The 111,334-nt window shown below is 42.5% G+C and overlaps 4 protein-coding genes and 1 long non-coding RNA gene across 7 annotated transcripts in view; 2 read left to right on the forward strand and 3 right to left on the reverse strand.

The window, feature by feature from the left end:
- acss2 (acyl-CoA synthetase short chain family member 2) overlaps positions 1-10,704 on the forward strand; it is a 20,524-nt gene extending 9,820 nt beyond the window's left edge. The window contains exons 6-19 of one of the 2 annotated variants that reach the window (XM_026154953.2): positions 1-48; positions 1,029-1,137; positions 1,610-1,657; positions 4,616-4,753; positions 5,702-5,872; positions 6,058-6,191; positions 6,260-6,392; positions 6,592-6,648; positions 7,707-7,787; positions 7,884-7,992; positions 8,293-8,361; positions 8,697-8,873; positions 8,978-9,052; positions 9,200-10,704. The exon at positions 1-48 is cut by the window's left edge and continues 28 nt beyond it. In XM_026154953.2, the coding sequence (XP_026010738.2) occupies positions 1-48; positions 1,029-1,137; positions 1,610-1,657; positions 4,616-4,753; positions 5,702-5,872; positions 6,058-6,191; positions 6,260-6,392; positions 6,592-6,648; positions 7,707-7,787; positions 7,884-7,992; positions 8,293-8,361; positions 8,697-8,873; positions 8,978-9,052; positions 9,200-9,327 (1,477 nt within the window). In that variant the 3' untranslated portion in view covers positions 9,328-10,704. The remainder of the gene's footprint in view (positions 49-1,028; positions 1,138-1,609; positions 1,658-4,615; positions 4,754-5,701; positions 5,873-6,057; positions 6,192-6,259; positions 6,393-6,591; positions 6,649-7,706; positions 7,788-7,883; positions 7,993-8,292; positions 8,362-8,696; positions 8,874-8,977; positions 9,053-9,199) is intronic. The other variant, XM_026154954.2, reaches the window with a different exon arrangement.
- An 8,281-nt stretch (positions 10,705-18,985) lies between these two features.
- LOC113013717 (L-rhamnose-binding lectin CSL2-like) lies at positions 18,986-44,951 on the forward strand. Its single transcript, XM_080294456.1, has 12 exons — positions 18,986-19,153; positions 19,617-19,649; positions 22,684-22,749; positions 29,780-29,873; positions 35,352-35,446; positions 35,542-35,586; positions 35,682-35,820; positions 35,900-35,997; positions 43,372-43,457; positions 43,582-43,716; positions 44,158-44,269; positions 44,452-44,951. Exons 1-12 carry the CDS (start codon positions 19,120-19,122, stop codon positions 44,517-44,519), a joined length of 1,005 nt encoding a protein of 334 aa, XP_080150582.1. The 5' UTR covers positions 18,986-19,119; the 3' UTR covers positions 44,520-44,951.
- Positions 44,952-52,357: 7,406 nt separating this feature from the next.
- Positions 52,358-62,300, reverse strand: LOC113013718 (rhamnose-binding lectin-like). Its single transcript, XM_080295070.1, has 17 exons — positions 62,255-62,300; positions 61,564-61,734; positions 59,071-59,206; positions 58,680-58,789; positions 57,844-57,888; positions 57,436-57,568; positions 57,223-57,326; positions 56,444-56,511; positions 56,070-56,166; positions 55,795-55,827; positions 54,173-54,316; positions 53,642-53,777; positions 53,449-53,558; positions 53,315-53,359; positions 53,097-53,229; positions 52,913-53,016; positions 52,358-52,726 (listed from the first exon to the last, which is right to left on the reverse strand). Exons 1-17 carry the CDS (start codon positions 62,283-62,285, stop codon positions 52,707-52,709), a joined length of 1,620 nt encoding a protein of 539 aa, XP_080151196.1. The 5' UTR covers positions 62,286-62,300; the 3' UTR covers positions 52,358-52,706.
- A 2,369-nt stretch (positions 62,301-64,669) lies between these two features.
- On the reverse strand, positions 64,670-76,554 carry LOC145422736 (uncharacterized). Its single transcript, XR_013904026.1, has 4 exons — positions 74,438-76,554; positions 73,712-73,744; positions 64,935-65,105; positions 64,670-64,855 (listed from the first exon to the last, which is right to left on the reverse strand). It is a non-coding gene; the product is annotated as an uncharacterized LOC145422736 (long non-coding RNA).
- A 3,043-nt stretch (positions 76,555-79,597) lies between these two features.
- On the reverse strand, positions 79,598-95,903 carry LOC113013719 (galactose-specific lectin nattectin-like). 2 transcript variants are annotated; one of them, XM_026154860.2, is made up of 12 exons: positions 95,741-95,903; positions 95,245-95,277; positions 92,573-92,674; positions 92,040-92,133; positions 91,781-91,875; positions 91,641-91,685; positions 91,413-91,551; positions 91,223-91,320; positions 80,671-80,756; positions 80,412-80,546; positions 80,010-80,121; positions 79,598-79,837 (listed from the first exon to the last, which is right to left on the reverse strand). In XM_026154860.2, exons 1-12 carry the CDS (start codon positions 95,772-95,774, stop codon positions 79,773-79,775), a joined length of 1,038 nt encoding a protein of 345 aa, XP_026010645.2. In that variant the 5' UTR covers positions 95,775-95,903; the 3' UTR covers positions 79,598-79,772. The 2 variants fall into 2 exon arrangements, with proteins under 2 accessions (XP_026010645.2, XP_080150581.1); XM_080294455.1 differs by lacking the exons at positions 91,223-91,320; positions 91,413-91,551 and having other exon boundaries at positions 95,741-95,899.
- Between the last annotated feature and the right edge of the window lie 15,431 nt (positions 95,904-111,334).

Consider the following 111,334-nt stretch of genomic DNA (forward strand, 5'->3'; position numbering starts at 1 on the left):
CAACCTGAAGCTCTTAGCTGATGAAGCGCTGCAGAAATGCAGAGACAAGTAAGACACACACACACACACACACACACACACACACACACACACACACACACACACACGTTGTCATATCTTAGTGAGGACATGTCATTGACATGAACGCCTAACCATGACCTAACTGTAACCCTGATGCTAAAGCCACATTTTGAGTCTCAAGAATGTCTTCAAGCTTGTGGGGACGGGCTGTTGGTCCCCACAAAGATATGTAAACAAGTACACGCTCAGGTGTGTTAGCCTATCAGAGCGACTTCACCCCCTCCAACCGTAGCTGCTGTTGGTCCCAGCAGAGCGGCGTGACGCAGTGTGTCACAGATCCTCCAGACTCGACTTCCTGCTGCGTGTTAAACTTTATTGTAGCAGCTGCAGGAAGAGCTCGTCGTTATTGGAGCTGTTCGACTCTGTCTCAGTTTGATGATGTCACACATAATAAAGGTTCTCATTTAGGCAAATCTGAGACAGTCAGGTGGGAGGAGTCTTTTTTTTTTTGTTATGAACTGAGTACAAATGAAGGCAGGAATCATGTGACCTGTAACGTTGCTGCCCTCTCGTTCTGTGTTAAAGCTGCGCCGTGCAGCACGCCGCTGATACCTGTGCTTTCCTTATCGGCTCCTTGCAGCAGAGCGAGCCGTGTTGGGCTGGTTATGTATCTGCACGTCATCGCTGCTGCTATCACCTGTAGTCTGTCTTCCACCATCGCGGTGTGGAGCCGGTCCTCGTGCTCCGATTGGTGCTGTGAGACCTTGCTGCTCGGTGTGACGTAGATTTTTCACCATAGAGTCACGTGTGTGATCGCTGTTCCAGCATGAATGTGCTTTTTGTTGTTTGCATGAGAATGATCGAGCCTGCACACACTGATGGGTGGGAGCTCCTATTGCAGTGCAGAGTGTGGGATCTACTCACCCCTGCCTTGAGTTTAGGTGGTGCTGCGTACCTTTGTGAGGTCACAGTGACGCGTACGCATGTGTGTCTGTCTGTCTGTGCAGAGGGTTTCCGGTCGGGCGCTGTATCATGCTGAAGCACCTGTCCAAAGAACCGGAGGGGATTCTGGGCTCGCAGTCGCCTCCCGCCAAACGGCCGTGCCCCGATCTGCAGGTAAACCACACACCTGAAGGTTTTGTCTTCCTCACCTGAGTCACTGCGAGCGCCGCCACCATCAGGTCTGCCTGTAACTTCTGACCTGATGGAGGCAGTGTTTCCTGTTGCAGATGGAGGTACCCACTGAGCCGTCTGATTGGACCTCCGTTGTAGTCGTTCAGAGTTTGAGTTTTGTGGAAATTCCTGGTTATAAATTGGCTCTGAAAATTTTATAAAGGGGAAACCAAACCAGGAAGTGAGTGGGAGTGACTCACTGCCTCTGCTGGACACTAGAGGAACTGCAGGATGCTGACTTTTCTTTCTTTTTCTGTTTTGTTCTGTTAAATCTGAAATTTCAAACTTCATCACTGTCACGATTTGATTTTGGGGATCCTGATTTTTATCTTTGTGTTCTTCCTTTTCAATAATCCTTCTCCCTCATTACTTCTCCTTCCTCTTCCTCCTCCTCCTCCATCTTCCCCCCATCCAGCAGGAAAAACAGGCGGGCAGAGTAATGAAAACGCGTCCCGTACCAAAGGTATTTTCACAGCTGACCCTCGATAACATCTTTGCTTCGACTCTTTGTTTTAGAGGGAGTTTCACTCTGAGAAGAATTTGCAGAATCTGCTGCGGAGCGGAAACAATAAACGTGATAAGAGCGAAAGCTTCAAGTCTCACTGAGCGTTTGGAAGCTTTCAGTCATTTTTGGCATCGTCCTTTCAAAAGCTCTGATAAGATTTAAAAGCTCTCGTTGCTGATTTATTGTTTTACCTGCAGCAGCAGTTTGTTCCTCTGATTTTTGACAGTTCAGATTAAACCAATAAAAACAGATTTTCTTTAGATCTGAAATGAGTTTTAAATATTTGGAGAACATTAAATAATGACATCATTCAGCGCTGCGTTTAGAGGAAACCTTCAAAGATGGAAGTGCTGCTGCTTTCTGTCGCATCTTTGTCTGAACTGTTGAAACTCGCTGGAATAAAAAGTGAATTCTGAGTGTGGATTAACACTAACACTTTCTCTTTGTTGTGCAAACACTCCTCGTGTTGTGCACTTTCACCTGTGAGTCCTGACGGAGGCGAGCGCTCGCCTGTGGGCGTTGTCCACGCCCTGAGACGACTCGGTGTCTGATAAACCTGCTGTAACGCTTCTCTCCTCTAAACGCTGCCAGTCGGGAAGAATCAGAGCTCCGTTTGTCCGGAAAATAAAATCCGGAGACACGGATGAAGACTAATCGATGACTCAGCCATCCCTCAGTGAGAGTGCACGCTGAACGAGGCGCTCGCTACGATGAAGTGACAGACGGAGGACTTTGGTTTTTACTCGGTTCAGGTGAGCCCACCAAGCTGTTCGCACCGCTCGATTGATGACTCGAGTCAGCAGTGCCTGACGGTGGTAAGCTATGGGTGGTGTCGCCGACACATACATGAACCACAGGTAGATGTCAGAGGACTCCGCCCCTTGTTGTTTCCCAGGGTAATCAGGTGGGCTGGGTTATAAACCGCATCGCTGCTCTGATGTCATCACACATCTGGTGCAGATGTTTCGCACTTTGACACACGTGACGTTGAAACGGTGACGGTCGGGTTGATTTGTATAGCACATCACCAACAGCTCATGCTGCACTAAGTGCTTAACAGTGTAAAGTCAATAAGATGCACAACAATGATGCAGTAAAATATAGGAAAACAAGTCAATAAAAACAACAACAAATAAGGCTGTTAAAACCAAAATGTTCAACGTGTGTGAAAAGCCAGACCATAAAATGTGTCTCTAGTGATGATTTAAAGTGTTAGTGTTTGTGCAGGTCTAATATTAAGAGGAAGACTGTTGCAGAGTCTGGTTCCTGCCACAGAGAAGCCTCTGTCACCACCACACTTCAGTCCAGGAGTAGTTAAGCTTAGTTCTGACCTGGACCTCGCGGTTCTTCCTGGAGCATAAACCAACAGGAGCTCAGACGGGTGAGAAGGGGCTCGCCCGGTTTGTGATTTAAAAACAAAAAGTAAGATTTGGACCCTGTGAGGAACCGGGAGCCAGTGAGAGGCCGACACTGGGTTCAGTTTAGTGCCAGTCAGCAGACGAGCAGCTGCATTGTGGAGCAGCTGGAGACGATGAAGAGAGGCCTGGTCCAGTTACCAATAATGACAACTTCTGTTTTGTTTCATTTAAAAACTGAAGCCATCCACTGTTTGACATCAGCTGCATAACAGCTGCAGTGAGTCTGTCCCTGCTTTCAAAGGCAGATCGATGCAAGTCCTCTGCAACCTGAAATGAGAGGTTGTAGCGTGAGAACATGGAGCCAGTGGCAACATGTAGACTGCAACCAAGGCAGGACCCAAACTAGAGCCTTGAGGTGCACCAGGTCCAGTTCTGGATACAAACAGAGCTCTGATTCTTCCTCGCTAACCAAGATGCGGGCGGGGCCTCGTGTTTTCACGCTACGTACCTGCCCACCAGAGCTTACCTGTGCGACAGCCAGGTAAGATTCAGGTCCCAGGGTGGTAATTGCTCTTCTTTCCTCTGCATGTAAACCTGAGCAGATTTATTTTAGCTGGAACCCACCCGAGGCCCCGCCCACTCGTCGATTTCCTGTGTGAACGCGGCTCGTCAGCGGATTGTTCTTGGCTCAAAAAGGCAAACGAGATGGAGCCAAGCGGCCACGCAGCCAACGCACTGGGAGTAATGGGAGATTGTTGCCGACTCGTCCTTCACGTCCGCTTTAAAGCATTTACATAGTCCAGATGTTTTTGCAGTCACATCTGGACCTTTAACACAGGTCAGTGTTTGGTGCTGGAATAGAAGACGTCACCTGAAGGTGGTGTTGGCTCCGTCAGGTGTGCTGTCAGTGAGCTGGGTTTTTACTGAGTTTACGAAACGTACACAATAAAATTTATATTTATTTATTTTGTAAATGTAACTTTGAGAATCAAACATTGGTACGTATGTAAAATCCACCCGCTCGGTGTTCACGGCTTTCTTCTTCGGCATTCCCAGATGGAGACCCTGTAGTTTGAACCGCCGCGTGTGCCCGGGTGGAGCGCGCCCCTGCCCCAGACAGCTGCAGCCTTTGCTCCTCCGTGGGAGGAGCGTTTTATTCCGGATCCTCGTTAGTTATCGGATAATCTCCCAGCTGATTCGTCTGAAACGTGCCGCTGACATTAAATTCATCGTTGGACATATTTTAATATCTCGGCTTCAGGTTCCTTTGTGTGGTTTTTAAAAACGCTGGCGTCGCCCGGGGTCTGATGGACACGCAGGAAACCAGTGGGCGTGGCCTCTCTAACTCTCTGTGGCTCTGTTCTCTCAGATTCACAGCTGCTGCTTCTTCTTCACTGTCTTCAGTAGTTTGAAGGTGTGAGTGTCAGACTAACTGTTTGGTGTCTTAGATTTTACAGGTCTGAATGTTTACAGGCCGATCGACCGGGTTTCAGGCACGACTTTGGCAGTTTCACGTGTGTGTGTGTGTGTGTGTGTGCGCGTGCATGCGCGTGTTCAGGTGCCGTGGAACCCCGAGGTGGACCTGTGTTGGCACGCTCTGCTGCGTGGCGTCTCAGACGAGTGTGAACCAGAGTGGTGCGACTCTGAAGACCCACTCTTCATCCTCTACACCAGCGGCTCGACCGGCAAGCCGAAGGTGAGGAAACACACCTGTGGGTCACCTGCGTCTCACTTAATGAGGCGTCCTGCTCAGATACTCTGTGTCTGAGGAAAGCCCACCTTCATCATCACCTGCTCACCGCAGCAGGCGGAGCTTCAGTAACTCGTTCAGGGTGTCTGTGAGCCGGAGAGTGAGACATGAATGTTATAACTGTCACGGCCTTTATTTGATGTTTATTTCGTGGAAAATTATGAACAGAAATCAACCAAATAACTTCTTACAGCTTAAAATGAAACGAAAGTTAATCTGCTTTAACAAGTTCAAAAAGTGGTCAAAAAATCATTGTTTGCCAAATCATCTGACAAACAAACATCTTTACCACACGCCTCCAGGGTGCTCGCAAGCCCTTGATTAATGGGAGGGTCCATAAGCTAATAAACCAATCACTTTCCAAAAATAAAATAAATTACAAATTTACATAACAAACCAGGTCAGCATATTGTTACAACTTTAAAGAAAAAACAGAAATGAATACAAAATGTATAAACAAAATCAAAAATGGCCACAACAATAAACAGTGGAGATGTTTGGGTTGGTGCTAGAAGGGATCGACAGCAGGGGAAGTCCCAGCTCATCGACTCATCCAGATCAGGGGCGCTGGAGACGCTCCCGGCTGTCACAGCGAGGGGCGGGGCACACCTGGTCCATTTGCAGCATCCTGCCATGCGATTGCATTTGTCCCTAACTTTCATCGAGCGTCACCTCCACCCACCTCCACCAGCTGCTTCTTCCACACATTTAACTACTAAGATCTGCTGGAAACGGGTGGTACCCACACTGCAGCTCATGTTTGGAGTAACAGGAAGTGGAATAACTGTGGGGTCATTTGATGACTTCCTGTTTTGATCACGTTGAGCCTGCTCACATTTCTGCATATGAACGCTCCTCTTAAGCTCCTCCTCGCTCTTCTCGTCTCGCCTGCAGGGAGTTCTCCACACCGTCAGCGGCTACATGCTCTACACCGCCACCACCTTCAAAGTGGTGTTCGACCACCAGCCCGACGACGTGTACTGGTGCACGGCGGACATCGGGTGGATCACCGGGCACTCTTACATCACTTACGGCCCGCTGGCCAACGGGGCCACCAGCGTCCTGGTGAGTGTGCGAGCGCGCTCAGACTTCCTGTTTACAGGTGTGGGCTGACGTGTGATGTAACACTGATGTGTCTGCGACGGTTTAACCCGGATAGATGAGTCCAAAGCTGTCTGATGATCAGAGGCTGGAACTTCCTCCAAACTTCCTGCAGTTATTTTTGTACATGAATCTTTTGTGTGCGTCAGTTCGAGGGTCTGCCCACCTACCCCGACGTGAGCCGTATGTGGGAGATCGTGGACAAATATAACGTCACCAAGTTCTACACGGCTCCCACCGCCATCAGGCTGCTGATGAAGTTTGGAAACGAGCCGGTGCAGAGGTGAGCCGAGGCCCCTCCTCCCTCCACGAGGAGCCTGCGGGGTAACTCACCTGTGCCTTTGTGTGCAGGTACAAGCGAAGCTCTCTGAAGGTTCTGGGGACGGTCGGAGAGCCCATCAACCCCGAGGCCTGGCAGTGGTACTACAACGTGGTCGGCGAGAAGAGGTGCCCGATAGTCGACACCTTCTGGCAGACGGAAACGGTGAGTGATGGTTTCCTGCAGCTTCAGCACCGCCGCTTCCAAACGTCTTTATGTAGAACAGATCGGTCTCCATTTCCAACCTGCCTTTCTGCTTCTTTGTGCACCTGCTGTTTCTCTGCTGAGCTTTTACCTCAGACTGTGGGCTGTGCTGCCCCCTGCTGGGCGGCTGCCTGAGATTAAAGTTGCTTTCTGTTTTCAGGGAGGACATGTCCTGACTCCTCTGCCCGCGGCCACGCCCATGAAGCCTGGATCTGCTGTGAGTAAGGCTGAACATGACGTTTAGGTTCAAACGTGTGTTTGGGAGAAACGTTAAAAGGTTAAATGAAGACAATAAGATAAAACAGTGATCGAGGCTTTTAACCCTTTTAAGCCCTTTGCAGCTGTGCACAACTGTTTTTAAATTCCAGTAGAATTACACCCACGTAGGCTAGCACAATCATTTTCTTTACATGTGAAACTGGACGAGTCGTACTTGCTTATATCTAGTCTCCGCTCACAGTTTCCTTCCATAAACGGCTTCTTGCAAAAATGCTGTAAAAGCACTGACAACAACAAAATCATCATAATCCAGACACGAGCGTTGCTGATCTGTGACGTCATTTTTGGTGGAAACGTAGTTTTTTCCCTGCAGGGCCTTTCAGAGGTTTCCTGCTGTGTTTGAACGTCACGTTTGACTCCTGTGTGGTTCCTGAGAGGCTCGAAAGAAAACAGGTTTATGCTGTTTTCTTTGAAAACTGTGCACAATGATATTTATTTTGTTTTTCCTGCAGTTTATAAAAATTATTGCATCTCAAAAATGAAACTATGAAGATGCTCAAAAATTTCCCGTGCTTGGATATTTGCAATTTTTTTTTTGCATTTACAGTTTTGAGGGATAAACCTCTGAAATGTGTTTGAAAACAAACAAAAACAGAATCACAAATGATTTTCTATTGTTTGTAGTTTATTCCACAGCTTGTGTAGTTACTATGGGCATGAAGAGGAGCTCTGGCAGACTTTGGGTTTAAAAGGTTCAAAACTTTACATCTAAGAAAGTGCTGACGATGCGTTTGGGTCCAGGTGAGACCCGCCTTTATGCTTCTGTCACCACAAACAAGACAAAGGAAACCTGTAAATCTGAAAACAAAAACATTTAAAGATAAATTCATGAAGGAAAAAGGGAAGCGAGGAAAGCTGGTGATAGAAGTGAAGTAAAAAGACATTAAACGCAGAAACAAGTCAATCAGGTTTTCTCACCATTTATCGTCTTTTTAAAAATGTTTTCTTTTTCATTTCGTTGCTTTCGGTTCCCCCCTCCCCCGCGTGTCCCCACAGACGCTCCCGTTCTTCGGCGTGGTGCCGGCCATCCTGAACGAGTCTGGGGAGGAGCTGGAGGGGCCCAGCGAAGGATACCTGGTCAGCCTTGAGTAAATGAGCCTTTATTTGTCTTCGTGCTTCATGCGCGTCTGCGAGCGCGTCACACCTGCCGTTTGTCTCCGCCCTCTCACACAGGTGTTCAAGCAGCCGTGGCCCGGCGTGATGCGCACCGTTTACGGAAGCCACGAGAGGTTTGAAAGCACCTACTTCAAGAAGTTTCCAGGATACTACGTCACAGGAGACGGTGAGCAGCGCGTCATGTTTGACTCGACTCTGCAAGCGTCAAAGAACTCGGCGACTTTTACACAAACTTTTCACGTGTTCGCTCGTATTTGCGTCAGACTGAGGCCTCTGCAGCGACCGTTTGAAACCTTAGCACATCAGAAGTTTCTCATTTATGAAGTAACCTGTAATATTTATTATTAACCAGGCGTTTCTAAAGGGGCGTGGCCACAGGTCTGTGTGGCTTTCACAGCTGCTGTGGATCTAAAACACGTCTCGGCTGCACTAAACTTTTTAATCCCGCCCCTTCATTTTCTCGCAGGTTGCCGTAGAGACAAGGACGGGTACTTCTGGGTCACAGGAAGGATAGACGACATGTTGAACGTCTCAGGTAAGACGCGACCACCCAGTGACTGCCTGTGAAACCCAGCTGTTAAACACCTGTCTGACCAGCAGAGGGAGCTGTTGCTCTGTAAACTTGTTTCATACGCAGGGATTCTGATCTGTAAGTGTATAAAATCCAAAACTAATTCTTATTTGATTTTATTAAGTTTCTTTTATTAAATGATCATTTTTAAAAACTTTTAATAGATTTTGTTTTGCACCTTCTCGTCTGTTCTGAGCTTTTTTACGTCTCAGCGCGTTCCTGCGTGTTTTATGCGCTCGTCTTCGTGTCTGACACCCGAGGGTGATTTCTGGTGTAACGGTGACCCGTCTGCCCTCCAGGTCACTTGTTGAGCACAGCTGAGGTGGAGTCGTCTCTGGTGGAGCACGAGGCCGTCGCCGAGGCCGCCGTGGTGGGCAGACCTCATCCGGTCAAAGGAGAGAGCCTCTACTGCTTCGTAACGCTCAATGATGGCGTGATGTACAACAGCGAGTTGGAGGCGGAGCTAAAAAAGCAAGGTGGGTGAAGGGGACTGTAAGTCTCCTCCGAAGCTTCGTTCCTGTCAGGCTTGTTGATCTGTGAGCTCTCATCATCTGACGCGAGTTATACTTCGTGTTCACAGTGAGGGAGAAGATCGGCGCCATCGCCACACCCGACTACATCCAGAACGCGCCCGGACTGCCCAAAACCAGATCTGGTAACGAAGCTAGCTGCTCTGTTTCACGTTAGAGACGTGTGAGGGTTCCTCCTCGACGCTCAGGTGTGTCGTTTTTACCTGCGGCTGACGCGGTCGCACCTGTAGTCGCTCTGCTGAAGCCGAGCTCTGCCTTCTCTCCGTCTGCAGGGAAGATCATGAGGCGGCTGCTCCGTAAGATCGCCTGTGACGAGCGGGAGCTGGGCGACGTCTCCACGCTGGCGGACTCCACGGTGGTCGAGCAGCTCTTCCAGAACAGATGCTGCACGGCGGTGTGACGCCTCCGGGATCCTCGGAGGGAGACGCCGACTGCAGCCACACGCAGGAACAGCTGCTGCGAACCAGCCGAGGAGGAGGAGGAGGAGGAGGAGGAAGGAGCCCATAAACTTGTACAGCAAACAACCTTTAGCTCCTGATGGTGATGATGTGAGAAGGCTTGGCTGCAGGTAGATCGTAGGCGTGTCCACATGTGCAGTAACTCCTCAAACCGTCACATCTGTCTGCACGTCCACCTGCAGATGTTTCCAGATGTTGACGCCGCTGCTCTAACCGCCCTGCAGTCGAGCTGAGCGGTTGAGGATCAGGGTAACACTTCATTTTGGTCTTCTCCCAGTTTTTTAGCCAAAGATGAGCTAAGAGGCACCTGACCGATGTCGGGTGTCGGTCTCCTGGTTTAAGGCCGATGTGAAGCGCTACCCCTCTCCCACGCTGACTCCTCCCCTCCCGTCGTGCCACAGTACCGTTTTGTATGCTGACGATTAGCTAACCATGAAAACGCTCGGCTTTACTTTTAACGTAGTCCCTTTTTTATGTAGGAATCTTTTAGGTTTGTGTGTCTGCATGCTTCTGATTTATGATCAAAGCTTCCAGGAATCTGCATCCACCAATGATCCGGGATTGAGCGTTCGATCTCCCCTTCAGTCCGTCTCCTCGGGTACCTCCGGACCTCTCAGCGCTGCTGCAGGAAGTCAACACGACGGAGAGCGGGACTTCCTGAGGAGCGGTCTATAAACCAGAGCGATGCTGGAAGAGGCGCACGGGGACGAGCCGCCTCTGAACATGATTTCTTCTCAGACTTTTGCGATCGCACCTCGGGTCTTCTGTCCTGCTGTTTTTGTTTTGTTTGTAACAGCTGAGCAGCGATCGGCTCTTGTGTCAGTCTGGAGGAACCAGAGAAAACCTTCAGTGACTCATAACTCATCGACCTGCTGACTTTACTCTATAAAAAGACCGAACCAGCAGAGTTTGTGCTCTGTTTGGGGTTCAGACTAAAAACCTGAATTGTGAACGATGTGGTTTAATTTGAGGTGGGAGTGAAAACATGAACACTAGGTCTGTGGATTAAAGTGAGAACACTTTGAAGCAGGTTGTTGGAGCCCTGAAAGCTTTCTCTGTGTGCTCGACAGACGTCTGATTGTGATTTAAAGGCCGGTTCGATTTCAGCTTTTATTGTCCTTTATTTTTTAATTCTGTTGTTTGTATCAGTGTGCCAACCACATGTGCAGCAGTGAGCTGGGTTACAAACTCGAGAAGCTCTTCCTGTCTGTCTGACTCGGGTGGAGGAAAGAACGCAGCTGATTTGCAGTTTGGCGTTTTGTTTGTTTCCCTGTTTGTGTCAAAGTGTTTGCAATGACAGTAAATGAACATGACTACTGCCTCTGCTCCTCTCACCTCTTTGTTCCTGCACAAATGTTTCATACTGCAAAATCAAGGATAACTCTGATGACACCAGTTAAAGTTCAGACTCAACAACAACAAATCGTTGATGCACCATTTTAGCCCATAAGGACCAATCAAAGCTGCTGATTCTGTGCAGTTTCCACGTGATGCCGTTTATCTTCAGCCACATCACTCCTTCATTCGATAAATTATTTGTCTTTATAATTTTTAAGTTGGTAGTAAAGTCAGCTTCAAGTATTATTGCTTCTGTTATTCCAGGTGTCGCGTGTTTAAACATCCATGATATTTTCATCAGACGACACATGAGCCAAGAGGACAAAACATTGTGCGCTGACCTCATCGTACAGAAGGAAATGTATTTGGCACAAAATGCACACAAATGAAAAGTTCTTCTTCTTCGCCTTCGCCACTGTTGCAGGCAGAGTTATTGTCCAGTGGATTTATTTTTCCAAGTGGATCATTATTGGTCCACTTGATTGATCTTTGCTATTATTAATTAAGATCAAATAAATTATTAAGATTTATTTTTATTTTATTCATTTATTTTTTAACTTTCAAGTTATTACAAACAGAACAGACATGACTGGGGGATAGGAGAGGAAAAGATGTTCAAGAAAAAGACATTAAAGTCTTCTGGAAGGAAAACAAGCAAGAACAGTAAACGATAGATATCGAGTGTTGCTGAGCAGCATGCAAGCCCGACAACGCACAGTATGCTTTGAGGTAGCAGCTAAGGAAGACACAGGTGCGCACACACTGTACCTGTGTGTGTGCGTGCGTGCGTGCGTACACACACCTGTGTGGATCAGCACGGTTTCTCCATGTAGCTTTCTGAGAGGGTGTGGGGAGCCATAGCCCCGCCCCCAGAGCATGAAGCAGCCATGGAGGAGATTCAGGCCCCAGAGCTCCATAGGCTGAGTGCGAGAGCCCGAGGAGGACCACCGGAGGGGCAACCACACCACCCTGCTGAGGAAAGCCCCAGACAGGGGGTCACCCAGCAGCCAGAGGGGGCTGTGGCGACAGCCAACCGCGTCAGAGCGGACCGAGCCACGGGCGCCAGGCCCCGCCAAGCCAGTACACACCTGAGCGCCCAGCCTGGGATGCCTGAGAGCATCAGCCACTGGCAGGCGGGGGCCATCCGTGCCCTAAACACACACACCCGCCCTCTCACATCATCTATAATTGACTGAGACAGGACTCTTCCAGACACTAAACCAAGGCACAATGTACATTTCAATTCCTTTAATTTTCATATATATATATATATATATATATATATATATATATATATATATATATATATATATATATATATATATATATATATATATATATATATATATATATATATGTATATATATATATATATATGTATATATATATATATATATGTATATATATATGTATATATATATATATATATGTATATATATATGTATATATATATATATATATATATGTATATATATATGTATATATATATATATATATATATATATGTATATATATATATATATGTATATATATATATATATGTATATATATATATATATGTATATATATATATATATGTATATATATATATATATATGTATATGTATATATATATATATATATATATATATATGTATGTATATATATATATATATATATATATATGTATGTATGTATATATATATATATATATATATATATATGTATGTATGTATATATATATATATATATATATATATATATGTATGTATATATATATATATATATATATATATATATGTATGTATATATATATATATATATATATATATATATATGTATGTATATATATATATATATATATATATATATATATATGTATGTATATATATATATGTATGTATATATATATATATATATATATGTATGTATATATATATATATATATATATATATGTATGTATGTATATATATATATATATATATATGTATGTATGTATATATATATATATATGTATGTATGTATATATATATATATATATATATATATATGTATGTATGTATATATATATATATATATATATATATGTATGTATATATATATATATATATATATATATGTATGTATGTATATATATATATATATATATATATATATGTATGTATGTATATATATATATATATATATATATATATGTATGTATATATATATATATATATATATATATGTATGTATGTATATATATATATATATATATATATATATGTATGTATGTATATATATATATATATATATATATATGTATGTATGTATATATATATATATATATATATATATGTATGTATGTATATATATATATATATATATATATGTATGTATGTATATATATATATATATATATATATATATGTATGTATGTATATATATATATATATATATATATATATGTATGTATGTATATATATATATATATATATATATATATGTATGTATGTATATATATATATATATATATATATATATGTATGTATGTATATATATATATATATATATATATATATATATGTATGTATGTATATATATATATATATATATATATATATATGTATGTATGTATATATATATATATATATATATATATATATGTATGTATGTATATATATATATATATATATATATATATGTATGTATGTATATATATATATATATATATATATATATGTATGTATATATATATATATATATATATATATATGTATGTATATATATGTATGTATATATATATATATATATGTATGTATATATATATATGTATGTATATATATATATATATATATATGTATGTATATATATATATATATATATATATATATATATATATATATATATATATATATGTATGTATGTATATATATATATATATATATATATGTATATGTTCTTCCTCTACACCCGCCTCCCCCCAATTTTTGCACATGTCGAGGAGCGTGTCAGGCTTCATTTCACTGTGTGTTATACTTGTATAACTATGCATGTGACAAATAAAGGACCTTGAAGATGTTACATTTTCCCCCAGGGTGGAGACAAGCAGACCGCCCTCAGTCCTGCAGCACAAGGGGGGCCCAGGGTTTGTATTTTTCTAAAATATGACATTTAAAAACACTCACATGTTTTTGGGGAGAAGGTGGGCGGAGCTTCAAGGCCTGAAAACAGACTGCTTTCTTAGCTCTCTGCCTTTGTTCAAAAACACTATCCACTCACCCAACAGCTTACGCCTGTGACTTCTTTGTGCTATTACTGCATGTTGTTTTTAATAACACCAGTTACTGGTTATTTTAAGTGTTTAACCCTTAAAGCAGCAGTTTGTTTGTACAGTGCACTCTGCTCTACTCACAGTGCTGCTGGGTCTTCTTGTGGTGTTAAAAGTACAGACTGTGATCAGTTAACAACAACAACATTGTTATTATTATTTTTGTGCAGGGAAAGCAAAGTAGGTAAAACTCCCACTCGGTGTGTTCGTGGACAAAAGTGGCCTCTGCCTGTTTGAGTTTGCAAAATGCTATAAAATTAATACCGTACTTTTCCACACATGATTGTTGAGTTTTTCTGTATTATTACAATATAAAGCACTTTGAGGTAATTCTGTTGCCCCATTTAAATATAACTGAGTTGATCGGTTGGTGAACGATACAGCTGTATGTGTGCGAGCGCCACTCATGTTTGTTGGACTACTGCACAAACCAGTTAGTGACAAACAGAATATTTTTTAGGTTTTTGAAACCATCACTAACTGAATCCTGATAATCGTGTCTCACTTACAGGCTGGATTATGGCTCTGTGCATACAGACTCGGGGATTATGACGCCCCCTACCTCTGTGCTGTTGGGGAATCTCTCATGGTGATATTTTTACTGGAGTAGCAGCTGGAAGTTTGAGCTGGATATGAGATTTCCTCACTGATCAGGCTTCAGCTTATGATAATGGTATTTTGTTGGTCCTCCTTTGCTTGCCAAAACAGTGATGTGCTGTGGTACCAGCACGTTACCAACAGTGGGATGTGCTGGACACACCGTCCGTTTGAAAAGTACTGACCCCTGCAGACCAGGAAGGAGAGCTGCAGCTTTGGAGATGACCTGGTCCTCTTGCCCGTTTTTTTTTCTGCTTCTAACATCAACTTTGAGGACAAAAGATTCACTCGCTCCGACTACCATCTGCCACGATGAAGAGGTGATCGATGTCATTCACTTCATCATCAGAGCTCAGGACTTGGGGCCTGAACGTGGCGCCAGTGTCCGGCAGCCTCGCCTCTGTCAGTGCGCCCCAGGGTGGCTGTGGCTACAATGTAGCTGCCATCACCAGTGTGTGAATGTGTGTGTGAATGGGTGGATGACTGGATATGTAAAGCGCTTTGGGGTCCTTAGGGACTAGTAAGGCGCTGTATAAATACAGGCCATTTACCATTTGAACAAGGTAGTTTTGAACAGGTTCAGAGAAAATTGTTAGGATCATGTTTCCTTTCACCCACTAAGCCAGATGCACACCTATGTGCGGATATAACCTCATAGGTGTGAGCACACATGAGGCAGTTTAGAAACGTCACTAAATACTGAGGAGAGGTTTCTGCTGGATTATCTTCTCAGCCATTTATGGTGCTGTCTCCTCACTGCATGCTTCATTTAACGTTTCACAACACACAATGTTGTGTCAGTGCAGGTAAGTAAAAACAAATAGATTCGAATGCTTTCACCCTACTATTAAACCCGATTCTTTGATCCCCACGATAGAAAACCCGACTCCGAGTGGTCAGAACATTTATTTATTTTTATTTATTTATTTTATTTTATTTTATTTATTTATTTTTTGTTCAATCCTCTTGCGGAAGAGAGAGAGCCCTGCACGGCCCAAAGCCAGTTGCAGAATCTCTAACATTCGAAGCTCAACATGAGTCTCATATATGTGTTATTTTAGTACTTCAGACGTCACACAGTTTCAATACAACCAACTCCTACTACTCGGTTCCTCTTTTCTTTGTGTCTCACTTCCTGTGCAGCTTGCAAAAGCTTCCCCTTTCTGAGGTCTGTTGCCAGGGCAACCTGTCGCCCTTCGTCTGAACTTAGTTTCACTCTCTGCTCCTCATATGCTGCAAAAACATGCAGTTTCCTGTCAGCCTGCGACTTAGTCTGGGCCTCTCATAAAACAATCTAATCAGCAAATAAGCATTAAGATTATATATTTATTTCTTAACAGTTTCCCCCTTTTTAACTAATTCTATTAGTTAACTTAATTAACCCCCTCAATAACTCCTGTTAACTAAGAACAGATTTAATTGGCTTTTCCTGGTAAAAGGTTCTACATTACTTTTGTCACTCTTTGGAAACAGCCTCTATAGAGTTAACCTTTAAAGATTTACTCCTGATTTTTCACCCCCTCCAGGGGTAACATATATCTGGTCTTAACACTATTTTTGGGCAATTTACATCACATAGAAATCCTGCAAACTATTACTAAAGTCGCTCTCATTGCTCTTCATTACTTTTATGCTCTCATTTAACCTTAACAAGCTTTTAGCCTCCTAAACAACACATTTTCTGGAGCTGTGGTTCTCTGTGCTCTGTGCTTCTGATCTAATTATTCAAACTTGGTTCAACCTATCGTGTTCGGGACTCTAATCAAAAGGATCAGCCTGATTATGTGTGTAAGCATGTTGGCATTTACCCATCGGCACTCAAGGTCATCCCTACAATATATCAGTTCAGTCAGTCACGCTGAACGACGTTTTTGACCTTCACTTGACCGAGTGACAATTCCTATGAGCACAATTGCAATGTGTGTGCAAAATCACTTATACATACATAATCTTCAATGTTATTTGGGACGACCGTGGCTCAGGGGGTTGGGAAGCGTATCTGTAACCGGAAGGTCGCCGGTTCAATCCCCGGGCTCTCTGTCCTGGTCGTTGTGTCCTTGGGCAAGACACTTCACCTACCGCCTACTGGTGTTGGCCAGAGGGGCCGATGGCGCGATATGGCAGCCTCGCTTCTGCCAGTCTGCCCCAGGGCAGCTGTGGCTACAGCTGTAGCTGCCTCCACCAATGTGTGAATGTGTGGATGCCTGAAAGCGCTTTGAGGTCCTTAGGGACCAAGTAAAGCGCTATACAAATACAGGCCATTTACCATTTTTACCATTTTACAAATAAAGCTGCATTGTGGGCGTTGCTCTTGCTCTTGACGAAGGCGGTCGCACTTTTCTCCTCCTCCTCCTCTTCTTTAGCCTCCCTGCTTAGCCTCTTGTGTCCTTGTCTAGTCTCGTGTTTTTTGTATTGCTTTCCCTGGAACACTCTCTCACAGTCTGCTCTCTAAAACCTAAAAGAGGAATTATGGATTGGATCTGGTCCCTAAATGCAATTGACACCCCTTTCTCAATGAGAAGTCTGGGCTCGGGTGAGCCTGAGTGCTGAAGATATCTACCTATTCGGAACCATGGTAACAGGGTTCTGATTGGAGCTGGCTTGGCCCTGACTTATCGAAGAATGAAGAAAGAGGAACCGGCTGTTCGAACCCCCACAAGGCTGCCCGCTGGGATTGGAACGATGGGACGAGGCGTGAGTTTCTCAAAATGGGCTGATTGAGTGCAGCACGGATAAGATCTTGGAGAGGCTACGGCTGCTGTGAATACTCAGAATAAGATCTCTGACTGCAGACTGGATACATCTCGGGGAGGCTCACTGCGGTCGTGAGTTCTCAGAATCGGCTCCTTGAGCACAAGAATGACAACATCACAGAGCGCAAGTATGGCTTTTAACAATGGCGAAACTCGCGGCTCTCCAACGGGAGATTGAGAGACCAGTGTTGGACTGTAGAACTGCTTTGAAATTCATATGAGTTGTTCGCACTAAAGTAAAAACAACCATCACTCATGCGGAGACCCTCTCGGCGCCAGCTGCGGTCTCAAGGCTGGAGCTGAACAACAACACCCTGATAACGACTGTGTTGAGTCTGTTCTTCCTGTTCCATGCAAGGCCACCTGGGTTGGCTGGAAGACTGTTTACTTAGCCTGGCAGGGCGAAGGACACTGTCTCAGCTGAGCTCTGGACACGCCCACACACACACATACACACACACACACACACACACACACACACACACACAGACATACACTGATATGCACACACTCATCCCCCCTCCCTTTCCAAACGCCTTTGACGCTTATTCCCCTCCGATGCTGACGGTGGATCAAGGAGACCAGTGCACAGACTGCAGGCCTGGATGTACTGCCTACATCGGCTGTCTCTCACCTTTACCCCCCTGCTGCTTGTCATGTGTTTCTTTGGCGTATTAAGAGTTTTTTCATGTGCAGAGGTGTTTTTTCTTTTCTCAAACTGATCTCCCTGTTGGAGCTCAGTCTGGGGGGAGTTTTTTTTTTCTCCTTATCTTTCCTCATGTGGTGCATTTCCCATTGTTATACCTCTCTGACCTGTCTTCCCCATGTGATGTTTGTGTAATGTATGTGTGGTCGGAGGGTAAGATGGCGCCGCCATTGCGTGCAATCGGTCGGCAGCCTTATGAAATTTCCCCTTGTGGGACTAATAAAGGTAAATCAGTGAAAGTGGAAACTCCAGAAACCTTTTGCATGAAGGTGTAGCTGCTGTTCAGTGGCATGTTATGTTTTTCAGGAACTAGTTCACCAGCTCTTCACAGTCAGAAACGTCTTTCTAAATACTGTGAGTGTTTTTGAAGCTCAGCGTTGGGTACTGATGTTCTCCTCATGAACTGGCTTCGGTAAACCCTTTGACCCACCGTCTCAAAAGTTTGTCTGACCAGAGAGACGTGTGGAGATAATCCATGCAAATCAGGATGTTTTCCATTCAAATGTGTTCCTGGCACAACCTGTTTTTGTTTTCTTACAGTCATCATTCCAAACTCCAAGCAGATCTGATTTGCACATCACATTTGTTAAGACGCTGTTAATGAACAGGGGAGTGTCACTTTCTCTCTGAGCTGATCAGGCTCTTTGAACTGTTCTGTGCTCTTCATTTAAATCCAGACGTGATCACATTTTCAAACTTTGGAACAGCTTTCCTCTGGTCACTGAATCATTGGAAAAAAACCCTTTGCAGTTTGCAGTGATTTGTATCGTGTTAAAAAAATAATTCTTACCAGTTGCTAAACTGATTTAACCAATCAACAAATATGAGATGTGAGCCCCTCCCAGCTGTCACTGGGTCAGCTGATCCAGGCTTATATAACTTTTAATGTAAAGTAGTTTTATTTCCTGCTGCAGCTGAGAAGGAACAGGTCCTGCTTTTCCATTGGCTGTGCTTTGCATGTACATCACAGGTGTTACTGAAACAGAGTGAATCCAGCAGCTCTGTGTTTGATCCTCCATCAGCTCTTCACTGTAATCCAGATCTCCTAACATGATGCTCTGCTCCGGACTCAGCAGCACACTGTGTGAGTACAACACACTGATCATCCTTTATTTATACATGAAATCAGCTGCACATGTTCAGTCTAATCCTTTTCTAGCTTTCCACTGTGCTGTACTGTGACATGCTTTTCTTTCTGCTTTATTGGATCAGTTCATCTAACATCCTAAATACATGTTTGCATCACCTCAGCAGGACAGTTAGGCTTCACAGAGTCCTGAGAGCAATTCATGGCTGATCATTTACTTTGAAGAGTTGAAGTCAAACTGTCAACACAAATAAGTTTATTGACAAAAGTTGGAAAGATGAAGAGAATAAATGTGTCATTGAAATCTGCTGTTTAGAAAGAGTTTCCAAAGAATCCAGGTGTGAATGAAAGCAGCAGCTTTCTCCTGTTTGCTTTTCATTTCTGTTTCATGTTTTGAGGTGAATTCAACTTGATATCAAACACACAGTCTGACACTGAGCTTTCTTTCTGTCTCTTTCAGTGCTGGCAGCAACCTGTTCACTCATCACTTCAGGTAAATGAGTTTCAACCAGCTGACTCTGGACCAGCTCTTTATCCGCATGAGGATTTTCAAGGGTTACTGGAAATTTCCTGCCAGTTAACATGTGTTTCACCATTAACTAAGAGATCCTGTACAGGAGCTTTGGGAGTGTGGGTTTTTAGAGTCACAGGCTATTTTATCCCCATTCAAAAGAAACATTTCAGGGAGTGCAATGTGAGAAGACCCCCGGGCCAATCCCAGGACACGCCTCAGACAGTGTGTCTGTCTGACCTGGGATGTGTCCCCCCCAGAGCTGTTGTTACTGGGGAGGGAAAGGTCTGGGTATGTATGTTTAGACTGATCTCAGAGTGTATAGGTCTGATTTGTTTCAGACATAAATTCTAAAAGCCCCCCTAAAAATGTGGAAAATTAAAAAACATTCAGTATATTTCCTAGACTACAATGATTTAAAGTACTTCCTTTTCTCCTGTTCCATGCAAACATTTCATAGAATTAATTCACTCAGTTTTTCTGCATTAGCTGATTTGCATCTGCAGAGCATTTGCATTTTACATGGGATGGCAGCAGGTCTTTTGTTTTTAACTTTCATGTAAAGCAGCATCATGGAAATTGTTCACCAAGTTTACAGATGAATGAATATTATAAAATCCCAATTTATATAATAAAATATGAAGTCAAAGAAGAAGCATGAGCACAGGCGTCATCATCCAGCACTTTAGCAATAAGAATTATTGACTTTTACGGCTTTTGCCATACTGGTCCTCCTCCTTGTCATAGTTTATTCGATTATTATTCTTTTTATTTTAAGTTATTACAATCAGAGCAGAAAGAGATGGGAAAGAGAAAGAAGAAGAAAAGAGAAGTTGGGAAGAGAGTTAACAGATGGAAAACAGAAGAGAGAGAAAGGAAGCTGTAGGTGATCATTGTGTTTGATGACCTGCTGAAGAAGCAAACACAAAACAACACAGTAGGGAAACCATAGCAACAACCAGCATAAGCACAAGTAACAGTAAACAATAAATATTGAATATCACTGAGCAGCACACAGTGCTAATAATGCAGGATATGTTTAGAGGCAGCAGCCAGCCACACAGACAGGATAACGAGAGGATGGGCAACAGGTGGGCCTGTCTCAAAATGCGTCTTTGTGCGTACTTGTGTTCTCGTGATACGTCATCAGTCGGAGACCAAGTACTGCTCCAATTCAAAGTACGCATCAAGGTGAGAATGAGAAAAAGTCCCGGATGTGTTCTCCGCCCGTTTTATCGAGCATGCATCGGTGGTGACTTGTGTGGACCTGGTACAGCTAAATATCCCAGAATGCATTTCGTCCAAAACTCAAATGCAGCAATGGCGGACGAGCGGGCGGGGCTAAAAACCTTTAAATATTACTCTTTCTGGGTCACAAAATGAACTTTTAAGATATTTTCAGGCTGTGTAAGCTTCAAATATCTGCTCGATTTATCAAGATATAACTTTTCCAAAAGTGCTCCGACGTTTTCAGAGACGTCTGTTACTCCATACTCCAGCTCCATAGCAGACAGCGAGGTCGAGGATTATTCGAGCCGGCGAGAACAGCGGACTCCCGGGACATCGTTTCAAACCCCCCCACGGTCTTTCGCTATTCAGGTTAACATGATATATAAGTCACTTAGTTAACTTCGATATGTTAATATTTGGTTTATTTCAGAGTTTTCTTTGTTCTTGAGTAAATCGGTTTGGCTGAGATTAAAGTTCAGCTTCATAACATATTAATCACAGTTAAATTAGGAGGGGACCTGTGACATCATCAAGTACGCGGTGTTCCAATTGTACAAATTGCGAGTCCGTGCTCGGACCTGCCGAGAACGCGAGCACGGACTCGCGTACTTGAGAATTGAGAAAGGGCTTTGAGACAAGGGAAGCAAAGCTGAACACAATGCAAACAGGACGAGACTCAAAATAAGACAGGACACACAGAGACTCATACTCAAGAGACATGAGCTTGACACAAAGACTGAGGAGAACACATAGATGAGACCAAGATGACCAGGACAAGAACATGGAACGTGCAACCCCGGGGAGGCCGAACCTAAAGACCAGAACCTACAAATATATCATAAAACAGAGTATTACTTAAACCAGAATCCAACGAAACAAATATATTAGGACTGGATCACAGACCCAGAACCATGACAGAACCCCCCGCCCCCTTAAGGGTTGACCTCCAGTTGTCCCAAACTAAACAAATACAGGAAAACCTGACCAGGGTGGGTGGAGCAATCTGGATGGAGGGCTGGGAATATTAGGATAAATATTCCAAAACAAAGAAGCAACAGTTCAGCAGGCTGGTCATGAGGCCAGTGGCAGAGACCAATCAGTTTAGGAGACTGTGTGGAGACCTCTGGTGAACTCTGGTGGAGATGGATTTAGCAGGAACCGTCTAGTTTGTGTTGGTGTGACCCGGGTTAAGGCAGCGGTGTGGCATATGCTGCTTGCTGGGTCGGTTCAGCTGAGCTCCCAGCAGACGCAGGGAGACATTTCCAGGGGTCCAGACTTGGCTGAGGCCTTGAACTCAGGCTCTGGGTGGGCCCCAGGGACAGTTTCAGTCTCTGGGAGAATCAGTCTTGCAGCATCACAAACATCTTGAAACACACAGTCTCTGAATTAAAAAGTCCAGGTACAAATCAGAGAGAGCTGCCTGAGCAACATCACAAATTGTCTTTAAAACATCAGGTTGGGGAAAGAAAACACAGTTTCTGAGAGCTGGGAAACACACAGTTCAGGTTTTTCCAACTCCGGCAAAAAAGAAATTGTCCTCTTGTCTGAGGGCCCAGAAACCTCAGACATGTTCTTGTCAGGTCACGGAAACAAAATGTACGACTCTATAACTGTGCTGCTCAGAAGCAGAGTTATCAGGAGCACAACTGATGGATTTTAAGCTTTCAAAACAAGAGCCTGCAATCTGTGACCTTATATAAGAAACACAGTTGTCATTAATTTACAATTTACACATTTAGTTTTTAATACAGGCTTTATCAGAGCTGAACTTTCTCTCCTCCCACAGGGTCCCGCATATCCACAGGGAGAGTGGTCACCTCTAATGGCCTCAGTGTCCAACACCTGAGCTGCGGTAAGCTGGACAACCGTGTCCAACAATTCACTGCAGTGAGTTCTCTTTCAAACATTCGCTTTGGTGTCTCTGCGTTGTCCACAGAAGCCTTTGTGTCATTTATGTGGAAATAAAAATCCTGTCTTTGACCACATTGCTCCTGGCTCTCGCATCGTCAGTGATTCTTGAGATAAGGGACAAAACACGTCCGCCGATAAAACCCGATTTTGGGGTTAAAAATATGCACACAAGTGTTAACCCAGCTGACTAAGAGACAAACCAAGGCAATGTTTACACAACAAAAGTATGATTTTGTGTTTTGTTATGCATATATATTTACTTTAAATGGTACAATACATTACCAGTACCCTAAAAATCCACTGTCCACAAGCAGGTGTGATGATATTAAAACAGAGAGAAAAATGAACAGTAATGTAAAATGAAACATCAAGTCACTAAGTATTTAAGTCAATACCTTATTTAATATCAAAATGTACACCTGAAATTTATTTTTGCATATTTTAAGTGATTAAAATCGTGTCCAGAGTTTTTGTCAACACCATCAGATTTTTTAAAAAGTACAAAAAAATCAGGAATGATTGTGGGCAGCTTACACTCTGAGGACCCCTTTACCACTTCCTGTTCGATACACATGCCATGGTGAGTTTTTTTGTTTTAATTTCATTTATGGCACAACTTTGTGATAAAACTGCGTCACAGCCACCAAAGTCGATGAAATGCAAGATTTAATTATTTTGTAAAAAGCTTCATTTAGGTAGATTGTTGAGGCCATAAGCAGCTGTTGAAAAACAAGCTTCTGTCAGAAAAACACGTGTTATGAGAGAAAGTCGGTATTTTGTCAGCACCATCAGATTTTTGTCTGACGGTGTTGACACTTTTTGTAATGGTGTTGACAAACGCCACAAAAGTGTCCTATTCACTAATTATGTTAAGTTTTTTTTATTAATATTTCAGTCATATTACTTCCTGTGTATTTTACTGATATTTCTGCTTTATAGGTGTGTCGAATATTATCGAATTTGCTGTATCTTGAATCTCATTGTTAATGTATACTTTATTAATCCTGTAGGAACATGCTTAGTCCTCTGCATTTAACCCTTTCACAAGCGGTGGGCAGCTACAAATCCATCGCCCGGGGAGCAGTGTGTAGCGACGGTACCTTGCTCAAGGGTACCTCAGGAAAGCCGCTGTTCGGTAGATTTGAACCCCCAAGAGATCAGGGGGCAAACACTCTATCTACTGAGCTATCTCTGCCCCGAGAGCTGGTCTTTTAAGTGATGATGTATGAAGCCTGCATTGGAGTCCAAACTACCTGCGTTTATTAAGGCTGTTGTGTTTTAACATGTTTCAGTGCTTTTTATCTTGTTCTTTTACATCTGAACAAGCCCCTAAAAACAGCCAGTGATCACTGTCAGGAACCCTCACGTTAACTTTTATCAAGTGGAAACGAGTTAGCATTCATCCTCCAGCTTCATTGTGTTTATGCTAACATAGCTGTGTCGCTAGCGATCACGTAGCACATCATTATATACCAGCTAGTCCAACTTCAGTAACCCTACAAACATCACTGCTGTTTAGTTTCCTGTCTTCATTTATGTTGGAAGTGACAGCAGAGCTGGTGTATCATGTTTAGGAGGAATCCAGCAAGCTAACTTCTAACTCTGTTAAATTTCACATGTTCTTTTTTTATGGATGCCTGGATGTTACACCTGGTAGAGCCACACTGATCATTTTATTAAAGATATAAGAGTTGAGACAGTTTGTAACTGTCTAAATTAACGGCTAATGACATCTTACTTAAAGATAGCATCTCTATTGCTTAATACATAGTTGTGTTTTGAATATCCATCCTTAATCTGTGTAAATGCTTCAGAAAAATTCTAAGAATTACTTAATGGTACATTTCAGGCTAGAATGGCAAAAGGGAAGCTGTCATAGACGAACGAAAGAGAAGGAGCAGGGAGGATCGAAAAGAAGTAGAGAAAAATTTACAGCCAGCCTGAGTTGAAGAAAGAGTTTCTCAGAAAGGAAAAGATGGAGAAATAGAGTGAAAGAGGGAAAATAAAGAACATCAGTGATCTGAGAGAAAGAAAAAAGGCAGAAGAGAAGGTTTTGGAAACAACGAGACGAAAGGAGAGAAAGTCCAGCAGCGTCTAAACACACAACCACAGAGAACTTTAGACATAACTTCTGAGGAATCAAGAAAGAATAGCTACTAGCCAGCTACTTGCTGGTGAACTATCGAGATGTAGAATCGGACATGTGCAAAAATGAAATTGTTATGAAGTGTCTTGTGATATTACATACGTTTTTAAACTTTAATGGTGATTTTTAAAAGAAATAATTGTCACCATCGTCAACACCTTGTCAGCTCAATAATATGTATTTTTGTTTATTGTTCTCTTTTGAAGAATAAAAAAATAAAAAAAGTTAATTTTCTCAATAAATGTGTAATTTTCATGCTGCTAAATATGATTGTTTCTTATAGAGATTAAATACAAGCTTCTGAAAATATGTACGACTGTAACTCTAATAACAAAAAGCCAAACAATCTTACTTTTAAATGTGGTATAATTAGTTTGAAAGCATAAACAGTAGAACAGAGAAGCTGCTGAAAGTCAAACTAGCTGAAACACTTTATTTAAAATATATATTTTGCATTTCTTTGTGTCTGATGGTGTTGACAAAAACGTTGCACTTCTCCAGCAAAAACATAAATTATTAAAAAATGTTACACCTGGGAGACCAAAACATGGTGAGACGGCCAAAACTTATAGTGTAACAATTATATGTAAATATGATTCCCCTAATCTCAGGCATCACTGCTGAGCATGTCAGCGATATTCATGCACTGTCAATACACAAACACTGCACCCAATTCACGTGGGCCAATCTACAGTAACACTCGGGCCAAGTCCGGCCTTTGTGGCCAAAAATCTTCATCTCCAGTGCACTCCATTGGAGCTAGAGGCTTTTTGCCCCCCTGCTTTTTTCTTCCCTGAACAGGAGCGCCTACATGCTGTCCCTCCGGTTAGGGTTTTATGTACCTATATAGAGAGAACAAAAGCTTTCAGGAGGTCTAATTAGGTGTTTATTTCCATGTTGAAAAGCCTGTTAGCAAACAACACATTTCCTTTCGCCAGCATAGGTCTGCCCCAACCCTGCGCTTCATGCTTTTTCTACAAGAGGGATGGTAACCTCTTTGGCCTTTTTTAAGGGGTGTCTCTATATAGGAGATATGTGCAACAGCAAGCTGGGCTTCAACTTGAATGACAGGTGTCGCTGCGTCACACCCTTTTATAGGGAGGAGGGTGGCCCCTCCCTGACACAGGCGTCATGACTGCCACCCAATGCTGGCTGGAGTAATGACATAGAGACTTCTGATGATGACGCAGAGAGAGCGTTCCCCATAGTGAGACACCTCACTGATGTTATCAGAGAACAGGAGTTACGGAACAGAGCAACCTGATGATTCTGTTCATCTGGACGTAGCGTTTTGTGGGAGAGACGTTTCGTCATCATCCAGGTGACGAAACTTAGCCTATGCGACCAAGGAGGAGGGGCCTAAGGGTACATCTGTCACCATCTTACATGCTGTGATTACAGCCATTCCCCAACTCTCTGTGAATGGGACTCATGGCCATTGATCAATGGGCTTTGGTCAGTGGTTGTTGATCAATGGTCATGAGAACTTGCATAATTAAGATTAAGGAAGTATGTCTGTGAAGGTTCTCAGTCATCCAGGTCATCGTAGTCTAAGGAGCTTGCAAAGAAAAGCGTCTGGACTTCTTTAAGTTGCTTGAAGACGTTTCACCTCTCATCCGAGAAGCTTCTTCAGTTCTAAGGTCAAATGGTGGAGAGTCCCAGATATAAACCTAGTGGGAGTTTCCCCCCACAGAGGGACAAAAGGACCCCCTGATGATCCTCTAATCACCTGAGCCAAGGTGGGAAACTGGGCGTGGGTCCCAATCAGCCAGAGTTTCGGGTGTGTTCATTGTGAAACCTGGCCCCACCTTATCATGTGATTTCCTGAGGTCAGATGGTCCAGGATGTGAGTGGGCGTTAAGGCGTCTGGGAAGGATCTCAAAACTGGATTATAGATGGCAGAGAGTTGGTGTCGTAAACCCCGCCTCTGTTCAAAGATGGTCGCTCACAGTGGACATAGATGCTTCTTTCACTCCTCTTTCAAACCATCTGTCCTCTCTGTCCAAAATGTGAACATTGGCATCCTCGAAAGAGTGACCTTTGACCTTAAAGTGTCTTTATCCTTTAAGTAACAAAAAAAAAATTCTCCAAACCAAATTCTTCCAAAGAGTGGAAAATAAATTTATGTTCAATTGTATCAAAAGCCTTTAAAAAAATCCAGGAAGAGAATGAAGCTATAGTCAGGTACCAGATCAGATTAATCAGTGTAATGTTATTAGAAAGGTGTCTGTTTCTCATAAAGTCTGACTGTGTCTCATCGATAATTGTGTCCGGGACCTCTTTAGTTCTGTTAGCAAATATTAAAGCCATAATCTTATAGTCATTATTGAGCAGACAGATGGGTCTCCAATTATCACAAAAGTAAGTCTTTGGTTGGTTTTGGAATAAGTGTTATGAGACCTTGAGTAAGAGCAGGATGGAGGGTGTTATTCTCGATACTCTCTATGAAAGCAAGCAGTAAAAACGGAGGCAGGAGATTTGAGCAGCTGTGCTCCCGCCGACAGTGATCACGATCTCTGTCTGGCACAACAGCTGGAGCTCAGGGGGCAAAACAATCGCATGAGTGCTGCTGTTTGACTGAGGAAGAGTAAAGTAGTCGTGGTCAATCACATGACCACTTACAGACAAAGCAACAAGGTGACATATACCAGTTTATAAACTGATAGGCCAGTAAAACCAGAGTGATGATAAACAAGATATACGCGTGTTCTTCCTCAATAGTTTCGTCACGTCTGTCTAAGGACAGCAGCGACGCTCTCTGCTTATGAGCAAAAACAACAACACAGCTCCTAAAACAGTGGAAGTTTCAGGAGTTTTGAGATGTGAGAGATTTGTGACGTTCAGCGTGTTTGGAGTGTGTAGTTAGTGTGTTGTGTAGTTAGTGTGTAGTGTTGTGGATAGTGTTGTGTTGTGTGTCAGAACAATGAGGCGACTGCTGTCTCCAGGTAGAAACAGGAGTGACACACCTGCTGCTGTCAGACCTGCAGGTATCAGGCTGTGATGTTTCCTTTATAGTGGACACAAATATTTGCAGTGGCACAAATAATTTGTGGCATCTTATTGAAGAACAGCTGATGGTTGTGTAAACAGTTTGAAATGGTTATTTAAAAGATCAAGGTCAAAGGTAAATGGCTGCAAATAACTTGTTTGCAAAACTTGTGCATAGGATTTTAAAATTGACAATTTATATTTACATTTAAGGTTATGACATATGATTCAATAAACATGTTTGTGGTTGTTACAGTAAAAATATAACATTATCTACTCTGATTTTATGTTTTTTGTCTGATTTTAGATCAGTTGTGTTACTACAGTAGTCAAAATGAAAGCATGACTGTAGATTCAGACACGTGAGGTTGTGCTGATGAGACCAAACAAGACAAAGTAAATCGTTTTTAAAGGTGAAATGTGGAGGAAACATCAGAAGTAGTTAAAAATGGCGATTACACCCTGGACCCCAGAGGGTTAAAATGTTTTTTAAAGTAACGCAATAGTTACTTTTCAAGTAATTAATTACTTTTTGAATCTTGTAACTCAGTTACTAACTCAGTTACTTTTTTGAAGAAGTAACTAGTAACTATAATTAATTACTTTTTCAAAGTAACTTGGCCAACACTGCTTATTACCCACCAGTCCACATTGTTGGCTGCTGTTTTTTTTGTTTTTTACTTACTTCCGACAGAAAGCCTCATTTCTGCTGTTCGATACTGAACAAATTGAAACTTTTTACATTTTGCAAAACTGCAAAACGCTGAGCTTTGTCTCTAATCAAACCTCTGTAACTTTGCTCTGCTTCACTTCGTTTTTGACAATATTTTTAAGGTCATCTGCTATAAAAACACAGACCAGGAAAATCGCCTTCATGTTTTTCTGTTTTATCCTCAGTTACTTTGACACAAAGGCGTCTGCTGTGCTGCTCACACCTTTGATTAAGTCTGGCAAGTGTCAGCTTTCTTTTTATAGATATAAAAATATAGATATGTACTGATAAGTGATCAAAGTTATAATATTTCTGACTGTCTGAGGCAAAATTTCCCCGATTCAAATCGAAACGAATCGTGGATCGAATCGATTCTAGAAATCAGTGACGATACCCGGCCCTAGTTCGTACATCACCTTCTTCGGAGCTGGTGATTTAAAAGGTGTAACAGGGAGAGGCGTGAGCTCATCCATTTCCTCTACAGCTAATGTGAGTGTCACCGCAGTAACTGCGTAGTTATGGCGGGTATCCATTAGCATGTACACCACCAACCTGTTCATGTGTCTAACTGTTTTCCCCAAACTCTGGTAATTGGTGATTCTGTTCTCAGACATGTGAAGCTAGAGACACCGGCAAGCATAGTCAAGTGTCTTCCAGGGGCCAGAGCAGGCGACACTGAGGGAAATTTAAAACTGCTGGCTAAGGGTAAACGTAAATACAGTAAAATCATAATTCACGTCGGCAGTAATGACACCCAGTTACAGGTCACTAAATCAAACTCGTTAAATCAACCTCAAGGTTTTAATCAGACAGTGATGATGTGATTACAGTTCTCAGGTTGAATTCAACAAACGTAACAAAAGTTTTGGATTAACTGTTTATAAATATGTGTCATTTTTGTACAGAATTACTCATTTTAGAAGTAAAAAACTGCACTTTAACTTTTTTGTTTGATGTCACATTTACTGTGGTGGTGTACAGAGGTAAAACTACAACAACTGTCATCGTCTAATTTTAATGGATCTGACTGCAGCATCTGAGTCTGAAATTGAATCCTTAGACCTGGATTATTGCAATTATTGTGTTGAATTGTACCTTTTCTTTCATACTGTGTGTGTATAACAGTGCGTGGAATGATCATTGTGCAGTCAGCTGGGTACAGATGTGGAGATAAAGCAATCTGCCCTCAGAGTGACACTCTGGACAACGTCAGGAACAGGTGAGCACTGTTGGAGAACAAACAAACAAAAACCTGTCAACATCTTTAATGAAACTATCAGGAATTAAATGATTACCTGAAAGTAATTTGTTTCAGAATCAGAAATACTTTATTAATTCCAAAGGAAATTATGGGTTACAGCAGACAGCATGCTGGTTGGTGCATGCACACTCATATCTGTCTGATATGAGTGTGCATGCACCAACTGATCTGATTTGTCTCATCCTGACACCTCCCATACGAACGCGAAAGGTAACCTTCCATGTCCTTATGATATGTGCCGGATTGTGGCTTCCAATGGAATGACGCTCCCGGCGGTAACACACGTTCCAGCCGTGTATTCCAGCCCTAACCATAACCACACTTTTAATCGTATTGAATAGTATTTTTTCAAAGCGATTAATGATGAGAAATTAAAGAAATGTACATTTGTAGATTGATTCCAAACGGTTTCCGAATGCATAACCTACAGACTGGTTGGGTGGCTTACGCTTTGGGATGAGAACGTGTTGGAAATGATCAGCTGAAAACCAGCTGTTTCCCCTACGGTGGCCCTGAGGGGCAAAACAGACTGCACCTTAAGAAAACATGAGCAGCAGAAAAACACAACGGAAATAGAAAACAAAAACTGGATTGTTTCTGGGGGATATAATGACTTGAAGAACTAGATCCGGATGTGACAAGCTAATACTAAACAGCTGATAGCAAGCATCTATTATATGTGATTAAAATACACATTGAATCGATTTCCCTCACAACAGTAATGAACCCTGTCTGTGAAGGTTCTCAGTCATCCAGGTCATCGTAGTCTAAGGAGCTTGGAAAGAAAAGCGTCTGGACTTCTTTAAGTTGCTTTTCAAGCAACTTAAAAAAGTACACATAGGTGTGCCGTGAGAGATCGTCAGGTGTGCCGTGGGAAATTATTTTATCTTCATTCATTGGTCCAAAAAAATACAATTTAATAATTATAATAATAAAAGTAATAAAATCATTGTTGAGCATCTGTGCTTTCAATGCAGTGACTGGTAGAGTCATTACTCTTTCATGTCAGTGGGTAGCGCAATATCACCTTGTTAAGTTAAGACATTAGCGTTAGTGATGCGCGCGGTACGTGGCAGCTGCAAGTCGTACAACAAAGATGGATAAATATTTGAAAAGAAAAACTGCGGCCTCCGAACTGGGCCCTGGACAAAATTCTAATCCAGAAGAGCCCTTTACGAGTGGTGGTCAAAAGAAATCAAAAACGGTGAGCTTTACTTTCACTGCACCGACTCTGTTATGTTTGGTGTGTGGAGAAAAATTCTCAAACAGTGCCATGGTCCCAAGCAAGCTTAAACGCCATCTCCACACAAACGTCCCTCACTTCAAAACAAGAACACAGACTATTTTGTTCGCCTGCGTGAACACGCTGAGAAACAGGTAACGTTAATGAGAAAAAACACAAAGGTGTCTAAAAGAGCTCTCAAAGCTAACTACTTAGTGGCTGAACTTATAGCCAAATCCAACAAAACCACACACTGTAGCAGAGACATTAATACTACCTGCCTGCAAAGCCGTTGTGAATAAGATGCTGGGCCCTGGCACGGTTAAAGAAACAGCCAAAGTCCTGCTCTGGTTTTGGAGAAGATTGCTTCAGTGGGAAGTTTGCATTGCAACTTGATGAGTCTACAGACATTAGTGGACATTCCCAACTCTTGGCCAATGAGCGTTTTGTGGATGGAGACTCCATCAGAGAAAACTTTCTATTTTGCAAGGCACTGCCAGAAAAAACAACAGGAGAGGAAATTTTTCGGGTTACATCCAAATATCTTGAACAAGGGCGACTTAAGTGGGAAAACTGCACACGTGTCTGCAGTGACGGAGCAGCAGCCATGGTCGGGCGCACCAAAGGTTTCGTTAGCAGAGTGAAAGCGATACACCCCGATGATATTCTTACTCACTGTTTTCTGCACCATGAGGTGCTCGTTGCCAAGACTTTACCAGCAGACCTAGCTCCTGTGTTGGATGATGTCGTGCGCGTGGTGAACTTTGTCAAGTCAAGACCTCTGAAAAGGCGCATATTTGCATCTCTGTGCGAGGAAATGGGAGCGGAGCATACAGCCTTATTGCTTCACACAGAGGTCCAATGGTCTGTGTATGAGCTGCGAGAAGAGCTAAAAGTGTTTTTGAGTGAGGGGAGGTACAATGATGCAAAGCTGTTTGCAAGTGATGAGTGGTGTCTAAGGCTGGCTTACATGGCAGATATATTTCTGCATTTGAATGAACTGAACAAACGAATACAAGGCTGAGATGAAAACCTGCTCACAAGCACAGATAAAATAAATGGATTCCGTTCAAAGGTGCATCTCTGGCAACAACATCTGGAAAATGCCAACCTTGACACGTTCCCACTTGCTCAGAAATGGCAAGGCGATATCAAAGCTGCCACACTGTGTGAAATAATAGGTAAACATTTGAAAACGCTTGAGGAGAAGTTGTAAATTTATTTCCCCTCAGTCTCCACTGAATGCCTTGACTGGGTAAGGGACAGGACATCGGAAAGGATATGACTTTGCAGGAGCAGGAGGAACTAACTGAACTGAGACAAGACTGTGGTTTAAAGCTGAGCTTTGCTGATCTATCGTTCCCCACTCTGGCAAACAGAGCCATTTTGACATTGCTCCCATTTTCAAAAACATATCTATGTGAGCAAAGCTTTTTGAGCATGGCTGCTATAAAAACTAGAAACAGAGAGAGATTAAGAGCTATTGAGGAAGAGCTTTGTGTATGCCTTTCTTCAATTCCTGCCAGAATATCATCTTTGTGTTCATCTAGACAGGCCCAGGTTTCACACTGAGTGAGTATAAACAAACTGAGAGACTAACTTGCCATTATATGTACTGTATTAGGCTACAATGTGTCATTTTGGAACATGTTTGGTTGGTGGTGTGCCACAGGATATTTGTAATCTATAAAATGTGCCGCGACTCAAAAAAGGTTGAAAAACACTGATCTAGCCCTCAATGTGCCGCCCAGTTTGCCTAGCAACAATGACATTATGCACTGGAAACATTTTAAACCGCATAGTTTGACAGAAATGAAGGCAAAAGTCTTGCTTTTATTTTATTTTTACTTTTGCTGTGTGGAGAGGCTAGAGATTAGCTAGTAACCAGTGAGCTAATATACTTCATGAGACCAATAACTACCAAAGTTTGGTAATATAATGTAAATATAATATGTCCAACATTACATTTATTGTATTAATAAATTAAATGTATTTAATTAGAAAATTACAACAGTGAAATGTAACTCTGTTTCAAATACTGAACTTCAGCAAACATTCAAGGTGCAACTATTTCATATCACTTTATATCTATTTTATCTCAAAGACGAATATGTGTGACACTGTATATAAGGATGCGTTATCTATGAAAGAGATATTGTTCTTTTAATATACAGTGGAACCCCAACTTACGAAATTAATTCGTTCCCGAGGGTCTTTCGTAAGTCGAAGCACCCATCGCGCGTTTTGAGTGAGGCGATGCTGAACGATAGGCTATAGGCTAATTGCTAACTAGAACAACAATATGTCATTCAAGGGGAACAGCGAAGCGCAATTAGGGTTTGTCACATTTGTCACAAGGCATTGTGGGCATTGTAGGCTCAGCCAATCAGAGCCAGCGGATTTCGTTACATGGGCATTTTGCAATATTTCCGTTCAGTGCCTTCGTAACTTAAATTTTTCGTTAAATGGGGTATTCGTAAGTCGGGGTTCCACTGTATTTGCACCACTACATTTGTCCGAAAGCTTACTTAAATGGGTAAAAAAAGAAAAATCACAAAATTTCATCAGTAGCATGTATCTATATAGTATATACATAGTACATACATGCATAGTATATGCATGTATAGAAATGCATATACTATTATATATTGTACATATATTTATTAGTTTCAGATGTAGCCATTCTTGTATTTTGCTTGTTTACATTATTGTATTTTGCACAACTCTGTTGCTTGTGAAGCTCGCACACAAGAATTTCACTCACATGTGCTGTACCAATGTACCTGCACATGTGATGTGACAATAAAAGTGATTTGATTTGATTTGATTTGGTAAAATAAGCACATTGATATATGAAATATTCCTTTATTGGGTGAGAAAATCAGACCATGTCATAACTGCTTTAAGTCACACAGAATAGATATCAGAGCCTTAAACAGGCTGACGTCTGCTAAATGGGTCAAACTGGGCAGAAAGTCTACAAACACATAACATCCTTATAGAATATGATGTAACACTATAGATCAACTTACTTTTTCTACATAATCCATCATACAAAATGTAATCAAATGGAAAAGTCTCTTTTTAAAACTTGTTTTATTAGTTTTAATCTTTTAACTTTATGCATCAAGCAAAAACTTAATTATCTGCAACATTCTCTGACTGGAAGAAATTAGTTTAACATTTAAACCTATTTTCTGCACATTCCAGCACATAAAATAAAATATTTTTTGTGTTTACACTCAGTCTTTCAAATAGATGCAAGTAAAACACAGCAGAAAATAAATAAAGTCACAGACTCAGCGGTCCTGTTGCTCTATTTTCACCTGTAAAGCAGGAGTAGGGCAGGCGGAGGTTTACCCTGGTGCAGGTGTGCTGCGGTCAGTGGAAGAATCCGCGAGTTTCTCTGTGAGTTTCCCATTACGTCGTAGCTACTCGGTGCTTGTTGGAAGTTTAGGGGTTTTTTCGCTGTAAAAAGAAGTTTTCTTCCCACGCACAGCGGACACTAATGTTTTTGTCACTTTTTATGGAATCAAACTCAAAGTAAGGTCAGTACTTCCACACTTTAAACGCTGCACGCTCATACTCTCTCTGCACTCGATATATGATCCACTGTTGATCTGCACACAGCTGTTGTCGCGAACTTCGCACTCGCTTACGTCACTGTCATGAGACATTCTCGCAAAAAAATCACGGTTTTAGTAACGCAGTAACGCAGCGTTCCTACGGGAAGTAACGGTAATCTAATTACCGTTTTGGCAATAGTAATCCCTTACTTTACTCGTTACCTGAAAAAAGTAATCAGATTAACGCGTTACAAGTAACGCGTTACTGCCCATCTCTGCTCATCTCTGCTCACGACCACAGTGAGCTTCTCCAAGATGTGATCCAATTTACACTCAGAGGTCTTATTCTGAGTGTTCACGGCAGCCGCAAGCTTCTCCAAGATCTTATCTGTGCTGCAGTCAGTGAGCCCACGTAACTATCACGTAACTATCACGTAACTATCACGTAACTATCACGTAACTATCACGTAACTATCACGTAACTTTGCCGACAGTCAGCCAAATTTAACGTTTTCATGAACTTTTTTCTTTTTTTCCCTTCTGTGGTGTTTTGTGTGCTTTTGCTGCGTTTTTCTGTTTGCTGGTGTTTTCTTAAGTTGCAGTCCGTTTGACCCCTCAGGGCCACCATATGTTTCTGTCTCCCTGCAGCTGTGATGGAAAAACCAAGTGTGACATAAAGTCAAACATTACTTATGATCCTGGAGTCTGCAAATACCTGGAGACCACCTACACCTGCTTCACACGTAACGACTCTGTTAAACCTGTGATTAGAAATGACTGATGAACCCAATCTGTACATGAATGATTACAGTTTCTATGGGATCTGTGTCTGTTTCAGGCCACAGTGTAACATGTGAAGGATCTCAGTCAAACCTTCAGTGTGGTGAGAACACAGCTTCTATGTCTTTGTACGTTTGAGCATTCATGTAAAAAAAATATCACCATGGTTACAGTTTGACTCTATGAACTCTTCGTCAGGTGAAAGACAGGTTATAGTCGTCTCCTGGGCGAATTATGGTCGCCGTGACAAAACCACGTGCCCTGATGGACGTTCTGATTCTGAGCTCCAAAATGTTAAATGCTCCTGGTCCGCAAGCATGGAATATTTTACTAAAATGTACGGACGCTGACTCTCTTCCTTCAGCCCTCCATCTTCTCTCAGCTTCTGCTGACTCACCTTTTACCTGCATTCACAGGTGTAACTGGCAGAACAGCTGTACTGTTGAAGCACCAAGCTTAGTAGACCCATGTCATGGCACCTACGAGTACCTGGAGGTGTTTTTCACTTGTCAGGGTAAGTTACTCAAACAATAAACCTATAAAAATAATCTTTTAGGGTCTGTACATTCATATTTGTTTGAATGAAAATTATAATTGTTCCTCATTTTTGAAAGATTAACCTTTATGTGCTGAAAAGACTGAAATCACGCCAAAACATTGTCAGTTTTTTGCAGACCCTAAAAGATTGAAATCATTTTATATATTTATGAAAATTATCTCAAGAATATGTCAGCAACATCCCTTAGTTATGCTGGCAGCATCCAAGATGGCACCAGTGTGCACGGCGAGACGTCTCTTTGGGTTGTGTCTGCTGGTTGTTACCTTTCTTTTTCTATGTTGCCCTGATGGTTCTGCTTTACTTGTCTATGATCGCCAAACTCTTCTAAACCGTCGGCCACTAAAACACTGAATGCTTGATTTGGAAAGTGAGCCACAAAGTCTTCCTCCACTTTTGACGGACATACCTGACTGCCTACATCACTCACCATTTGCCCTGCCTCGCAGGAAGCGCTCTAGAAGACAGGGAAAGCGAGGTGGCATCCTTTTACGCTTCAAGGCTTACCTGAAATCACATGGAGTAAAGAAACCTCGTACTCTTACAGGTGTGCTACCATCTTTTCAAGCCCTCTGGGACCAGTCCAGTTACAGATTCAGCTGCCATCGCTGGATCCGGCCTGTCGGACTTCCTGCTCCCTCTGACCTGCCAGCGAAGCCTTTACCTGTCTGGCGATGGGTGTGGACCTACAGAGGTGGCATGAATCTCAGTAACCTTCGTCCGCTGGGAAGTGCTCCTGTTAGGAACGATCACTCTTCGGATGGGCACCAGGTCACTGTGGACTTTCATCCTAAATCCCTCAATTGTTCATTTTTCAGCTCTCCTCGGGCCAATGTTGCTCCACTAAGGACTAAACGCACCAAATCTACACGTCAACCTTGGCTTAATGATGCCACCTGTGCTCTCAGATGCGAATGTCGAGGTGCAGAGAGAAACTGGATAAAAAACAAGCTCCAGGTGTCTTTGCGCATCCTGCGTGACTGCTTAACAAACTAGAAAATGCATTTTCTAAAGAAACTGCAATGTGAATGCTGATAGCTGAATGTTTTGAGCTGAAATGACATAATTGTTGAATGTTAAGTTAAAAATGTTGAATGAGCTGAAATAGGCTGAAGGCTAAAGTGTAAAACTGTTTAAATCTAAAGTTCACACAGAAAAAGTTTCAAAGTTGGAAAGTAGCTGAACATCCTTAAAATGTACAAAAGCTGAGTAATGACTAAAGAAAATTTAGAATCACAAAACATCTGAATGAATATTAAAAGTTTATATTCTTTTAATCATCAAAATCGCTGAAATGTGGGAGAATCCACGACAGAAAGGTAAATGCTTTAAGTTTTAATCATCCAGTCAAAAAAGATGATTCTAAAAGTCATCAACTAACTCCAAACGCCCAGATCTGAACCACCTGTCTGCTGAAGAGAAATCCACCAATCGAACGGAAGCCTGAATTTCATGGGCCAATCAAAACGCTTTTAAATCTGCCTTGATGTACGTGTTAAAAAACTGCTTCTAAATCCAAGACCCTAACTCCTATCAAAATCATGTTCAAACCTTGAGGATCCGAAGGACTTGTTCTACACAACAGTGTGTTCTTTATGTTCTAGACCGTCCCATTTCACAGCCGTTTACTTCCGGCCTACCCGACCTTCTGAGGACCCGGCCCACATAGACCGCTAAGGCTGGGTCTTCAGGAGGATGCAGCCCATGAATTTGGACACGACCAAGGACATTTGTATCACAGACATTAAGGACACTGGGATTTCAGATCACTTCCCGGTTTTGTTTAATACTGTAGTGAGCAATGTGGAATTGAACAGTGATGGTCCTGTGCGGCAAACATGCACGATTAACTCCCAGTCAATTGCTCACTTCACTGATGCTTTCCTTGACTCTCCCCTCTCTGATGCTAACTGTAATGGGGTTTTATCAGCGGATGAGCTTGCTAAACTATTTTATACTACATGCGCTGACATTCTTAACTCTGTTGCACCTCTGAGGATTAAACGTGCCAAATCCTCACGCCAACCCTGGCTAAATGATGCTACTCGTGCCCTTAGGCGTGAATATTGTTGCGCTGAGAGAAAATGGAGGAAAGACAAACTCCACGTCTCTCTGGATATCCTCCATAATTCTTTATCTAAGTATCAAAAGTCTGTTAAAGTATTCTTAAAGTATTTCTCTGAAAAAATCTCAGCTCTAAGGGCTTCTCATCCATCTCATTCATCGTCAGTTTTAGACCCAGTTCCAGCCTCTGAATGCTTGACTGTCTTTCAACAGTTTGAGCCAGTGTCTTATTCTGCTTTAAAAGATATAATTGATCATCTCAAAATCTCTGGTTCCCCGCACGATATTCTTCCTTCTCGTTTCTTTAAGGAAGCTTTACATGTCATTGGTCCTTGTATCTTACTTCTGCTGAATGCATCATTGTCATCAGGTTGTGTACCGTCTGTCTTTAAGCATGCTGTTGTGCAACCTACTATGAAAAAGTGTCTGTGAAGGTTCTCAGTCATCCAGGTCATCGTAGTCAAAGGAGTTTGCAAAGAAAAGCGTCTGGACTTCTTTAAGTTACTTGAAGACGTTTCACCTCTCATCCGAGAAGCTTCTTCAGTTCTAAGGTCAAATGGTGGAGAGTCCCAGATATAAACCTAGTGGGAGTGACCCCCCACAGAGGGACAAAAGGACCCCTGATGATCCTCTAATCGCCTGAGCCAAGGTGGGAAACTGGGACCCACACCCAGTTTCACACCTTGGCTCAGGCGATTAGAGGATTCAAGCAACTTAAAGAAGTCCAGACGCTTTTCTCTGCAAGCTCCTTTGACTACTATGAAAAAGAAAAATCTTTACCCTAATGGTCTCAGTAACTACAGGCTGATCTCCAAACTCCCTTTATTTCCAAAATATTGGAAAAGCTAGTTCTAAAACAACTTCAGGCCTTTTTAGATGCAAATGGTATTAACAGAAAGTTTCAGTCTGGTTTGAAACCTCGCCACAGCACAGAGACAGCCTTAGAGTTTTTAATGATCTTCTTTTAACCGTTGACTCTGGCTATTCCGTGGTTTCCGCTGCTTTGACACAGTTAACCACAACATTCTTCTATCAAGAGTGGAACATGTTGTTGGTCTCAAAGGTACGGTTTTATCCTGGTTTAAATCCTACCTCTCAGAGAGGTCGTTCTCTGTTGCTATGGGGCAACACTCCTCGGCCTCTGCCCCTATTTACTGTGGTGTGCCTCAAGGGTCCATGCTCGGTCCTGCTCTTTTCTTTGTACATGTTGCCGTTTGGATTAATTTTTAAAAAATATAGCATCTCCTTTCACTGTTATGCTGATGATATCCAGATTTATTCACCTTTGACATCTGATGTGTCTGCTTCTTTGCAAACTCTGTTAAACTGTCTGCATGAAGTTAAAATTTGGTTACCACATAATTTTCTTACACTGAATGAGAATAAGACTGAAATCATAGTTTTTGATAGTCATACTCCGCCAGACCAGTTAGCTGATGCCTTAGGCCAGGGGTGTCAAACTCAAATACACAGTGGGCCAAAATTCAAAACTGGAACAAAGTCGCGGGCTAACATTAATATTTATTGAAAAAAAAAACTTCCTCCAGATATAAGAATGAATCTTTTCTTATGGACTCAAGTTTTGCTGGAAAACTGAATATGGAACAAGCAAAGCTTAATACTAAACAATATATATATTAGCTGTATAATACCAGTAGGCCAGCTCTAATAGTAATTTGGTATGGCTTCGCGGGCCAAATGTAATTAGGCTGAGGGCCAAATTTGGCCCGCGGGCCAGAGTTTGACACCTATGCCTTAGGCCCTCTCGCCAGCCTCTCGCTCACTGTAAGGAACCTTGGAATGTAAATAAATTTTGATTTGATTTGCGCCTCTCTTCTGCTGCTTTAAATAAACAGAAAAGTGACCCCAAAACAAATGCTTCCCAAGAGAAAACTACAAGTCATATTGACAAAATTCTTTCACTGCGAGCGCCAGCAATGTCCAGTCTACCGAATTCTCACTTTTCATGGCTGTGGAGTTTATTAAATAGACATGTGACAGTGTAAAGACAGCCTGTACTTCTGAAACTCTGAAACTTAAACTGGAACTGAAGAAAAAGTATAATAGATATTGAAAAGATAAATACAAGTTGAATAGTTCAGTGTCTTGGCTTCGTTTTAAAGTTTGGTCACTCTAGGTCAGTGGTTCCCAATCTTTTCTTGCTAGGCCCCCCTTTGTTTTACATGAACCCCCCCGCACAAAAAAATTCTCCAACCACACACACATATTTTGTTATCAAACTCCATTGCGGTTTAATTCACACCTCAAACATTTAGTAAACAATTAAACAAATAAAAGTAAACTGCAATAAATTACAGGTAGTAATTTTACGCTGCGTCCACACCTACACGCAGCTGTTTCTATGCGTTTGGGCCTTTCGTCCACACATAAATAACATTATTGTTTACATGAGGTTCATTTCTACAATGGCTGATAGCAGAAACGGCCCTAACCAATCTGGCGCCCTAGGCAAGATTTTAGGTGGCGCCTCCCTACATCAGCAGTGTAGTGTAATGTTGTAACAAATAATATTTCTATTAAATAAGCTTTACTTTGCATTTTAATTAACGTGGGATTATTTTTTGTATTTAGAAATAATAGTACCAACTTTTTTTCATTTTTTTTCTTCAACATTTGTGGCACTGGCGTGGCGCCCCCTGATGGACGGCGCCCTTAGCATTTGCCTATACGGCCTATGCCACGGGCCAGCCCTGGCTGATAGAGACGAAATACTGTTAATCTGACTATCTTCAGGTTTTACATGCTTACATACACACACGCAGTAACTGTCCCTTCATTTACAAAGGCAGAGGTGTCACAGTGTGATTATTTTACATGTAGCTGTTTTTTTCCTGTGTAATAATATTCAACATTGCTATCAATTTATTTTTTTCAAAAAATGCCTCTCTGTGCATAACGGTGTTCAAAAACATAAACAGCTGTGGGATCCTGTTTGTCTGTGATTTGAACCGAGGGAACAAATCGTGGCAGGATCAGCCTGATGTTATTTGTATCCTGCTGTAACTTTACTGTATAAAGAGCAAACATCTCCAACATGTCAGGAGCAGTTAGTCATTACAACAAGTGTTTGAACTAAAGATCAAGAATGTGGGATCCTGTTTGTCCGTGATTTGAAGAGCCCAGCGCTGCTCCCGACGCAGGGAAAACCAGTTCTGCAGCGGAGACCTACCTCAGCACCTGTGCAGGTGAAGCCAAAGGGAAGATTTGCTTCACCATATTTTCTAGTCTTTGGCTTGGAAGGAAGTTGGTTTGGAAACATATTCAGCGATGCTTCATCTCCTGCTTTGCATTTGTGCGGGAGCCCCGTCAAAAACCTGTCCACGATGCTAGCAGTGTCCAAGCGTTCTTTTATTGTTTTTCTTTTCATACTGCGCCCCCTTCAACATTTTTAACTTAACAGCTTCATTTCAACTCAAAACATTCAACTATCAGCATCCAAGCTGCAGTTTCTTCAGAAAATGCATTTTCTAGTTTTAATTCTGTTATTAACCCCTGTGCCACTGTTACTATGCAGGCTTCCTTTCCACTTTGTGAAAACTGAATCGCTTCATTAAAAAATCTCAACCTTATGAACTCTGCATTCACAGGCAGTGTTAGAGTTCAGTATGAGTACAATCAGGCCTGTTTTATGTTTTTATATTTAATTCATTGTCTTCTTATTTATCTTTATTTGTTTCTCTACAGTTTTTTCTTGTTTTTAACTGATTGTGAAGCACTTTGGTCAACTCTGTTGTTCTTAAATGTGCCATACAAATAAATTTTGAATTTGAATTTTTTTTCATAAGCTTATCAAGTAAGCTAATGAAAATGACATCGTAAATAAAAAATGTCTCTGTTTTATTCGCTGATGTTTCCTGAACATCGACAGAATGTGGAGAACAGAACATCTGTTGTGTTTACCAACTGAAGATAAGGCAGAGATACCGCTTTATACCACAAGATGGTGCAGTAAATCAGTGTAACAGTTCTTTAATAACAATCTGAAGTTGAGAGATGAACACATTTTGCAATAAAAGTACATTAAAAGGGAGAGTTTATAAAGTCCTCTGACCAAATTAAAGACACATACAAGTAAAAATCAAACAGACAGAATTAGGGCTGTTCGATATAACGATATATATCGGATGAAGATGTAAAAATGTCGATCGTTTCATTTTACGCTGTCGTTTGTTTCCTGGTTACGGTTTACGGCAATATTTGTTCATGGTTTGATGGTCACTGTAGTGGCTATATTCATTTCTTAAAGTTCTCTCTTTCTCTTATATTTAATATAACCACACTACGGACGGACAAGCGCCTGTTTTTATGCGTTGTCGTTAGCAACAACGACGGTAACAGCATCGCGTGTCCGCTTGTTCCACATAAACCTTTCACAATAAAGCTCAAGATCCTGTTGAGACTTTTCAAAATAAACTGAATCACGTGAAAGATGCACATTATTTATGGATGAGAATTAAAAAAGAGTTGTGTAAAAATATGTTTTATATTTTAGATTCTTGGTAACAGCCACCCTTTGCTTTGATTTCTGCTTTGCACACTCTTGGCCTTGTCTCCATGAGCTCCATGAGGTCGTCTCCTGAAATGGTTTTCCAACAGTCTTGAAGGAGTTCCCAGAGATGCTGAGCGCTTGTTGGTCCTTTGCCTTCACTCTGCAGTGTGCAAAGCAAAAATGTGCTTGTATTTGCTAATTAAATGTGAAAACACTGAAGCATTCCTACAAAGTCCTATATTTGAGCGCACACTAATAAAATTCCTTCTGTGACCATCAATGCAAACAGCCAGCTGATCTACACAGCAACAGGGATCCTTGAATATCAGATGAACACAAGAACAGAAGCCTCAGTGGAGACGAAAACTAGAGGCAGAAAGGAGGGAAGTTACCCAACTATCAGAACTGCAGAGAAGTGTGATGGGACGCCTAACAAGTACAACAAGCTGTACAAACCTGAGGCCTTAGAAAGACCCAGGCAGTGTCGTACTGATGTAGTTAGTCAGTTACATAATTAACCAGCCGTTAATATGAAAGTCATTGTTCAAGCTCAGCTTCTTCTAACATGAGATGATCGACTGCTTTGCTTTGGCGTGTACTCAACTGACAGTTTATTAGGAACACATGAAAAATAATGAAACAGATGTCTGTTATGAAATTCTTCATCTTCTGTTCTGAAGTTTATGGGGTGAAATTACTTTCTTTTGAGGAACCATTAATCTGTTCACCGACCTTTTAACTTTGCAATCATTTTGAAGATGCTTCCTGCCCATCTGGTTGGACTTGGTTTGGAGGTCGCTGTTTCATCGTTAACAGCAGCTTGAAGACCTGGACTGATGCTGAGGTACATCAGGAAATAACAGCAGCTGTCGCTGCATCACTGATGATATAAAGACTTTCTGTCTTTGACTGATTTTAAATGCATTCTCACACTTTTCATCTTCTGTGCACCTCATCTTCCTCCTCAGAGTTCCTGTCAGACACTCGGTGGAAATCTGGCCTCATTCCACAGCACAGCTGAGTACACCTTCATCAGAGAGCTCACTCGCACAGCAGCAGGGTCGTATTCAACAGCTTGGGTTGGAGGCAACGACAGAGAGACTGTAAGTGTTTCACAGATAAAGAGGATGAGCTGCAGCTGTTTCTGATATTTCATATGTTTCTCTTCATATTCATCAGTTTGATTCAAATTTTATAATTTTGTCAAATCCAGGTCTGTGTTTTGTATATAAGACTTAGTCGTGTTCTTCTTTGTGTTAACTGAGATTTGTCTTTGAGCTACTAGTGAGTATCTGCTGGCAGCAGACATGAAGTGTAGAGGTCTCTTGTCTGCACTCTCAGCATAAATGCACCAAAGTACATCAGAACAAAGTGAACCTCTAATTTTATTTCTGTGAGGGTTCTCAGTCATCCCGGTCATCGTAGTCTAAGGAGCTTGGAAAGAAAAGTGTTTGGACTTCTTTAAGTTGCTTTCTTTCAAGCATTTAAGCAACTTAAATGCTTTTCTTTCCAAACTCCCTAGACCTCAAACTTTATTCTTTCAGGAAACTATGTGGATGTGGAGTGATGGTTCCCAGTTTGACTTCCCAAACTGGGCCAAAGGAGAGCCAAATGATTATAAAGGAAGAGAAGATTGTATGACGATAAACAATGGAGGTACAAACTGAATCTGGGTTCATTTTTGAAATCCATTTTTATTTTAATTCAAATTAAAATCATGTAATCTTAGGTCTTTAACAGAACTGTTTTTTTCTTTTACATTAGAAAAGAAGAAAACATTTACTGCACAGACCTCTGATTTTATTTCTATTCTTCTTTATTTTGAACCGTTTTTACAGGACAGGATTATGTCAACGATGCATGGTGTAACACCAACACACCTTTTGTTTGTGTCAGAGATCCGTAACTGCTTCTTCGTGTGCTGACAGATCTGAATTGATGATGTCACTTCCATCACTGCTGGTGGATGTATTGACAAATATGGTTTCATATAACATGTCAAAGAGATTGACATCCCCCAGCTTATCTCCATCCAAGAGTGAAATAACGGACAACTATCCAGCCTTTTCATGGTTAAAGTAACACAGAGTGCTATAACAATATATCTCTATGCGATTCTGCTAATAGTTCATTATATATAAACTTCTAATCAAATATGAGTATAATCAATATAATATATGAGAAATGAAACTTCCGTAATGCTTGAACTTTGCCCTGGTTTGTGCTGCAGGGGCTGATCTAGAGAAATTTACTTAAGAAGGCAAAATCAAAGCCATTTCTTTTCACATATCCATCTGCATTCTGTAATATCTATTAAATATGTTTAAAATACATAAAATGGAGTAAGTATGAATTTGTTTTATATAAGCATACTCTTTAAATTTCTTATTTAACCCTATCTAACCCTATTTATCCCACATAATTAAATATTACAGTCAAATAAAACATTTTTCATGTGCTGTACAGCCTGTAAAATGAATAATTATGTGCCTTAAGTATAAAATCTAGGAAGCTACATACTAGCAACGTACAGTCTGCATTGTCATGAACACATTTTTCACCAAAAATTTAAACCTTACTTTTCATGATTTATTGGTAGAACTGGCTGTTTTTCACTACTTTGACTCCACCTGTATATGGTAAAATGGTAAATGGCCTGTATTAGTATGTATAGTGCTTTACTTAGTCCCTATGGACCCCAAACTGCTTTACACTACATTCACCCATTCACACACTCATTCACACACTGGTGATGGCAGCTACATTGTAGCCACAGCCACCCTGGGGCGCACTGACAGAGGCGAGGCTGCCGGACACTGGCTCCACCGGGCCCTCTGACCACCACCAGTAGGCAACGGGTGGTGGTCAGAGGTCAGCTCCATACATTGCGCCAAAAAACACAACAACACACTTTCTCGACACTGGGTGTGAGTGGAGCCCTCTGGTGGTCCACCACAATATGTCAGTGTACAGGAACATTCAGACGGATTACTGTAATTCAAGACTGTGGAAACAAATGTTTGCATGTTTGTTTGTTTTTTCAAGTACAAGTGGATTATTTTCAACTCCACAAGGACACATGTACAGCCTGACTACCAGCTAGTGCTTCCACGGTAATATCAGGAAATGATCAGACAGCAGAGGGTTTTCAGGAAACACTGTTAAATGTTCAGGTTCGATGCCATATGTTAAAACAAGATCTAGAGTGTGATTAAAGTGGTGGGTGGGTTCTTTTACATTTTGAGAGAAGCCAATTGAGTCTAATAACAGATTAAATGCCATGTTGAGGCTGTCATTTTTAGCATCTACATGGATGTTAAAATCACCCACAATAATTATTTTATCTGAGCTCAGAACTAAATTAGATAAAAAGTCTGAGAAATCAGACAGAAACTCTGTGTAAGGCCCAGGTGGACGATAGATGATAACAAGTAAGACTGGTTTCTGAGTTTTACAGCTGGGGTGGACGAGGCTAAGCATCAGGCTTTCAAATGAATTAAAAGTCTGTCTTGGTCTTTGGTTGATTAATAGGCTGGTGTGAAAAATTGCTGCCACACCTCCCCCTCGGCCTGTGCTTCGAGGTTTCTGGTAGTTAGAATGACTCGGGGGTGTTGATTCATTTAAACTAACATAATCATCCTGCTGCAACCAGGTTTCTGTAAGGCAGAGTAAATCAATTTGTTGATCAATTATTAAGTCATGTACTAACAGAGACTTGGAGGAGAGAGACCTAATATTTAATAATCCACATTTCACTGTTTTACTCTTTGGTTCAGATGTGGATACTGTATTGTTCTTTCTTTGTAATTGTTTATGTTTAAGTTGTTTGTTGCTGGTTTTTAGTTTGTTTTTTGTCTGTTTGGGAGCTGACACAGTCTCTATGGAGATGGGTTTTTGGGGGGGTAGCAGGAGAAGAGAAGCTGCAGAGAGGCGTGTAAGACTGCAACTCTGCTTCCTGGTCCCAACTCTGGATAGTCATATTTTGGGGGGTTTAATAAATTTGTCCATATTTCTAGAAATGAGAGCTGCTCCATCCAAAGTGGGATGGATGCCGTCTCTCCTAACAACACCAGGTTTCCTCCAGAAGGTTTGCCAATTATCTATGAAGCCCACATCGTTTCTGGGACACCACTCAGACAGCCAGCAATTTAAGGAGAACATGCAGCTAAACATGTCACTCCTGGTCTGATTTAATTTCAGTCTGGATTTAAAACCAGATTGAAACCTTTCAGAGATCTCGTTAAGATCAAGTTGGGCCTGCAACTGTAAATAGGCAGCTTTCTCCAGAACTTTGGAACGAAAGGGAAGCTTTGAGATTTCTTGTAATTGGACAGAACAGTTGGGTCCAGATTGTGTTTTTTAAGAAGAGGCTGAACTATAGCTTGTTTAAAACATGATGGGACACAGCCTGTAGCAAGCAAGTGTTAATTAATCTCAGGATAAAAAGCCCGACAGTATTAAAAGTATTTTTAAGCAGACTTGGGGGAAGACAGCCTGATGGGCAGTCTTGGACAGCATCACTGACAGCTGGGGAAGCTTGTGACCTGAAATGTTAATAATTAGTTAAAAATACATGCTGTGGAAGAGTTCGGGTCTTAGGAGGTTAAATCACATTTTAGTAACTAAATATTATGATAAGCTAATAAAAGATGATGCTCAAGATCTTTTTTCATAAATGTGATTTCAATCATTTAGGATCTGCAAAAAAACTCATTTCAACTTTGTGTCTGAGGATTTCAGTGTTTTCAGCAGAGACAGGTTAAACTTTCAAAAATGATGAACGATTATCATTTCTATTTACTTCAAAAATTAATCTGAATGTACACACCCTAAAATATTATTTTTATAACTTTATTGTTTGAGTTACTTACCCTGACAAGTGTAAAACACCTCCAGGTACTTGTAGGTGCCACCACAGGGGTCTCCAAACCCTGTGTTTGATGCTCCAACAGTACAGTTGTTCTGCCTGTTACACCTGTGAATGCAGGTCAAAGGTGAGTCAGCAGAGGACTGAAGTACGTCGTGTCATCTGAGAGAAGATGGAAAGAGAGTCAGCATCTCTACCTGTTAGTTACATATTCTGTACTATTGGGACTCGAACAGAGAACATTTTTGACGTGATCAGGATTTCCATCAGGGCACGTGGTGTTGTCACGGCGACCATAATTCGCCCAGGAGACGACTATAACCTGTCCTTCACCTGAGGAAGAGTTCATGAACTGTAACCATGTTTGTAGTTCTATCAAATGAATCCACTAAAGTTACAATAAATGAGAAAAATAAATCTGACCACACTGAAGGTTCGCCTGAGATCCTTCACATGTTACACTGTGGACTGACAAAGAAACGCATCACATTAGAAACTGTAATGATTCATGTACAGATGTGACTGATTGTTAGCTGATAATCACAGATGTAACAGACTTGCAGGGACGCAGTTGAAGGTGATGTCCAGGTAGGTGCAGACGCCGGGATCAGAAGCACTGATGATGTTCATATTTATGTCACACACTTTTCTTCCATCACAGCTGCAGGGACACAGAAAGCAGCTCGTTTTCAGCTTTATTAAAGTGTTTCAGAGCTGCTGCTGTTTTTATTCAAACAGTCATTTGTTATTGAAGATCTTAAACTACCTGTTCTTCAATTCAATTCAATTCAATTCAATTTTATTTATGTAGCGCCAAAGCACAATAAAAGTCGCCTCAAGGCGCTTCATAGATACAGAGAAAACCCAACAATCATATGACCCCCTATGAGCAGCACTTTGGCAACAGTGGGAAGGAAAAACTCCCTTTTAACAGGAAGAAACCTCCGGCAGAACCAGGCTCAGGGAGGGGCGGAGCCATCTGCTGTGATTGGTTGGGGTGACAGAAGGAAGACAGGATAAAGACATGCTGTGGAAGAGAGACAGAGATTAATAACAGATATGATTCAATGCAGAGAGGTCTGTTAACACATAGTGAGTGAGAAAGGTGACTGGAAAGGAAAAACTCAATGCATCATGGGAATCCCCGGCAGCCTACATCTATTGCAGCATCACTAAGGGAGGATTCAGGGTCACCTGGTCCAGCCCTAACTATATGCTTTAGCAAAAAGGAAAGTTTGAATCCAAACTGGAAGCTGGTTCCACAGAAGAGGGGCCTGAAAACTGAAGGCTCTGCCTCCCATTCTACTTTTAGAATAGAACAGAATAAACCCTTATTATGCCATGGATGAGAAATTTCGGTGTTACAGAGCTCTTACAGCAAAGGAAAATAAAATATAAAAGGAAGACACAGGGTGGTCCTATAAACATAAGCAACCAAAGTTCGTATATACCAGAGATGGCACGATACCACTTTTTAATGTCCGATTCCGATATCATAAATTTGGATATCTACGATACCGATATGAATCCAATATAGCGTATTTTGTAATCAATAAAACTGTTTTTTATAAATATCTTGCTGCATTTTGTATAAGTTCACACTTAAGTTTAAAAAAACAAGAGACTGAAGCTATTCTGTTGTACCTGTATGCAAAAAATACACTGCACCCAAAACAGCTTATAGTTCAGCAACACTGATCAATCTAATAAATTTAAACCTACACCATCCTCCCTATTCTGGTATTTTAAAGAGTACTTACCTACCTAACTAATAAGGTTGCCAACTCCCAGCAAAAATATTAGGGAACCACCCCCACCCGTAATCGATGTAATCAACTTTAATTTAATGCAAGTGTAAAACAAATGAACAGAAATCAATTATTTTTCTACAATATTTAAATAGATTCAACATCTTTCTTCAACAGAATTGCAGACTGCACAGATGGTACTATAGCTTACTAGGGTATATATTAGACTTATTAGTTACTATATACAGTAATGGATTTCTATACATTTCATCAGGTGACCACTTTTGTTGTAAGATTCAGATAATTATTTATTCAACGTTTTTAAATGACATAACAAAGAAAAGTATTTCTTTGTGCCCCCCTCTCCCTGTTAATGCCCTACCTGCCCCCTGGCAACACTTTGGTAGACCCGCCCCTGCACAGTTACCAGCTGTCAGCTACTTAGAAAAGGATCCTGGTGTTATTTATCTCTCAGAAACAGTTCATAACTTCAACTCATTCATGTCACCTAAAAGGTAAACCTGTTTCTCCATCACCTGTTCAGCTCTGATGGTTCAGTAAGGACATCTCCTGGTTTCATCTTCATGTTTCCCTCTCACCACATAACCAAACCAACATCATGACCAGCAGCTTTACAGCTGTGGCTCCAGCAAACATCAGCTGATACTAGAAATTAATATTAAATAAATTCTAACAACAGCTGATCAAGCTTAAACGTGCTGCTGTTGTTTAGCGCGACATCTGCTGGTTTCCTCTTTCTAGCGCAAAGTGGGCGATAAACAAACAAGAAATATGGACTTGTGGCAGAAAAGCCGATCAGCTGATCACTGATCAGTTTCATGTTTGAAGTAATGCTGGGCTTACACTGTGCAATTTTTGGCCCATTTTGAGCCGATTTTTGAGTCGTGCGACCGTTTTGGCGATCGGCCCGATTTTGGCCTTCATCGTGCGTCGTGCATCGTGTAGTATACGTGGGGTAACGAGAAGCGATTAACACCTCACGACCAGCTCCCGATCATCAATCGCTTGGTCGTGAGGGTGTCACCGCAGTTTGTCACACTGCGCACGCGCAAACACAAATGTCAGTGAAAAAGACGGAGCAGCACAGCAGTGCAGCGTGTGATCTGGACACAAGCGATCGAGGCACAACTTGTAGAACTTTGGCTCATCCGAGCCCTTTCGATGTGGCCTCACAAAATTATCACGACCACAACAACCGTGAAAACAGTTGGATCGACACTGCTGCTCAATCACAGCTGCCTGATCATGTTTTTCATTAGCAATTTAGCAAAGTTGATGGTGGTGTGTGTGTCTGTGTGAGTGAAAGACAGAGAGGGAGAGCGACAGATTTTCTGTTATAACCTTAATTTTATGGACGCACAGTGTGAGCTCTCAGGTCGCATCAGAGCATCGGGTGGTATAGTGTGAGACCCTGCATCGTGACCTATGAACTTCTAACCCCTGCGAGTCAATTGTACAGTTTGAGCAGGAGCTGAATAACGTGACTGAAAAAAATCGCACAGTGTCTGCCCAGCATAATAAGAGGAGAGGGAGGGGGAGAGAATGAGAGAAGTAGATGCAACTGTGCAGCAAAGACAGAATAACTCCAGCTTTGTGTCTATTTTTTAACTCTAGCTGAAGTCCGGGACAAATCGCTTCCTTTTCACCTCAGTATGGAGTTCCAATGGCCAGTCCAGCTGTGGCTCAATATATCAGTTGTTAAGCTTAACGTGGAAATACTCTGCAAACATTCAGGGATGAACTTACACACTTGCTTTACTTCTCTGGGATAGTTTTCGCCGAGATGAAATGTCGCGGTTTGGAAGCATGTAGCGAGGCTCCAAATGCTCCGACAGACGCCGACAGGTCTCGCAGACAACAGCCGCTCTATCACGTGACACACACTGCGCCGAGCTGGGTTACGCCAAGTAGCGTTTTGAGAGGTGATTTTGTGATACTTCGGATTACATTTTTTATTTCTCTCCGATATCCGATCCAGTAATTTAGGTCAGTATCGGACCGATGCCGATACGTAACATCGGATCGGTCCATCTCTAGCTTCTAATAACATGATCAGACCGACTCTGTGGAAGAGTTAAAGATCTACGACATCAGTATGTGAAGTAAGTGTGACCTACACACACTTTCAGCAGCGAGCTTCCAGTACAAGTCTACGCTCAGAGGCCTGCTGTTACTGTAGGTTAGTACTTGCAGTTACTGCTCTTGCAGTACTGTACACTATACTATAACATTGCATAAATCTGGAGTGCTGTAAAAATGCTGTAAATACACTACTGGACATTGTGGACGTCCACAGTCACACTTCATGCATAATGCACTTTTTATATGTACGGACGTGTGCAGGTATATGTGTGTGTATATGTATAACAATGTATATTTAGTGTGTACGTGTGTGTGTACATGTCTGTACTTATAGATACTTGCAGATATTTGTTACTTACTTACTAATAGTGATGGTAGAATAGTTACATTTACGTCTTGCATATTTCCAAAACCCTCTGTCATAGTCACATGTGTGCTACTGTTGTAAAAGTGTATTACTTATTTGGTATTTGTTTGTATTTTTCTTCTGCTATCTGTTCCTGAGCTGAGGTAACGCACAGATTTCCCCGCCGTAGGATCAATACAGTCTTATCTTAATCTTACTTCATAAGTCTGTCTTTCTGAAAGACGCTGTGCAAAGTCCTACTGTTCTGTTGTAATGTGTTGTGGGGTCTTTCCCTCACAAAGCGCCTTGAGGCCATTGTTGTGTTTGCTGCTGTATAAATACAATTGAACTGAACAGAACTTCAAATTTCATGCAATGGGTGTTTTGGCAGCTGTGGCTACAACTGCAGCTGCCTCCACCAGTGTGTGAATGTGAGAGTGAATGAATAGTGGAATTGTACAGCGCTTTGAGGGCCCCGAAAAGCGCTGTACAAATGCAATCCATTATCATTATTATTATTTGTACTATCAAACTATGAGTACTGTTAGAGAAGTACCACAAGTCAATGACCTTGGTGTCCTTAATGATAAAAAGCTCCTCTTCACATCCGACCGTTTCAACAGAGTCACATCAGAAATTAGTCAGATCCCTGTCACATTTAACTCACACCATCCAGTTGATACGTTTCATTATTTTAATATTGAAGGCAAATTTAAGAGTGAAGCAGGCGTAAGAATACAAGGGAAAAAGAAGAAAACATTTAAGACAATCAGTGTTAAATCAGTTTTACATTTAGAATCATTTATTTTCTGAAACGTCTTAAAGGCCAAGTGTATATGGACACCACAGACCACAACTTAACAGGTCTGGAAAGAATCTGATATAAAATCAGTATCTTCGTATTTTTGACCAGACGTTGCACAGGATGTTGAATGATCTTTTTCTTTTTGATTCATAATTGATTCATTGCACATTTTCTTCAGAGAACATAGACGCTGATGCTATTTGGATGTCAGCGATTTCCTCCATTCAGTGATCTGGAAAACCAACTGAAAGAAAATTTATGTCAGAGAGTTTCATTTCTGAACCCCAACGTCTTAGGAAACAGGATCAGTGCTGAACCACCTAAAAGCACAGTGTGTAAGGGCAGATTCACATTTCTCTCTAACTGTTACATGAGCTAAATTTTTTGTTGTTATAAATGCTCTAATTAAAGAGAAGTCTGAGGCACTTACAGTGACAGCTATAAGCCATCTCCAGGTACTTGTAGGTGCCAAAACACGGGTCTCCAAACACAGAGCTGCTCACTTTGACAGTACAGTTGCTTTTCCCGTTACAGCTGCAGATTCAGGTAAAGGTGAGTTGAAATATGTTGTGTGAGAAGACAAAAGGCTGAAGGAAGAGAGTCTGCATCTTTACCTGTCAGCTAAATTGCTTATGGGCTTTGAGCATTGGACATTTTGGAGCTGAGAGGCTGGAAGATTCAAAGAGCATGTGGTCGAGTCACGGCGCCCGTAATCAGCTCCGTGGATGAGTAAAACCTGTCCTTCACCTGAAGAAGAGCAAACGTTAACCTCATTTGTATTTTTACCGCATGAATCCAAAGACTCACAAAGAAGGAGGAACTGTGCTCTCACCGCACTGAAGGTTTGCCAGCGAATCGTCACAAGTTACACTGTGGACTGACAGAGAAATAAAGCACATTAGAGACATGCACATTCACAAATTTGAATACACTGAATATTAGTTTCTAATCACAGTTGTAATGTACTTGCTGGGAAGCAGGTGTATGTGGTGTCCAAGTATTTGTAAATGCCGGAGCACGGATCAGAAGTACGGAAGGAGTTTGTACTTATTTCACACACCTTCTTGCCATCACACCTGCAGGGAGACAAAGAGGAGCTCTCGTCTTTTCAGGTGAGTTAAAGTGATCGATTCATCCATGATTCCTCAGACTTGTTTACCTGCTCTTGACGTCTTTCAGAGTGTCTATCTGGAAACACTGTGTATTTGCAAGCTGATCTGCAGGAATGCCATCACTGCAGATTTCTGCATCTGTCCGCCCGTACATAGCTGCCTGCACGATGATCACTCCATTATCTGTTACACAGAGAACGATGACGTTCAAACGGAGGGAATCACAAGGAATGCATAAGGTGTGCAGCACAAGAGAAACAAACTGAGGCTTTTTATGTTTTCAATAATCAGAAAATGTCCTCCTGTAGTTCTGTGGTGTTACAGGAAGTCTGAAAGGTCACATCAGTCACAAGCATAAACTGTAGTTTCACTGAATAAAGCACAAAAAGAACCTAAACCTTAACAGGTTTTTTTGCTCCTCGGGTGAGACTGAGCTCAGTTTCTCATAAACACAGAGTCAGACTTCTATTTACAACCTGAGGAGTCGCCCCCTGCAGGACATTAGAAAGAATGCACATTACATCAGAACTTCACTTTTGAGTGAGAGCTAGGAGCTATAAAAAACATTTTTATGTTACCACAGCTCAGGCGTTGCACATTGTCAAGGCTGTCACAGGTGATCACCCTCGCTGTGGACATGAAGGTCGGCGGGAATGGGCCCATAGGTCCACTCTGGCCCAGAGGTCCACCTGGGGCCATAGGTCCACCTGGGGCCAAAAAGCCTGAAATGAAAAATGTAAAAAGTCCATAATTAGTGAGTCTTGGATAAATTTATTATGCTACAGCAGGGTCATCATAAACAAACATGAATGGATTTGAAATATAGAAAACACAGGACAAGTGGGAAATAATCCCAGTCGACTTAATGTCACCTTCATTATATGTATTTGTATTTTGTAACACTCCTCTGAACCGGCTGAGGAAGGATTTCCTCCACATCAGTCGCTGATGGTCTGTCACCCAGCAATTTTGTGTTATTTTGTGTTGTAGCTATGCCCGTGCTTTCGTCTCCCCTCTCTGTTCCCACGTGTCTGTCCTTGCGTTCTGTCTCTCCCCAGTCTGGCATGTGTCTCATGTCTGTGTGCACACGTTGTCAAGTCTGTGTTGTCATGTCTACGTTCCATTATGCTTCCTGTTTTACTTTGAAGGGTTCGATGTTTCCATGTTCAGTTTTACTTCCCCTGTGGCGTCATGTTCATTTGTGTCAGCTGTGTCTCTCCAGGTGTTTCCACTTCCTTCATTGCCCTTCGGTCGTCTTCGGTTCAGTGTCGGCTCATCTGTTTACCTTGTGTCACGTCGCATCATAGAGTTTTTCTTCAACTGCTCAGGTTCATGTTTGGTTTATTTCATGGGTGCGTTTTGCATGTCCCCGTTCAGCGTTATGTTCTGGTTTTGTATCGTTGTTGTCATAGTTTAGTTTTTCCCAGCTTAGGTTAGTCCCACCCTTGTTTCACTTTGCTTTGTTTTTCTGTCGTGTCTGCTTTTGGGTCCACACCGCAAACACACCGGTCTCTCTGCCGCGACAGGTCTGACTGGTTTTCAGTCACTGAAGCCTCCTGCTGGGTGACTCATGCACAATAATGAAGTGATGCTATTCAGATAATGTAAGAATGTTGAACAGTGTCGTTCCTGGGGTCCGATATGTAACCTGACTGGCTGAGCATGATGGAAGCGAATCAGCCGTAAGTTCTGGTAGGGACAACGAAGGCCAGTCCCCATAATTCCAATGATCTAAAAGTGTTCCCACCACTAGTTTAACATCAGTTTCACAGGACACTGTTCTCTGTTACTGAACTGCTTTCAGTCAGTGCTTCAATGAGTCAGAGTTTACCTGAGGGATTTTTCCTTAGTGGTGGTGGGACTGAAAACTTATCGGAGGCTCTTGTAGTGAGTGGTGTAGTAAAATCAAATAGCACTATAGTGTACAGGCATGAAGCAAAACTGCTATGCAAATCTAGGCTATCTCTTTGAGTATGAAGGCGTGTTAGAGCCAGAAAAATATTGTTTATTCTGAGAGAAAAGAAGAAACTGGATAGGCCGACGTAAGGAAGGCGATGGTTACAGGCTCGTGCAGTAAAGAGGACGGATGTCGTATCACAGACACAATCAGAGCCGATCGGGTTTCACTAACTCATCTACGTGCTAGAGTAAGAGGTTAAAAGGACGTTAGCATAAAACGTATCAAACATTCAGTGATTACCTGAAGTCATGAGTACACACGTTGCTGCGAGCACTGAAACATAAAAAGAGAAACCTGGGTGTTAGCCGGCGTGCGACCTACAGCTGATTTACTCGTTTGTCTTCTGTGTTACTGTAAGTTAACAGTGTTCCACATGGACTTTAACACATGAAATGAAAATGAATAACAAACAGAGAAAAACTGGATACACAACTTACTGGTAAAAGACAACAAAGTCATGTAAATGACACATTAAAGGAGCAACTTTTAGTGTGCAAAGCCTTTCCTGTACTCACACAGTGTGCTGCTGAGTCCGGAGCACTGCATGCTGTTAGAGCAGAGCTGATGGTGGAGCACAGGAACCTGGTCTATTTGTACTGTTTCTCTAAGAATCTATCTGCACACCAGGCAAGCAGCCAATCAGAAACCTTCCCTCATGATGTGCAACAAACTGAAACAGACAATAGAATTTGACCTTAGATAAAGCCCGCAGGGCACACACACACAGACACACACCGAGAGAAACATATCTGATGGAAAGGTGTGTATCCTCGAGAGAAACCAGAAGATAAAAACAGACATGCAACTTGACCTGCTTGGAAGGTTTTGGATGTATGCTCAGCTTGATGTGGGGAATGTGTCACCTTGGTGGCTCCATGCAGGCACCAACCACGCTGCAGCTGCAGCTCAGTGCTGGAGGTGCAGAGCATAGTCCAGCCTCTGAGTGGTGAAGCTCTGCTGGAGGTGGGAGATGAAGACCTCACAGACCGAAGCCTCTGTCAGGTCCTCACGCCACATTTAGGTGTGCCAGCTCTGCCTATCATCATCCTCTCTTCACCCTAATGCCGACTGTAGGATAACGTTTTTAGTTTAAAATGATCATTTATCATATGTGAATGTTGCTGTTTTGCACAGTCCAGACAAGATTTGTCTTTGATGCCATGATCTGAAGGAACATCCTTTATTCAGTGATAATAAAACAGATGTTTGACACCAGGACGGAGCTTTAATGTCGTGGTCACATCAGCCAAAGCCAGACACTGGCAGGCAGGTTTATTTCCATTTCACATTACAAATACAGAGACCAATGTTGTTTTTTATAAATAAAAAAGCAAAAACATATAATTATTTGATAGATGTTTATTTTTGTAATTTTTAAAACAGTCAGATAATCTCCATCTAATCCTGGACAGGAAAAAAACAATCACAGGTGTTTGAAACTGACTCAGCTTCACTGATTTACTGCATCATAGGAAAAGTCATCAAAAGCACTGAAGCTACTGAGAGACCCATGAAATGGTTTTGCTGATCAACTCCCAATAAATTGTCATAAAACTGCATTTTAATCCGTTCATGTTAGATCTGCAAAAGAACAGACAACATCTCCACGTCAGATCATGTCAGTCTTTGTAGTGTGAGAACATCAACGTGATCATTTAGGCTGCTTACACTGGCAGATGTAAGCCACCTCGAGGTATTTGTATGTGCCAACACAGGGGTCTCCAAACACCGAGTTACTCGCTCTGATGGTGCAGCTGCTCTTCCCGTCGCAGCTGGAGATGCAGAGCAATGTGAGTGAGCGCAGGCATTGATGTGCACTGAGAAATATGAAAGTAATACCTGCAGCCACAGTTTAAAGCAGTAACAGGAGGAAAACGGTACCTCTCAGCGACTTTGCTGGTGGGACGGGAGCAGTAAACATTTTGGACCTCAGAGGCCAGAATTCTGTAGGAGCATGTGGTCTGATCGTGGCGTCCATAGTGAGCCCCGTACACGAGGATAGCCTGCCCTTCATCTGACGAGAGAAGACGAGCAGAAAACAACCCAGCAACGTTTTTTCAGTTTAATCAAATTTAAATTTGATTCAAGTCATATAAATCATTTAACACGGGTCGAATTCATGAACATAACAAAATAACACATTGACAGTAACAGATGGATTGACTTAATAAACACTAATAAGAAATTAAAATGTAAATAAAATAAAAACAAAAAGAACTGCAATAAAAGTAGAAAATCTTCACCTGAAAATGATCAGAGCTGAGACACAACAGAGATAATGACTCTTACCACAGTGCAGGTGTGCAAACGAGTGCTCGCATGTGACCAGGTGACCTGTGGAAGCAGGTCAGATTAGATATGAAAGCATTGAAGAACATTGGCTCTCAGCGACATGTTGAAGCTGCTGTTTGGCAGCCTCAATGTAAATGAAGCTGGAAGTTTAGAGATTCCTTGCTTTCCACCGTCCCTTCTTAACCCTCAGGGGGAAAATATCTTGGTGTCATGTTTGTACCTCTCTTCAGTCTGACTCACAGATCAAAGCAGTTGTTACCCACTTTTCTTCAGAAAGATGAACTCTTTCTTTCTGTTAATAACCTAAATGTTTGCTGCATGAATGAAAGGATCCTGAACGTCTGCGTGCACAGAAGTGTAATCATATTTGTGAAGTACCGGATCAGAAATATTGTTGCTCACATATACCCGCCTACATGAACTTCATGTTCTCTAGCAGATGTTCCACATGCTCTGTCTCCTGCTGCTCACTTGGGTTTGTTAATCAGGGTCTTCTCATGATTCATCTGATTGGTGCGTTCTCACTCACTGGCTCCCTCCTCAGATGACATCATCTACCTCAGGAACAGTGTTCACATCCCAGCTCAAAATGTTTTCATGAGCTTTCACATAATGTCATCAAAGCAGATTTTATGTTTTACTAAATTATAATGAAAAAGTCATTATTATCAACGTATTACTTGGTTTTGATGATTTGTTGAACATCTGCTGTGTTTAAATGTGTTGACTGACTTGACTTAGCGTTAGCATGCTCACATAAATCAGTCACAAACTCTCTGACCTTCTTTCTGAGCTCTGCTTCCTTCATAGTTTCATGGTCATGTGATACTGACTTGCAGGTAAGCAGGTGTAGCTGGTCTCCAGATATTTGTAGGTGTCGACACAAGGGTCAGGACTTTCGACGTCAGTCACGCTCAGTTCACACACTTTCTTCCCATCACACCTGAAGGAAACACATACATAAAAAAGCAGTGCTGGATGTTGGTTATTGTTTAACTGTGCTGCTTTTTCCAAAACATATTTACACATATTTCTTTACTTTCTTTGCTCATGTAGCGGCTGTAATTGAAAGATGAACAGCAAAGGCTCGGTTAGCCCATAGAGAATAATTATAGCTAGCTAATTATAGCTAGCTATAATTAGCTCAACCTCATGGACGCTCACATGTAGCTGACTGTAAGCTGCCACATTCACAACAGAAGTTTAGGATCCTTTCTCTTGTACCTCCTCCTGAGGACGTCCACGGTTCCCTGCTGAGAGCACTCAGTGTTGTTAAGCTGTTGTTGAGGTCTGCCCTCACTGCAGATCTCTCTGTCTGCACGTCCGTACAGAGCTGCTACCACACTGATCACTCCATTTTCTGTCACATCGAGTGGATCAGAAACGAGAGCATTTCATTTAAAAGCAGCATAAAAATCAGAGTTCACTGCGATTTTTATTCCTGCATCGTTGTCTCAAGGCGCTTTATTTTGTAAGTTAAAGACCCTACAGTAACACATCACTGCAAGCAGCTGAGAGGTTAGAACTTGAATAACAATAATAACAATAATAATCGTAGGTATTTTATTTTGCACTACATTTTCATTAACTGTAAAAGGTTTACTAAAATAATTACTACACTGTTATTTCATTTATGAGATACATCTAAGTATATTTATTGACTGAGTTGATGATGTAGTTTATACATGATCATATATAAACGAATGAATAAATTAAATTAAAGGAAAATTACAAAACTGTTTCTAACAAATACAGTGACGAACATTAAACCTTTCATGCATGAATTATGACTACCTCAATCCGGAGTTTCTTTCTTAAGTATTTTTATTCGTCTTTGGGCAGTAAAAGATGAATAAAAACACTTATACTCATAATTCATGGATGACAGGATTAAATAACAATAATTACAATGAAACATGTCATACATCTATAGTGACATTACACGACCTTTGGGTGGCAGGGTGTGGAGTGACACCAATGTAGTGGTTTATGTGCAAGTATACCATCAACACTGACACAAATACAAGAAAACAACCTATGAATAGCTGTAGTGACCACTGTGCATGAAAGAGTTCAAATACACTGTCAGTTACAGTCACTGTAACCCACTGTAACAGCAGTATGGCGAGGAAGGAGCGGCTAGCAGGTCGAGCGAGCGCGTGGTGTGGGGGTTAAAAACCCGAAGCCAGTCGGTTAAATCCAATAACAGACCTTTATTCACTGTCAGCAACATTACACCTTCTGAGCCAGGTCTCCACGGCTGTACTCGTCCATGCATACATGCGCACAGGTTGGTAACGCCGGCGCCAGGCCGTCACAACGGTAAGGTTTTCCTTTTCGAATGGAACACGAGCTAACAACACACACCCACTAGGAGACTCCCACAGCTATTACAATAGTAGGGCAACCCCCCCTAGTGGTGCTATAACCCAAAAGGGTTGTTACACCCAGAGGTGGGTCCCGGGCTTGGACCGGCAAAAGTGATCCGAAATTGGCACTCTGGTGGATTTACTTTGTGTGTGTGTGTGTTTGGACGCATAGGTAGGTAGGAACGTCTCCTGCCCTTATAGCAGCCGGGGGAGGACTATCCTCCGCCTGTGAGCACTTTGGCACGGGTGAGGTGCCCACGGCAGCACTGCTGCTTGTTGAGAGTGATATGCGTTTTCATTTCATAAATAAGTCTCCAATAATACCAGAAAAAGGTGCCAGATTTGTCGCTAGTCGCTTTTTAGAAAAAAGTCGCTAAGGGGGTCAGTTTCAAACTGGTCATGTGACTGCATGGCCATATCTGATTGGTAAAAAAGTCACTGGAAACTCCACTGGTGGCATGTTATCTAATGTGTTAAACTAATTATTTTTTTTAAAGTAACGAGTCTAATTTTGCAAATGTAGCGGAGTAAAAGTACAGTTTTTCTTCACAAATGTACTCAAGTAAAAGTAAAAAGGTACTTTAAAAGTACATTTTTTTCATTAAATGTAACGGAGTAAATGTAACTCGTTACTACCCACCTCTGGTTACACCACACACAGATTAGCTGCTCTGTCCTGCCTACTGAGAAACAGTGTTGCCAACTCCTCAGTAAGAAAAATCACTATTGGCTGTCCTAAAAGTAGTGAGAAGTTGCTACTTTTAGAAGTTGTTTTAGATAAAAAGTAGTTAAGGGCGTCGGACAGCTTGCTAAATATAGCAACAAAGTCGCTAAATTGGCAACACTGCTGAGAAACCTGACACCGGATCATTTGCATACTTAAAGTGATTGGATGTTTAGCTGGGGGGAGGGTGAGTGTGTGAGCCTGCACACAAAGAGAACACAGAGGGAAAGCAAACAAGACTTAAACCCTATCATCTCATTTGTACATTTTCCAGCAGATCTTTTCAGCTACTGCAGTAAATCTTGTCCAAAATCAGTTTGTGGAGAATCTGTTTTTTTTTCTCAACTTCCAAAAGTTTGACTTAAGGGGGCAGGAAGTTTGTTTAAGGGGGCATTGCCCCCTCTTGCCCCAGTGTAGAACAGGCCCAATTTATGTATTTGTTTAAAAAATGTCTCCAATTTAGGACGATGAACCTTCAGATGAAAAAATGTAAAAATCAAACCAAAATATTTTTTCTCAATTCATGAATTCCAAGAGTTTCATTGGCTGAGTGAAATGTACAAGCCGATTTTTCACATCCCCGCCGAGTCGCTTTGGTTGTGCAGATGTAAACATGCATCGTACCACAGCTCAGCCTCTGGACACCGCCCATGTGACAGCTGACGGCTTTCTCCATGGAAGCATCTGAAGAACAGATATGAAAATGTGACATGAGGTGAGCTGTGTAATGATAAACTGGATCTTGCACTAGATGCTGTTTACCTGCTCCGCTGAGCAAACAGGTCGCTGCCAGCACTGAAAACAAACATCAGTGTTTTATTCATTGAGCAAGAGAAAAGATTTAAACGAAAATGATTTGATCATCTTTTTGAAAAAGCAGAACTTCTCAAACATGCGTGGTGTATATTAATATTAAGGCTTTGATGTTTTACCTATTTTCCTGCGTCTGTAACTGAAATAAAATTATTTTCACAATAATGTTGCTTCACCCTCACATTGTTATCTACTACCAGCTTTGAACATACTTTTCTGTGAGGTATCTAAGTCACACCTTTAGCAGCGAGTGTCACATGTGTCATAAAATCACAGCCTCATCCAAGTGTCTGTCGCCTTTCATGTTAACCACAAAATGTGCTCAGCATTTACATTCAGCTCAGAGATCGCTGCTTACAGCCTCGCAGAGCTGTCAACAAGTGATACATCTGGACTCATCCAACAGAAAACCCACATACATATAAAATAATATTCAGACGGAAACAAACATTTTAGAATTCAGTCATTAAACATAAATATAGAAAATCATTCGTGTACTCACACAGTGTGCAGCTGAGCCTTACACAGAGCATGGTGCCAGTGCTGGTGAGTACTGGTACTGTTGGTACCTGACTCAAACACACCTCTATTTATTCAGTTTGATAAGGAACTTTATTTTAAACAGTAGTTTGACCCTGTTGGATCCTACCCAGACGCATTAACTGGAAACTCAATTTAAAGCAAGAATCTTTGATTAGTGGGTGCAAAAGATGATAAAACAGAACAACGTCCAGTGTGTGCTCCAAGGCTCTCCAAAGGAAGGAGACCAGAATTCATCATACACTTAAAAGTTGTTTTCAAAGAATGTCGGTGTTCATGTGAGTGAGCTTTAAACGTGCTTGTAGACGGACTTTAGGACTTTGAGGACACGCAGGAACAGACGCTATGCCAGTAAATGTTTACTTGGCAAACCGTCACATGCGGCCGCCCGTCCCTGAGCCTGGTTCTGCCAGAGATTTGTTTTTATTTCCAAACGTCTTAGGGCAGGGCTGTCAAACTCAAATACACAGTGGGCCAAAATTCAAAACTGGATCAAAGTCGCGGGCTAACATTAATATTCATTGAAAAAACATCTTCCTCCAAATATAACAAGGAATCTTTTCTTATGGACTCAAACAAGTTTTGCTGAAATCAAATAATTAATTAAATAACACATCAGTGGAATTCATTTCTTAAATAAAAAATGTATTTGCAGCCTTCTGAATTAAATTTGATCATTTATCAAATTTCCATCATATTCTCCCACCTGTCCAGAAAGCTCCTGTTTTCTGCCCTTCTTTTTTCCATTTTGGGATCGGTAGCATGGCAGTATTTGCATGGTTGCTATGACTATGGTCAACAGAGGAGAGGGTGCTAATGGTCCTGTCATGACTGACGTGCCAAAACACCAACAGAGCATTCTGGGAATTGTAGTATTAGCAGTACATGCACTGTATGATACTGGCAGGCCAGCTCTAATAGTAATTTTGTATGGCATTGCGGGCCAAATGTAGTTAGGCTGCGAGCCAAATTTGGCCCGTGGGCCAGAGTTTGACACCTATGTCTTAGGGGGTTAGTGTTGTGAAGTTTAGGATGTGATTAGGTTAGGGGTGGAGTTGGGGGTTAGGGTTTGGTGTGTTGTGTGATGATCAGATCATGCTGGTCTACATCCCTTACATTGTTGCAGGAGAAACCTCCTGCTACACAGCATGCCAACAGCAGTCCAGGCTCCACACGGACAGAACAGGTTTATATAGACCGGTCCTGCATATATTTACGCTCTCTGTGCCTGCATTCACTTCAGCAAATGTAAAAATGTTGCAGCTTTTTAGTTTAGAAACATTTTCTTTCATGTGCAGGTTTCCTTCAAACGCCTTCCTGCAGGCAGTATGTGTGTTACGTTTCATGTTCATTTGCTTTCCTCGCTATCCTCAGGCGGCACCACATTTTTGCTCTGTCTTTCTTTCTTTGATCGGTGACCTGTTGTTGGAGGCAGGCAATCTTTTACGTATTCTTGTCCTGTTACTGTCATGTTTCGGCTGTGTGCAGGCAGGAAGAGGACCCAAAGTGCAGAACTCACAACACACGGGAATAACTCAAAATGCAGCTTCATTGCTGACACACGGAAATGATACAGAACTAAAGTAAACTGGAAAATATAAACTAACCTTAACAAAGAAACACACAGCATGAGGGACGATGCGACATGGAGCAGAGGGAGACTCTGACATAAATACACAGCAGGTAATGAGGAAGTTGAAGCACACAAGGAACACAGCTGAGGACAATTACACTTGACAGCACGGGGAGGACACACAACTGCAGGAAGTGCAGTGAGACAGCCTGGAGAGAGAGAGGGAGAACATGAAGGGAAGAGGAAATCATGGAACACAAGGAGTGGGAGCAAAGCACAGTAACTCACATCACTATATAGACAGCCACACAGTGGGAGACACAGAAGGCAACAACACTGTACAGAACAACCTAGGAAACCTGGAGTCCTCAACATAATGCAAAATATGACAGAAAACACAGGGAACTTAAACGACCCAGGACCATGACAGTTACCCTTTGTAGGCTTCAATGATAAAACAATATTGGTCATTGTAAAAGTACAATTTCAAAAAACAAAAAACAAAAGATCAGTAAATAAAATGAGGCCACTTGGCTTCAGTTCTCTGACAGAAACAAAGCAGGATAGTCGGCAAACTGTGAACAAGATGTGTGCAACACCACAAAGTGTTGTGTTCTTTTTTTGATCATTTTATTTTAGATTATCAAAATATAAAACAAAAACAAACCCCCTCAATAAACAAAAACAAACAGGCTCAGATGCATTACAGGAAAAACAATTCATTCAAATAAACATTGTCACGGCCCAGCGGCACGAGGGAACAGAGATGGACACAGGTGCAGAAACCAACCCGGAAGCGAGACGATAAGGGAACAAAGGATTTATTTCCGCCCACAGGCAAACACAAGCAAAAAAACAAAACGACGCCACCGCACTAGTGGCGCGTAGGATAATCTAAGATAACGGAGGGTGACCTAGACACCTCTAGGAGACAGCTGAACAGCAGAGGCAGCGGGGAGGTGGAAACAGGACTAGGTAGGGGCCGGGGCACTGGAATAAGAGGAGATCACGGTCAGTGGGATCCAGCAGACAATCAACGATCCTCCACAGTTGATTTGAGTTGCCTTACTGGGTTTCAGGTGGAGGGGACAGGTGGGGCGGAAGGCCCGGAAGCGGTCGAGACGTGGGGAGGCAGGCAAGTGAGTGGTGGGCCGGCAGGCCACGTCGTATCAGCAGCAAGCGGCCCAGGTCCAGGAAGGCGGGAGTGAGGGAGACAAGACCTCCACTCCAGGTGCTACCTCTGAGAACAAGAAGAACAAGTAAGTAAATCCACGGATTCTGGACAGAGTTATGATGCTCCACTTGACTAACATGGAGATAGCAGATACTCAGGCGATGAATGGTTGAGAGCGCAGGTCTGATATACTGCCGGAATAATTGCTCACAGGTGGTCAGCCAGGGAGGAGCAACCGAACTCCGCCTAAGGAGGAGGGGCCGCTGTTGGAGACCTGCAGGTACCCACCCAGACCCTGACAAACATGCACTTCACAAAACACCACAGGGTAGAAAACCAAATGCTGGAGTCGATGAGAGTTTACAAATCTGGCCTTCGCAAATTGTTCCAAGAAGAGGTTCCACACATTCAGAGGAGAATCCTTTGAGTCTTTTCTGAACTTTTCCATTTGTATTATGGACATCATATCTGTTACCCTTAACTGAAAGGAAGGAGGAGTGGGCGACTTCCATCCCCTCAGGATTAGCCTGTTGGCGGCAATCAAACCTAATTCTAACGGCCACTGCACTGTAACCGGGAGTAGCTCTGATGTCTGAGAACATCCAAAAATTACAAGTTCAGGTTCACGCTGTAGGGGCTTCATTTATCCCTCAGAAGACCAGTCAAATATCTTAGACCAACGTCTGTTAATGAGGGACAAGACCAAAAGGCATGGAACAACGTAGCTTTGTCAAGGATCGCTGTGTGGCAAGCAGGAGGAGGACCCAAATGCAAAACTCACAGACACGGGGATGAACTTAAAGAACACAGCTTTAATGCTGGCACGGCAGAATACAGGAAATACAGAACTAACTGGGAAAAAGTAAACTAACATTCGCAGGAAGGCACAGGGAGATCCACACAACATGAGGGACGACGTCACACTGAACAGAGGGAGACGCAGACAGAAATACACAGAGGGTTAACGAGGGAAGTGGGAACACACGGGGAACACAGGTGACACTGATAATCATAACGAGACAGGGCGGGGTGAACTGAACATGACATGTACGGGCGTGAGAGTCACAAGGTAAACAGGAAGTGCACAGAGGTTCAGACAGGAGGAGAGAGAGCACGGGGAAAACACAGACATAACGGGCTGGGGAAACATGAAACAACCACAAAGGGAGACGAGGGCTCATAAATACATAGAGGGCACACAGGGGGAAGAGAGAGCACGGGGAGAACTTAGACATAATGGGCAGGGGAAGCATGGGATAAAACATAAGGAGAGACGAGGGCTCACAGATACACAGAGGGGCACACAGGGGGTAAAAGCCATGAAGGGAAAACACTTAGGGAACAACACAACAGGGCAACTCAGAAAACATGGCCTAAGCAAGGAACAAAATACAAACGTACAAGGAAACTAAGAACACTGTGCCAACATGGCCCAGGACCATGACAAGCTTCTGCCAATCTGCACCTGTCACACATTGGGAAGATAAAGGATAAATCTTGTGCAGTCTGACCTTAGAATAGTGTAACCGGTGGAGGGTTTTAAATTGAATTAACTGCTGTTTATAGAGCAAGAATGGATTTTAGACAGACACTTACTCCACATACATTCAGGCACCTTCCTCCCCAACTCTTTCTCCCAAGCCTGCCTAATCCCAGCAGTATACACCACCATAGAATCACCAAGAAAGTGTACAGTTTTTACATGGAATCAGATTGGCTCTTGAGTATTTCATAGAGGCCATGCTCCGACAGAAGAGTTGCAAGTCTTTAAACTGTGATTGGATGCAATGCCTGACCTGCAGATATCGATAAAAATGTGGATGCGCACTCCAAAAACTAAAACTGACATTTACTTAAAATGTTTGAGGCAACACTTTTACACTTAAAAATATTGAGTAGATTGGAAACCAGTCAAATCTGTTCAATATACTTAATCAATTGAATAACTAAAGCTTAAACATATTAAGCTGAAATAAATAACTGTAGTTTTACACAAACGTGAAAAAATTGAGTAAGTAACACTGACATGCTTGGTCATGTAACTGAAATATAGACGGTCAGGTAATCCAAAATGTTGTTCCATTTACTTAATATTGTAAACGGAACGCAATCAAAATTGTACTTAACATTATAAATGGCCTGTATTTTATGCTTACAACTTTTATGCTCGTTTTGAGCGAGGGAACCCCACAACCACAACCAAAGCAGACATGACGCCAGACCACCAACCTATGACTCTCTCCCCCACCGATGTAGGAGCGGTGCTGAGCAGGATCAATGTCCACAAGGCTGCAGGCCCTGATGGCATCCCCGGGCGTGTTCTCAGAGCGTGTTCTGGGGAGCTTGCAGGAGTGCTCACAGACATATTCAATCTGTCCTTGGCCCACGCTGTGGTACCGGCCTGCTTCAAATCCACCTCCATCGTCCCGATACCCAAAAACTCCAACCCATCTTGCCTCAATGATTACCGCCCAGTAGCACTCACCCCCATCATCACTAAGTGCTTAGAGCAGCTGGTCCTAGCACACTTCAAATCCTGTCTCCCCCCCACCCTGGACCCCCACCAATTCGCATACCGCCGGAACAGGAGCACAGAGGATGCAGTCTCCATCGCAATGCACTCTGTCCTCTCACACCTGGACAACAACAACACCTACGCCAGAATGCTGTTTATAGACTTCAGTTCAGCATTCAATACAATCCACCCCTCACAACTCATCAGGAAACTGACAGACCTGGGCATCAGTTCCCTCATCTGCAAATGGTTACTGGACTTCCTGACCAACCGCCCCCAACATGTCCGGCTGGATAACCGCTGCTCATCTACCATCACAATGAACACCGGTGTACCACAAGGCTGTGTGATGAGCCCTTTCCTCTACTCCCTCTTCACCCACGACTGCAGACCTGCTGATGGTTCCAACACCATCATTAAGTTTGCAGATGACACCACGGTGATTGGCCTCATCAGTGACAACGATGAGGCCGCCTACAGGGAGGAGGTGGATCGTCTGGCTGAGTGGTGCGACAGAAACAACCTGCTGCTTAACACCGAGAAGACCAAGGAGCTCATCGTGGACTACAGGAGGAATGCTGACCCACATCCACCCATCCACATTAAGGGGACGGCTGTGGAGCGTGTGAGCAGCTTCAAGTTCCTGGGAGTCCACATCTCCGAGGATCTCACCTGGACGACCAACTGCTTTTAAACCATCACAAGATTGGTTCAGATCTCTGGATTCATATATTTCCAAATTCCTTTGGAAAGATAAACCCCCGCGTATTAGCTTAAAAACGCTACAAAGAACCAAGGATAGAGGAGGATTAGATCTGCCTAATTTTCACCAATACTTCTTAGCCAACAGGCTTCAGTTCATCTCAGAATGGTTAAAACATACCTTCTTAGTTGAGCCCTGGCTAGATGTTGAACAGGCACTATGCAAGGATCTAGAGATTTCAGACCTACCATTTATTAGCTCAAACATCAAAAGACATGAATGCTTTAAAAGTATCAACATCAGCTTTTCTCTAACAGCATGGTGGGAGTTTCTAAAAATAACGGAGTCTTCATTAATCCCATGCAAACGTACACCTATCTGGAATAACCCTGACATATTACAAAACAATAATATGATTAATTTCCCAGAATGGAGTTGTAAAGGAATTAAATACTTAGAACATATATTAGAGGGAACAGAATTTATTCCATTTGACAGACTAGTTGAACAATATGGGATCAACAAGACAAGGTTTTTAGAATATCAACAAATTAAATCCATAGTAAAAAAGAAATTTAACCTCAGTCAAGTTGAATTACAAACACCACTAAGTGCGGCACATTTTCTTACTCTTAAATCCCCCAAATTATTATCTAAAATATACAGAACACTTTCTAAATTAGATGAATCAATATCCCTTCCTACTGCAAAGTGGGAAGCAGATTTATCAGTCAACCTAGACCAAAACTTCTGGTCTCAGATTTGCTTAAAAACTTTTAAATTAATTAAAAATCCAAGTCTGCAATTAATACAATACAAAATACTACATAGAGTGCACTATACAGGTCATCGGATGTTCAAGATGGGCTTTACATCTTCCAACAACTGCTCACACTGTCAAGGCAATACACCAGACAATTACATCCACGCTCTTTGGTTCTGTCCACCAGTGCAAAAGTTTTGGCGCGAGATATGTGAAGACTTATCAAAGTGTCTGAAATGTAACATTCCAACTTCCCCCTTAGTGTGTCTACTGGGCAGCTTAGATAATGTCACTTCAGAAAAGAATATAGCCCATATGGTTTTCACTGCCCTATGCATAGCCAAGAAAACAGTCCTCATGAACTGGAAAAATAAAAATAATCTTAATTCTAGCCAATATAGAAATTATCTATTAGATTACATTAGTCTTGATGCAGCCTCTGCCACCACATCAGATCAATTGCTCTGGGCCCCTTTTATCAGCTCCATCACCTAGTGGGGGTGGGGGGTCATAGTTTGGTCCCGCCTTCACTGTTGTGATTGGTGTGGGGGTAGGGACAGGCTTAGGGCGTCGGGGGGTTCCCCGGAGGCATCTTCCTTGGGGGGCTCAACCCGGGGTAGCGGTCATGTCCGGTTAGGGGCTCTGTTGGCTCTCAGGTGACTGTTTCCTCGCGGCTGCGTGCAGCGGGGCTAGGGGAGGGTCTGTGCTGACGGACGTGGGTTACTGACCTGGCAACCTGGCTGCCCCTGGGTGGGTCCGGGATGGGCGTGAGGTTCTGGGGGCGCTCCGTCTCTGGGCTGGGACCCGGACCGGGCCTCGGGGGCTTGGGTCCTGGTTGGTGTGTTGCCGGGGTTGTGGGCGGGTGGGTGCATGGGGGCCCAGCCCTGGAGCAGGGTGCCGCCGGTGCGTCGAGCCACCTGGGGGGCTCTTCAACTGGTGGGGGAGATTGTCACATCTTGCAGGAGCTTTCCTCTCCTCAGGAACTCTCTGCAGGAGGGGGAGATACAGGAGAGGTGGAGGAAGATCTCAGCCTGGGCGTTTACCGTCTTATGTAGTCTGGAAGATGTGTGGATGGTGGGGTGGGTGCAGTTTTCTCTGTGGTGGGGTTGGGTGGACTGTCCAGGGCTCTGTGGAGCCGGAGGGCGCTACTGCACTGGGCCCCGGTCTGATGGGCCTGGGCCCCCCTTCCCTGGCGGGTCGCGGAGGGTGGGAGTGCCTACTGGGGTCAGCGGGGGAGCTGGCCCCAGGGAGGGGTTACCTGCCCCTCCCTTCCTTCCCTCCCCATCTCCAGCTGCCTCCCTCTTCCCGCTCCTCCACAACCACCCACACATGCAGGGCCTTGGAGTGGGGGTATGTCACCAGGGTGCAGAGGAGGCTACCCCCCCCCCCCCCCCCCCGTCCCCTTCTGGCTGCCTCTGCCTCAATTTTATCCCACAACTTAGACATTCACATTATTCACACTCTCATTACACATACATATAGGATCTTGGGGGTGGGCACGATACACGGAGTCCAAAGTACCATCAGGGTGTACACCCCACCCCTGACGTCGTTGCCCACCTCTCAATTTTAAATACACTTAGTCATTGAGGGCTAGCAGGAGGGACTATGCGCTTACCTGCTGCTCCTTGGCAGGTAGCTCCATGCCCTCCTGGGTTTTAATTACACCTTAGAACACATATGCATCAACACTACAATGAGCGGGTGGAGGGAGGTTTGGAGTCTTCTCTCACCCCCATTCTCTGCGGCCTGCTGGAGCGGGAGGGCTAGTAGGAGGAGTTGGCCGTCCGACTGCGGTCTGGAGTGTGGGGCCTCCCTGCTGCTGCGGAGTCGGGGTGGTCTGCCTCTCCCCACCGCAGGGAAAAGGGTAACACCACCTGGGTCTGGGTGCAATTCCCCCCTCCAGGGGCAAGGGTACCTAGACCCGGTTTGTAGAGTACGCTTGGGGAGTGTGATTGTGTGTACAGCGTCTCTTTATGTCTGTCTCCACGTTGGTTGAGTGTGGAGTGAGTGCATATGAGAGCATGAGGGTGGGAATGGATGTTTGTGTCTGTGGGTGCCTGTATGTCTGTGTCTATATGTCAGGTTGGGTATCAGGCGCCACCTCTCTGGGGACACCTCAGGCCCTCCAAGGTTTGGAGGCCTATCTCCACCCACCACCACTTCCCCTGCCGGTGGCGGACTCCCTCAGGTGTCGGTGTGTTGGTGGTTCTTTGTGTCTGGGGGTGGGCGTCCGGGTACACACCGGCTCACTCCTTGGCGGCCGCTTGTCGGGGCCTGGGGCCTGGGGCTCGCTCGGGCCCCTTTGGAGGTGGGGTGCCCCGGCCTCTCGGCCTGGGGCTCGGTCACTCAGGCACAGCTGGGGCGAGCTGGGCGAGCCCTCATCTGGGACTCTCCTCAGCTCTTACTGGAACAGTGGCGCGGCTGCCCCTCTGTTGGTCTTCCGTGGTCTCTTGTGTTCTGGGGGCCTCTGGATGTCTGGAGTTTTGATCTCCTCCATACCCGCTTCACACCCTGGAGGACGGGGCTGTGGCCCCCCCACACTCCCTAGCAGATCATTACATGGAGAAACCTTTGGAATGCAAGCATGCTGATCCACACAGGTATGCACACATGGGTATTCACAGACGCGGACTAAAGCTTTCTTGGCTGCTGCCTCAAAGCACACTGTGCGCTGTCTGTCTTGCGTGCTGCACAATATCGTTTATTATTTAGTAAATATTGATATCTATGACTAGCTAGTTTATTGTGATGGTGCTTTGTTTTCTCTATTATTATGTTGCTCTTTGTTGTTTGCTGTCTCCTCTGTTTTTTTTTTTTCCATACAGGTGACCCAGGAGTTCTTTTTTTTTTTTTCTCTCTCTTCCCCCCCCCTCTCACCGTCTCTTCTCCCCTTTGGTTTTCTTTCTTTCTCTCCCCCTCTTTCTCTCATTCATTCCCCCTGTCCTATTTATAAAAAAAAAAAAAAAAATGACAAAGGATGAACTGAAGCTCTGCCATCACGTAATGTCGCATACTGCTGTTTCTGATGTCATTTAAAAAAAAAAAAAAGAAAAAAAAAAAAAAAGGACGACCAACTGCTCCAAGCTGGTCAAGAAGGCTCACCAGCGCCTCTTCTTCTTGAGGACTCTGAGGAAGAACCACCTGTCCTCAGACATCCTGGTGAACTTCTATCGCTGCACCATCGAGAGCATCCTGACCAACTGTATAACAGTCTGGTACGGGAACTGCTCTGCCTCGGACCGGAAGGTGTTGCAGAGGGTTGTGAAAACTGCCCAGCGCATCGCCGGAGCACCACTTCCTGCCATAAAAGACATCTACAGGAAGCGGTGTCTGAAAAGGGCTGGGAAAATCATCAAAGACCCCAGTCACCCATCACATGGACTCTTCACCCTCCTGCCCTCTGGGAGGCGCCACAGGAGCCTTCGGACTAAGACCACCAGGTACCGGAACAGCTTCTTCCCCACAGCTGTCAGACTCCTGAACTCTGCCTCCTGACATCTGACCCACGTTAAACTCATGGACTGAACATACACACACCCACAATGGACAACTGTACCCTCAAACACAATAATAACATGGACTGAACCACCACTCACAACCACTAGCACTTTATATAGCCTCTGTAGAAACTATCTACACCCTCACTTATCTTAACTGCACTACTGTATAGCTCTGTGTAAATAATCATTCTGTACATTCGATAATCTTTAATCCTACAACTGTTTACAACTTGCATAGTTCCCATTTCTGTATAACTGTATATCTCAGATTCTGTAAAGTTATTTATTTCATATTCTGTATAGTTTTTCATATTTATATCCTGTTCATAGCCTGTTCATAGCTTGTACTCACTACAGCCTGTACATACTTATAGTTATAGAATATTCACAACATACTTCATACCGTGTACATTATAACATACCATAATAGACCCATTTCTGTAATATACTCACATATCTATATTATTGCTAATATATATTGTAATATATCTATATCACTAAAGCACTTCTGGATGGATGCAAACTGCATTTCGTTGCCCTGTACCTGTGCATGTGCAATGACAATAAAGTTGAATTCTATTCTATTCTATTTATATAGCACTTTACTCGTCCCTAAGGACCCCAAAGCGCTTTACATATCCAGTCATCCACCCATTCACACACTGGTGATGCTACATTGTAGCCACAGCCACCCTGGGGCACACTGACAGAGGCGAGGCTGCCGGACACTGGCGCCACCTCTGACCACCACCAGTAGGCAACCGAGACTGTCGGTGCCGGGGCTCGAACCGGCAACCTTCCGATTACAATACAAACTGCCAACTCTTGAGCCACTGGTAGTCTAAGTCTAAAAAAACAAACAAACTAGTATGTAGTTGTTGCGTATTTCATAATACATGTATGAAAAATGACCACATGTTAAACATTTTTCCAAATGAAAATGTAATTTTTATAAACATGGCAATAACTCAAAATAAACGAGCACTAAAAAGACAAGAGGGGAGCAAACCAGGAACCGCGACTAGAAAATGGCTGGAAACACAGAGGGTGTAAGACAACAACAGACAGAGGAAAACACAGGGCTTAAATACACCAGGGAGTAACGAGGCATTAGCATGATTAGCATGATGGAAGTATAAAGTTAACAGCAAGGCTGAGAAATATAAGAAGCAGTAAAACAGCATTTACCTGAAGTGATGAGTGAACAGGTTGCTGCCAGCACTGAAAGAGACAGAAAGAAAGCTCAGTGTCAGACTGTGTGTTTGATATCAAGTTGAATTCACCTCAAAACATGAAACAGAAATGAAAAGCAAACAGGAGAAAGCTGCTGCTTTCATTCACACCTGGATTCTTTGAAAACTCTAAACAGCAGATTTCAATGACACATTTATTCTCTTCATCTTTCCAACTTTTGTCAATAAACTTATTTGTGTTGACAGTTTGACTTCAACTCTTCAACCCCCCAGGGTGTGGGTGTGCATGACCAACATGACATTGATTATAAAACTCTGAGCATATATGAGAAGATATTTCTAAGCATAAATGACAATCCACTATATAAACCTGACATCAAGCTTCTTTCATCTGTGACAGCCAAAATAAAGCCCATCTTATCAAAGCAGCTTTTTGAGACTGTAATCCTGCCTTTGTTACATCTAGGCTGGATTACTGTAACGCACTTTACTGTGGGGTTAGTGATGCATCCATTAGATGTCTGCAGGTGGTGCAAACTGCTGCAGCGCGTCTTTTAACTGGGACAAAATAATCACATTACACCATTGGCTATGATGTTCACATCCTGGACAGGGAGGAACGCTGGTTTGAGGGCGGAGTCAAGGAGGCCATTTACGTGAAAAGGGAAAGACCATCTCTGAATGGAGGAGGGGCCTAAGGGTACATCTGTCACCATCTTACATGCTGTGATTGCAGCCATTCCTCAGCTCTCTGTGAATGGGACTTGTCATGATTCGAGTTTTGAGGAGAAGACAAACGACTGCATGGTCTCAGTAGATGTCAGAATAGTAATCTTTATTTACACACTCTGCGCAGAAGTGTGGGAAGAAAACTTGCAACAGATTCTCCAAAGAGTGGACAGCTCCCCATCCTTATATAACCCATGATGACATCACACAGTTAGACCTTACTGGAAATGATAACAGTCTCCCCATAGTCCAAAGTTCTCCTTATACAAACATCAGATGATACTTTAGAGAAAAACAAGTGTGTGACCTGTTGTGCATTTTGTGAAACTGTGAGTCCAACTAGAGGATAATGTTAATAAGTGTGTATGTGAGGGAACGTGCGTGTGTTACATAAGTCTGTATATATGTGCACGTTAGCAGAGGTGTGGACTCGAGTCACATGACTTGGACTCGAGTCAGACTCGAGTCATTAATTTTATGACTTTAGACTTGACTTGAAAAAATGTTCTAAGACTTGTGACTTGACTTGGACTTTTACACCAATGACTTGGGACTTGAATTGGACTTGAACCGGTTTACTTGAAAAGACTTGATATTTTACCCCAAATATAAAATTTAACATGCATATTATATGGAGATTGAAAATGTGACGTCATTCACGGGTAGAACCGCAAAGGATTCTGGGAACTCGTGGCAAGCGGTACTAGCGCACGCAGGCTTTCAATTAAAATCAGTCACACAGCGATAAAAAGAAACACAAAAATGTCAAGAAGCTGTTGTATTATTAACTGCAATAGCCGGTCGCATGACAGCCACGGGAAGCTGACGGGTAAAGAGATCGGTTGTTATCGGATTACGTCGTTGAAGAGAAATTGTTCGAGCCATGTTTCCGAAGTAACAAAGACGCGACTGGATTGCAGCCATTCAAAGATCAAATATAACGTCCCAGAACCCTCCAGCTCACAGGTTAGTCTGCTCCAAGCATTTACACGAAGGTCAGTCTGCTGTTGTAGTTAATGCGTCATTTTTCTTAACATAATTGGTGATATAGGTTACAAGCAAGTCTGGCGCTGAACAGAAATTGTCGCGCTATGCTCCTTTATTTATTGTGCATAAATAGTGAATTGTCCTGACACAATATTGCGTTTCGCTTCTGTTATTATGGTACATTGACAAAAACATATACTTTTATTCACAGGATAAAACAGGTTTTTTGTATCACTAATTGCCCAGTACGATTACAGCATACAGTATTATTGTCACTGCTACATTTCTGTGATGCTACCAGAAATTATTTCCACTACTAATTAATTACCGTTGAGCTCAAAGGTTATATTAATAAACGGTTAACGAATGTGTATTTATGACGACGATTTGTGAGACTGGTAAACTTATGATACGTACGATGGTCTTTCGTTCTACACGGTGCATTTCAAGGTCCTGCACCCATCCGTCGGTAAACTGTACCTGGGCTTGTTGCAGTGACCGGAAGTTACTAAACTTCATGAGTGTATGCACTCACTCCAAGAACCGTATGATTATAAATATGCATATAAATATGCTACGATGAGATAGCTGACTTCATCTAACTAGCAAATGTTTTCCAGGCTACGTTGGTGATACAGTTTTTTTAATGTGTATGATATTTTTGTCATGCGATTTTAAAGCTGGTCCTACAACCGCATCCAAGAATAACATGCAGCTTATCTCAGAACTGTCGGTGAAAATTATTCTTGGAGCTAGGTTTAATTGAGCTGCATTTTAAAGAGGTGCAATTTCACAATTTGTGTATATTTTCTAAGTTCACTATTTTGTCATGTGTTGAGAAAAACACAGATTTTAAAATTACATGGTCTAATATTTACATTTAGCATAACTGCAACATTATTTTTTCGTTTGTTTTTTTTAAAGACTCGAAAGGACTTGAAATTCAAAGTTTCAGACTTGTGACTTGACTCGGACTTTTACACCAGTGACTTGAGACTCGACTCTGACTTGCCTGACATTACTTGAGACTTGACTTGAGACTTGAGGATAAAGACTTGAGACTTACTTGAGACTTGCAAAACAATGACTTGGTCCCACCTCTGCACGTTAGTGAGGCCTGACTACGTGCAAAACTGACAGTAACAGTCCAGCTCGAGTGGAGTGGTGATGTTGCAACAGTTTAAGCAGAGAGAAAGTAAGCTGGTGGAAAATTACCTTGTAGCCGATTTACTAAGAAACTAAGAAACTGATAAACTGATGCAGACTAATGAAGTAATAATGAACTTACAACAGTGCATGTAAATGATATCAGTGAGATTAAAATAACATCCATTATCCTAACAACTCCTTTGAAACAATGTAAGACATTCAACATAATACAGGTCAATCCAACAGATCTAATGATTTTCACACTCTTCTAAGTCAGAGGTCTAATGCAAACTAAAACTACATACCGTATTATAATGCAACTACTTTGATCTCATATATAAGGTAACATATGATAACAAATTAATCTCCACAGACTCATGGTTATTGATCAGTGGTCATGAGAATTTGCATAATTAAGATTAAGGAACTGACCCCCCAGCCCATTGTTCCTCAGTGGGCTGGTTTCAGTCAGTAGATGCAGACGTGAGCGTGCATGTAAGACAGGCCTCTTCTCTTTCTGAGTTTAAAACTCTTCTTAAGACACATTTATTTGCTCTTGTAAGGGGCTGACTCAATAGGACTTTTTAACATGTTGTATTATTTTATTTAATCATTTCATTTGTTGTTGTTTGTATATGTGCAGCACTTTGTGATCTCTGGTTTTGTGTTAAAGTGCTTTATAAGTAAAGCTGGTAAAGTTGCAAAAAAAGATAAATATATAATTTTACACAAATACGATTAAGCTTATTCTTTTCTTCAGATTTAAACATAACTGCGTTATCAGCATCAGGTGATGAGATCCCAGGATCAGAAGTACTGATTGTCACGGTCCTGGGTCTTATGACCCAGTGTTTTGAGTTTTAGTTCATTTTGATGTTTATAGTATGTTTAAGCTCTTTAGGTCTCCTATGTTCATTTGCTTATTAGTTACCCCTTGTGTTTCCAACCCATGTTAAGTCTCCCCTGCTCTTCATGTGTTTCATGTCTGCGTCTCATTATGTTTCCTATTTTATTTTGAAGAGATCTCGTGTTTTTATATTATGGTTTATGTTTTGAGTCCTTTGTTGTACTGTTTCTTGTTTCCCTAGGTCTGAGTTATGGTTATCATAGGTTTAGCTCTTTGGCTTTGTAATATGGCTTCCCTGTGTTCCATGTTATGTCTACTGTGACGTTTTTGTACCATGTTTCAGGTTCCTATGTTCTGTCTCCCCAGTTGCTGTTAAGTTTACATGTCTAGAGTTCAGTCAGTGTGTTTCCTGTTTTACTTTGAAGGTCCGTGTCTCATGTCAGTGTTTCTAGTTTTGCTTCCCTTGTCTCGTCCAGCCTGATTACTCCCAGCTGTGCTCTCCTTCTGTGTCTCGTTCCCTCGTTATCCCTTTGTGTATTTGAGCTCTGTGTTTCTCTGTTGTCGTGTCCAAATTCATGGGCTGCATTCTCCTGAGGCCGCATTTGTAGACCGATTACGTCACAGCGACGCGCTGAAGGCTGTCCAAATTCGTAGACCCCTCCGAATGCAGCCGACAAATGCGTGCTCCTTTTTCCGAATTTGAAGGATGGGTCGGGTGTGTCCTTCGTGGCCCACCATATCCCAGAATTCATAGCGCGGCCAAGCCAAGCTCCAGTTTCCGGCTAATGGCGGCCGCTACTAAGTTTTAAAAATTACTCTTATTAATCTTTCTGGGTCACGAAATAAACTTTTAACATATTTTCAGGCGAGAAAGTAGCTGTGTAAACATCAAATATCTGCTCGGTTTATCAAGATATCGCATCTTTGCTAAAGTGCTTCGACGTTTTCGGAGACGTCTGCTACCCACCAGCTCGATAGCTAGCCGGGAGCTCTAGGGTTACTGATGCGGCCGAGAATGGCACAACTCCCGGCACATCATTTTCAGATCACCGCGGACTTTCGCTGCTCGGGTTAAACGTTGTCAGCCGGTGATCAGCTGTGATCAGCTGATCACGGGGCCGGGGTTAAAAGAGAGACGCCACCCACCTGTTCGCCGCTCAGACATCATTCTCTTCGTGTCAGGAGCTCCGAAACTCTGCCGACGTCAGTCTCCGCCTGATTCAGCAACCGTGAGTGATTATCCCTTCAGTCCTTTTTCTCTTCCCGGCTCCGCTCGCTCTCTGTCGGTAACGACCGTTCCGAAGCCACGCTTCGTGCACTGATCGTTACTAGAATAACTGCGTGCCTGCTCCAAACCCACCGCTAGCCTTCGCCGCGCTTGGGTCTAGCCAGCACGCCACACGGGCACGCCGAATTACTGTGTGTAACCCGCCCGGCCGTGACAAACGTAATATATAAGTCACTTAGACAACCTAAAAATGTTATTGTTGGGCTTTTTTCAGTGTTTTGTTTGTTCGTGAGTAAATCGGTTTGGCTGAGATTAAAGTTATTAGATTAGATAAAATAAAACTTTATTAATCCCCCGGGTGGGTTCCTCCTTGGTTTTTACACAGCTGACTAAACGTCAAACAGAAAACTGATTAAACAGAAGTGTGAGATGGCCGAGAGTTTACTCCAGTGTCCTGTTATATTTTAGACAGCAAGGAGCAGACGGCTGAGTTTATTAAACTCCACCGAGACAGCGGTGACGCTAATCAGAAGGCTAGACCGTCCAATTTCACGGCCGTTTACTTCCGGCCTACCCGATCTTCTGAGGACCCGGGCCACGTAGACCGCGAACGCCGGGTCCTCAGGAGAATGCAGCCCATGAATTTGGACACGACCCATGTCAGTGTTGTAGTCTCCCTCATGGCTGTGTTTCCTTGCGTTTCAGTTTAGTTTTCCACGCCATTCTGCAATAAAGCAGCTTTTTGAGTTTCATTTCGTTGTTGTGAGTTTTGCGTTTCGGTCTTTCTCCTGCCTGTACACAGCCGAAACATGACACTGATGGTGTATTTATGTCACACCTATTTTTCCATCACAGCTGCAGGGAGACAGAAAGCATTTTGAGGTTTATTAAAATGATCAGATGATGATTTGAAGCATGAATGACTCACTTTCAGGTCAACATTTCAGTTCCTTTAAATTTTATTGAATTTATTTTCCTGTTTATTGTGATATGAAATCATATTTATCAACAGAATCCAGCAGTGATGTCATCGAGGCTTGACATCCTGCTGGAAGTGACATCAGCAGTGAGGCTGTGACATCATCATGTCAGACGTGTCAGGACACGAAGGAGCAGTTATGGACCTCTGACACAAACAAACCCTCTCTGTGAGTTACATCTTTGGTCGTTGACATAATCTCCTGTAAAGAATCAAAACAAAGAAATAAAATCAGAGGTCTGTGCTGTAAATGTTTTCTTCTTCTCTAATGTAAAAAGAACAAACACAGTTCTTATAAAGACCTACGATCACATGACTTCAGTCAATATAAAAACCAAACACATTTCATCAACAGGCCCACTTTCAGTTTGTACCATTAAAGTTTATCTCCATACAATCTTCTCCTCCTCCAGAGTTGTCAGGTTGTCCATTACCCCAGTTTGTGAAGTCAAACTGGGAACCATCACTCCACTTCCACACAGTTTCCTGGAAGAATAAAGTTCAGTTTGTTCTGATGTACTTTGATGCATCTATGCTGAGAGTGCAGACATGAGACCTCTTACACCACTCGAACACAACGAAGGTTCATTTTGTTTGTGCAGGTAAAAAATGAAAAGAAAAGTCAAGTCAACAGCAACATCTGTCTCCAGGAACAAAGTCCTGATTAATCAGTCTGTCACATGTTGACCTTTGAATCAAACTGATGAATATGAAGAGAAACATATGAAATATCAGAAACAGCTGCAGCTCATCCTCTTTATCTGTGAAACACTTACAGTCTCTCTGTCGTTGCCTCCAACCCAAGCTGTCGGATACGACCCTGCTGCTGTGCGAGTGAGCTCTCTGATGAAGGTGTACTCAGCTGTGCTGTGGAATGAGGCCAGATTTCCACCGAGTGTCTGACAGGAACTCTGAGGAGGAAGATGAGGTGCACAGAAGATGAAAAGTGTGAGAATGCATTTAAAATCAGTCAAAGACAGAAAGTCTTTATGTCATCAGTGATGCAGCGACAGCTGCTGTTATTTCCTGATGTACCTCAGCATCAGTCCAGTTCTTCATGCTGCTTTTAAAGATGAAACAGCGACCTCCAAACCAAGTCCAACCAGCAGGGCAGGAAGGAGCTGCAAAATAATTGTAAAGGTAGAAGGTCGATAATCAGATTAATAATTCCTCAAAAGACAAAGAAAATACCTAGCCGTGTTCCACTACTGAGTCTATTTGAATTTAAGCTGATGAGGTTCATTTGACATTATTCCTTCTGCGATACCTGGTTACAGACTCAGCACTCTATGCCTTCATAGCCACCTTGGATGACTTCCACTACATCACTTTGAATGCTATACTTCCAACTTTCACACAGTATGTCGTCTGTTTTACCAGCTGAGAGAGAACTTGTTATGAGGCAACAGGCAGATACGTTGTGAGCCCCACAGGACACTGAGTGTATCAGTGATTACATAACCATCTGCTCAGACTCCATTATCTCAGCTCGGACTATACATTGTTATTCGGATAACAAGCCGTGGGTGAAAGAACATCACAGCTCTCCTCAACGATAAAAAGAGGGCCACAGAGAGGAGGTGGAAAGGGTTTCGTTTTTATTGAAGGGCACGATCAGAGAGGCTATGGACAGTTGCAGGAGAAAGCTGGAGTGGGAACTCCAGCAGAACAACATGAGAAAGCTCTGGAGTGGCATGAAGATATGTCTTTGTAGGTTCTCAGTCACCCAGGTCACGGTAGTCTAAGGAGCTTGAAAAGTCCTGAAAAGCGTCACTGGACTCACGCCATTCAAAAGCAGAGCTGAGGGCCAACAGGTTGAATTTGTTCTTCTACAGATTTGACACTGCAGCTAACGCTCACCCCCCGACTGACTTAACTGTAGTCAGCCTACAGTCCAAAGCCACACCACTCTCTCTCCCTCTTTCTCCTCATTGCACCTGAGCCACTTTAAACCCATAACCACTTTGAATTGTTGAGTTGAATCTATAATCTTAAATGCTTTTGAATGCTTGTTACAATCTTAAGTGTGTATGTGCTGATTCTGTTGATTTTGAGTACACCCTGTACAGAGTCAGAGTGACAGGAAACTGCAGGCTTGCAGAGCGTTTGCAGAACTGAAACCGAAAGCAGAATCTAAGCGCAGGTTATTCTGAGGAGCAGGTTAGACGAGGCTATGTGAATAACTAGGGTATTCAAATTGTCTTTTATACTTTTATGTTCTTTTACTAAGCTTTTAGTAGAGGTTCTTGATTAATACATTTATTCAACATAGTACATGTAGTTTCAGTTAGGTTATTATTATTATATTAGGTTATCGTGTTCCAGACGAGACAGAGATAATGTTCTTTTAAACCGTGTTAAAAGTTATTGTGGTTTTGATTTGACGTATGTCTGTGTCTGTCTGTGACGTATGAAGGGGCGTCATTAATTCAAACCCTGATGCTATAAAATCTGTGTATGCTTTGATTAAGTCGGAGATCAATCCCTGTCTGTGTACAGACTGGTCTTCCCACGCGTGTATTCATTAAAATCAATTGTTTGACCAAAATCTTCTGGACCTGGTGGTTTGTACTCTCCTTCCTCAATATTTGAACCTTAACAGTACACATTAAATAAACTAGACTGGGTACTCTACAGTAAGGCCAGAGATATCTGTATTTTCTGCGTCTTTTAGCGTGTTTTGGACAGTGCTCAGGATTTTCTATCAGTCTGTTGTGGCCAGTCCTGTCCTCTATGCTCTTGCATGCTGGGACAACAGGTTGAGGTTCACAGATGCTAACAGACTAAATAAACTGATCTGCAAGGCCAGTAATGTTGTGGGGATGGAGCCGGACTCCCTTAAGGTGGTGTCTGAGACGTGGATGTTGTCCAAGAGAAGGACGATGTTGGACGACACCTCCCACCCACTCCACGACATGCTGGCCAGTTAAAGAGCCAGCACAGAAGCCCACACGCAGAATAGGTGAGAACAATACCAGGAACTCAGGGAAACCGACTGGATGATGAGGATGATTAGAAACCGGTAAGAACACAGCTGAACTAACTAATGAGAAACTGGGAAGTAGAAATGAACAAAGTACACACAGACAAAAGGCTAACACAATAAAACAGGAAACCAACATGAAAACTAAACACTGACAGAAGACCAAACTGAAAACGCTGGGTCAGCGGCCCAGGAACCCTGACAGTGGCGCTGTAACATAGTAACTGGATGGCTCTGTTTTTTAATCAGCTTATAACAACACATTATAAATAAACTGTGACAACATTCCTCATAACACACCTGGTTATGAGGAATCCATAATCCAGTTATTTGAGCAGAACTTATTGAGATACGCCTGCACCAATCCATCGATGTGCGTCATTAAATGTAGAACATCCTGATGGTGTTACTTTACAGGGCGCACACAGCTGAAAACGTTAAACTGTGACTGTCACCAGTTAACATGGGCGTGTTTCTTAAATCAGCAGCAGGTGTTCAACAGCTGACGGAGTGAACATGTCACGTCCCCGTGTCTACCCAGCCGGCCCCGCAAGGCTACATGTGTATTGTTTCTCTCTCACTCTCTCCTCACCGCTCTGCCTGGGCGGAGCTCACTGTGGGCTCCCACCCTTGGCCCACACACCTGTTCGCAATTAAGCTGCCATTATCTTCCCACCATTTAAGGCCGGGACGCTGTGCTTCTGGTCGCTGGACGGTTGTGCGAGACACGTTAGTGATTCTCTCAGCTCCGTGAATTTGTGCTTGTTTTTCAGACTGTGAGTAATTTTCCTCTCCTGTGTGACAGTTGTGTGACTTCCAAAACCATGAAGTATGGTGAACAGCGTACACTGTACTCTATAGCACCCAGGAGTATTAGCTTATTATGTACACGTTGGTCAGTTGTCTTGTGGCAACTGACGAATTGAAACAAATGAGCGTGCTGTGCGTAACAATACGACAAACATTACCTGTCCTCTTATTAACTGCACAAGTAGTGCTGGTCCAAGGAATCAAAGCACCCCAAAGATGTCTTACTTTTTTTGACAATATTTGCTGTTTGTGTGACACACTACTAAAAATAGAAAAACCATACAGTACTTGGTTGAGATGTAATATTCTAAAGACAAACGTATGCAGTGGGGCAAAAAAGTATTTAGTCAGCCACCGATTGTGCAAGTTCCCCCACTTAAAATGATGACAGAGGTCAGTAATTTGCACCAGAGGTACACTTCAACTGTGAGAGACAGAATGTGAAAAAAAAAATCCATGAATCCACATGGTAGGATTTGTAAAGAATTTATTCGTAAATCAGGGTGGAAAATAAGTATTTGGTCACCTCAAACAAGGAAAATCTCTGGCTCTCACAGACCTGTAACGTCTTCTGTAAGAAGCTTTTCTGTCCCCCACTCGTTACCTGTATGAATGACACCTGTTTGAACTCATCATCTGTATAAAAGACACCTGTCCACAGCCTCAAACAGTCAGACTCCAAACTCCGCCATGGCCAAGACCAAAGAGCTTTCGAAGGACACCAGGAAAAGTATTGTAGACCTGCACCAGACTGGGAAGAGTGAATCTACAATAGGCAAGCAGCTTGGTGTGAAAAAATCAACTGTGGGAGCAATCATCAGAAAATGGAAGACATACAAGACCACTGATAATCTCCCTCGATCTGGGGCTCCACGCAAGATCTCATCCCGTGGGGTCAAAATGATCATGAGAACGGTGAGCAAAGATCCCAGAACCACACGGGGGGACCTGGTGAATGACCTGCAGAGAGCTGGGACCAAAGTAACAAAGGTCACCATCAGTAACACACTACAACGGCAGGGAATCAAATCCCGCAGTGCCAGACGTGTTCCGCTGCTGAAGCCAGTGCATGTCCAGGCCCGTCTGAAGTTTGCCAGAGAGCACATGGATGATACAGCAGAGGATTGGGAGAATGTCATGTGGTCAGATGAAACCAAAGTAGAACTTTTTGGTATAAACTCAACTCGTCGTGTTTGGAGGAAGAAGAATACTGAGTTGCATCCCAAGAACACCATACCTACTGTGAAGCATGGGGGTGGAAACATCATGCTATGGGGCTGTTTTTCTGCCAAGGGGACAGGACGACTGATCCGTGTTAAGGACAGAATGCATGGGGCCATGTATCGTGAGATTTTGAGCCAAAACCTCCTTCCATCAGTGAGAACTTTGAAGATGAAACGAGGCTGGGTCTTCCAACATGACAATGATCCAAAACACACCGCCCGGGCAACAAAGGAGTGGCTCCGTAAGAAGCATTTGAAAGTCCTGGAGTGGCCTAGCCAGTCTCCAGACCTCAACCCCATAGAAAATCTGTGGCGGGAGTTGAAAGTCCGTGTTGCTCGGCGACAGCCCCAAAACATCACTGCTCTCGAGAAGATCTGCATGGAGGAATGGGCCAAAATACCAGCTACTGTGTGTGCAAACCTGGTAAAGACCTATAGTAAACGTTTGACCTCTGTTATTGCCAACAAAGGTTATGTTACAAAGTATTGAGTTGTATTTTTGTTATTGACCAAATACTTATTTTCCACCCTGATTTACGAATAAATTCTTTACAAATCCTACCATGTGGATTCATGGATTTTTTTTTCACATTCTGTCTCTCACAGTTGAAGTGTACCTCTGGTGCAAATTACTGACCTCTGTCATCATTTTAGGTGGGGGAACTTGCACAATCGGTGGCTGACTAAATACTTTTTTGCCCCACTGTAGATACCCCCCCCCAAAAAATAGTTTGTTCCAGCTCGCCTCTCCCCTGCTCTGCTCTAGCGCCCTTTCTGCCAGAGAGATGGTGGCTGAGACGCAGCAGAGCGGTGGTGTGAGCACCTGGCTTAACCTTCAGTTACTCTTTATATAGTTAGATAGGAGTCAGACCATGTTTCAGTAAAGCATTACACCAGGTAACCTGCAGTGTTGAAAACGTGTTTTCCGACGATGTTTGCTACCCTACAATCAGAGCTGGGCTGGCCATCCGGTATGCCCGATGGTGATTGTTCGTTTTTATGGGCCGATGGGGTTTTTTTTCTTTTTTTTTGTTGTTGTAACAGTATAAACAATGAAAGCTGGTGGATTGGCAGATTTGTAAAAATAACTCAGTTGTTTGGTGGTGGCTGTGGCAGAGCTTCCACCAGGTGGATGAGGGAAAGGTGAGGCAGGAGGAGCAGCGACCCGAGGAGGCCGCCGGTCCGAGTGTCAGGTGAACTGAACTTCAGGTAAGAAGTTATGACCTGCAGTCTATCTGGGTCAGATATAAACCAAGTTTAGGTGGAGTTTATTTTAGCTGTGCTGACTTTTTACAGTCAGTTACAATAACTCGTACTAGCTAGCATGACAGGGTTTCTATACAGCTGGGTGGGTGCTATGATGTTACTGATAGTGAACTTTATTTTGTTCATAAGGTTAGTTAGTAGAGTTGCCAATCGTCTCGCATTCAGAGGAAATATTACATGTTTCGTATTGAGGTGAAAAGGAACAGTTTGTCCCGGACTTCAGCTCGAAGGGAAAAAGACACAAAGCTGGAGTTATTCTGTTACACTGCACAGCTTCTCCTCTCATTCTCTCCTCTCCTGTTGCTACTTCAGTCATGAAACTGATCAATGATCAGCTGATCGGCTTTTCTCTCTTGTTTGTTTATCGCCCACTTTGCGCCAGAAAGAGGAAACCAGCGGATGTCGCGCTAAACAACAGCAGCACGTTTAAGCTTGATCAGCTGTTGTTAGAGTTTATTTAATATTAATTTCTAGTATCAGCTGATGTTTGCTGGAGCCACAGCTGTAAAGCTGCTGGTCATGATGTCGGTTTGTATATGTGGTGAGAGGGAAACATGAAGATGAAACCAGGAGATGTCCTTACTGGATCATCAGAGCTGAACAGATGATGGAGAAACAGGTTTACCTTTTAGGTCACATGAATGAGTTGAAGTTATGAACTGTTTATGAGAGACAAATAACACCAGGATCCTTTTCTAAGTAGCTGACAGCTGGTAACTGTGCAGGGGCGGGTCTAGCAAAGTGTTGCCAGGGGGCCTGTAGGGCATTAACAGGGAGAGGGGGCACAAAGAAATACTTTTCTTTCTTATTCTCATTTAAAATGTCTCGCTTTAATAAATAATTATCTGAATCTTACAACCAAAGTTTTTAGTATGACATAAAATGTATAGAAATCATACATATACCAACAAGACTGTACATCACTGTCACAACAGCGTTCATTTTCATTCAAAGGCTTTATGGCTTTAATACCTGGTGGGCCGGTCTCTAGTCAAAATGCCCGGGCTGATTTTTTTGTCCCAGTCCAGCCCTGCCTACAATCCGTCCTACGACATTTGACCGTCCTGCAGTGAAATGTATGCAGCCAATTTAAAACCTAAAACTTAAAATTGTCCGTAGCCTGCTGTTGTTACCACTGTCCTTTTTGAAATGGAACGAGAGAAGCTGCTTATTTTGTTATATGTGCATGTGCCCAAGGTACTAACTAGCTAACTGACCGGATCAGTGTTTCAATGTTTATATCTTTTATTAGATGTTCGTGTGGTTTGGTTATTTGCCTTTTGGTTGAAAGTACACTGAGAGAGGACCTTTTGTTATTGATCTTAATAGTATTTTTTTCATATTAATGTAATTTATCATCTAATTGAATCTATTTGTGTATGATTGTCAGTCCAAAGAGGGAACGTGAGGAGAAAGTACAAGGTCAGGAAGAAGCAGGTAAGCAAACAGACAGGGAGCAGTGACAGGCAGAAACTGTTAAACTGACAAAGAGAAAAAACCTGATTTTACTCACAGTCTGGAAGTTGTGTCCTCCCTGTATTAAAGCTGCTAAACAGAATCTGCTAAACAAACTGGGCTGAAACATTTTGACCCTCTTTAACAACATCCCAACATAACATTATCATTGATCGGGGAGATTAAAATTAATGATATATTTGTATGTGGTTCAGCCACAGCTCTACTGAAACCTCAGCCAGTAACAGGTCGGCCAACCTTTGGACCGTCCAGTTGTCTGCATGACTGCCGCAGTACGTGCATCACATTTGCTCACTATCAGTGCCAAAGACTGTCCTGGTGGAGTGAGGAGCTGTAAAGAGAAGCAGATGCTCTGTTTCTAAAAGTGTTTTAAGCTTGTTTCAAAGATTCTGTACTGCAGCTTTAAATGTTTTCCAAAAGCACACACACACTTATCAGTGTTTCTCACACTTGTTACAGTGTGGACCACCTGAGAAAATGTCAAGCTGTCCCAAGGACCACTATGAAAGCATGAAACTCATAAATCTTACAACACAAAATTATTATTATTAAATTAGTAAAATTAGCATCTGCAGTAAAGATTTTTTCATACATTCTACCACAGGCAAAGCTGCCTCCATCTTTATAATTTTTTTTATTAATATTTGTACATTTGTACATTTCAAGGACTCTTCTATGTTTGGAGTGTTTTTTATGTATCTGTATTATATTAAACACACATTAAAAGTGAATCTCTGTCCAAAAAATGCACTCAGTTTACTTTTTACTCACTATGAGCATCATTCATTATTCTCCCAGTAATTAAGGTTAATATATGTATTTTTCTATTCCAATCCATTCTTCTTTTGCAGCATTTAAATAACCTTTATCAGATTTGATGGTTTTGTTACAGACTTTTTTTTTTTTTAAGTGTTTTGCTTTTCTTTCACAAATGTGGGATTAAATTGTTAAAATGTACAAAACAGTGATGTCATGTTTTGTGACGAGGACCCAGGCACAGAGAGACTTGATGAATTTAATCTTATGATTTAATAAAGAAATTTGCAGACTTGCACAGAGATGGTAAAATTATGATGACTGATAACAGAGACGAGGACAACAGACGAGGAGGACAGGGAGGAACAGGTTTAAATGCACCAAGGAGACAGTCAGAGGGAACTCGGGACAAGTGGAGACATTTAACTCATTCACTGCCATTGACGTCTATAGCCGTCAATGGCAGTGAATGAGTCAATGGGTTTAACTCATTCACTGCCAATGGCTGGCAGTGAATGAGTTAAGGATGCAGGGACTGACAGAGACGGGGAAGAAGTCTCATCGTGACGAGTCAAGTCTATCTTGCCTGGCTGGGCAGCTCTCTGGGTGCTCAGCACCCCCAAAGCTCTGATCCTAGAATCGCCCCTGGTTTTAAAGTAGGTTACAGGGTTTTCCTGCCTTTCTGGGGGGCTTATATTTCACTAAAAACGATGTAATATGCATGTCCACATAATTCATGATTATTATAATTATGATATTTAAAAAACACACACTGTATTTTAAAGAACATGAATTAAGAAGCAGATTATATTAGATTTATATTTTAAATATGACAAAATGCTGATTTTACAGCAGTAAAATTATTGTATCTCTACAGTTTAAAAATGTAATAAACTTTCTGCCTGCACAGAGTGGATAGTCAAACAAATGGAATCATCATAAATACATTATTTCATATTTATTACTTTTTTCCTCATTGCTTTATTATTGTAGCTCTAGTAATAATAATAAGGGAAGGACTCTGGATCAGCACCGTGATGCCCATAGTATATACAGTATACTGAAGAAGGTCTAAAATGTCACTGTGTGTGCGTGTGTGTGTTTTATGTGTATAGATTTTTTAAATTATCACTCATGATATCGCATTGTGCAGACATGGCTGGTGAGGACACGAGGACGAAACAGTGACAGAAATAGCTGTGTGAGGCTACTAGAGGCAGTGGATCCCTCAGCAGCTGGATTACAAAGAGCACAGGTAACATTAACACATGTACCAGATGTTGGAGACGTATTCCAGGAATGTTTTGCTTCTATAACGTTTTTCTGTCATCATTTTACGATAGATTAAGTGCGAGAGTTGTTGAGTGTGGATAATTAAATACTCGTTTATTGCAATAGCAGTTTGTGCCTTGTTCTCAGATGGACAGCAAGTGGCGAGTGATAGATGAGATGAGGAGATGAAGGAGGAAGAGAAGCAGAGAGTGATTCACAGGCAGAGCCGAGTTTATTTCTCACAGTTTGTTGTTGGCTTATGGTTCCAAGCGCTGTCACCTATCTTTGCATTTTGTTATTATCTCATAACACTTGTTTAAATAGGTTCCCGTCTCTCCTGTGGACTGTTTACAGTCTGCAGTCTCAGATCAACACAGCCCCGCCCTCCAGCACCATCAGCAGCAGGAGCAGCAGAAACGCCTCAACAGCAACATTGTACCTATCAGGTAAAACATGGGCTACGTTTGCTTTGCCTTGTTGCCACCTCACAACAGTGACATAGTATGATGCGATGCCATATTAGATTCTTGATGAATGTGTGTTGTTGTTATTCAGCCTGGTGCCCCTTTTTAACTTTGAGTACCCGGCCCTTTAAACGTCTCTGCACGGCCCTGCCTTTCACTGGTGCTGTAAATAAACTCTGTGTTTAGAAACGTCAACCTGCTCTGCGCTTCGGTCCTTGCAATCGAACGTGACAGAACAGGTGTATGCAGGTGAACTCAAGACTCGGTCGGGCTGGTTGGTGGTGGCACGGGGAAAATATCAGCTCACATTTATGTTACACAAACACAGACGTTGGAGACGAGGAGAGAGGTTTTTGTCTTTTTTCCTTGTAATTAAAATCATTTTATTGTCTGGAGATAATTATGATCCGTATAGTCTATGAATTTGCACGAGCTGCAGATAAAGACTTTTTTAATCTTATTCAACTTTCAGACCCACTGGCAAACATCTGGAACACAGAGAGTGGAGCATGTAAACAAATCTAACCAGTTAAAGTAAAAACCAGTAAACCTGAAACTCCCCATTAAACTGACAGCATCGTCGCCACTGCTGCTGTTATCAGTGTTTTGTTCAAACCCTGATGCCGCGTGAGCTCAATGTCGTCATACGTTTTATTCAAACGCTGCTCCCAGTGAGGTTTCTGCTGCGGGCCTGTTTTTAGTGGCAAATCTGGGAGAAACAGTTGCATTTCTATCGTGATGACAGAGCTGAGCGTTAAACGAAGCAATGAGGCACAAAACGTGTCAGGACTTTTTTATAATTGAGTTATTCACTCGATGAGTAATATTGTGGCGAGTACAAGCTCGTCCAGATGAACAGAATCAACTTTGTGATGTTTTCTTCGTCTTTGTTATTGTCATTTTCTGTTTTTCATCTAATCTTTTTCTTTCTGTCTCCACATTATAATGTTTTCTGTCCTGCTTGATTTTCTGTTCGACTTATGCAAAAGTACCTTTTGTTCGTTCAAATGACTTTGTAAACACTTTTTGAATTCTGTTTTTAAATGTCAGCTGATTTTAATTTTAAATGTCACTTTGACTGGTTTTATTTTTATTTTATCATTATTTTATAATATTTGTATTTATTTGATGATAAAATCACGAGGTGTTCACTCAGGATCTAAAACAAACTGACGAAATCTTCGTGACTGATGATTTTCTGATGATTCTTTTCAGCACAGAAAGGTTCATCTTTTAAAAATGATGAAGAATTTTCATTTTCATTCACTTCAAAAACAAGTCTGAATGTACCGACCCTAAAAGATTATCTTTATAAGTTTATTATTTGAGTTACTTACTCTGACAAGTGTAAAACACCTCCAGGTACTTATAAATGCCATAACACGGGTCGTCTGGGCTCGTTGCTTCAACAGTACAGCTGTTTGTCCCATTGCACCTGTGAATGCAGGTCAAAGGTGAATCAGCAAAAATTCACTGCATCATCTGAGAGAAGATGGAGAGCTGAAGAATCAGAGTCAGCATCTGTACCTGGTAGTTACATAGTTCATGCTTCCTGGCCAGGAGCAGTTAACATTGTAGAGATTTACGATAGTATATTTGCCAGGGCACGTGGTCGTGTCACGGCGACCAAAATTCGCCCAGGAGACGACTATAACCTGTCCTTCATCTGAGGAAGAGTTCATAGAGTCAAACTGTAACCATGGTGATATTTTTAACTGCATTAAACGTACAAAGAAAGAGAAGCTGTGTTCTCACCACACTGAAGGTTTGCCTGAGATCCTCCACATATTACACTTTGGCCTGAAACAGACACAGATCCCATAGAAACTGTAATCATTCATGTACAGATTGGGTTCATCAGTCATTTCTAATCACAGGTTTAACAGAGTCGTTACGTGGGAAGCAGTCGTAGGTGGTCTCCAGGTATTTGCAGACTCCAGGATCATAAGTAATGTTTGACTTTATGTCACACTTGGTTTTTCCATCACAGCTGCAGGGAGACAGAAACAGCTGGTTTTCAGCTCAAAGATATGAAACAAGTTACTTTCAGGTAATCATTTACTTCCTGTTAGTTTGAGTAAAGCTGTTCAACAGGTTTTAGTTTGTTTCTTCTTTTGAATCAAAGGCTCACTTCTACCATCCCACAGTGCTCACCTGTTCCTCACGTTGTTCACAGCGTCACCGTGAGAGCAGATTACTTCACCTCCACATCTGTACTCAGCTGACCTCACAATGATCATTCCACCCACTGTTATACAGACACAGTATGAGAGAAAAGGAACAACTCAACACAACATGCAATAATCCAGGTTTCAGGCTTCAGTTTCAGACTCAGATGCTGCAGATCCATAAATAATGAGGATTGTACCTCTGTACACCACCACAGTGGATATTACATTAACTCTGATCAAGGAGGAAACTTTAAGTCAGTGTTTTTGTTTCTAATCTACATCAAATGTTTCTGAACTTTTATACACAGTCCAACATCCTCAGAGCTTTTTTAAAGAATAAATGCACTGTTGGTTTGTTGATCAGGAAAATACAATTTAAACTGAAAATAAGCAGCTGTGCATAAAAAGGCTGTAAACTATAAACAGTTCATCCAATACTTGTTAAGTTTGTTGAATTTAGCCTGAGAGTCTGAATTTGATCTGCAGTGAATTCTTGGACACTATTTTCCATCTTACCACAGCTCAGGCGATGAACACTGAGGCCGTTAGAGGTGACCACTCTCCCTGTGGATATGGGGGTCACCTTGGAAGGAAAGGAAACTTGAGCTCTGATAAAGCCTGAAATAAAAATAAATGTATAATAATGTAATAATGTAAATGTATAATGTAAAATAAATGCTAGGTTTAAGCCCGGGTCATCTTTTCAGAAGCCCGGGGTCTTTTGGAGTGTAATTTGTTTCATAGTTAGAGGCCTGACTGACAACTGTATAAAACAAAAACTACACACAATATTCGAAGCACATAGCGCACAGTCGTTAATTCCCCCTAATTTTGGTATCAATCAATCAATCAATCAATCAATCAATCAATCAATCAATCAATCAATCAATCAAGGCTTTATTCGCCACGTGCAGGTTGCCCTTGTTAAGGTTCAAATATTGAGGAAGGAGAGTACAAACAACCATGGTCCAACAAGAGCTTGGTCAGACAATTGATTTTAATGAAATACACGCGTGGGAAGACCAGCTCCGTTCGCAGACAGGGCTGATCTCCGACTTAATCAAAGCATAAACAGATATTTCATACCATCAGGGCTTGTATCTCATGCGTCATCAGATACAATATATGCATACGTCAATTCAAAACCACAATGACTTTTAACACAGTTTAAAAAGGAACATTGTCTCTATCTTCATGGCAGCTGTTTCCTGTCAACCTGCATTTAGACTCTGCTTTCGGTTTCAGTTCTGCAAAAGGCACACTCTGCAAACCTGCAACTTCCTGTCAGCCTGCCACTTAGTCTTTCTGAAAGACACACACTGTTTAAACCTCTGAATGCAATATCAATACTGTAGATTATATTATTAGTGCAATGGTAATGATGATGATTATTAACAATAGCAGTAAAATAATTTCCCTGATCTCCACACTTCCCCTTTTGACCCTCTTTTGCTAAAAAGAGGGTCACTACACTTTACTTGTTCCATTTCTTTGACACCCATCCTCTGGCTCAGCAAATCAGACAACAACCTCATGTCATCTAAGTGGTCCAATAATAAAATGCCAGCTCCCACTCGAGAACACTCCATGCGTAAGATTAGGTTTTTCTGGGTCCCTCTCTTGTGGTCCATCAGGCCTCAGGCCTCCATCATCCTCACCCCCCTGTGGTCGCCGAGATCTTCTGCAAAGGAAACAAAACACCTTTTCCTGCACCTCCCTAACTTATCATGTTTGGGACTCTTTAATCAAAAACATGATCCTAATTATGTCCTTGACTCATTGACTTGTATTTATATAAATTCTTCAACGTTACTCATCATTTTAAAACTCTTAAAGCGCTGCTTTCACGTCCCTGCATACGTTTCCTGTCGTCTTATCTGATCATCAACATCCTGTACACAAAACTGTCGCTGCTGCAAGTTCCTCCACTCTGATCTAAAGTCACCTTTCACAAGAAAATCATTATAAGAGCCTATTCTAATAAAAGATCCAAAAGAAAACAACCACTTTAATCAATTAAGTTTAAACATATAAGCAGTGAAATTTGAGCAGCTACCAAAGCAAATCATTGGCACTGTACAAATAATGTAAATATGACGGTGTATCACAAAAGATTGATATCAAACTGATCCCTTGACCCATTTTGACTCAATCCAATCCTTTAAATCCAGATTGAAAGCATATCTATTTGATTTGGCTTTCCTGACCAGTTAATACCCTTTTAAATCTTTTAAATTTTTAACTTTTAAATCTTTTATTAAATTTTATTAAATTTATGCTTTTATTATTAATGTTCCTGCTGTTTTTGTCTTCTTAGTGGATTTTGTATTTATCTAGCTCTTCTGGTCTGTTAGTGCCTGATTTGTACCCTGTTATTGACTTATGCTGACTCTCCATATTACTGTGAAGCACTTTGCTTTGGTTTTTAAATGTGCTATATAAATAAAACTGTACTATATTACGTTACTTGTTCTTCGAGTGAATCAACAAATGGCGAAATGAAAAGCCGAACAACAACAATGCTGTTTCTTTAGAGAGTCTCAGCTTACATGTGTTTATTTCATATTTGTGAGAACGCTCACAGGCATTCACACATTTCTGCTAAATCATAGTAATTCTGCTCAATGATAGAATTTCTGCTATGTTTGACTATTTTTGCTAGATTATAGTATTTCTGCTAAGTCAAAGGAGTTCATGTAAATCATAGTATCTCTACCAAGTCACAGTGTTTCTGCTAAATCGTTGTATTTCTGCAGATTCATAGTATTTGACACTGCAAAGTATTTCTGGGTGTGGACGAGGACGAGGGGTGCGTTTCCTTCTGAGGTTGGAACCCCCCCTCCAGACCTGCTCCTTAAAGAAGTGGAGCCCCCCCACCAGGTTGCAATCCAAAGCCTCTATCCCTGATTTCCTCACATGTCAACAAGGAGCCCCACAACATCCAGAACCCCCCCCCCCCCCCCCCCCCCACCCAGCAGCCACCAGACAGGTTTCATTTCATTTTCACTGGGAACAGAAATAAGATTTTAAAAAGGTGTGTGTGAAGGATAGAGTTTAGATTTTAGATCACACAAATACAATATTTAGTAGTTACAGACAGAAGAAGAAGAGGTGAGCTCTAATAATGAGAAAGTTCACAGAAAGGCTCTTTGTGACCAAAATATAAGAAGCAGTAAAACAGCATTTACCTGAAGTGATGAGTGAACAGGTTGCTGCCAGCACTGAAAGAGACAGAAAGAAAGCTCAGTGTCAGACTGTGTGTTTGATATCAAGTTGAATTCACCTCAAAACATGAAACAGAAATGAAAAGCAAACAGGAGAAAGCTGCTGCTTTCATTCACACCTGGATTCTTTGGAAACTCTTTCTAAACAGCAGATTTCAATGACACATTTATTCTCTTCATCTTTCCAACTTTTGTCAATAAACTTATTTGTGTTGACAGTTTGACTTCAACTCTTCAAAGTAAATGATCAGCCATGAATTGCTCTCAGGACTCTGTGAAGCCTAACTGTCCTGCTGAGGTGATGCAAACATGTATTTAGGATGTTAGATGAACTGATCCAATAAAGCAGAAAGAAAAGCATGTCACAGTACAGCACAGTGGAAAGCTAGAAAAGGATTAGACTGAACATGTGCAGCTGATTTCATGTATAAATAAAGGATGATCAGTGTGTTGTACTCACACAGTGTGCTGCTGAGTCCGGAGCAGAGCATCATGTTAGGAGATCTGGATTACAGTGAAGAGCTGATGGAGGATCAAACACAGAGCTGCTGGATTCACTCTGTTTCAGTAACACCTGTGATGTACATGCAAAGCACAGCCAATGGAAAAGCAGAGTATCCTCCTTCTCACGTGCAGGATGTTGGATGTTTGGAATGGAAAAAGTATGAGAAAAAGAAAAAACCAGGATGTGAATAAACAACATGTAAAACAGGGTGCAGCAGGAACACAGCAGGAATATATTTGTATGGAAAATTTTCATATTTACATGGAACATCTCCACATGTCTCTCTGGTCAGAGAACACAAACGAGACAGTGTTTGTGATGCTGAGTCAACAGTATTATATTGTAAGTGTTTAAAGAGAGGTTTCCATTGACTGTGACTGTGTGAAGAACTGTTGAAAGTTCCTGAACAACACAACATGCCATTGTATGGCAGCTGCACCATTGTACACTATCTCTACTTTTAACTTTCCTTTTTGCTAAAGCACATAGTTGGGACCAAACACTCCAGGAACAACAAGTAGGCCTGCAGAGTGAGAGCGAAGTGCTCTAATAGGGTGATATGGTACTACAAGGTCATTAAGATAAGATGGGGCCTGATTATTTAAGACCTTGTATGTGAGGAGCAGGATTTTGAATTCAATTCTGTGTTTAACAGGAAGCCAATGAAGGGAAGCCAATACAGGAGAAATACAGCATTTTGGATTAACTGAAGGCTTTTCAGTTAATCTGCTTCGTGCATGGAGAGGGAGACATAGTCTAAGAGTTCTTCTGTCTCCTACTACCTGAACTGGGTCGAGGAACATCCTGGGACAGAGCTTATCCACCCGCTTCCTCTCAGCTGTAGATAAGCTGCTGTTCCCACAAACAACAACATAGAAGATGGCCGACAGCACCAGAGAGTCTAAAAAGGTCTTCAGGAGTTCCCCCTGCACTCCAAAAGATCTCAGTCTCCTCAGCAGGTAGAGTCTGTTCTGACTCCTGACTCAGTGTTGTCTTAAAGACATTCCTGCAATTTAATTGGCTACAAAGAGCTAGGTTGATCTGCACACCCAAGAAGTATGCGATGCCTTGTAACGATACCTTGAAGAAGCATTTAAAATATAAACAGAACTGGTCCCAGCGTGGAACCCTGAGGAACTCCATTATTAACCTGAGAATGTGAAGAAGGCTAATTGGAGTCTGTTAGACAGACATCACTGAAGTCACTGCGGTGCAGAAACTTTAATACCTACTGCATGCTCTGATCTCTGTAGTAAAAGTTCATGGTCATCAGTATTGGTATCAGTATTTTTTTCACTCTAATAGTTAAGATTTTATTTGTGAAGAAATTCATGAATTCGTTAATAGCTGAGATTAAAGGAATGTTTGGAGCTCTGTTTGTCATCCTGGCTACAGACTCAAGTTTAGGGATGGGTATCGTTTAGGTTTTATCCGATACCAGTGCCAAACTGGTACTTTTGAAACGGTGCCGGTGCTTAAAGAATGGAGAACACAAACTTTGTCCTAAACCTCTCATGTTCAGCTGTTTCCCACTTTTTCTTTGGTCATTTTAGCCTTTTTGGCCAGGGTGAAGGGAGTATCTGCCATCAAACAAGAGGACAGCCGCATGTAGCTATGATGATGTTTGCTAGTTCACCTTACATGCATTAATGTAATAACGTGGTTAGCCTACTCAACGTAAATTACACACGAACAACATGAAGCTACTCACGCAGAGAAGAACGGCTGCTGCTGCATCATCATCCTCATCATTTCTGCTACACTGGCAGGGCTAGGGGCCAGGACTCTCCTCTTCGGGTTTTTGGGGGATGTTGCTAACTCCAGGTCATAACAGGCACCACACCCGCAGTAGATGTGCTCGGTGTGAGGTCTCGCAGCAAGCTATCAAATACGGTTCATTTCTTGGCTTTTAACAAAACGCTATGTGTCGCCAGGTGTTTCATCAGATTCGAGGTGTTACCTCCTTTGACAGTATCACAGTATCAGCTTAAAGCACTTGTTGCTGCTGAGTTTGCATATTTTGCTGTGAAGTACAGCAGGACTTTGACCGCTTCGCCTTGGGCATTTTTAATCTGTAGCTCTGCTCTAAAAGAACGTTCGTACCTGGGCCCGCCTACTACGCTCGCAAAGGTAAAATGATTGGCTAGAATCTAAAGTGTCTGACATCTCAGGGGGGAAAAAAGCACCGAAATGTGCGCTGCTTTTCGGTCTGGTTACTACCGTTTATGTCAGAACCGATACCGGGACCCATCCCAACTCAAGTTTGTTCTTATTTTCTTAAAAATCAGTGATGAATAGTGAAATGTTCTAGCTTTACTGAGAGCCTTTTTTAATAGAGTCACTTGGAGTGATTATTTTTCCAGGATAAATGATGATCATCTAAATTAGTAAGATGCCATTTCCTTTCACCATTAAAACCCAGAATCCAGGATGTCAGGCTTGAACTGAAGACTCATCTTCTATTGTTGGAAACTCACATGTTAAGCATGACAATCACGTAACAGGGCAGGAGTGAAGCAAACCGAATACGAGGACTGTCTGAGACCACACAGAGGAGAGAACAGTATTGAGGGACAACACGGAATTAAGAAATGAAATGAAATTAGGCAATGTGTGTTGCAACCGTATCCTGTGCTGCTCAGCCTGAAGCAGAGCCTTACAGCAAACCAGAATATTTCACCAGAAATGAAATCAGGGACACGCCGGCCATGATGTGCCCACATCCCCCTTCACCAAACACACCCACGGTTGGATCACGTGACCCTGAATCCTCCCTTAGATAAGCTGCAATAGGGATTGCTTATCTAAGGGAGGATGATGCTGCACTGAATGTTTCTTCTTCAGTCACTATGTGTTTGTACACCTCTCTTTATTAGGTGTTATTAATCTCTGTCTCTCTTCCACAGCATGTCTTTATCCTGTCTTCCTTCTCTCACCCCAACCGGTCGCAGCAGATGGCCCCGCCCCTCCCTGAGCCTGGCTCTGTGTCAAGAGATGTATTCTAAAACACTTCTTGTTGCTTAGCAAGGGCAGCTCTGAGTTCTCGCACGAGAGTGAGCGCTCAGGGACTCGCAGCTCTGAGACTGCCCTGGTCTTTATTTATACATCAGTGGGTGTTTGTTCCTTACATTGGAATGTGGATGTTTATGTGTGTGTGTGTGTGTGTAGGTGTGGAGTCAGAGTGTGACCCCATAACCGACTTCCCTAAATGTGCTGGTCTGGAAGTCCAACAGTTCATCTAAGCACTTAGACTAAAACTTGACATAGCTACGTTTATCCTACCATAAAACAATAAGACAAGGTACGACCTCTCCCATACTCCCAGGGTGTGGGTGTGAATGCCAGAGCACTCTGGAATGCACATAGGGCCTTTGCAGACTATTAAGGATCGCACATCCTATCACTACCATATGCAAACTTATATAATTAAAAGATTATACTGACTACTAAGTACAATTTTGTATTGACACTCTGCCAGAGGTTTCTTCCTGTTAAAAGGGAGTTTTTCCTTCCCACTGTCGCCAATGTGCTTGCTCATAGGGGGTCATATGATTCTTGGGATTTTCTCTTTTTACCATAGGATCTACTTTACAATATAAATTGCCTTGAGACGACTGCTGTTGTGATTTGGCGCTGTATAAATAAAATGTATTCGAACTCAACTGAATTGAAAGCTGAAGGCTCTGCTTCCCATTGTATGGAGCAATCACATGTGAACCAGCAGTCTGAGAGCGAAGTGCTCTATTTGTCATACGGCACTGTAAGGTCATTAGGATAAGATGGGGCCAGATTATTCAGGACCCACAAAGTCACTTGGAGGGATTATTTTTCCTGGTTAAATGATGATCTTCTAAATGAGTGAGATGCCATTTCCTGTGCAGCTTTTTCCAAGACTCTTTTTAGTTGTCGTGCAATGTTTAAATCCTGTGATCTACATGCAAACCCATTGCCAGCTGACGGTAATAGACAGGGTGCGGCAGGAGTACAGCTGGGAACACATTTATATGGAAAATATTCTGATTTGCATTGAAAATCTTTGTTCTAACTCACAAAGGTGAAAGTGTTTCGGTCCATGGGTCGAAAGGTGACCTTCCTGAGTGCAAACATATGCAAACATCTGTTAAAGAGTGGACTCAGGCGCGGAGCTCAGAAATAAAGACAGTGCGTTTATTTACAGTGCAGCAAGGTGACAACAGTTCAAATGTGCAACAATGGTGATAGTGCGTCCTTCCTTCCGTGTAAGCCCGTGCGTGGTAGTGAGTGCTTCCTTTGTGTCCGTGAATCCTCCGTCAATCCCTGGGTGAACACACACACGACAGCAGAATGAGTACGTAGCTCAGACACGCTAGCGGCTCGAAAACACTACCAGGCTTAGTGCAATACTCCAGCGCTGTCTGTCGCTCAGCCACACCATCAAGTAGCCCTGCCGAAGGTGGTAGTAGATTGGCAACAGCCGGTGGATTGATTGCAGGTGCGGCAGCTCCGGGCGACAGCACTTCCGGGTCGGAGGTAGCCTGTTGCTAGGTTACCTCCTAACACATAAGAGCGGAGCCGGAGGGGAAGACAGGGCGATGGGAGAGACACATACACACGCACACAAATATACACACTGGCAGGTCCACCGGTCAGGGCGCCGTCAGAGCCTGACAACATCAGTAACCAAAGCTGGGTTCCAAGAAAAATTTGAAGTGTTTAGAAAAAGTTATCAGTCATCAGCTGTGACTGATTTGAATAGTTTTAATCAAACCTGTGATCTGATATGCAAAACACATAAAATTCGAAAAGCAGAATATCTTCCTTATATGGTGCAACTAAAACTACTATAAATGAAAGGTTACGTAAACCTGGCTCAGCTGATCTTGACATGATGCAAATTACTGCAAGAACAAAGCAGCGCCACAGGAAACCAGAATATTTAATAAGAAATAAAATTGGGAAACACACTCACCATGAGCTGCCCGGACCCATCCCATTCCTCAACATACCCCTGGTTAAATGAAGCAGTCACCTTTTTAGTGATAGAGTTCACATTTTTCAATGATCAAACAATAAGAACAAAAAACAGGTTGAAAAGATGAATAGTCATAAACAGGGTCCAGCTGGGAAAAGAATTGTTATGGAAATTATTCTGATTTGCATAGAAAATCTCCTCATGTCTCACTGGTTAGAGACCACAGAGGAGACAGTGTTTGGGACTGTGGCTCAAAATGTGGAATGAAATTTATTCACGGGGATCAGTAATACTCAGTAAAGCTCAGTTTCGAACGACACTGGAAGAGTTTAGAAGGAGGTTTCCATCAAACTGAACTGTGTGAAAGACTGTTGAAGAGATTTTTGAGAAACACAACATGCCACTGTACAGCAGCTACACCATCATGCAAATGATTTTACCCACACACAGGGCAGGGCCTGTCATAAACACCCAAATCATCATACAGGAAACCTGAAGCTGAAAAAGGCTTTACACCAATGTTTGAGTGTTTTGTGAATAAGGTGGCTGTAGCTCAGGTGGTAGAGCATGTCACCTGATGCTAACCCTCATGCTAAGATGCTAACCCTAAGTTGCTCTCTGACGTGGATGAATGATGGTTAGGGTTGCCAACCGTCCCTTAAAAAACGGAATCGTCCCGTATTTAGAAACAAAAGTACACGTCCCGTATTGAGCTAATAAGGGACGCACTTAGTCCCGTAATACAGTGAGAATCAAAAGTAGTCTATAACTTTTAATGGAATTAACGCTTTGTTTGAAAACATAATTCCCAGCCCCTGTCCTGCTTTGTGACCAATGAGCTGACAGCACACATTGGACCACAGGTTCTCAATGGGGTTCAGATCAGGTGAACAAGGAGGCCATGTCATTAGTTTTTCTTCTTTTATACCCTTTCTTGCAGCCACGCTGTGGAGTACTTGGACGCGTGTGATGGAGCATTGTCCTGCATGAAAATCATGTTTTTCTTGAAGGATGCAGACTTCTTCCTGTACCACTGCTTGAAGAAGGTGTCTTCCAGAAACTGGCAGTAGGACTGGGAGTTGAGCTTGACTCCATCCTCAACCTGAAAAGGCCCCACAAGCTCATCTTTGATGATACCAGCCCAAACCAGTACTCCACCTCCACCTTGCTGGCGTCTGAGTGGGACTGGAGCTCTCTGCCCTTTACCAATCCAGCCACGGGCCCATCCATCTGGCCCATCAAGACTCACTCTCATTTCATCAGTCCATAAAACCTTAGAAAAACCAGTCTTGAGATATTTCTTGGCCCAGTCTTGACGTTTCAGCTTGTGTGTCTTGTTCAGTGGTGGTCGTCTTTCAGCCTTTCTTACCTCGGCCATGTCTCTGAGTATTGCACACCTTGTGCTTTTGGGCACTCCAGTGATGTTGCAGCTCTGAAATATGGCCAAACTGGTGGCAAGTGGCATCTTGGCAGCTGCACGCTTGACTTTTCTCAGTTCATGGGCAGTTATTTTGCGCCTTGCTTTTTCCACACGCTTCTTGCGACCCTGTTGACTATTTTGAATGAAACGCTTGATTGTTCGATGATCACGCTTCAGAAGCTTTGCAATTTTGAGACTGCTGCATCCCTCTGCAAGATATCTCACTATTTTTGACTTTTCTGAGCCTGTCAAGTCCTTCTTTTGACCCATTTTGCCAAAGGAAAGGACGTTGCCTAATAATTATGCACACCTGATATAGGGTGTTGATGTCATTAGACCACACCCCTTCTCATTACAGAGATGCACATCACCTAATATGCTTAATTGGTAGTAGGCTTTCGAGCCTATACAGCTTGGAGTAAGACAACATGCATGAAGAGGATGATGTGGACAAAATACTCATTTGCCTAATAATTCTGCACTCCCTGTATCAGATCACAGGTTTGATTAAAACTATTCAAATCAGTCACAGCTGATGACTGATAACTTTTTCTAAACACTTCAAATTTTTCTTGGAACCCAGCTTTGGTTACTGATGTTGTCAGGCTCTGACGGCGCCCTGACCGGTGGACCTGCCAGTGTGTATATTTGTGTGCGTGTGTATGTGTCTCTCCCATCGCCCTGTCTTCCCCTCCGGCTCCGCTCTTATGTGTTAGGAGGTAACCTAGCAACAGGCTACCTCCGACCCGGAAGTGCTGTCGCCCGGAGCTGCCGCACCTGCAATCAATCCACCGGCTGTTGCCAATCTACTACCACCTTCGGCAGGGCTACTTGATGGTGTGGCTGAGCGACAGACAGCGCTGGAGTATTGCACTAAGCCTGGTAGTGTTTTCGAGCCGCTAGCGTGTCTGAGCTACGTACTCATTCTGCTGTCGTGTGTGTGTTCACCCAGGGATTGACGGAGGATTCACGGACACAAAGGAAGCACTCACTACCACGCACGGGCTTACACGGAAGGAAGGACGCACTATCACCATTGTTGCACATTTGAACTGTTGTCACCTTGCTGCACTGTAAATAAACGCACTGTCTTTATTTCTGAGCTCCGCGCCTGAGTCCACTCTTTAACAGATGTTTGCATATGTTTGCACTCAGGAAGGTCACCTTTCGACCCATGGACCGAAACACTTTCACCTTTGTGAGTTAGAACAAAGATTTTCAATGCAAATCAGAATATTTTCCATATAAATGTGTTCCCAGCTGTACTCCTGCCGCACCCTGTCTATTACCGTCAGCTGGCAATGGGTTTGCATGTAGATCACAGGATTTAAACATTGCACGACAACTAAAAAGAGTCTTGGAAAAAGCTGCACAGGAAATGGCATCTCACTCATTTAGAAGATCATCATTTAACCAGGAAAAATAATCCCTCCAAGTGACTTTGTGGGTCCTGAATAATCTGGCCCCATCTTATCCTAATGACCTTACAGTGCCGTATGACAAATAGAGCACTTCGCTCTCAGACTGCTGGTTCACATGTGATTGCTCCATACAATGGGAAGCAGAGCCTTCAGCTTTCAATTCAGTTGAGTTTGAATACATTTTATTTATACAGCGCCAAATCACAACAGCAGTCGTCTCAAGGCAATTTATATTGTAAAGTAGATCCTATGGTAAAAAGAGAAAATCCCAAGAATCATATGACCCCCTATGAGCAAGCACATTGGCGACAGTGGGAAGGAAAAACTCCCTTTTAACAGGAAGAAACCTCTGGAGGAGCCAGGCTCAGGGAGGGGCGGGGCCATCTGCTGCGACCGGTTGGGGTGAGAGAAGGAGGACAGGATAAAGACATGCTGTGGAAGAGAGACAGAGGTTAATAACACCTAATATTGCAGCTTATCTAAGGGAGGATTCAGGGTCTCGTGATCCAACCGTGGGTGTGTTTGGTGAAGGGGGATGTGGGCACATCATGGCCGGCGTGTCCCTGATTTCATTTCTGGTGAAATATTCTGGTTTCCTGTAAGGCTCTGCTCCTTTGTTCTTCAGGTAATTTGCATCATGTTAAAGTGAGCAGAGCCAAGTTTATGTAACCTTTCATTTAGTGCTGTTAACTCTATGTTTGGTCTGCAAAGGAAAATGTTCTCATTGTTGTGTTTTACATGTTTTTAAAATAAATTACAGCTTTAATCCAAACAGTGTAAACAGAGTCCTCCTCACTGGAATCCAGATATTCTAACATAGGATACGGTTGCAACACACATGAAATTTCATTTCGTTTCTTAATTCCGTGTTGTCCCTCAATACTGTTCTCTCCTCTGTGTGGTCTCAGACAGTCCTCGTATTCGATTTGCTTCACTCCTGCCCTGTTATGTGATTGTCATGCTTAACATGTGAGTTTCCAACAATAGAAGATGAGTCTTCAGTTCAAGCCTGACATCCTGGATTCTGGGTTTTAATGGTGAAAGGAAATAGAATAGAATAGAATAGAATTCAACTTTGTTGTCATTGCACATGCACAGGTACAGGGCAATGAAATGCCGTTTGCATCCATCCAGAAGTGCTTTAGTGATATAGATATATTACAATATATATTAGCAATAATATAGATATGTGAGTATATTACAGAAATGGGTCTATTATGGTATGTTATAATGTACACGGTATGAAGTATGTTATGAATATGGGATTCATGTGGGATTAGAGCTCTGGGTAGCTCCCCAACTGGGTCTAGACTGGGTCTAGAGAGTATTTTAAATTCAGGGAATTTAAAATAGAAAGTAGCTCGTCCACAGAAGGACTGGTAGCTCCCCTTACGATAAAGGTTCAGATCGCGCGAACAGGTGTGAAATGTGTGTGTTTAGTTAGTTTGTTTGTTTGCTTGTTTTAATCAATTTTAAATCATGCTTTTTATTTGTTTTTGTTTCTAATGTCTCTGTAAAGCACTTTGAATCACCTTGTTGTTGAATTGTGCTATACAAATAAATTTGCCTTGCCTTGCCTTGCCTATAACTATAAGTATGTACAGGCTGTAGTGAGTACAAGCTATGAACAGGATATAAATCAGAATCAGAATCAGAATCAGAATACTTTATTCATCCCGAGGGAAATTAGGGGTTACAGCAGGCAGCACGCTAATGGCGCATGCGCACTCACAAAGGAACCTTCTGACCAACTTTACACAAACATCACATTGGGCAGACATGTCAGAAAGGTAGGCTGATAGGAAAAAAACAACGAAAATACACTACATGAGGTAAGAGGAGGAGAAAAAAACTCCACTCAGACTGAGCTCCTAGTGGGAGAACAGTTTGATAAAAGAAAAAACACCTCAGCACAAAAGCACATGACTATCAATACACCATAGAAACACGAGACAAGCAACAGGGGTGGGTAAAGGGTAAGAGAGAGCCAGCGTAGACAGCGCATCCGGTCCTGCAGCATCTGTGCTGGTCCAGTTGACTGCTATCATCCCCGGTAGGGCACAAGCATCGAAGGCGTTGGAAAGGGAGGGGGATGAGTGAGTGCTTACCAGTGTAAGTGTGTGTGCGTGTCCATAGTTTAGCTGAGACAGTGTCCTTCGGCCTATCAGGCTAAGTAAACAGTCCTCCAGCCAATCCAGGTGTCCTTCATGGGGCGGGAAGAATAGTCATCACACAGTCGTTATCAGGGAGTTGTTTTGGTGGGCTCCAGCCTTGGGCCTGCAGCTGGGGCCGTGGTGTCCAAATGTTGAATATTGTTGATTTCTCCTTTGTGAGCAGCTCGAATTCTAGCACTCCGAGGCTGGTCTCTCGATCTCCCGTTGAAGAGCTGCGAGCCTCCCCATGATGGTATCAAACTTCTGTTCCGTGGTGTTGTCAGTCTTTTGATTCTGAGACCTCACAACTGCAGTGATCCGTTCCGCGATGTTTTCCAACTGTCGCTCAAGGGTCTCATTTTGAGCAGGCCTCTCTCTGATGTTTCCCCTCATACGCTCAATGGTGTTGTTTTGAGCCTTCACAGCAGCTGTAAGCGTCTCCAAGGTGTTGACCATATTACGTTCGTTGTGAGAGGTCGCACCTCGTCCCGTCGCTTCGAATCCAGCGGGCAGCCTTGTGGGGGTTTGAACAGCCGGTTCCGCTTTCTTATTTCTCTGATAAACCAGGGCTAAGCCAACGCCGATCAGCATGAACCCTGTTATCATGGTTCCGAATAGGTAGATATCTTCAGCGTCCTCGATCGATAGTCCCGCCAGGCACACGGTCCTCCAGTTCTCCACCCGTCCATCGTGTAACCGGCAGGGAAAGTCCCTCCAGGGCACTCAGGCTCTCCCGAGCCCCGACTTCTCGTTAAGGGTGTCAATAGCACTCAGAGACCAGTTGATCAAATCCATAATTCTCTTTTAGGTTTAGAGAACGACAGTGAGAGACTGTTCCAGGGACAGTAAATTCACACAAGACAAGACAAGGACATAGAGGCGAAGCAGGGAAGATAAGGGTGAGGAGGAGAGGAGAAAGTGCGACCGCCTTCGCTGAGAGCTCAAGAAAGAATATGAAATAAAAAACTATACAGAAATCTGAGATATACAGCTATACAGAAATATGAACTATGCAGGTTATAAACAGTTGTAGGATTAAAAATTATCGTATGTACAGAATGATTATTTACACAGAGCTATACAGTAGTGCAGTTAAGATCAGTGAGATATGTGGATAGTTTCTACAGAGGCTATATAAAGTGCTGGTGGTTGTGAGTGGTGGTTCAGTCCATGTTATTATTGTGTTTGAGGGTACAGTTGTCCATTGTGGGTGTGTGTATGTTCAGTCCATGAGTTTAACGTGGGTCAGATGTCAGGAGGCAGAGTTCAGGAGTCTGACAGCTGTGGGGAAGAAGCTGTTCCGGTACCTGGTGGTCTTAGTCCGGAGGCTCCTGTGGCGCCTCCCAGAGGGCAGGAGGGTGAAGAGTCCATGTGATGCTGGGAGCAGTTGGTCGTCCAGGTGAGATCCTCGGAGATGTGGACTCCCAGGAACTTGAAGCTGCTCACACGCTCCACAGCCGTCCCCTTAATGTGGATGGGTGGATGTGGGTCAGCATTCCTCCTGTAGTCCACGATGAGCTCCTTGGTCTTCTCGGTGTTAAGCAGCAGGTTGTTTCTGTCGGACCACTCAGCCAGACGATCCACCTCCTCCCTGTAGGCGGCCTCATCGTTGTCACTGATGAGGCCAATCACCGTGGTGTCATCTGCAAACTTAATGATGGTGTTGGAACCATCAGCAGGTCTGCAGTCGTGGGTGAAGAGGGAGTAGAGGAAAGGGCTCATCACACAGCCTTGTGGTACACCGGTGTTCATCGTGATTGTAGATGAGCAGCGGTTATCCAGCCGGACATGTTGGGGGTGGTTCAATTCAATTCAATTCAATTTTATTTATGTAGCGCCAAATCACAACATAAGTCGCCTCAAGGCGCTTCATAGATACAGAGAAAAAACCCCAACAATCATATGACCCCCTATGAGCAGCACTTTGGCAACAGTGGGAAGGAAAAACTCCCTTTTAACAGGAAGAAACCTCCGGCAGAACCAGGCTCAGGGAGGGGCGGGGCCATCTGCTGTGATTGGTTGGGGTGAGAGAAGGAAGACAGGATAAAGACATGCTGTGGAAGAGAGACAGAGGTTAATAACAGATATGATTCAATGCAGAGAGGTCTGTTAACACATACTGAGTGAGAAAGGTGACTGGAAAGGAAAAACTCAATGCATCATGGGAATCCCCGGCAGCCTACGTCTATTGCAGCATAACTAAGGGAGGATTCAGGGTCACCTGGTCCAGCCCTAACTATATGCTTTAGCAAAAAGGAAAGTTTGAAGCCTAATCTTGAAAGTAGAGATAGTGTCTGTCTCCTGAATCCAAACTGGAAGCTGGTTCCACAGAAGAGGGGCCTGAAAACTGAAGGCTCTGCCTCCCATTCTACTTTTAAATACTCTAGGAACAACAAGTAGGCCTGCAGAGCGAGAGCGAAGTGCTCTAATAGGGTGATATGGTACTACAAGGTCATTGAGATAAGATGGGGCCTGATTATTTAAGAGCTTGTATGTGAGGAGCAGGATTTTGAATTCAATTCTGGATTTAACAGGAAGCCAAAACAGGAGAAATCTGCTCTCTCTTTCTAGTCCCTGTCAGGACTCTTGCTGCAGCATTTTGGATTAGCTGAAGGCTTTTCAGGGAGTTTTTAGGACTTCCTGATAATAATGAATTACAGTCGTCCAGCCTGGAAGTAATAAATGCATGAACTAGTTTTTCAGCGTCACTCTGAGACAGGATATTTCTAACTTTAGAGATGTTGCGCAAATGGAAGAACGCAGTCTTACATATTTGTTTAATATGTGCGTTGAAGGACGTGTCCTGGTCAAAAATGACTCCAAGGTTCCTCACAGCGTTACTGGAGGCCAAGGTAATGCCATCCAGAGTAAGAATCTGGTTAGATACCATATTTCTAAGATTTTCAGGGCCGAGTACAATAACCTCAGTTTGATCTGAACTAAGAAGCAGAAAGTTAGCGGCCATCCAGGTCTTTATGTCTTTAGGACATTCCTGCAGTTTAACTCATTGGTGTGTGTTATCTGGCTTCATGGACAGATAGAGCTGGGTGTCATCTGCATAGCAGTGTAAATGTATGCTATGTCTTCTAATGATGCTGCCTAAGGGAAGCATGTATAATGTAAACAGAATTGGTCCTAGCACTGAACCCTGTGGAACTCCATAATTAACCTCAGTGTGTGAAGAGGACTCTCCATTTACATGCACAAACTGGAGTCTATTAGATAGATATGATACAAACCACTGCAGTGCAGTACCTGTAATACCTACAGCATGTTCTAATCGCTCTAATAGGATATTATGGTCGACAGTATCGAACGCTGCACTGAGGTCTAGCAGGACAAGCACAGAGATGAGTCCACTGTCAGAGGCCATAAGAAGATCATTTGTAACCTTCACTAAAGCTGTTTCTGTGCTGTGATGAGCTCTGAAACCTGACTGAAACTCTTCAAATAAACCTCTGCAGATGATCTGTTAGCTGTTTGACAACTACTCTTTCAAGGATGTTTGATATGAAAGGAAGGTTGGAGATTGGCCTATAATTAGCTAAGACTGCTGGGTCTAGAGATGCTTTTTGAGTAAAGGTTTAACTACAGCCAGCTTGAAGGCCTGTGGTACATAGCTGATTATTAGAAATAGGTTGATCATATTTAAGATCGAAGAATTAATTAATGGCAGGACTTCTTTGAGCAGTTTTGTAGGAATGGGGTCTAAAAGACACGTTGATGGTTTGGAGGAAGTAATTATTGAAGTTAACTCAGAAAGATCAATTGGAGAAAAAGAGTCTAACTTAACATCAATGGTACTAAGAGTAGCTGTAGATAATATTACATCTGTGGGATGATTACTGGTAATTTTTTCTCTAATGATAAAAATTTTATTTGTGAAGAAGTTCATGAAGTCATTACTAGTTAACGTTAAAGGGATGGTTGGTCAGGAAGTCCAGAAATGGCATCTTACTAATTTAGAAGATCATCATTTAGCTGGAAAAATAATCACTCCAAGTGACTCTATTAAAAAAGGCTCTCAGTAAAGCTAGAACATTTCACTATTCATCACTGATTTTTAAGAAAATAAGAACAAACTTGAGTTGGGATGGGTCCCGGTATCGGTTCTGACATAAACGGTAGTAACCAGACCGAAAAGCAGCGCACATTTCGGTGCTTTTTTCCCCCCTGAGATGTCAGACACTTTAGATTCTAGCCAATCATTTTACCTTTGCGAGCGTAGTAGGCGGGCCCAGGTACGAACGTTCTTTTAGAGCAGAGCTACAGATTAAAAATGCCCAAGGCGAAGCGGTCAAAGTCTGGCTGTACTTCACAGCAAAAGATGCAAACTCAGCAGCAACAAGTGCTTTAAGCTGATACTGTGATACTGTCAAAGGAGGCAACACCTCGAATCCAATGAAACACCTGGCGACGCATAGCGTTTTGTTAAAAGCCGAGAAATGCGCCGTATTTGATAGCTTGCTGCCAGACCTCACACCGAGCACATCTACTGCGGGTGTGGTGCCTGTTATCGGACCTGGATTTAGCAACATCCCCCAAAAACCCGAAGAGGAGAGTCCTGGCCCCTAGCCCTGCCAGTGTAGCAGAAATGATGAGGATGATGATGCAGCAGCAGCCGTTCTTCTCTGCGTGAGTAGCTAATTTACGTTGAGTAGGCTAACCACGTTATTACATTAATGCATGTAAGGTGAACTAGCAAACATCATCATAGCTACATGCGGCTGTCCTCTTGTTTGATGGCAGATACTCCCTTCACCCTGGCCAAAAAGGCTAAAATGACCAAAGAAAAAGTGGGAAACAGCTGAACATGAGAGGTTTAGGACAAAGTTTGTGTTCTCCATTCTTTAAGCACCGGCACCGTTTCAAAAGTACCAGTTTGGCACTGGTATCGGATAAAACCTAAACGATACCCATCCCTAAACTTGAGTCTGTAGCCAGGATGACAAACAGAGCTCCAAACATTCCTTTAATCTCAGCTATTAACGAATTCATGAATTTCTTCACAAATAAAATCTTAACTATTAGAGTGAAAAAAATACTGATACCAATACTGATGACCATGAACTTTTACTACAGAGATCAGAGCATGCAGTAGGTATTAAAGTTTCTGCACCGCAGTGACTTCAGTGATGTCTGTCTAACAGACTCCAATTAGCCTTCTTCACATTCTCAGGTTAATAATGGAGTTCCTCAGGGTTCCACGCTGGGACCAGTTCTGTTTATATTTTAAATGCTTCTTCAAGGTATCGTTACAAGGCATCGCATACTTCTTGGGTGTGCAGATCAACCTAGCTCTTTGTAGCCAATTAAATTGCAGGAATGTCTTTAAGACAACACTGAGTCAGGAGTCAGAACAGACTCTACCTGCTGAGGAGACTGAGATCTTTTGGAGTGCAGGGGGAACTCCTGAAGACCTTTTTAGACTCTCTGGTGCTGTCGGCCATCTTCTATGTTGTTGTTTGTGGGAACAGCAGCTTATCTACAGCTGAGAGGAAGCGGGTGGATAAGCTCTGTCCCAGGATGTTCCTCGACCCAGTTCAGGTAGTAGGAGACAGAAGAACTCTTAGACTATGTCTCCCTCTCCATGCACGAAGCAGA

Source organism: Astatotilapia calliptera, chromosome 20, assembly GCF_964374335.1.
Source record: "Astatotilapia calliptera chromosome 20, fAstCal68.1, whole genome shotgun sequence".
Taxonomy (NCBI): domain Eukaryota; kingdom Metazoa; phylum Chordata; class Actinopteri; order Cichliformes; family Cichlidae; genus Astatotilapia; species Astatotilapia calliptera.

What these genes read in the sequence shown, in the direction of transcription:
- LOC113013717 (XM_080294456.1), top strand. Translation starts at nt 19,120, where the DNA reads ATGATGCTCTGCTCCGGACTCAGCAGCACACTGT. An exon ending in CTGTTCACTCATCACTTCAG is followed by an intron (nt 19,650 to 22,683) that starts GTAAATGAGTTT and finishes CTCCTCCCACAG; the next exon opens with GGTCCCGCATATCCACAGGG. An exon ending in TATGACGATAAACAATGGAG is followed by an intron (nt 44,270 to 44,451) that starts GTACAAACTGAA and finishes CCGTTTTTACAG; the next exon opens with GACAGGATTATGTCAACGAT.
- LOC113013718 (XM_080295070.1), bottom strand. Translation starts at nt 62,285, where the DNA reads ATGCTCTGTGTAAGGCTCAGCTGCACACTGT. An exon ending in GTTTGCACACCTGCACTGTG is followed by an intron (nt 57,569 to 57,843) that starts GTAAGAGTCATT and finishes TTCTCTCGTCAG; the next exon opens with ATGAAGGGCAGGCTATCCTC. An exon ending in ATAAGCAATTTAGCTGACAG is followed by an intron (nt 53,017 to 53,096) that starts GTAAAGATGCAG and finishes CTGAATCTGCAG; the next exon opens with CTGTAACGGGAAAAGCAACT.
- LOC113013719 (XM_026154860.2), bottom strand. Translation starts at nt 95,774, where the DNA reads ATGATGCTCTGCTCCGGACTCAGCAGCACACTGT. An exon ending in GTGAACAACGTGAGGAACAG is followed by an intron (nt 91,876 to 92,039) that starts GTGAGCACTGTG and finishes GTCTCCCTGCAG; the next exon opens with CTGTGATGGAAAAACCAAGT. An exon ending in CACCTACGACTGCTTCCCAC is followed by an intron (nt 91,686 to 91,780) that starts GTAACGACTCTG and finishes TGTCTGTTTCAG; the next exon opens with GCCAAAGTGTAATATGTGGA.